This window comes from Budorcas taxicolor, chromosome 1 (genome assembly GCF_023091745.1).
Source record: "Budorcas taxicolor isolate Tak-1 chromosome 1, Takin1.1, whole genome shotgun sequence".
In the NCBI taxonomy this organism is placed as follows: Eukaryota; Metazoa; Chordata; class Mammalia; order Artiodactyla; family Bovidae; genus Budorcas; species Budorcas taxicolor.
Genome location: NC_068910.1, coordinates 45,689,882 through 45,817,228, shown reverse-complemented (window position 1 = coordinate 45,817,228; position 127,347 = coordinate 45,689,882). Strand labels below are relative to the sequence as shown.

Genomic DNA, 127,347 nt, shown 5'->3' with positions numbered 1-127,347 from the left:
AGATGTAAGAGCAGTTGAACTGTTCTTAGCACCCGCCAGCTTGTTCCCCTGTTTCAGTGGCCTGCAGTGATACAGTGAAACCTTGTGTGAGATTGGTAAACCTATGACAACAGACAGGAAATCAGGGTGTGCAGTACTGCATAGATTACACATATTCAGTGTCTTGGGTGGTTCCTGTAAAAATGATTTGACCTATAAAAACTGGTGAGATTTTGGGTTTTTTTATCTTTAGTTTGAGCTTTTTCCCCAAGTGTACTTAATCACCTTAGTGCCAGTTTTATCCAGTTATGCAGAAGAAATTCATATTGGATATTTGATGCAGAACTTTGTGCCATCCTACCCCTTGCCTGCTATACTTGGGAAGTGGGAAAGAACCCTCAGTTGAAGGGATCTGACCACCCCTGATGGATGGAGGGGTGACCTTGGATGTATTACAACCATCACCTATAAAAGGTTCATAAACAGGGTTAAGTGGCCAATTGTTTGCCAAGTTGATAGATGAGAGTACATTAGAAAGTAGGACCTGACTCAACCAAACACTTGATGGTGAATATGAAACAATCTGTGATTCATACGAGCATTCTCAAAAGTTGCCTGCAGAGGAGAATATTGCTTTAATAATATTCAGTGGGAAAAACTGCATTTAGAACACAAACCAAAACTGCCAAATCTAATTACGTTAATAAAAGTTACCTTTAGGCAGTGTATTAGTTTTCTATTGCTGTGTAACAAATTATCCCAAACTTAGCAGCTTTAAGCAATACTCATTTCTTAGCTTACAGTTCTGTAGCTCATGAGTCCAGCGTGATATGGCTGGATTCTCTGCTCAGGGTCTCACAAGGCTGAAATCAAGGGTCAGCAGGGCGGCATTCCTTTGTGGAGGCTCTGGGGAAGAATCTGCTTCCAGGTTAATTCAGGTTGTTGGCAGTATTCAGTTTCTTGCTGGCTGTCAGCTGGGGTCCTCTCTCTTGGCTCCTTAAGGCTGCTCGCATTCCTCCTTGTGCGCTTTCCTCCATCTCCAAACCAGCAATGGCCCATCGGGGTCTTCTCATGCTTCAGATCTCTCTGCCTTCCTCCTCTGTTTTAAGGTTCATGTGATTAGATCACGGTTCATGTGTGAGACAGTGTCCCTATTTAAGGTCAGCTGTGCCATAGAATGTAATCACAGAAGTGATATATTTACAGGTTTCTGGGATTGGGGCATGAAAAGAGGGAAGGGTGTTTTAGAATTCTACCTCCCACAGGCAATAACTTTGCAGGTTGTGCTATGGGTAGAATTTTATCCTGAAAAGGTGAGCCCTAGAAGCCTCGTTTGTTTTCTCCATGGAAAAGAACAGCCCTCAGCTGCACCATTCAACTTGTGTGTTTACTGAATGGACTACAGAAATAGCTTTTCTTCCTAAAGGGGATTGTTCTGTATTTTAAGTTATTTTTTAATAAAATTGAATTACATCGTGTATTGTGCTTCTTAATAGAAAATGCATTATTGGACTGTTTTTGTAATGTCCTCTTTATTGCAAATAAAACATGATATAGCTGGTATTGTTCAAAAATAGTAGAAAATACTTCTGTGTATATTGGCAATGTCTAATTTGTATATACTTCATTTAAATTCCCTAAAACTTAAAAGGGAGGCCTTGTAGAAATTAAACTATATACTTAGTCTAAGTTTGAGTCTGAGCATGTTTCATCCTTCTTTATTCACCAAGACTTCAAATAGTCTTTCTGAAATGGAAAAGGAAGCATTGAGTCTCTTTGCTGACCCAGCGAGGGAAGAGATTTCATCTCTCTCTGTGGCCCATTTTCCTCTTCTGGCCGAGTATCCATGGTGGGGCACTGCTGGGGTCCAGCCTCAGCAGAGTCCAGGGATACCCTCAGGAGGAACGGCGTTGGAGAAAGAATGACACAGGGAGACCAAGCTTAGGTGAAGCGAGGCCCATAACTTTATTTTCAAAAGGAGCTTTTACACCCTGACTTGTACATAGAGGGAAATGAAAGATGCAAGGTCATGCAGAGTCAGCCCAAACACTTCAGCAGTTTTGCCCTTATCGAAACCAGGATTTTTTTCTGTATGTCTTTCCATAAACAAGGGTCTTATGTACATTATCTTCTGGCCTGGAGGCCTATTAACATTTTATGACCCTTTTTTGATAAAGGTTGGTCAACCAGAAAACTTGTTTTCCCTTGAAGTGTTTTTTTTTTCTTTATATTTCTAATCTGTGTCAGCCTCAGAAAGTACTAAACAGAGTTACATTCTCACCAAGCAAAGTTGCAGTGGGTTATAACAAAGAAAGAACTTACTAGCTCAGAGGTCTGATGTGGTTAATTCCAAGGCTACTACTTGTTTTTCTTACATTCCAACTATGTTAACTAATGCACTCCCAGGTGCACAATGGATAAGGGATATGGAAACTTGGCACCAAGCATTGGCCCAATAATGAAGCCCTTTACCAGTACTATTCTAATAATTTTTCACCCCTTAAAGGGCTCTATGCCCATTAGGACTTTTAGAATCTTTAGGCTTCCTGTGCCATTCATGGTTGGGAAGTTGTGAACAATCATGTGCGTTAGTTGCAAGAGTATGGATAAACCTGCCAAGCAAGCTAGAATGCCAACAGAGGGGGTTTGAATTGAAATATTCCTTTCATGCCCAGGAGACTTATCAACTTAGAGCCCTACGTTGATTTTCTCCAGAGAAAGGTGGTCAGGGATAGCCCCCTGCTAATATCAGAAGAGTGGTTGAAAGGCATAATACAGTAAACAGTAGACAGATTTTGGTTTTGGGGTAGATGCTCGAGCAGGTCCAGGGAATCCCTCGAGTCCTGATCCGCCTTTGCCTGTCAGGTCTTCTCTGCATGACCTTTGTCATGGGTGGGATTTCCCGTGGTGGCTCCTGGCAGGGCACGAGGTGGTGCTAGAGACAACTTCAGGCAGAAATGTTTACCTAGGCAGAGAACCATTGATGGTGCTTGGTCATGCTTCCCCTACCAACTCCAGATTTCTTTCAGGTCCAGTTGTCATCCAGCTGAGGTGGCCTGCATACAGACATCCTTGCAGAGAAGGGACTGTGTCCCACCCCATCTGTGAGATGCTGCCCAGGGACAGCATGTTTACCTGCTAAGCCACGTACAGCCTCCGCCTTCCTTCCCTAACAGTGGTTCACCAAGCAAGCACATAGCACTTACTCCAGGAGAAAATATTCCTTGTGATATTTTTAGCATCCACATAAGAATTTGCAGGGCAAGTACAATTAACTTTTTCTTCCTCAGAACTCAAAGGGATTTGTACTTTGTTAGTGAATACAACATAACCTCACACAGTAAGGTTGGCAGAAATTCAGTTTCCAAAGTTGAGTTAACAGTAAACCACCAAGTCAGGTAGTTCCTGAAAACAGTCAAATCTGGATGTGTTGCCTTAAAATTTAAAGAAAATTGTAGAGTCAGTTTGCTGTAGGGAAATCCCCAAATGAGGTTCCTTTAGGGTCGTTTATTTTTTAGAAAGCACCATGATCTTTACTGATGTTCTGATAGCATCTTGATCGGCTGGGCAGTATTGGGAGGAAATGTGTCAAGGACTTTTGACTGTTCTGAATTAGCTAGCAAGAGGATTCAAGGGAAATAAATGTGCCTCACAACTGACCATGAATACTGGCCAGGCATCACTGGAAGAGAAAGGAGGTTCCACCAGTGCAGAATGAGTGACACAAACTGTGTAGCCAGGTGAGGGGGCCCAGAAGCCATGGCTCATGGGGGAAGAGACTGGGCTCAGATGGCTGGTCTTTAGGAGAGGGAATCCACTCTGCCGCTGCTCAGAGAGGTGAGCGCCTAAATCCCATGAGGAACTTGTGAAGAATGGACTGGGCAGAATGCCAAGAGGACTCCTGCACAGCAGTCCTTTGATGCTGTAAAGGTTGGGGGGAGGAGCTGGTTCCCTGGAAGATGGCAGCTCGTAGACAGACCCTGGGCAGCTTCAGCCAGTACCTGAGGAACGTGAGGCAAGGAGGGCCTACCTGGGCAACACGCAAAGGAGCAGGAGGCTCTACCGGACTGTTTTCTTGAATGATTTCAGTAGAAGGTAAGGGCAGAGTACTCCATTGCGCCTGCCTCCTTTACTCCCTATGAATCAGAAGGACTGCAGTGGGTCTATGCCAAGCTTGGGGTCAAGCACTTCTGCCTCTTGGAGACCCCAGGCCCCAACATTCACCTTCTATAGCTATCGAACTCAAGCTCTACAGACTGAGCTGAGTTTCACAGTCTGCAGGACCCAGACTAGCTGGGGGAGGGTTGTGTCTCTTCAGCCAGCCTGGAGATCTGAGGACATTGGGGTTTAAAAAAAAAGTGACCTGAGCACTCAGCACAGACGCTTGCATTCTGCATCTGGAGGCCTGACACTCGTCTGTAATGTGAGGCTAATAGTCCTTAGACTGCTGGTCTCTCAGCTCACACCCAGAAAGAGGGTGCACCCCTTTCTGGACCATCCTGGAGATGAATCAGCCTCCCAGAGAGCCCACAGGGGATAGGACTCTGGGCTGGCATGTCCCCAGTCTCCGGTCACCAGGGCCTCCTGCAACTAAAATCTCTGCCACCAGGCTAGATTCCCAGAGAAGGATCCCACTGGTCTCAATGTCTCTGGCCCAATCTGATTTTATTTTGGAGGAGTGAAGGATCTCTGTGAGCAACTATTCTGTGGCACAGCCCTTAAGGGTTTGGGGTCTGAGCCAGACTGCTTGGGTTCAAGTTTCACTCTGATACTTCTTGGTGGGTAACTGGGTAAATTGTTTGACCTTTATAGTTATTAATATAACTTCTCCATTTTAGGAGTGGTGAGGATTAAATGCTTAGAAGTAAGCACACGTTGAAGTGGTTCAGGGACACTAGTTCCTATGCTTGCCTCCAGGTGGAGAGTATGAGGAGGGCCAGGCTCAGTCACTAGGGAGAGGCCCATGGCCCCTTGAACCAGCAGGGTGGAGAGGATCCTGGAAGCTGCTAGGGAGGCCTTAAATGCCTAGGCCATGACGTTTATGCTGCTGGAGGGAACTGGGCAACCTGCTGGTTTGAATTAGGCCCTACCACCTACAGCTGTAGCCTATTAGTGCTGCGCTCTGAACAGGAGCGATCCACTCCCCTCCAACCCCTCACCCAGGGATCTCTGCTCCCTCAACCTACAGAGCCCTGGGTCCACACCTAGTGGGTAAGTTGAACTTCCCTGCCACCCCTCCAGCCCCGTGCTGCAACGTCCCTTTCTGTTTTCTGTCACTGCCCACTCTACTCCCCCATTGCAGTTAACGCAGCTCCACGCCCCGCCTAGGGAGGCTAAACCCTGTTGTGTGCATACACACGCCAAGTGCTGCCCCAGCACGTTTTGGGTCTGTTCCTCCTCCAACACGGGAGAGAAGTTCGGGGCTAGAAGCTTAGGGAAGTTGTGGGGGAAAAAAAAACGCCGAGCTGGCCTCTAGAAGCAGGGGTGTGGCTTTGCTGACCTTGCCAGCACCCAGTCCCAAGTGTCTGAGGATCATCCAGCCCTGCCCTGGTCTCCACAAACTCCTGACTTGCCCCCGTGGCATGTGATTCTGGCCTGGGATCCCCCTCCCCAATAACTCGTCCCACCTTGGACCCTCCAGAAAGCCTGCCTTGACCAACCCTGAGGGGAAGATCCTGTGGCATGGTCCTTTTCAAGGCCAAGGGAACAGTTCTGCCTATCTCCATCTGGCTACTCCTACAGGACAAGAATCTGGATTCTGCTACATCAAATCACCTCTGGTTCCCTGCAGATGTTTAACTGTATCCTCCCTTGGGGCATGTGCAGGGGAGTACCCTCCCTCTCCTTTTGCTCTAGTGTTACTCAACTTTCAGTCCTCAGCTCCGAGGCAGCCCCACATGAGCCCACCAGACAGCTCTTCGGACAGTGCCTTCCTGCCATGTCTCATGTGACCCAAGTGCCAGTAGCCTCTCCCAGAACTGGCTTGTCCTGGGGTTCCCCCAGTAGATGGGCTGTAGGCCAGAGAAGAAAGGGGAACAGCTGAGGTCTTCAGGAAGACTGAGCCCCCTATTCCTTCCTTTCTCACCCAACCTCCAGCCCCTTCTTTGGCTTGACTATTGCAACCAAGGCCAATTCCAAAAGGGCCAGCAGCCCTACCTTGGTCACGCTGGCCACAACCCCTGCCAAACCTTGGCTGGGAAATGGGCCCAAGAGTGTCCCTTGCAGCCGTCTGCCAGGCTCCTCCCAGTTTGTGGGGCAGGCTGCTCCAGCCTCATCTTTCCTTGGCTCCTCACGCTGGTATCTGACTGTGGAATCTGTCCTGCTCTGCCTTCACTGTCGTTAGCCAATCAATGGGTACACAGTTCCTCTCTTACTACCTCTCAGGCCCGTGCAAGGGAGCCACAGAGTCAGATGAGGAAGTGGGTTGGGATGGTGGAAGAAGCAGATGGGCTGGTCAGACATGCAGGCTGCTCTGGCCTGGCCTCAGTTTGAGGCCTTTGGGAGCTGAGTCAACTCACCCACCACAGCCACAGAGATGCAGAGCATCTTGTGTGGTCATCACTGGGGGCATGAGCCCCCATCTGTGCCCCTTCTTCTCTTGCCGTCTCTTTTGTCCACCAAGGTCTCATCTCACCCTCCATCCAGCTATGTGGTTTCTTCCTCTTTCTCTTGGCACTCTTTGGTCACCCCCGTTTTTGCCCATGAGATGTTTTCTCCCTGACCCTGGAATGGCCTTGTCTTAAGGGCCTAAATCCTGGCCTCACGGGAGGCCGTTGCAGTTTCACAGGACAGACATCAGACTACGGGATGGCGCCTGCCTGGGATCTTGGCTTCTACTCCATTTCCTTTTCTGGCACCCAGAACCAAGTTACTCTGAACTGGCCCCAGAGGCCCTGCCCCTTCATGAGCAAGGTGGCATACTCAGGGGACACTGCTACAGCCAGGCATGGGTGGGTGTGTAAGCACAAGTGCATGTGTGAGTGAAGAGGGTGGGGGATACAGTGTGGTACTGCCCAGATGTGGGCAATGTGAAAGTGACCAAACATGGGGCAGCCATCAGCTTGGAGTAGGGGAACAGAAGCATCTGAATGATGACATAGAGGCCCACAGAGGCCCCCTCTCCACAATGATGGCCCAACTACCACCTAGGCTCTGCGAGGCCCACCACCCTGTGGTCCCCACTCTGCTGTCTGCTTGGCCTGGCAGTGTTTCTTTGCAGCCTCTTGCCAGCACAACCGCCCCCAGCCCCCCACTGGCATCCCTGCCAGAGCAGCATTCCGCAGGCCTGGCTGCATCTCCCCAGCAGAAACAGCAGGAAGGCCTCTCAGCAGCCATCAAGCTATACGGCTGGGGGACACAGTGGAACCTGGGCCTCTGGCCCTCACTCTTCTAGTCTTGACTTCTCCCAGCTCTGGGTCTGTCACATGAAAGGATTTGATCAATGCCCCTGTGGTTCTCATTCTCCCATCTCCTGCCCTGGGCGTCCCTGTGCAGCCAGAGGCAGCCACCAGGTCAGTATGGATTGACAAGAAGCAAGTTCTGGAGACGAATAACATAAACCCTGAGCTGCCCTGGGATCGGGGTGGGGGGTCAGCTCAGTTGAGGTCCCAGACTCACTCTCAGGTCAGAGCAGCCCAGGTCAGAGGGTGGGGATGGTGACCCAGCGAGGATACACAGGGTTCAGTCCCTCAGTGTGAGGTCGCTCAGGGGAGCAGGTGTAAGCCTTTTCTGTAACTGGTTGGTGGGCGCGGGAGCGCCCAGCTTCCCCATTTCGGTGCCTCCTCCTCCTATGACCCCACCTCGGTGGCGCAGCTGGAGGGCTCCCAGGTTAGACTCCGGGATGAACTTCCCGGCGGAAAGGGGGCTCGGTGCGAGAGAGTGAGTCCAGGGACCATCTTCTAGGATGGGAGCGGCGGGGCCTGGCCGGAGTCCGCGGCGGCCCGAGGCGAGGCTGGCTGCACCCAGACGGCGCGTACCACGCGTGTCCGCGCCCCCGCCGGCGCGCAGGGCGGCCTGGCCCTTTAAGCGTCCAGACGGCGGCCCCAGCTGACGCGCGGGCTCCAATCGGCGCCCCGCGCCCCCCGCCCGCCGCGCCTGAGGCTCTGGGGCCGCAGCTGCTCGGCGGCTGCACTCGCCGCGGCCCTGCGCCTCCGCCCGCCCGGCCGCGCCCCCGGGGGCCATGGTCGCGGGGCCCTGCGCGGGGGCGGCCCCCAGCGCGGCGCTACATGGAGCGGCCCGGGCCTGGCCGCCGGGGGCAGCGCGATCCCGCGGGGCCCTGTGAGCCCCCAGCGCCACGGCACCATGGTACGCAAGGCCCTGCCTGTCCCCCCACTTATCCGCCCACCTGCCCGCTCTGCCCTCTCGAGCGAACAGCCGGTCGTCTCGGCGTGGAGGGGTGTGAGGGATCTTAGCCCTCGCCGGCTCTTCCCTACCCCTTCTCTGGGTCCCTGCGGGCTGGGAATGCGGAGCTCTGACGCGGCCCTGGGCTGGGAAGGGGTTAAATTCCTGGGGTTGGGGCCGGGGCGCGAGAGGCTGAGGTCCTGCTAGGCACGGGCGGAGGGGGGCGCTTCTCTGGGCCGGGGACGGCGCCGCCCTCGGACTGGGTGATGGGGGGAGGGAGGAGGTCGGATTCCCGCCTGGGCCTTGGGCCACGTGGGCGCTGGAGCCGCCCTGCCAGGGGATTCGGGGCTCCTGGGCCAAGCGGGATGGGGGGAGGATGACTGCAGCTCTGGTCCAAACTCCTGTGTGACCTTGGACCCGTCCCCCACCCTCTCTGGGCCTGTTTCTTGGGAAGGACGAGTGGCCTGAGTTGAGAGGAGGCTGGCACAGATACTCTCTCCCTAAAAGGAGGAGGCTGTAGGTCATGAGCCTGTGCCCCCTGTGCTCATTCTGGGTCCACCCACTGCTTTCTGGGGACGGAAGAATTGACGTGGGAGTAGGGGGTGCAGATGGACACCCAGGTTTCATCCTGGGGCCTCCAGGGAGATGCTGGAGCAGGGTAGGGAGCTAGCTGGTGGTTTTGTGATGGTGAGGCAGGGTACCTCTCAGGAGTAGAAGGCTCTGCCGGTGGTGAGCAGCCTCCGCAGGTGTCCCTGGCACCTGGCCTGCCCCCACCAGCCTGGCTTGTGGGGGAGGGTTTGAGGGCATGAAATGCCCTGGCAACACAAGTCCCTGACCACTCCTCTGGTCTTGTGTCTTAGCCCAGCTGGCCTGGACTTGGGTTGGGGTGTGTGACTGCAGCCGGCACAGCCAGATGGGGAGGGGCATCTACAGCTTCAGGAAACTGGCACATCTGGCTGGAGAGGCAGACACAGCTGGTGGGCCCTGTGTGGGAGGTAGCAGGCCACGGGGGGTTGGGGGGGGGTAGCCATACCCCACTGAGGGGCTGCCACATAAGGACTCAGGCAGCATCTGTGTGCCTGGTCAAGAAAGTCCAGTCAGGGCTCCTGGTTGTAAGATCCTTGGGCCCCTCAAGGGCCATGGATGGTGCAGCCTTGCCTGGGGGTATTGCCTCAGAAATGGAGTCTCTGGGGCAACACTACCCCCCAGGCTAACCTTTCCTCCCTTGCTGAGGCCAGAGGAGTCTTCACTGGATCCTGGGACCAGATGTGCACACAGAAAATGTTAGGCACTGCCCTTGACCCATGGCAGATAGGCACTGGAGGGCATTCTGTGAAGGAGCAGTGGACCTGGGATGGGTACCCCACAACAGGTCTGACATTGACAAGTCCTTATCCAAGCTACTTCCCCACCACTCTCTGGCCCTTGGAGGCCCTGAGGAACTTCTGTTACAACCAAATTGCATCCTGACCCCTCGCTGACTTGCAGGTGGCAGCCGCTCTAGGGAGGAGGGTATAGGTTGCCAGAGGTGCTGGTGGGGTCTGGGGAAGCACAGCTTTTTGAGTCATTAAAGGCCAAGAAATACTTCCATGTGGACTAGTATCCAGTCCAACACAGATTGGGTGGCCTCAGCAGGGCTGAGAGTCCAGGGACTCTGCTTCTGTTGACTGTGAGACCCTCCCACTCTGAGCCCATCTGTGTCATAAAGTTTGGTCCCAGAAGATGAATTAGAATGAGTCAGAGGATGGAGATGAAAGGGGGTTGGCACCTTATTCCTGTTAGATTGGCTAGACCTAGATGGGCTAGGAGCCTGAGACAGAGGAACAAACAAGTGGCTTCTTGGCTGGAGTAAAGGAGGTGTTGGGGAGGAACTCAAGAGAGATGGTGGTGGACTTCCCTGCTGGTCCAGTGGTTGGGAATCTGCTTGCCAATACAGGGAACATGGGTTCAGTCCCTGGTCCAGGAAGATCCTACGTGCTGCGGGGTAGCCAGGCCTGTGTGCCACAACTGCTAGAGCCTGCAAGCTGCAGCTGCTGAAAAAAAAAAGAGAGCATGAGGTGGGTGCTGCCCTGGGCTACTGGGTGTGAAGGGTGAGGCCCAGGGCAGGTCCTCTCATTCAAGTGACTGAAAGGACTGACATAAAGGGGAGGGGTAGGCTGTGGACGAATGGGACTGGGGTTTCATCCCAAGGCTTCCAGAGAGATGCATAGGGTAGGAGAGCTGATGGCTTTGCAGTGCAATAAGGTACCCTCAAATGTAGGAGGCTCTGACTTAGTGGACAGGGCCTGAGGCGGGCCAGAACCAGGCAGGTCTTTGATAGATGTTAACTGAATATCTGCTGTGCGCTGGATCCATGCAAGGAACTGGGCAGCCTGCCTGTCTGTGCTGCTCACCTTTTGGGGAAGCCGCTGTGGTGGGAGCAAGAATTAAGCCAGCCCTTGCTCCAGGCAATTCACAGATACTGAAAGTGGCCCAAGGATCTAATAATCTGACCAATCAGATTCAAAGGCCTCCTTCAGGCTCCACCAAGATGACATCATCTGGGAACCTCTGGGCCTGGACCACACCTGACCTGGGGTCTGGGGGCCCTAGAGGGAAAGGGTTTGGTACAGGCCTTGGGATGCAGGACTTTTGATGCTAAAACCAGGGCTGTCCCCAGCAAACCAGTGCTGGGGTCCAGCCCCCACAGGATCCAGGGGAACCCTCAGGAGAAACGGCATTGGCGAATGAATGAATGAATGAGAGAGGAATAGAGGAGAGAAAGAAAGAAAGACAAGGGGAGACCAAGCTTCTTCGGTGAGCGAGGCCCATAACTTTATTTTCAAAAGGGACTTTTATACCTTAACTTGTACATAGAGGGAAATGAAAGATGCAAGGTCATACAGAGTCAGCCCAAACACTCCAGCAGTTTTGCCCTTATTGAAGCCAGCATTTTTTCTGCATACCTTTCCCACAAATGATGTTGTGTACATTATCTTCTGGCCTTGGAGGCCTGTGGCCATTTTATGACCCTCTTTCGATAAAGGCTGCTCAACCAGAAAACTTATTTTCCCTCAAAGTGTTTTTTCTTTATATTTCTAATCTATATCAGCCTCAGAAAATGCTAAACAGAGTTACATTTCTCACGGAGCAAAGGTGCACTGAGTTACAAGAAAAAACCAATTAGCTCAAAAGTCTGATGTGGTTAATTTCAAGGCTACACTTGTTTTTCTTACATTCCAACTATGTTAACTAATGCACTCCCAGGTGCACAGTGGATAAGAGATATGGGAACTTAGCAACAAGCATTGGCCCAATAATGAAATCTTACACCAGCACTACTCTAATAGTTTTTAACTCTTTGAAAGGCTCTATGTTTTAGGCTTCCCGTGCCTCTCACAGCTGGGAGGCTGTGAATAATCACATGCGTAGCTGCAGGAGTCTGGATAAACCTGCCAAGCAAGCTGGAATGCTAACAGAGGGGGTTTGATTTGAAATATTCCTCTCATGTCCAGGAGATTTATTAGTTAGAGCCCTAAGTTGATTTTCTCCAGAGAAAGGTGGTCGGGAATAGCCCCCTGTTAATGTCAGGAGAGTTGGTGAAAGGCACAAAACAGTAAGACAGATTCTGGTTTTGGGGTAGATGCTCGAGCTGGTCCGGTGGGGGGGGTCCCTCGAGGCCTGAAGCGTTGCTTATCAGATCTCTTCCACATGACCTTGTCATAGGTGGGATCTCCGGTGCTGGCTCCTGGCAAACCAGGACTGGGTCGTCTCAGGCATCCTTTCAGTATTTCCAGGCCCTGTGGATTCTCTCCCTGACACTCACTTACAGATAAAACCAATCCTGCCCAACCCCAAACACCTGAGGAACAGAAGTCACCTAGCTCACTGCACTCTCTCTGGCCACTGTACCTCCAGGAGAGTGACTGTGACTTTTGTTCCTAAAGTGTCTGGGGCTGGGCAGGATTGGTTTTATCTGTGAGTGAGTGTCAGGGAGAGAATCCATGGGGACCAGAAATACTGAAATGATGCCTCTGGGGAGACAACCCAGTCCTCGTTTTTGCTGGGGACAGCCCTGGTTTTAGTATCAGAAGTCCTGCATCCCAGGAAACCCCTAGGTTCCTGGCCCACCTGCATGGTTGGTCCCCCTCGAACCTTTTCCTTCCCCTTTCCTCCTTTTCCGCTTCCCTTCCCGGGATGACTGCTCCCATTTCACAGTGGAACAGCTGGAGGCCCAGAAAAGTCAGCCAGTGACCCAGGAGCTGATACGCAGCCTCAGGAGTTTAAGCTCTGAGGGACAGCTGACTCGGCCTTGAATCCTGGTTCCCCATCGTCTTTGCTTGAGTTTCGGCACCTTCTCTGTCACAGGGAACCAAGAGTGATGGGGGGTGGGGGGCACCTCCTGGCTGGCCTCGACCTGACCTGTGCCCTCGGCCCCGCAGTTGCTGGTTGAGAAGACAACGGACTCACCGGCGGCCGAGTTCTCGCTGGTGGAGGACGTGGCGCTGCACTTCGCTTGCTTGATGGGCCGCCTGAACGAGCAGCGCCTCTTCCAGCCTGACCTGTGCGACGTGGACTTGGTGCTGGTGCCACAGCGCAGCGTCTTCCCGGCCCACAAGGGCGTGCTGGCCGCCTACAGCCAGTTCTTCCACTCGCTCTTCACCCAGAACAAGCAGCTGCAGCGCGTGGAGCTGTCCCTGGAGGCGCTGGCACCTGGCGGCCTGCAGCAGATCCTCAACTTCATCTACACGTCCAAGCTGCTGGTCAACGCAGCCAACGTCCACGAAGTGCTGAGTGCTGCCTCACTGCTGCAGATGGCCGACATCGCCGCGTCCTGCCAGGAGCTGCTAGATGCCCGCTCCCTCGGCCCCCCGGGCCCCGGCGCCGTGACCCTCGCCCAGCCGGCTGCTGGCTGCACCCCAGCTGCGCCAACCTACTACTGCGACATCAAGCAGGAGGCTGACGCCCCGGGCCTGCCCAAGATCTACGCCCGAGAGGGCCCCGACCCCTACTCTGTGCGCGTCGAGGACGGGGCTGGGGCCACGGGTGGCACGGTGCCTGCTGCCCTCGGGCCGGCTCAGCCCTTCTTCAAGGAGGAGAAAGAGGGTGGCGTTGAAGAGGCTGGCGGGCCCCCGGCCAGCTTGTGCAAGCTGGAGGGTGGGGAGGAGCTGGAGGAAGAGCTCGGGGGTTCCGGCACCTACAGTCGGCGGGAGCAGTCCCAGATCATCGTGGAGGTGAACCTCAACAACCAGACACTGCACGTGTCCACAGGGCCCGAGGGCAAGCCAGGCGCTGCCACCGGCCCGGCCACCATGGTGCTGGGCCGGGAGGACGGGCTGCAGAGACATTCGGAAGAGGAGGAGGATGAGGAGGAGGAGGAGGAAGAGGAGGAGGAGGAGGAAGAGGAGGGAGGAGGCAGTGGAGCAGAGGAGGAGGAGGAGGAGGGCGGCAGTCAGGGGGAGGATGAGGAGGATGAGGAGGAGGAAGGGCACAGCGAGCAACAGGAGGAAGAGGAGGAGGAAGAGGAGGGGCACAGCGAGCAGGATCAGGAGAGCTCAGAGGAGGAGGAAGATGAGGAGGACGGGGAGGCAGGGGGCAGGCAGGGGGGGTTGGGGCGCCGCAGCAGCCGGGCAGAGCCCCCTGCCCACAGTCGCATGGCCACGAGGTCCGCCCAGCGCCGTGGCCCCCCTGAGCCAGAGGAGGCCGGGCGGCGGGGCGGGAAGCGGCCAAAGCCACCTGCAGGAGTGGCTGCCGCTCCTGGCTCCCGAGGGCCACAGGCGGCCGATGGGCTGGGGGCCAAGGTGAAGCTGGAGGAAAAACAGCACCATCCGTGCCAGAAGTGCCCGCGCGTTTTCAACAACCGTTGGTACATGGAGAAGCACATGAACGTGACCCACAGCCGCATGCAGATCTGCGACCAGTGCGGCAAGCGCTTCCTGCTAGAGAGCGAGCTGCTGCTGCACCGGCAGACGGACTGCGAACGCAACATCCAGGTGGGCCTCCAAGGGGCCTGCAGGGGGCAGGCATCCAGGCTGAGCCAGGCCGGAACTGGGCCCTGGGTTCCTGCTGCCCGCGTTGTCTGCACAGTCTGCAGAGAGCAGGCTCAGCCCCCATCCCCCAACCCCACCCCGGGGACAGTGGGACCAGCCACGGCCCAAGGGTGAGCCCAGGGTGGTGAGAGCTCAGGGGATGACATCAGGGAGAGCTTCCTGGAGGAGGCAGATAGAGCTGGGCTTCCGCAAGAGCAGAGATGTGCAGAAAGGATTGGAACAAACAGTACCCTTGCCAGAGAGGCAGAGGGGAGCAGGGACTCAGAAGAGAGTTGTCTGAGCATGTGAGGCTGGGGGACAGCCAGCTCTGAGGAGGGATGAGTCAGTGTTTTTGTAAATCTTTGGACTGCTGCAAGGCCAGCAGGGCCCCCAGGTATATAGTTTGGTAGATTGAGCAGTGCAGCAAAGCACAGAGGGGAGGAGGGGTTTGCCCGGAAGGGGGCGCCATTTTCCACTTACTGCAAGGGCTGAGTGGAGCAAGGGGCAGCCAGACGGGAGGAAACCCCTGCATCCTGCATTTAGCTCTTTGGAGGTACCAGCTGGCCTGGGCATGGGGAAGAGGGACTGGATGAGCAGTTCGGGAAGTGCAGGGGGCCCAACAGGAAGGCTGCCGGGGCCAAACAGGGGAGCTGGGCTGACTGCCAAGCCTTGAGCCAGCCTGCATCTGGGCCAGCCTGGCCTTTCAGGGTGAAGACAGCACAAGGCCAGCCAAGTGATTTTTTGCCTTTTCTGGCTGAGAGTGAGGTTGAGGGGCAGTAGGTAGGCGATGCTAATTGCCTGAACTAATTGCTAATTGGAGAAAGTGTTACCTGAGGGTTACCTGGATTCCTGCCCCACCCTCAGGCACATGCTCCCACTTGCCTGCCTGCTGGGCTGCCCTGTGACTCGCTACATGCACACCCCTGAGCTTCTTTCCTGAAAGGGAAAGACGCTTGTACTTCTTCTGCCCTGGGTACCCTGACCCAATTTCTGCCTAAGCCCTGGCCTACTGCAGGGTTAAGGGCCCAGGAGATGAGGAGGAGGGGGAGTGTGGTCCCCAGGGTTCCCACTACCATCTCGTGTCCAAGAGGCCCTTGCACCTCCTGCAGTCCCCCATCCCTTTGGAACCTGTTCCCTTGGGGATCTCCATGGTGTCAAGGTATGGGTCCCAGTAGGGAAGGCAGCAGAGATAGTGTCTCAGCTTTGCCAGGACCTGTTATCCGAGGGGCTCCCCCTTGAACTGTAGCCTCCTTACCCACTGTGGCCCTTCAGCCAGTTATGTGTCTCCCCTCTGTAGAAAGATGTTTTGTTGAAATGAGCAGAGGAGGGACTTCATGGAAGAGGTGGCCCATGACCCTAGTGAGGTCAGGATGAGGAGGGAGGGCCCCAGGCTGCAGCCCTGGGCGGGTGGGCAGGTGGGTAAGAATATTTAGGGATTTACCACCCCTGACTCTCAGAATATCAAACGTAGCTGGTCCTTGGCCATCAAGACCTCTCTCTCGAGCACAGTTCAGGTGAGGAAACTGAGGCCTAGAGAGAGGCAGTGACTTGTCCTAGGTCACATGGTCCTGACCTAGGGCCTAAAGTCTTCTCATTCCACAGTGCGTGACATGTGGCAAAGCTTTTAAGAAGCTCTGGTCCCTCCACGAGCACAATAAAATTGTGCATGGCTATGCAGAAAAGAAGTTCTCCTGTGAAATTTGTGAGAAGAAGTTCTACACCATGGCTCACGTGCGCAAGCATATGGTTGGTAAGTCTAGGCCTGTGGTGGAATGAGCCCAAGGTCCAAGCTGGGCCAGCTGTTGGGTGTGCTAGGAAGTCTTTCACATCCAGGGACAATATAAAGGGATGAGAAGGCGCCAAGTAGCTGGGAGGTGGGGCGGGGACAGTGGATGGGGCAGTGGGACCGGGGAGAGGGGAGGGCTAGTCTGGGGCCAGGGCTGCCATGTACGGTTGGGCAGGTTGCACATGGCACAAGGGCTCATGACAGGAGGGCAGGTGGAGACCAGAATCCAGCTAGCACACTGCTAGCCAGGCTGCCATCCCAACACGGGGCTGGGTCCACCAGAGCACCTTCTGCTAAATTACACAGAGTGCTTGCTGTGTGGGCCGACACAGCCCCTGTCTCAGTCTGAGGACAGCTGTGCCCCTGACAGAGCTTCAGACTTCTCTGAATGCAACCCTCCTCCCAGGGGTCATACTTGGACACAAGTGTGTCTTGGGCCACTTCGCTACCTTGGGCATGGGTGTCCCTCCCCTCTAGGTGGGCCTGGCTGAGTCTGGTGTCTGGGTTGCCCTCCTTTCTTTGCCCACTTGGGGGATGGAGCTCTCCCCACTCCCTAGCCAGGGAGAGAGTGAGCCCTGGCCAGGCCTGATGCTCTTTCTCTACCAGACAGTTCTGGAGGCTTCCAATATGAACTGACTGGGAGCTGGGAACCTGGGGTGTAGGTATCAACCAGGAGCATGCTAGGTAACCCAGGATTGGTGGTCCTTCCTGGGCTTGGATTCCCCAGCTCTGAACTGTGAGGGGGGCCCTCCCTGTCTCCAATTGCTTCCTCCCACATCTTCCTTGGAGTTCGTTTTGGCGGGGAGTGCAGATAACTCCTTCTGGATGGCAGGGGACCCAAGGCTGAGGCCTTTACAGGTGCCATCCTCTGTAAAGCCCAGCCACCTTGGAGAGCCAGGACCACTCTTCCTGTTTTTATAGAAGAGGATGCTGAGACTCACTGAGGCTCACAGCAGCCATGCAGGGAACCAGCGGCTGGGCCAGGATTTGAGCCGAGGCTAAAGAACCATGAAGGCCTCTGTGCTTGTCTGAGCAGACAGACCTAGCAGGGGGTGTGGGGGGGAGGGACAGGGAGGGATGGGGAAGGACCTTGCCTGGGGGACAGAGGCCACGGGGCAGGTCCCAGGGTAGATGGTGCCCCAGAAGGTGGGTTCAAGGCTCAGTGTGGCGGGTGGTCCAGCAGGGGTCCCCTGGGAGAAGCCAGATGGGTCCCCCCCAAGATGTCATGGCCATGGTGCCTGCCCCGTAGCCCACACCAAGGACATGCCCTTCACCTGCGAGACCTGTGGGAAGTCCTTCAAACGCAGCATGTCTCTCAAGGTGCACTCCCTGCAGCACTCCGGGGAGAAGCCGTTCAGATGCGAGGTGAGTCCACTTCCTCCCCAGGGACCACCCTGAACAGGGCAGGGATCAGGGGCAACAGCAGCTTAAAAACCAGGGGGTGGGGGGACTGGAGTATAGGGAGCAGAAAGAGAGGGGGCCCTCCTGTTGTTTGTATCCTTCCCTGGTTGCCCACCTACAACCCCCCTACCACATACCCCTGCTTCCTCTCCCTATCTCAGTGCTGCACGTTCAGGGTGGGAAGTCTGCGTGGGTTGGAACCGCAGGACAGGCTTTCTGGAGAGGTGGAGAAAGACACATCTTAGGCAGAGATCAGAGATAGAGTTGCAGGTGGGGCTGAGGGAGGCCTTTGGACAAGAAGGAAGGATGGAGAGTCTTAAGCACAAGGGCTCCCTCCACTCTGGGGCCTTTTCCCACTTGCTGAGCCCCATTCCTGCCTGGGCCTCTCTACCTGTGCCCCGTGCGCTGCCCCACCCCAGAAGCACCTCAGCCGGCCTTGGCATCCACCCCTCCTTGCCCAGGAGTCCCTCCCGCTGTGAGTCCTTCCACGGACCTGTGAGCTGGAGACCAGCACTTCCCTCCCTGAAGGTTATTCCCCTGCTCTGCCCTGGGTCTTGCCCCCACCCCACCCTGCCCTCAGAACTGCAATGAGCGCTTCCAGTACAAGTACCAGCTGCGGTCACACATGAGCATCCACATCGGCCACAAGCAGTTCATGTGCCAGTGGTGTGGCAAAGACTTCAACATGAAGCAGTACTTTGATGAGCACATGAAGACCCACACAGGTACCCATGTCCAACGGTGATGGCCTCCGCGCCGTAGCGGGCATCCTTCTCTGCCCTTTTCTGACGCTAAGCCCTGGCCTCCCTGACTCCCAAGGTCGGGTGAGGGAGGCTGGCTCACAGGTTGGGGGTGGGGGGCATGGTGGCCCCCCAGCAACTCTCCTAGGCCCATCCCCACCCACCCTGCAGGAGAGAAGCCGTACATCTGCGAAATCTGCGGCAAGAGCTTCACCAGCCGGCCCAACATGAAGCGGCACCGGCGCACGCACACGGGCGAGAAGCCCTACCCCTGCGACGTGTGCGGCCAGCGCTTCCGTTTCTCCAACATGCTCAAGGCGCACAAGGAGAAGTGCTTCCGTGTCAGCCACCCCATGGCCAGCGACGGCGCCCCCGCGGCCCCGGGCCTGTCCCCCGCCCCGCCCCAGGCGCTGCCCCTGCTGCCCGGGCTGCCACAGACCCTGCCACCCCCGCCGCACCTGCCGCCCCCGCCGCCACTCTTCCCCACAGCCTCCAGCCCGGGCAGCGGGAGGCTGAGCACCAACAACTAACTGCCTGCCTGCTGCAAGGGGCCCAGGACCCTCCCCTCCTCCTTGGGGGCAGTGACACCTCCGGAGTTGGCTGGACACCGGCCTCGCCCCGAGGCCCCTGACCCTGGGGGGTGTGCAGGCTGGCAGCCCCCAGAGCTGGCTGAGGACACCTCGCTACCAAGTGCCCCCTTTCAGTGACTTCTTGAAGCCTTTACTTTTTTTGTTGTTTGTTTTTTGGGAAGTGAAGGATAAAGAAAAGAGAGGAAACCATTGGCAGTATCCCCCTCCAGGTGAGGGGGGCGCTGGAGGCGGCAGGTAGGGGGGACAGGGGCCCAGGGAGCAGGTGTGACTGGTCACTCTGCTGAGGCCTATGCCAGAGGGAGGAGGGTGGCCCAGCCCAGATCACCTTCAGCCACTTATCCGCGCCTCTCCTGGGCCCCCTAACTTGCGCCTCATATCCTGGAGGGTTTGGGGAGAAGTTGGGGTGCCATCCCCCTTTGGAGGAGGCATGGACCCAGTGTGAGGGCTGCAGATATCCAGGCAGGGGCTTGAGCCTGGATGCCCTGGGAGCGTGCCAGGAGGCTGTGGCGAGGCGCGAAGACTGCAGCTCTGCATAGGGAGGGTCAGGGGGGTGTGGGGCGGGCAGGGGCTGGACCCCAGACATTTGCTTTCCCCATTCACAACCCTGCGGCAGGCACAGGGATCCCCGACCTGCACTAAGCTGCACCGAGGGCCCTGGGTCCTGGAGAAGATGTCCCCAGAAGCTGCTGGGCCTCAGGGTGTTGTGGGCCAGGCCCTGGGTGGACAGACGGGCTGGCTCCCACAGCACCAGCTCCCAGGGCCTGCTGCCTAGGAGCCCCTGCAGATGGGTGGACCCCAGGGGCAGGCCCCTAAGGAGGAGGCTTGGGCCAATGTTCTGAGGTTTCAAGGTGCTATCAGTGGGGCGGAGGCCAGGGCAGCTGTTCACAGAGCACCCCATCCCTCACCAGCTGCCCCAGCTGCATCTCCCACACTAGAGATGTGTGTGTCTGTGTCCGTCTGCTCCCTGAAGGCAGAGCAAGCCTCCTCCACTCCCTAGGCCTGGTCACAACCCGCCCCTGGCTGGCATCCAGCACCCTTGTCCCTCCTGGGCCTCTGTGCTCATGGATGGCACAAGGAGCCTGCATGATCAGGCCCGGGGGGTCAGGGTCGCGGGCTCTGGGAGAGCCCCAGCCTGTGCCCAATGCTTGCCCTCACGAGGCCAGCACTAATAGGACATCCTTTTTTTGTTGTCATTTAACGTCTTGATTCCTGCCTTTAAAAGGGGGAGGAAGGTTCCATAAGCTACATATTTCCTAGTTAAGCTCTTTCCTATTGTGTTTATACAGTTTTGTTTGTTATACTCTTTGCACCTTAAACCCCCATGACTACCCCCACACCACTACCTTCCCAGCATGGCTGGAGTGGGAAGAGGCCGGAGCCCAGCGGGTGGTGGAGGGGGGACTGGCCCCATCAGCCCAAGGGCTGAGGGGGTCGGGACCCCTCAGACCTCCTTGTAAGGTCCATGGCGCTGGGGCAGGGGGCTGGGGACATTTTAATCATCAATAAACGAAGCACTTTATTCTGTACAGATGTGGGTAAGCCCAAGGAGCCCGAATGATTTGAGGATTTAGAATCCAAGCCACACAGCCCAGATTGTTCTCTGGGCTTAGAGGGTTTGAGTTTGGGGCTGTAGCAGGAACAGTGCAAGCCAGAGCCTACGTACGTACCCTCAGATGCCTCTGCTGTCCTCTGGGCACCCCCTCCAGAGAGGAAAGCTCGCTGTCTGGTTCCCAGCACTGCAGCTCCCCCACCCCAAGGCTGAAGGTTCTAGCCTCTTCCGGGGTCAGGGTTGCACCTCAGGCTCCTGCTCTACTGTAGCTCTTTTCTTCTCCTGCACCCCTTGATCTCTGGGCTTCCATGACGTCCTCAGGGTCCCCCCCCCACTTCCCCCTCTCCCTTGCTATTTCCAACCTCCAGTCCCAGTGCCTGGCAGCTCTTCAGAGCTGGCCCACATTTTCCTAAGAAAAGTCTGATTTCCCCAAATGGGCTGTAGGCTGGGACTCCCTTGAGCTTCTCACCCACTGTGGCTGACACCAGGATCTCCCGTTAGAGCTGGTGGCCCTGTCACCTGCTACCGTCACTGCAGCCTTAGAGAGCCTAGGGGGCCCTGGCCAGGCTGGCCCTCTGATCCATGAAGTCAGACTTTCACAAGCAAAGGCTGGAGATGGGTGTAGGGAGCTGCTGGCGAGACCTTGTCCCAGGACTTGGGGCTCCTACTCTTGTATGCTTCCCTTCTCAGGGCACGAGAGGGGTCCAGACAGTAGGCTGGGCACTGGTCAGATGGTCATGGTATTAATAGCTTAGATGGGCACGGCCAACCCCTCTCCTGGGAGGCCCCCGTCCTAGCGGGGACAGGAGCCCTGTGTCCCTGGTGCTAAATGCTCTCTTCCCCTTTGGCCAGTGTTGGTGGGAGCTCCTTTCTGGCCAGACCACAAGGGTCTGAAGCAATAATGGAACCTCAGCCGTGCCAGTATGGATAGGGGTTCTTGTTTTACCAGCTTTTACATTTCCTTTTTAATTTTTAAAACAAATTAACAAGCACCTGGATATTGGAGGGAGGGGCTTGGGCCATCACACCCACTTCCCAGGGCTGGTGATGGGGAAGGGGCTTGGGATGATTACCTCCCACTGCAGATCTGCCAAGGGGGGCCACTCTGTCCAGCTGGACTTCTCAGCCCACTTCGCCAAGCCTCGAGTCTGGAACCTGGCCTGCCCCTTGCCAGCTCCCCTTGTAGTCCCTGGGCTTGGGCCAGCTGGGGATGAGTGGCCAGAGAGATGACCATTCAAGCCCCATGACCACAGTTCTAGCAATCCAGGCTCGGGGTGGCGGGCAGTGGGGGCAAAGCCTGAGCCTCTGACCCTGACGTTTGCTGCCATGGCCCACATGGCACCCCTCGGCAGTCGAGGGGGTGGCACTCAGTGGCAAAACGGCTGTGCCCAGGTACGTGGACCCTTGATGTCTGCACTGTGTGGTCATCCCACAGCCCCAGAGTGTGTGGGGGACTGCAGGAGGGTGAGGAGAAGAGTGGAGGGGAATAAAGGCAGTACAACTGTCCCTTGGCCCAGCCTCTTCTTTACACATGCTGCCCTGACCGTGGGCTGAAAGGACGCGGACCGCAGAGAGACGGAGGACAGCACAGCCGCCAACGACCACATGGACACCTGTGCCCGGCGCATCCCCAGGTCCCGTCTCCCTCGCCTGAGGATGGCCTGGGCTCCTGGGGAACCTCCAGAGCCAGAGGCTGAGGTCTGAAGGAGCTTGGTGTCTGTGCCTAGGAGAACAACTCAGACGGAAGACCATGGCCTCCGAGGAGGGAGCAAGCAACTCTCCCCGTGGACCTCAGCATTATTTTGCTGGGGAGCCGGGCTCCATGCGGGATAGAATTCTAGGCTGTGGGGACATGTGGTGAATGAATGAATGCCCCTCACCATGTATGTAGCACTTGGTGTCAGATGCCCAGAGAGGGGTCTCAGATGAGATACCAGGGTATCTGAGGGGTCTCAGACACTGGGAGGGGCTGGGAGAGAGGCTGCTGGGTGGCTCACTAACTGGCCAGGGATGGGGTTCAGGTCCCCAGGATGAGGACATTGCCTTCCACACACCCCCACTTCTCTGAGGGGAACAGGGGCTTGCTCAAGTCACCCTGAAAGTGCCACTTGCTGCTAGGCCTGCAGGCCTGGCTGCTCCCTGCTCAGTGTCTTGCAGGGATTCGGCCTCCCTGTTTCCCCTGTGCTACGTGTCCATCCGTGCGTTGCCTCCATACCACCTCTTCCTGGCAGCCCCACCGTGCTGTGAGCAAGAGTCCGATGTCAGCATGGTTTTCTAGAGAACCTCTAAGCAAAATATCTATTTTTTTAATTAAAGTTTTATTTGGACATAGTTGAAGAAGCCAAATATTTCTAGAACTTTTTTTTTTTTTTTTACAAAAACCTGCAGTTCCCTGCATCTCCTCCTTTCCAACTCCCAATAAGTGAGCAGTTCCAATTCAGCTGATATTTTTGGTGTTTTCCTGCCCATGGAAAGCACACCTCCAACACTGCTTTCCTCCTATTTTCAGTTTTAGGCATTGGCTATTGATGTATTTCTTCAACACCCCCATCACACACACAAACAATATATACACAATTCCCCTCCCTCCCAACATGGTTATGTTACTATTTGAGGTTAGATTAATACTTAGTATCTACATTATTATGACTATGTAGACACTGATCTCAACCAAGCCATATAATACAATATGATTCCATTTCCTTTCTCATAACTTTTTACTTTCGGCTCTTTTAAACATAATTTACTTTGGTTTCTAGGTGTTTTATCACTGCTACATTCCCAAACCCCTTGTCATAAATGCAACTTTCCTTCCAGTATGTGCAAACAGCAAGTGTTCCATCCATTGCATCACTCTCATAACCAAGGAGCAGTACAGGAAGATAACCCTAGGAACACACAGTGCAACCAGCTTCCCACAAGGAGACTTGAGAAACTGCCTAACTGCCTCCCCCAGCCTGTCATTCCCTGTCCCTCTTTGCTGAGACTATGTCCTTTTGAGTTCACTGCAGAGATCTTTAACTTCTAAAAGGTTTATGTCTTAGTGGACTCCTTTTTCCTAACCCTAACATTTACCTTCTCCTCCGGACCACTTCCAGGAATGACATTCTGAAGAACTTGACTGTATCTCCCTGGGTGTAAAATTCAGGCCGGAAATGACTTCCCTCAGAATTTTAGATGCTGGCATTTCTGTTGAGGAGCCCAATGCTGTAAAGTTTAAAAGGATGAAATGAAGTGACAGTTCCCTCTGATCAGCATCAAGCCCTGGAGTCATGCTTTCTCCCTCCCACATGTGATCCCTGGGCATGTCCTTGGGTGAAACCAGAATGAGAGGGGCAGGGATGACATAGGACTGGCCATGACTTCATGACTTGATAGGTGTTGAAAGAGGGTGCTCAGTACATGAGAGATCAGTATATTACTCTCTCCCTGGAAATGTTTACATTCCCCATAATTATAATTTAAAAATAAACAGCGGTCCCCCATTTCACAGAGGGCAAAAATACCCATCTGTACACTGGTCATACATGATACCATCCCCTCTTACCTCTTGGCCCTTATCTCCTACTCACCTCCTCGTTCATTGCTCATTGGCTTCCTTGCTGTTCTTGGAACAGGACAGGTGTGGTCCTGCCTCAGGGCCTTAGCTCAAGCTGTTCCCCTGGTTGGAATCCTCCTCCTCCATGGTTTAAACCTGCTCAAGCATAGTCCACTCAGTGAGTCCATCCTGACTATTCCATTTAAAAGTGTGACCTCTGCCACCCATCACTTCCCATGCCCCCTTCCCAGCTACCTGATACCACAGCAGTTATCATCTGACACCCTGTATAACTATTTACTTGTTGCTGTTCCCCCTCCCTCAGCTGAAGTTAAGCTCCAAAAAGACAGGAATTCTTACTCGATGTGTTCACTGCTGAATCCTCAACATTTAGAATAGTGCACAGTAGGTTCTCGATGAATGGATGAGCCACATATAAACATTCTAGTAGAATGCCTGGTAGGAAGTGAGCACCATGGGAGTCATCATAATCTAAAAATATGCCATTGAATCATCTGATAAATATAAGTTAATTGTTCAGCCAGTACCTTCTGTCCTGGTCTTTGGAAAGTGAGACGACAATTAACGGACATTTTCTTTGGAATCAGCAAGGCAGGGAGGGATTCCCAAAGTCTTTGGAGGTGGGCAGATCTGCTTTGAATCCTGGATCAGCCACTTGCCAGCTGTGTGACTTGCCAGCTGTGTGACATGGCTGAGCCTCTCAGAACCTGGTCTCCTCACTGATGGTGCTGAATGGAAATGTTCTGCAGTATACGGCTGGGCTGGAGGCCCCTGGGTGAGCCTTTGCCCTTCCCGGAAGACAGGATTATTTCTAGGTGATCCTACCTAGGTGCTGTGTCCCTCTGAGACCTGCTAGAGGGGTCAGCAAGCAATGGTTGAAAGCACTGCTCAGGAGGGACACGCATTGACATCACTGGGATCACAAAACGGGGTGGTGACTCAGTCCTGGCCCAGACTAAGCCCCCCTGGCTAATCCCCCCGCCCCTCAAGCCTGAGGTTATAAACAAGTGACTCAGGAATGATGGGAGAATGCCCCATAACAGTTCACACCAGTGTCCTGGGGGCTAAATTTAACCCACAGCTGCAGCCTCTGGCACTTTGGGAACAAGTTAATCTTGGTGGCTGAGGCTGATGTGTGTGTGCATGTTGTGGAGCGGGGGGAGGCAGTCAGGAGTCCAGAGCAGGGTGGGCATTGGGACTGGCTGCCCCAGACCTCTACCCGGATTCCTCAGATGCTAGACAGGCGTAGGGGCCCCAAGGCTGGGCAGGCTCAGGTCAAGCTTAGGATGGACGAAGAACTGAGCATAGACAGCTTTTCTGGAATATTCAACTCTGAGTGTAACTTTTTGTTTGTTAGTTTTTTGATCCCTGGGGGTTTTAACACCTAAAATAGTTGAACCTACAAAACTGAATCTAGCACGTCTGACAGCTTACAATGTGAAACACTGTGCCTGTGTGTTCGCAGGGACACAGAACCACAGTGAGTGGTACTGTGTGATTCTGCCCCGACACCAAACCGCAGAATCACACAGCAGTGGGATTCTGCTTTCGAACCACAGCAGAACTGAACTGAAGCCCTTAAAAATCGAACTCACCCATCTCTTCACTGTGCAGGAAGGGAAACTGAGGTGCAACAGAGTGATCTGGACTTCTCAGGCCCCACAGGGCCTTGTTTATTCAAGCATCTTCTTGCTTTCTTGCACAGTCCAAGGAAGGTCTCCGAGCTGGGGGAGAAAAGTCTTCCCATTTTAAAGCTGAGGCAACAGGTTCCCCAGGCCCAAATTCACTGAGTGGGAAACCTAAGCACACCGTGTCCAGGACTGGGTGGAGGGAGATACACTGCAAGGAGAATCGGGGCAGCTGGGCAGAAAGGCCCACAAGGCCTGGAGGAAGGGAGACCCTTGCAGAGGGATTTGAAGGCTTCTCCCTGCTTGGACTGAGAGGCAGAGCTTGGGTCATCCCCTTCCCTGAGGCGCATCACCTAGATGAAGGAAAGCAGTGAAGGCCTCACTGTGCTCCTTTACAGAGGAGGCAGGGAGGCCCTCATCTTTCAGGGAGGACCCAGACACCCTACCCCAGTCCCATGAACCCCAGGGGCTGAGTCAAGGTTGCTCTGGGAGGGGGCCTCAGCCCAGCTGTCCCCTCTGCGTCATGTGCGGGAGGCCAGGCAGCTCGCCTTACCCGGCCGGGTCCAGCTCTATATATAGCCCGGCTTGGACAGCTGCGTAGACTGAGTGCGACCCAGCAGGAAGGCAGGGAGGGCGGAGAGGAGGCCACCCACCATGGCGCTGGGCTTGGAGCAGGCCGAGGAGCAGCGGCTGTACCAGCAGACGCTCCTGCAGGACGGGCTTAAGGACATGCTGGACCACGGCAAGTTCCTCGACTGTGTGGTGCGGGTGGGCGAGCGCGAGTTCCCGTGCCACCGCCTGGTACTGGCTGCCTGCAGCCCCTACTTCCGGGCGCGCTTCCTGGCCGAGCCTGAGAGCGCAGGCGAGCTGCGCCTAGAGGAGGTGTCCCCTGACGTGGTGGCCCAGGTGCTCCACTATCTGTACACGTCAGAGATCGCGCTGGACGAGGCGAGTGTGCAGGACCTGTTCGCTGCGGCGCACCGCTTCCAGATCCCTTCTATCTTCACCATCTGCGTGTCCTTCTTGCAGAAGCGCCTGTGCCTGGCCAACTGCCTGGCGGTCTTCCGCCTCGGCCTCCTGCTCGACTGCGCGCGCCTCGCCGTGTCCGCCCGCGACTTCATCTGCGCGCGCTTCTCGCTGGTGGCCCGCGACGCCGACTTCCTAGGGCTCTCGGCCGACGAGCTCATTGCCATCATCTCCAGCGATGGCCTCAACGTAGAGAAGGAGGAAGCCGTGTTCGAGGCGGTGATGCGATGGGCAAGCAGCGGTGACGCCGAGGCACAAGCCGAGCGCCAGCGCGCACTGCCCACGGTCTTCGAGAGCGTGCGCTTCCGCTTGCTGCCACGCGCCTTCCTAGAGAGCCGCGTGGAGCGCCACCCTCTCGTGCGTGCCCAGCCGGAGCTGCTGCGCAAGGTGCAGATAGTGAAAGATGCCCACGAGGGCCGCATCACTGTGCTGCGCAAGAAGAAGAAAGAGAAGGGGAAGGAGTCGGCTGGGGCCAAGGCCACTGACAAGGGCACAACCGAAGCCAAGGCGGAGGAGGAGGAAGAGGAGGCAGAGCGCGTCCTACCGGGAATCCTCAACGACACCCTGCGCTTTGGCATGTTCCTGCAGGACCTCATCTTCATGATCAGTGAGGAGGGCGCCGTGGCCTATGACCCGGCAGCCAACGAGTGCTACTGTGCCTCCCTCTCGACCCAGATCCCCAAGAACCATGTCAGCCTAGTGACCAAAGAGAACCAGATCTTCGTGGCTGGAGGCCTTTTCTACAATGAGGACAACAAAGAGGACCCCATGAGCGCTTACTTCTTGCAGGTGCCTGGCCAGCCTTGGGAGGGGAGGCCAGTACTGATTTCTGGGCACTGGGGGGCGCCTTGGGGCCCAGCAGAGGCCTGTGTCTACTTGTTGGGGAATGTCATTGGATCTAGGCTGAGATGTAGACCGGGGAGGATGAGTGACAGCCATTTGCCTGAAGGCGTTATAGGCAGCTGACAATAAGACGTATAACTTTGGTGTCTCAGTTTCAGGGAGATATCAGCTTTCAGATAGTCAGTATGTTGGAGGCCCTAGGTCTGTGCAGGGATTGAAGTCAGGGACAGTGAGAAGGAGCAAGGTCAGTGTAGGGGTCCTGGCTAAGACCTCTGCATGAAGCTGGGACTGGAATGTGGACTAGTGTGTCTCAAACAAAGGAACAATCCTCCCTTCCTTCCCATTGCACAGATAAGGAAACTGAGACCCAAGAAGGAGCAGGAGAGTGGGGTGTCTGGTCCAAGTTATAGTGTGACAGTGGGATCTCAGAGGGCAAATGTGGTTTCCTTGTGACTGGCCACGTAAGTTTAAGCCTTGCCAGTTGGGTGAATTTGGAGACGTGGAGGGGAGGGTGCTGTGCTTCTGGGTGGGAACCAGTGAGCATGGAACAGAGATGCGAAGGAGCCTAGTGAATAGCATGCTTACTGAAGCCTAACCAGGCTGGAGAGGGGTGGGGGGCAGAATGGTGCCAGTGTTAAGCTGAGGGGTCGGGAGAGCATCTCTAGCAGCCAAGGCACAGGGTGGGCACACTGTGTATACTCTCTAGGCCTCTGTTTGTAAATGGGGATGTTATACTTCCCTGCTTGATAAGATTGTCTGAAGGTTAATTGATGGTTATAAAGTGTTCATCAGCACAGTGCTCAGCCCTCAGAAAACTCCACCAAAAGATGAGCCACTAGTATAGTTATTAACAGACTGTTGGGAATTCCCTCTAGGTGGGGGAGGGCTGGGGTTCAATCTCTGGTTAGGGCTCCACTCTCACTGCCGGGGGTTGGAGGGATGCGGGTAGGTGGGAGGGTGTGTGTGTAGAGGCGGGTGGAGGGCTGGGGTTCAATCTCTGATTAGTGAACTAAGATCCCACAAGCCATACGAATGTGGCCAGAAAAAACGACTGTTGGAGTGCACAGGGCCATAGGCTTATTACACTGTAAGTTTGAAGGAGTGGGTGGCTGTATTTGGACCTTTCCTGTGCAGTGGGATGGGATGGAAAACAGGGGTCAGGCAGGCCTCAATTCAGGAATTGTACTGGGGAAGGGCCAGGGCGGCAACTGGGCCTCCCTCTCAGAGACTCCTTCTCAGCTCTGCAAGGGATGCCCCATCACGGTGCTATAAAGGTGATCTCCGGGCCCCTGTGGGGTTGGGACCCTCAGGCTGTTCTCAGCCCGATAGGAGGAGGGGCACTGTCTCCAGGCACCGCGTCCGGGCTGCGCTGGCCCTACCTGCAGGCCCAGACTCCTCATGACCCAGGACGGGGGGTGGCCAGAAGGTGCTGGGCTGGGGCTGGGGAGAGGAGTTGATGAGAGGGTGTGAGGAGGGTCGCTGACTGGCCGCCCGGCCCGCAGTTTGACCACCTGGACTCAGAGTGGCTGGGGATGCCGCCGCTGCCCTCGCCGCGCTGCCTCTTCGGCTTGGGAGAGGCTCTTAACTCCATCTACGTGGTCGGCGGCAGAGAGCTCAAGGACGATGAGCAAAGCCTGGACTCGGTCATGTGCTACGACAGACTGTGAGTGCGGGCCAAGGATCAGGGGGCTGGGCGGGGCGGGGTGAGCGAGAGCCTAGGGCTCGGGGCGGGGCGGGGCTGGGCGGAGCGGGGCGGGGCTGGGCGCGGTGAGCGAGAGTCCAGGGCTGGGGGCGGGGCGGGGCTGGCAGGTGAAGTGGGAGCGGGGAGCTGAGCGGTCTGAGGAGTTCCGGTTAACAAGCCGGGTGCATCCCAACACGTGTTGGGTGGTGGGCGGATGCAGAGACGGACAGAGAGCGCCTTACTCTCCTCCCCTCTAGGTCGTTCAAATGGGGCGAATCGGACCCGCTGCCCTATGCCGTGTACGGACACTCTGTGCTCTCTCATATGGACCTAGTCTACGTCATTGGCGGGAAAGGCAGCAACAGGTGAGGCCCGGGCCTGGAGGGGAGAGTGCAGCAGCCGGGTCGGCGGGCGGAACCGAAGCAGAGTCTCCCCGAGGCTGTCAGGGGTCTGTCCTGCCTACCTTGGAAGGCACCTGGAGGGGCTGGGCCAAGGGAGAGAGGTGGCTCTGCCCACCCCCGCCTTCTCCTTTCTCACTCACTGCCCCTCCACCCCGATCCCATAGGAAGTGCCTGAACAAGATGTCGGTCTACGACCCTAAGAAGTTCGAGTGGAGGGAGCTGGCGCCCATGAAGACTCCCCGCTCACTCTTCGGGGCCACCATCCATGACGGCCGCATTTTTGTAGCTGCTGGGGTCACAGACACAGGGCTGACCAGCTCAGCCGAGGTGTACAGCATTGCAGACAACAAGTATGGCTGCTTCCCGCCTCCCCACCCCCTTCCACAGGACAGCCAGGGACGAAGGTCCCACTGTAACCCTCTGGCCCCACGGCTTTGGGCCTATGTCAGCCCTCTCTGTGTCTGCTCTGGCAGGAATCATAGCACCTAATTTGGGTCTCCACCATTCCGCTTGGACATCAGCACAGATGTAGCCCCTTTACTCTGGTCAGCAATGAGGTGGGCTTCCCCTACAAGAAGGGGCAAGTGTTACGGCCAGCCTGGTTTGCAGGCGAGATCTCCCAGGAGATGCCAGGTTCCTCATTCAGAGACTCATACTGGTCACTGGCTTGATGGCTAGAGATAAGGGCAGTAACCAAGATAGAAGCTGCCCTGCCCAGGGAGGTCAGGAAGAAAACTGTGCTGGCAGACCAGTTGGACTCTGCAGCTAAAGGGGTGGTGGGAGGATGCCCGAAGGCAAAGGAAGCTAGTGCCAAGGCAGTTAGGAGAAAAAAAAAAGGCAAGCCCATTGGATAAAAGGGCTTTGGCAGGCTGGATAGAGTGTGGTGGGTGAAGGGAGGTGGGGATGGTGGATACTGGGGTTGGAGAGATGGCCAGTGGGCTGAGGCACTTTATCCCCAGAGTAATGAAATGCCTCTGATGGGTTTTAAGCTCCCATCTGTGTTTTACCAAGATGCTTCACGGCAGACCATGTAGAGAAGAGATTAGGGATTTCCCAGGAGGCGGGGGTACAGCTGTGTAGCAAGTACTGATGGTGGCCTGGAGCCGTGGGTACAGCCGTGATGGGGCAGAAAGGATGCACCAGAGAAAGGTCTAGGCCAGTGTTTCTCACATGCACACGAATCTCCTGGGGCTCATGCCAGAATGCAGATTCTGAATCTCAGGTCTGGGGAGGGATCTCACAGTGTATTTCTAACAACCCCCCGGGTGATGCTGCTGCTGCTGGTCCATAGGCCAAACTCAGCAGCAAGAGTTCAGGAGACAGAAGAAGCAGGATTTAGCAATTGATTGGATGGTGGGGGTGAGAGGGAGAGGTGGATGGTTTTGAGTGAGGCTGGGAGGTCATTTATTGAGGAGCTATTGAAGTTAGGTAGGAAAAATGAGGGTCCCCTTAGAACATGTGGACGTGAGGTGCTTGGGGGTGTCCAGGAGGAACCTTCTGGGGCAGAGAGAGGGCTGAGCTGGAGGGTGAGATCTAGGGGTCAACAGTACTCCATGGAGACAAGCTCCCTCAGGAGAGAGGTTGTGAGTGGGAGAAGCTGAAGCCCAAGCCCTGAGGGACAGCAGGGGTAGGTGCTTTATTCAGCAAGGAAGCCTTGTCATGTCAACAGAGGTGTGTACTGTGGGCCCTGGATTCTGGTGGTTGGGAGAGCAGTTTTGGAGGGATGGAGGTCCAACCTCAGGAGTTAGGGAGAGTGAAGGCAGCTTGAGGGGCTCTGGGCTGTGAAAGGGAGAAGAGGGAAGGGGCAGGAGTGCACAGGATGGTCTTAGTGGTGACCGAAGTGACCAGTAGGAGTTGGTTTAGAAGCAAAGGTGGGACCTTGGGGAGGTCCCTGGTGGCTTTCACCGAGGATTGGTTGGATGGAATGATAGGGGCACAATGAAGGGAAACATGAGGGGCAAGAGAATGGGGAAGAAGAGAAGACCAGAGGGTGTTCCTAAGCAGTCAGGGAAGAGGAGGTTGTGTTTGCAGAATGGGTGCCTGGGAGTCGGATTTTGAAGGTTGCAGCTGAAGCTATGGATGCTGGCAGGGGACAGTCACTGGGCTTGCCGAGGCCCATGGGGGCACCCCCCTCATCCCCCCTTTTTCCCATCAGGTGGGCACCCTTTGAGGCCTTCCCACAGGAGCGCAGCTCACTCAGCCTGGTCAGCCTGGCAGGTACCCTCTATGCCATCGGTGGCTTTGCCACTCTGGAGACTGAGTCCGGGGAGCTGGTTCCCACAGAGCTCAATGACATCTGGAGGTGAGCCTGGCCCCAGGGAGGTAAGAGGAATTGTGAGCAAGGCTGGGTGGGCACCGAGGCAGTGCCTGGCAGGCTCATGGGCGGGGCAGAGCTGACCCCCTTCCAGGGAACCCTGTGGGGACGAGACAGCAGGCATGCCTTGCTTAGCCCAGGGTCTCTCCATTTGGTTGGAAAGTCTGGGTACGCACACACGGCACTGCACCCCACTGTGGAGTATCAACAGTGTCACAGTCAGAAGCCAATGCCAAGGTTAGGACCCAGACCCACAGAAATTGGCCCCAGGGAGCAGAGTGGGCTTTTCCTCTCTCCTCCCTCCTGAGGGGGAGAGCTGGACTGGGATTGAGAAGTCGCTGGATCCTAGCTTCTCAGCGCCTTGCTTCTTTGGCTGATCCTACCTGGGGGTGGTCGGGAGAGGTTTCAGCCATCGGGGCAGCTTTTGAACCTTCAGTGATGCCAGTGCTGCAGGCGGCCTCTGGGGAGCAGCACTGCTGGGAGAACAGGACCCAGGACATGGAGGGTGCTGGGGGTTACTTCTTCAAGGGTTCAGTTGAGAAATTCTCAAGAGGAGGGGATTGAGGAGGTGTAGACCTTCCTGGAAGGAGGTGGACTTCAAGGAGTATGGGATTCTTGGAACTTCCCTGGTGGTCCAGTGGTTAAGACTCCATCCTCCCAATGCAGGGGCATGGGTTCCATCCCTGGTCAAGGAACTAAGACCCCATATGCTATGTGGTTACAAAAAAAAAAGACTGTGGAATTCTTGAGAGGGAGCCCTTCCTAGAATGTAGGTGTTCTTTAGTTAGGTGCCCACCCTTTTCCCAGAGCATGGAAAGGAAGGAGGTGGGCCTGGGGCTGGGAGGCAGCACCTCCCAGGGCTGGCCTGCTGCCCTCTTCCTGCGGGGCCCCACCCTGGACTTGGCTGACTGAGCTCTGCATCCTTGTCCCCACTCCTCCCACCCCAGATACAATGAGGAAGAGAAGAAGTGGGAAGGGGTCCTCCGGGAGATCGCCTACGCTGCTGGTGCCACCTTCCTACCTGTGCGACTCAACGTGTTACGCCTGACCAAGCTGTGACCAGCCCAGAGGGCCTGAATGTGCCCTGTCCCCCATGCTGCAGACCACAGAGGCCTGGCCTTGTGGGTGGGGACTCCAGGGAGGAATCCCTGGCAGAGGAGTTTGGCAGAGGCAGAGCCCACCTGGATCCCAACCCATCATGGTGCCCCAGAGACTGCTTCAGCTGGGAAAGGGAAATCGCTGCCCAGTGCTGGGGCTTCGGACAGGGATAAGAAACTTTCGGCCTCTCCAGTGTCTCATATCCCCCAATGTTCTTGGTCCACGAGGCAGAAGCTCACGGGGTGTCAGGCTGCGCCCTGGTTCAGCCCCAGTCTGGCTGTGTGCTGGTAAATGCCCCACAGGACTCAGCCTCCTTGCCTGTCAGGTGGGGAGCGACCCCATCGAGTGCCTTGCAGCCTGAGTAACTCTCCTTCTGCGAGAAGAATAAAGTGCCTTCTGAGCAAGCTGCTCAGTGTCTGGGATGAGATGCTCCAAGCAGCAGTGACCAGGTGGTTTGAAGACTTGGGGCTTCTTGTGTTCAGCTGCTGGGCTGCCAAGGTCGGTGGCCTCTGCCCTCCATGAATGTCTCCTATACACTCTGTGTGCGCAGAGAGTTTGAGCCCCCTCCCTGGACCTCTAGCTCCTCATCTGGCCTGGACAGGGAGCCGGGAGACCACGGGAGGAAGGGGAAGGGAATGGCTGAACCATGGTAGAAAAGTCTTTTATTCTATCAGTCAGGCCCCATCTGGCCTGGCCTGGACCAGGGCCCAGGAAGAGCTGAGCAGGACCCATCCCTCTTCCCCTCCGCCCCTACTCCAGCTTCTCTTTGTCCTGCTTCTGTTCCTCCTCCAGAGCCAGGGTTCGCTCTCGCTCCTTCACCAGTTGGACACCACAGTAGGTGACAAACAGGATGGCCAGCGTGGTCTGGGGGAACCCTGGGTGGGGAACAGGTCATGGGTCCTAGGAGCAGAGCCCCCCTCCACCCCCGTGCCTCTTCTCAGTTGGCTGTCCCCTCCCTGTTGGGTCCTTGAGGAACTGCGGTGGGGTGGGGACATTTCAGGAGGCCACGATTCTCGAAGTGGACGCAGGCACACTCTGGATCCACTGTCCTCACCTGAGAGCAGCAGGCGCTGGGCGACCAGCTCTGAGAACTCGGGGCTGTTCAGGCTTACAAGGTTGTACATGATGATGGCCCAGAAGTTCATGGCCCCAAAGACAGCGCGGACCCTGCGGGACATCTGCTCTGACAGAGAGGTCTGCTTGGTCCAGGAAAACATTGGCAGTGAGGCAAGAGGCCCAGGGGAAAAGAGGATACAGTGAGTCAGAGGCCTTGCCCACATGGCCACAGGATCCTAGGATATGCCCGTGTCTCTGAGACTCACAGGTCAGCTCTCCCTCTTTGTTAAACATGGGAAACTGCACCCTGGAGAGAGGACACGGCCTGATCAACACAGCGAGGGCCAGGTGCCCCCACCCTGCAGAAGGTAAGGGAGGGCCAGACACCCACAGGAGGAGTCATAGCCCTGATGACAAGGAGGGAGGCAGTGAGAAAGTTCTGAACTGAGAGTCAAGTGTGGCTGGAAGACTCCAGAGGTCAGCAGTGCCACCCATTCCAGGGCCCCAGCCAACCCCAGCCCCAGACCTTCCCTGCTCACTTCAATTTGCGCTAGGGGCTCCAACTCTGCCAGCTTCTGTACCCAGAGCTCAAAATTGAGGCCAAAGCAGTTAAGACATGACCAGAGGTAGACAACATCACAAGGCCCAAGCCACAGAGTGGTGATGGCAAATGTGGCTATGGTGGCCCCCAGCTCTGGGATCACCGCCGAGTGCTCCCCACCAATGTAGTCATACACGTACCTGCAGGAAAGGTGGAAAAAGGGGCCGGTGGGAGTGTGGGAAAAGGCAGGTGGGAGGTGGGCAAAGGATACACAAAGTGGGGCAGCTTCCTCAACACTATCATCCGGGGCATATTCAACATCCTGGGCCTCAGGTGGCTGCTCCACTTCTATCCAACTTCAAAATATGGAGGGCTCAGCCTGGAACTTCCCGTCCTCTCCAGCTACCCTCCTTCAAGTGATCTCATCCATACCCAGACTCTGAATGCCATCTCTATGCCGATGAGCCTCAAATGTATCTCCTGACTCGTAAATCCAACTGTTACCAGACACCTCATATGAATGACTGACTCCCTCATCCCTGCCCAAACCTGCTTCATTCCCATCTCAGCCACCATCCATTCGGTTGCTGCCAGAACTCTTGGTGCCATCTTGGATTCTCAATTCCCCTCTCCACTCACATCCAAGTGAGCAAATTGTACAGCCTCCACTCAGTCCTGAGCACTGCTCATGCCTCCAGTGACACCACTCGAGTCTGGGCAATCATCTCCTCTTACAGAGGTTATTGCAAGGACCTAAGCTGTCTCCCTGCTTCTGCCTCTGCCCTCTACCGTCCATCGTCCACACAGCAGCTTTTGTTGCTCAGTCGCCTCCGACTCTTTGTGATCCCATGAACTTCAGCATGCCAGGCTTCCCTGTCAAGGCATCTTTTAAGAGTGTAACCCAGATTACCTCACTTCCACAATTATACCCTCCCTCAACAGCTCTTCATTACAGTTACACTCAACCACCTTCCTATGGCTAGAAGATCCCACGTTGTCTGGTTTCTGCCTCCCTCCCTGACCTCATCACCCACCATTCTCCACCTCATTCACTGTGCTTTCCCTTACCAGTCTTTCTGACACTCAGAGACACACAGCTAGTTCCTGTCTTGAAGCCTTTGTACCTATTTTTCTCTCTGCCTGGAAATCTGTCCTCCAAATTTCCTATCATTCAAGTCTCAGTTCATCTCACAGAGGCCTGCCTGAACCCCAACTAAAGAAGATTCTATCCCATTACACTCTTTTATTTTCTTCATAACACTTTCCACTCTCATCTTTCTCTCTCTCTCTCTCTCTTTTTTTTTTTTGACCTGTTTATGGTCTGTTTCTTCCTACTAGACTGTAAGTTCCATGAGCTCAGGGTCTTTGCCATGTTCACTACTGTATCCCCAGAGCCTAGAACACTGAGTGCCTGGCACACAGTAGATAGATGCTCAATAAATATTTGTTAAATAAATTTGCTTGAAACCTGTTGCATAGCCAGTGTCTTACTTGATTTCCTCATTCCCAGTGACTTCTTCTCCACTCCACTCCAGTCACCCACTCCCACGGCCACACCCCAACTTTTTCCCCACTTCTTTTACTTCTCCCTGATTCCCATCCTTCACCCAGCCCCATCTGATCTGACTCCCTAGCTCCACTTCTTCAATCTCATTGACTCCCCTACAGTCCTCATCTCCTGATGCCCTTCTATTTTTACCACCCTTCTTAACAGGCTTATAATCAATAAGTCATCATCACAAATAACCTAAAAACCGTTCTCCCTCACTTCTTCCTTCTCACCCATCTGGGAAAGCCCAAATCACCCACTTCCTCCTAACCTGCACCCTAGAAACTAAACCCTAATGGGGAGAATCCCACATCTTGACATATTAGAATCCATAAATCCACCACCTCCCACACTATCTGGGCTGTCAATGTCAAAGTTTCTCTAGCCAGCTTCTTCTCCCAGGCTCCGCAGTGGCTACTCCACCTTCATCTCTCCTGCAGGTATGAGTGGGTGTGTGGTGATCTAAGCAAGGGAGGCACATAGATGCTGCCTCCCTCCATTCCCAAACAGACAGCTCTCAGCTGATGACCTTGCCTTTTATTTCACAGAGAAAATCAAAGGCTTCAGGAGGAATCCTTCACCTTGCCACACTCATCCACCATTCTTCTGCATCCACACTGGCTTTTCTTCCTCCCCCCTGTCCTGAAGCCAGACCTCTGCCTCGCACTGGTTCCATTGCCTCTTCCCTTCTTAGGGACCACCCTCTATCCTACACTGTCAACTTCTTTCCCTCTACTGAATAATTCCCCTCAGCACCCAAGGATGTCTCATCATTTCTTGTCTATAAAACACCTACTTCTCCCTTCAGCCATTCCTATGTGTCCCCCTTCAGTGCCACACTTCTTCCAGGGGTTGTCCACATCCGGACTTCCCTGCAGTTCCTCAGTGCCCGCCCCCCAGCTTTCCCTCTGCTCCCCTGCCCCTGTGTCTCTGCAGAAACACTGAAAACCTGCAGGCAACCAACACTCATGCCCACTCTCTGGCTTCAGCAGCATCCAACCTGCTCACCTCCACCATGCCAGGATGGGCTTCCCTTAGCTTCCAGGGTGCCCCATGATCCTGACTTTTCTCCTGCTCCTCTGACACTCCTTTTAGGCCCTTCTGCCAGCTCTGCCTTCCCCCTTCAACTAGAGTCCTCCTTAGCACACGACTTCCTGGGAGTCATCGCCCGCTCCTTCCTGATGGCCTCAATCCAGGGCCAGGTCCTGTCCAGGCTGCCTGCTGTGTGTCTCCACTCCACCATTCTCTCACCTCCAGGGCCCCTACCCACGTCCAAACCCCCATCTTTCACTTAAACCTCTACCATGACCTCCTCACTCCCGCCTTGCTTCCTCTGGCCCAGGGGGTGACCTTTGAAATCGTGGACCCATCTGGACACTGCCTTGCTCAGATACTTGGGGGATGGCTGTGACATCCCCCGACCCCACCCCAACTCACTTGCAAAGCCAGTCATTGATGCCACGGTCAAAGTGTCTGTGGGAGGAGAGGAGAGAAGACAGGTTTAAATCGGACAGGCGCCCAGCTCTGGAGCATGGGGCAAGAGGCTAAGGGAAGGTGGGGATATCGGCGGCGTGTCCCCGGACCTCACACTCACGTCTCTGCAAAGACATAGAGCGCTGTGATGCACTTGGGAGGCTGGGGCGGGTCCAGATGGTCGAGGCGTGCAACGGTGTTGACGACTCCGAAGAGGACAGCTGCCTTCACCCAGTCGTACACCAGGTTTGAGTAGGCTAGGCCAGCTGCAGACAGAGGGTCGTTACTGCCTGGGGGCCGTCACATTGGCATCCCCTCCTTCCCCCTACCCTGCCCCGGGCCTTCCCAAATCCAGCAGGGTGGTAACTGAGCCCAGCCCTTCCCTACGGAAAATTACTAGCTCCTGGGGCGGTCCTTGCGCCCGGACCGCCCCCATGGCGGTCCCGCCTCATGGAGGTCCCGCCCCCACGGAGGTCCCGCCCCCACGGAGGTCCCGCCCCCACGGAGGTCCCGCCCCACTCCGAGGACGGGGCTGGCCCCGGGGAGATGCTGTCGGGCTGTGGAAATCGTCCCTAGGCCCCAGGTGGAGTGGGGCGCCCTCTGTAGGATACCCCTCCGGGCCTCACAAGGCAAGCCTACCTCCAAGTCCCGCGCATTTCAAAGAGAAAAGCCCCGCTCCCCCACCCTTCCATAGACGCTGCCCCGGCTGCGACTCCGCCGCTGTGGGGGCGCAGAGGTCGGTTCTGAGGTGGCTGCCCAGCCCTCGTCCCGGTGCTGGGCCCGGCGCGCACCCACCGAGGGCGCTGTCCGGGAGACGGTTGACGAACTTGAGGTCACTGGGGATGGTGAGGATGTAGAAGAAGTGGAAGAAGACGTCCACGGCCAGGATGGCTACCACGCTGAGTCCTGCTTGGGCCCGGATGCGCCACAGCTCGCCCTCTGGCCGCACCGGCTCCACCTGGCTCACCTGAGGGGACGCCCAAGTGTCTGAGCGGGGAGGCCAGCCCTGCCTGCGGGAGGAGCCCTGTCGGAATGGTGAGTCACCAACTGTCTGGGGACCTGAAGGTGAGGGGAGACGCCGCTTCATCCCGGCTGCCCCGAGTGTGGAGACCAGGCCCCTCTGGCTCCTGCGAGGGGTTCACTGCCAGTCATGGTGCGGGGGAGGGGCTCAGTCCTGTCTTGGGAGCCCACAGGGTGTCTGTCCCCTCACCTGAGCGTGGAAGCGATCAAAGGTCATGATGGGTCCGAAGAAGAAGAAAGGCAGGTAGAAATTGTACTTGAGCAGGTCGGCTAGGGAGTAGCGGTGGTCAGGGTGGGCACAGCTCTCCAGCGCAAAACTGGTGCAACGCAGCACCGTGAAACCGCAGCCCCCGTGAAACAGCACCTCTTGAAGATCAAAAGTCCCTGTTACAAACCCGCTCTGGATGGGAGAGAACAGGCCACCGGCTCACCAGGGTGTCCCTTGTCTCTGGGAAGCCCATCCCGCTTCCAGCAGGGGCCCAGCCTGGTCCTGCCCTCTCCCTCTGCTGGCGCCAGTCAGCACTGGCCGCCCAGTGCCAGTTAAGTGCTGGGGTAGAGCTGGACATTTTTGCTGAGGTGGACGTGATTGCCTCATGGGCCAGGCATGCTCTGTAATCAAAGGGTTGAAGACAGGTGGGAAAGTGAAGGAATTGCTTGGGGAGACTCTGGAGGCCAAGGGTTTGGATGGAGTGAAATATTTGGGATCTTGTCCCTGTACCCTCCACCCCTGCCCTGCCCCAGCACACACCTGCCAGGAAATGAGGGGTTCCAGCTTGAAAGAGGCAAGGCTGGCCAGACCGACGCCAAGACAGAGCCAGGGCTGGCCAAGGAGTGAGACCACATAGAGGCCCACACAGTGGCCAAGCAGCAGCAGCAGGTACCAAGGGCCCATGGTGCCCGCCACGGCCAGGGCCCCATACACAGCATACATCCAGGAGCGGAGCTGTGGACAGGGAAAGTGTGAAAGTGAAAGTGTTAGTTGCTTCAGTTGTGTCTGACTCTTTGCCACCCCATGGACTATAGCCCGCCAGGCTCCTCTGTCCGTGGAATTCTCCCGCCAAGAATATTGGAGTGGGTTGCTATTGGAGAAGGCTTCAGTTACCTCTTCAAGTAAATGGAAGTGGGACTCCTTACTCGGGAAAGGGAGGGGGCGGCTGGGGTGGCTCAGGTCCAACTCACCTGAGGGGCAACCATTGTGCAGAGTTTAGCAAATAGCACGTGTCCGGAGAGGGCGAAGATGATGACATTGCGGAAGGAGGTGAACCACATGACCCACTCGAAATCAGCCACATCCTGGGGCAAGTCCCGGCAGGTTAAGGTGGGGTGAGGGCAGAGTGGGCTGGTCAGGGTCCCAGCACCTTCCCCACCCCCAGAGTCTTCTTATACATTAGAGGAGAGCAGTGGCGGAAGGTCCCTGCCTTCCCCTCTGGAGACAAGTACCAGGAAGATAGGTCGAGAGGAATGAGGGGCCCCATATGGGCTGCCTGCTCCTTGGAACTCCCCCTCTGCCCAGCCCCTTGCCTGACATTCTGCCATTATTGCAGTGTTCTGGGGAGGATGGTGCTGGAGGTCCTGCTGAAGCATGCCTCGAGTTGTTTCTTAAATGAGCAGGGTCTGGTCAGACTTGATGTGACCCCAGGAGGACAGAGGAGGGGCCACTGGAGGAATTGAGGCTGCTAAAATTCAAGCCAGGGACCCTCCCCACTGAGAGCCCTCTTGTTAGATGGGACCATTGGGAACAGGGGAGAGTCAAGAAAGGTTTGGGATGGAAAAGGTGTGCCAGGGATCAGGGACCCCAGTCAGGTACCCCGAGGTGTGGGGAACCTACCATCTTCCGACCAATGTACTCCCAGCCGGGTCGCACAGACTCCCGGAAGGCCTTCCTGTGGGCCCCATCTGAGAACAGAGTGTGGCCTCAGGGGGAGGGGCCCCTTCACACCCATACCTGCTTCTATAGCAAGGCTGACTCCACCCTGGGGAGAGGTGAGAGGGTCTGGGTCTTTCTCTGCCTTTGATTCTCTCTAGGTCTCGCTGTGTGTCTGGGGCCAGGTCTCTGAATTCCTGAGTGTCTGAGTCTCTCTGTTTCTGTCGCTCTGGCTCTGGCTCTGTCCAGGTCTCTGTTGATTCTTCTGCATTTGAATCTCCCTGTGATTGCATTTGGCTCAACACCTCCCCACCCCTTCCCTGCTCAGGGCCTAGGGACTGCCTTTGAGTCTGGGGCCTCAAGTTTCTGACCTTGCTGGGCAGAGAAACTTGCTGAGAACCCCAGGGGAAGAAGAGTCCCACCCCTCTGCCCCTGGGCCCAGCTGTTACCTTGTGAAGCCTCAAGAAGGCCCCGGCCAGCATAGGCTAGGGCCCCACTCAGAACCAGGGAGTACAGGCCCAGCTCTGCCGCGGGCAACGCTGTCTTGATGCCCATAGCCTGGATGGGGCTGAGGGAGAAAGATCGGGTGAGGGCCCTGAAGCCCCCCAGCCCTGCCTAGCGCAGTTCTTGGTCCCTCGCTGAGGTAGTAGGGACCCCACTCTGAAGAGAAACTGCCTTTCCTGCCCCTTGGGGACCTCATAGCATCCTTCCCCCCCACCTATCTTCCACTCCTCCCAGGCCCCCTACCATCTGGTGCCCCATCCTAGCTGCCACTCTAGCTCCCGCCCTTCCCACCAAAGCCTCGTGAAAGCATTCTCTTCACTCTCAGCCTGCCTTCTTCACCTTCATTCACTCCGCCATACCTTTCAGGTGGACCGGTCCCCACCCTCTGCTCAAACTGCTCCTCCAAGGTCTCAGATGACTTTGATGTGGAGAAATTCCCTCTGCATCACCTCAGTTGTATTTCTGGCCCCCAGGTCCCCACTCCCCTCAGTAAATCTCCCACAGTTTCTGACGAAACGCCACCCCCTCGGGGCACCCTTCTGTGATCCCCACCTGCTCCTGAGCTGCCTTTACTTCTCAGGACTTTCCCAGGTCCTGCCCTAGCACCAAGCCCCAGTCCCTCTCATTCAGCGCCTAGCTTCTCACCGACCCCCATTACCCCACCCAGCCCCTGAGCCCCAGCCTGCCACATCCCTGGTTCCTGCCTGCGTCTGTGGCCACACCGGCCCACTCTCTCAGTGCTCCGTATTCAGGCCCTGGAAGCTGGCTGGAGGAGTGCTATTTGAAGAGGTGCCCTGGAGTAGTGGGTGTGGGTAGGCTGGGCCAGGCAGACACCAGGGAGTGTGCTGGCCACTGCCCAAGGTGCTGACCTGTGTTGGGCTCAGGGTGAGCTTGGCCACTCCCTCCTGCCAGGCCCTAGCTCATCCCCAGGAGTCCTTCTGGGTCATCTCTGGGACCTCAGTTAGAACCTGTGCCCTCTGTATCCTGCTCAAACTAAACCAGGACTTTCTCAGAGGCTCCATGGGCACAAATTAAAGGGAAGAATGTATCTAGGCATCCTTTCTGTCTGGGCTGAGCAAGAGGTGGCTGGCAGAGCCCTGTCTTCTGCCCCAGATCCTCCCCCAAACCTCCCTCATCATTTCTGAAACCAGCTCCTCTGGGCCGCTAAAGTCAGCATTCTCCCTGTTGCAGTGATGGAGGAGTCGTGGACCTGTCAAGGTCACACAGTGGACCAGGGACGGGATTGAGTTTTCTCAGTGAGCCCCCTGGAGTCTCTAATTGAACAAGCCAGTCCGCTGCTCCTGCCACTACCGGGGGGCTGCCCGACCTGACTTCTCCACTGCCGGCCTGAGGGCTGAGGCACCTTCTCATGGGCCGGGTGGGTGTAGGGAGGCCCTGAGGATCAGGTTAATGGAGCAGAAGCTTGAAACCGGAGCACGGTGAAGAGCCTGTGAAATAGCTTTGTCAGCTGCCTCCCACTCGCCACTTTCCAATTTTAGCTCCCCATGGCCGGTGCCGGGTGTCCCCAGTGAGGCCTGTGTGAGCACGGCCAGTGCTGGCCCCCAGCCTGGGACCTCTCCTGATAGACCCCCGGACCTGGGCCCGCCTGTGGACAAAGGAGTGCCCCCTGCCTACCGACCTGCCCGCCTCAGGTACACCTGGAGTAAAGCTGGCTTTGGAGCCTGAGGTTTGGGATGAGGAACCTGGGGTGGGTTCCTTGGGTCTCAAGAACCCTGTAGTGGCTGCATCCCTAGCTGGCACTGACCTTGAGGCAGCTGTGAGGGACCCTGGCACACTGCCCACCGCGGGGCTCCGGGGTCCTGCGTCCGACTGTGCGACCGTCCGATCAGCTGGACTCTGGGGCCACGGTGGGGTGTGTCCAGCCCTGGGGTCCCCACCCCCTCGAGGCTGTGATCGGTGAGTGGTGACAGCGGGAGGAGGGGGGAAGGAGGAGGGCAGGGAGGAGGTGGCCTTCCTGGAGCGGAGCTGAGCGAAGTGGAGCAGAGCCGAGTGCTGCAGAGCTGCTGGCCACAGGGAGCTGCAGGGAGGATGGTGGGGGGGCAGAAGAGGTGGCCACTGGCATCGGCTCTCACCGGGGCACCTGGATCTCTCTTCAACCTGCCTTCCCTGGTCCACAGGGCCTGTGTCTCCCTCTCACTGCTCGCCAGGACTCCCCTCTTCCAGGAAGCCTTCCAGGTGGCCCCCGCTGACCTCGGCAGGCTTGTGAGCTCTGCCCTGCCTTGCCACACTCACACCATGCACACACTTTGATGGTCAGCTCCATGAATTTTGGTACACACCTTTACGTGTGAATTCTCAGGGCACCCCCACCTAGCCCCCTGCACTGGTCCATTTTAGCAGGCAGAGTCCTGCCTGGCTAGGCATCAGTGAAGGGGGGAGTGGAACTGGAACTGACAAGAGAGAATGTGAACCCCATACCCCGACCCTGTCCTACAGGGAGCTGCCCAGGTGGAGGGGTGCTAGCAGGGTCACTTGAGTGGGTCCTCAAGGGTAGGCACCCTCTCCATGCAGGATGGAGGCAGACAACAGTGCTCCCAACCAACTGAGACTCCTCTGGGGGAGACAGGACCCTCATTCTGGGAAGGGGTAGCCAAGGCCTCAAACCAGCCAACCTGATACAGAGGGGTATCCTGAGGGCCACTCCACCCCAGCTCCAGAGCCCAGTGGGTCAGACAGATGCATAGGTGGATGCCAGACCCCAGAGTTCCCTGCTGGGGAGTGTGCCAGGGCCCCTCACAGCCTCCTTAAGGCCAGTGCCACCCAGTGATCCAGCCACTCTGGGGTCCTCTGGGGCAAGGATCTCAGTCTGTGAGGGTCTGTCTGTGCATGTGCCAGGGGTCAGAATCTGGGGGCAGAAGGAGCTGTGTGATAGTAATCCATCAAGGGTAGGTCCTGGAGCCCATGCTGATCCCCAACCCCAGTCATAGGCTCAGCTGAGACTAGAGGAGGAAGGGGTGCTCTCCTCCCTCTACCCCCAGCAGGGGCACTTCCAGGGCCTGAGCAAGGCCTGGGCAGGAGAGTCCCTACCTTTCCATAATACCTTAAAGCGAAAAGCTCCCTCCCAGCACGCACTCCCCAGAGTGACACGGAGCCTGGCATGGCTGGTCCCTAGCTCGGAGAAGCATGAGCGGTGATTCCTGCCCTGTAGGGGCTCAGTGGGGGCTCCAGTCATGGATCACAAGTGCTAGAGGAGGCCAGCATCAGGCAAGGATGCCTAAGCCAGACTAGGGCAGGCTTCCTGGAGGAGGTGGGACACCTGAGCAGAGTCCTGAGGCAGAGGCAATGGTGGTTAGAGGAGCAATGAGTTAATCACGGTAGCCAGGCATGGTTGTAAGACCGTACAAGGATTAACTCTTTTTAATGTCACCACAATTCCTAGGGAAGGGGTGATTGCCATTTTTCCTAGTTGACAGAAAAGGAAACTGACGTACGAGGAGGTTAGAATCAGCTGTTGGGTCAACTGCATAAGCTTCTGAAACTGGTTGCCCTGCAGGGGCAGGAATCCAGCACACCCACACCCGTGCTGGCTGAGACCAGCCTGGGCCAGCCATCCAGCTGGTGCCCTTGTGAGGCTCAAAGAGAATGACTCTGGGAAGCAGATGGGGTGGTCTGGCTTCACCATTCAGAAGCCAGGTGCAGCCAGCCCGACTTGAGCCTGAGCTCCTCCTTGCTGGCGATCCACTTCTCTGAGCCTCAGATGCTCCTCTGTAAATGGACACCCTGCCGGACCTGACCTCACTGGGTTCTAGGGGGGATTCGATGACTCCCTCCATGGCCAGGCCCTGGCTTACTGGACTGCTCATAGAGAGAAGCTGTTAAGAGAGGTGGAGACCCCTCGCTCACTCCAGAGGCCAGGACAGGCAGCACTCACACACAGCAGGAGGTCCACCAGGCGAGCCCCACACAGTGGGGTCTGTCGGGAGCTTGGATGGGGTGGACGGGAGGTGGGTGGAGGGCTAGGGAGGCTTCTTGGACCTCAGGTTAGACAGCCTGAGGCCAGCTCCTCCCTGCATGAGGGGTGCCAAGGGGAGGGCGCCTGGCACCCACAAAACGAGGGGCAGGAAGTGACTGGCCTAAGATCAGCAAGGGCCACTGGGAAAGATGGGCAGGGGGCCAATTTTCTCAAGTGTCAGAGTCCTTTTTATTTGTTTCTGGTTGCTGCTCATAGTAAAAATTTGGGGAAAGTGTGTGTCTGGTATGTTGTTTATGGTGTGTGTGTATGTGTGTAAGGCTCAGGGGCTGTAGGAGATAGGGTGTATGTGCAGGCACCGCCTGTGAAGATGGAGCGGGTGGGCAAACGCTTCTTTGGGGTTTGGGGGCCTGGAGGAGTCCTCCGGAGGGCCAGGGACAGCGGGATGTGTTTGGGGCTTGAATCAGCCTGAGCCAGACTGCAACCTTATTCAGCTCAGCCCTGGTGCCCCAGGGGCCCCCACAGGAACAGTGGCCAAGCCACACCCATGACTCAGCCAGGTCTCACCTGTCAGTGTTGGAACCTGAGCACCCAGGCCCACAGCCCACAGTGTGGCCAGGGACAGTCCTCACGTGAGGCCTCTCCATCCTCGGCCTCTTTGTTTGTTGCACTCTCCGGGCACCTGTCTGCTATTCCCATCACCGTGTGGCTCTGGGCAGGGACCTCAGTGTTCCCATCTGCGGGAGAAAAGTCCAGCCCACCGGCTACCCACCTGCCTGAGGGCAGGGCAGGTCCTCCTCAGGGACAGGCGCTGCTGCTCAGGAGGGGCCAAGGGCACTCACCTGGACAGACCAGGTTGTCCCTCTCCCCACCCGGCCCACCTGGGTTAGATCCTTCAGGGCCCTGTCCTTGTCCCCTTTGACAACACTTTCTTCTCCTGGGCCTTCCCCTCCCACCCTCTCCCATCCATACCTCAGGGAGAGTAGAAGGATGGCCCCTGCCCCACTCAGACCTGGGCAATGAGCCTGGAAGCGTTGTCTCCCCCGAACCCCACCCCACCTCTTCCTGCTCCATCAGGGCCCTCCATTTCCCATGCCTCTTTGACCAGACCAGCAGCTCTCTAAAGGCAGCAGCAGCAAGTCAGGTTCACCTCTGGGTCCCTAACAGGCCTGGAGAGGCTGGCATGCTGTTGGCATGCGGTGACTACTTGATGGGCAGCTGGCTGGGTACCTGGTGGCCTGGGAATCTATCTACCCAGCTGGTCCGGGGCTTCTAGGATCTCAGGGGCCGAGTCTGCCTTGCCTGGTGCCCCCTTACCTGGGGCAGAGGAGCTGCTCGACAAGTATTTGTGGAACTAATAGAGGAGATACTGAGGGCTGACATTTATTGAGTGCTTACTGTGTGCCAGCCACTGCACCAGCACTTGGCACCTTTTAATTCAGTGAGTCCTGAAGAGGGATTCTGCTGGGGGAGTGGAGCAGACCTCTCAGCTGGCCCCTCTGTGTGTGTGCGTGCGTGCGTGTGTGGCAGATGTACCTTCCTGCTAGAGAAGACCAGTCACTTGTGTTACTTGTGCAGTGACTCACATAGGCGGCATACATACTGTGCAAACCCCCTCCTCAGGGAAAGCCATCCACAGCTTCCTGGACCCTGTCTGTTGGAGCTCTTCTTCAGGGATAGGGCTGAGGAGAGGGCCCAGGCTGGCTCCCCTCCTTGGAGCCCCAACCCTGCATGGGGTGACAGGTCTAGAGACCTCAGCAAGTGTAATGAAGGCAGTCAGGATGAAGGGCCTCTCAGGTTTCCTGGGAAGGAAGTTTTTCTCTGATGCCACTTGAAAGGAAATGGCCAGGCAGGACCTGTGAGTGTGGAGTCAGCACCATCTGTTGGCACATGTGTATACATATGATTCATGCTCCCGAGTCTGTGTCTGTGTGGGCCCGTGTGAGCAGAGATGTGGCTACCCTCCATGGAGCCACCCCTCCCCATGACAGTAACTGCAGTGGAGGGGGTGACCCTGTGGCAGTTACAGAGGGGCGTGGAGCTCTCCTGCAGCAGCCCCCCCAGCTCAGCCCTGTGCCGTAGGGAGGGAGGTACACTTTTCCTTTGCCTGGACCCACTGCCTCAAAATCCTCTTGCTAGCCTCGCCTCTGCCCTCTGCCATCAGTGCCCACCAGCTGCAGCCTTTTAGAAGCAAAAAGAGGTGCCTCTTGGAGCAGCTGGCGGGGGGCAGAGCTGCCCAGTAGTGGGTAGCATGCCCACCCTGGGTAATCTGCTCAACTCGAGGCCCCAGCTTTTGGAAGCATGCAGGCCAGGGTTAAATATTCGCTCTGTGTCTTTCCATGAGCCTCAGTTTCTCTATCTGTAAAATAGGGTGACAACCCCCTGGGTTATTGGAGATCTTGATGGGGGTCAGGTTTACACAGTAGATGCCCACTCACTGGGATCTGCAATGATCATGAAAATAATCATTATTATTATAAACCTGAGGGTCTGAATCTAAGGAAGAACCCTAAGGTGTGGGTCAACAAGATGGCTAGGAGCATAGTGCCCCCTGAGTCTGCAGAGGGAGGGATGCCCACAGATGGGGCCATGGCATAGGATTGGTGTGGGGCTATGAGGATGCTCTGGTGACGGGGATGGAGTGTGGCTGGGTGGCTGGGGGATGCTCCCAGCCCAGAGCCCTCTGCATCCGCCTGCGCACATGGAGCCCTGTGGGCCTGCAGGGCCCCCTGCAGGGGACAGGGGCAGTGAGCACCTGCCCAGGGGACTGCATCTGTTCGTCCACAGCTGGCGTCTCAACCCAGAGCTCTTGCTGATGCTGACAAGGTGTCAGTCTCCTTCCCTGCTGTGGCTAAGCATGCCCGGGGATATTGCCCTCCTGTCATGGGATATTGGCTCTGGTCGCCTTTGAAGCACCTCTTCTGGAAGCAGGGGCCCAGCTGGCTGTTTCAGGTTGGCTTCCAGGAGCAGATGGAGTCCTCAGATGGAGCCTTGTCCTCTCAAGGCCTAAGGCTGCCCTGCCTGGCCAGGCTGACACGGGGCTGCCATCCTAGTGCTTGTCTGCTTTCTGCTGCCGCAGGGCCTGCAGGAAAACCCCTTTCACCTGGTCCAGGGCCTCATGGTACATTCGGAAGTCCTCCTCCTTTCCCTGCAGGGCATCGCCTAGGGCAGCCTTCAGCATTTCATTCTCCTCCACCTGGATGGCCAGCCTGGACCACACAGAGAGAGGGCTCAGCATGGCTAAGCTGACACGTGTGAGCATGTGTGCATGTTTGCGAAGAGCCCTGGGGCTGCCAGCACAGCTGCTCTTCACACTCAGGGTACTCTCTGACCAGTCGCTTCCTCTCAGGGACCCTCGGGAAGTAATACCATATGGGATTCCTCTCTGGGCCCACTCACAGCTGCTGGGCCTAGTATCTGGTAGTTCCCCAAAATGTTGACTGCCTCAAGGCATGAATACTAATTTATAGAGGTTCCCCTTTCTTCCTTTCCCACCACTGCATTTGACCTTAAAAAGTTTAGGTGAATGAGAAAAGTGGGTTCAGTAACCCACACAGGATAAAGCTTTTCTTGGGACCGTGAGATCTTTAGTCATGGTTAGGTCTCTCTGCCTCCTGATGGCCAGCCACTGAATTGCCGGCTTAGAACCCAGGACCCTGCAGGACCAACCTTCTGGGCAAATAGAAGTCTGGGGGCGGGGGCGGGGGGTAGCGATGTGATCCCTCTGCCTGTCAGAGCACCTCCACCCATGCAACATCATGCTTTGCAGAAGAAGGGGCAGGGAGCACCTGGTGGCCAGCTCCTCCATCTGGGATTCCATGGGCACACTGGAGAGCTGGGCGGAAGATGGGTCCTTCCTCTCACTTTCGCTCGTGTGGTGCCTGGTGTTAGAGGCAGGCAGACCTGTGGGGCAGCAGTGGCCACTTTTTGTGATCAGGCCATGGCTCTGTGTTAGCACTTCCCCCCCAACTGTCCACTTCCTGCTTTTCCACTTTTTGAAACATTATACTTCCTTCAGGGTATAGGCTGCCTCCCTCCAGGCCCTGCTTTGTACTGAGGTGGCTCCTCTTGTTAATGTTTCTATATTTGCATTTTACCAGTTTCTGGAAGTCAGCTGGGCCTGAGGTCTGGCCTGCAGGTTGGGTCTGAGTCTAGCGGTCATCGGACCTGACGCTCTCTTACCATTGGGCCCCTCACCTCCAGCTCTATCCATACATATAGGGGATCCAGGGTGGCTGGGTCCAGGGGACAAAGAGTGCTCAGAAAAAGAAATCAGAGCCCACCTGGTGGGGAACTCCAGTACTATCACAGCATCAGAAAGCCTCTGTGCTGAATAAGACCTCAGGGGCGGCATGTGCAGGGTAAATCACCTGACATCAGGCTTTTACCTCCTGCTGTGTGGCCCCAGGTAAACCGTCAACCGCTCTGAGCTGGTTTCCTCACATGTTTCATGAGGAGAATAGTTCTTGCCTCCAGAGCTCTGTGAGGCCAGTGAATGCAAGTCTGGCCCTCAAGGCCTGTGTGATGGAACCACCTCCTCGGCACTTCATGACTTCCCTATCTCACTTCATATTCCCCTCCCCATGCTCCAGTCTCACTGCCTCCAAGCCTCCAGCCATGTACCCACCTCAGGGCCTTTGCACTTGTTCTTCCCACTGGTATCCATGCCACATCCCCACCCCCTTCTGCTGTCATTGCTCAGATGTCAGCTCATCAGTTAGGGTGACTGCTCCACAGAAATCAGCTGCTCTCCGTACCTCCTGTCCCCCTTCCTCTGCTCTGAGCCACAGCACCTGCCTCTATCTGACCCACCATCCTTTGCTCCTTTGTTTATGGTTCTCTTCCCCACTGGCATGGCACTGCCACAAGGGACCACATTTCACAATCAGGCTTCCTATTGTATAGATGAGGGGGTGTGCTGTGCCCCCAACAGGGGTGGTGCATTTCCCAGGTCACAAGCAGCATGCACAGAAGCCACATGGTCACTTTCTCTCCAGGCAGTTGCTCCTTCCTTGTCCAGGCAGTGCCAAAGTAATTTTTCTTACTGTGGCTTAGCCCTCCCTAGTTGGGAGCTCGGCTGCGTGGCAGGAGGTAAGTCCAAGGTCTGGAGACACTACATCCCTAAGGGACCTGTTCTGAGAACTCAGCAGAGCTAAGCCCTGTAGTCCTTCCCAGCCCGTACTTTCAGCAGCTCCTGGAAGGCCCCTGGAGTCTTGGCTCTGCTGGTGGGATAAGGGCTTTACTCCTCCTCCATGCCCTACTTCTGGCACTTCCTACAGTGTTCTGATCTCACCTGGCCTGGGAGAAAAGATCTAAGTGTCCTTGGCTGGGGCAGGGGTACTGGGGTGTTGAGAGGCAGGGAAGTGGGGACAACAGTCCACGCCAGAACCCGGAGGGGCTGGGATAGAGATATCAGAGAGAGGCAGACCCATCATCTCACACTGAAGATTCTCCCTCCCCAGAAATGGCTTCTGGCTCTGGCATCTCGCACCCCCACTGCCCTACAAGAGGCTGCCACTTGTGGTCCAGAGACTGTACCTTAAGAACCACTGTGTTAGAGCCATAGAACTGAAGTTTTAGTTTAGGACACCTAAACTGCCCTCTGCAGCGGGTGTGGTCATGTGACTAGGATCTGGCCAATGGGATGAAAGCAGAAGTGACTTGTGGAACCTTAGGGTCCTGCCCTTGGAAGCGAAGGGGCTCAGGACAGAGGGCAGAGCCAGTCAGCCCCTCCACCAGGGTGGAGCTCAGCCTGCCTCTGCTGCTGCGTGTGCTCTCCCCCTGGCCCCCCAGACAGAACCAGGAGCCCCAGAGCACCGCCAGCCCATGTGGCCCTGGGCCGGCCCCACCCCAGCCCTACCTGTTTTGCTCCTGGGGGCTGCTCTCTGAGAGGCTGACATCCTGCCTGGCTCCAGGCGCATCTTCTCCAGGTGCTGCTCCAGCACCACGGCGCGGTGCCGCTCTTCCTGCAGCCTCTTCTCTGACTCCAGAAGCTTGCTGTTCCTCTCCTCCACCCTGGTGACGAGAGAACAGGGGCCTCCATACTCCCTGGCACCCACCTGCTCAGACTCTCAGAGAGCTGGACACATCTTACACTGGTGGGCATGGGCTCCGTTCTTCCTTATTTTTATTGCAGTAACATAGATATGTGCATTTAAAAACCATATAGTTCTCTCTAAGCCTTAAAATGAAAAAAAAAAAAAACAATGCAGCCTCTTCCCACCCCTCCTCATTCCCAATTCCTGCTCTCCAGAAGCAACCACTTATACCACTTTTAGCTGTTCCTTTCACTACTGCCATATTTCTACAGATGCTTATGCTGCTATTTTTTAAGGCTTAAATATAATCTTATATCTTATGCAACATGAGATTTTAGTTTTATTTTAGTACTTTCTCCTCACCAAACAGAATCACCTCACCACCTCCCAATGTAGTTATATTACCATTACTGGGGGCTGAATGAATGTTAGGTAGCATATTTGTTTTCTATTGCTGCTGTAACAAATTACCACAGACTTAGCTTAAAACAATGCAGATTTATCACCCCGTGGCTCTGTAAGTCAGGAGTTTAGCAGGTCCTGTTGGTTTCTCTGCTCCTGGTTTTATAAGCCAAAATCAAGGTGTTGGCTGACCTGGGCTCTTACCTGGAGTTTCTAGGAGAGAATCTGCTTCTAGGCTTGTCCACGTTGTTGGAAGGCTTCAGTTCCAGTTGAAGGACTGAAATCCCTGCTTCCTGTTGGTTTGCTGGCTAGGTGACTTTCAGCTTTTGGAAACTACTGGGCCCTCTCCATCTGCAAAGCCAGCTGGGTACCCTTTTCATGCTGTCTCTGACTTTTTCTGTAGCACCTCTCTGACTGACCCCAGATGGAGAAATTTCTCTGCTTTTAAGGGTTCAAGTGATTAGATTGGATAATCCGGGATAATCTTCCTGTTTCAGGGTCCATGATGATTATTACATCTGCAAAGTCTCTTTTGCCATATAACATAAAGTATTCACAGGCACAAGAGTGGGGGTGAAGGACACAGGGAACAAAATCCTGTCTATCACAGGGGGTTACATTAGGACACTCAAGAGGCAGTATAATCATGATTACTATTTTTTTTTTGGCCATGTCACACAGCATGTGGGATCTTAGTTCCCCAGCCACAGATTGAACCGGGGCCCTCTGCAGTGGAAGCGCTCCAAGTCCCGACCACTAGACTACCAAAGAATTCTGGACATTTTCTTTCTTATTTGCTTCTTTTGCTTAGAGTTAGTGATTGCTTTCTGTTCGTTATTGTGATTACTTATTATTTTCTAGATACTTGTCATTAATTTATGGGCCTTCAAGTCCTTGTTATTTGGTTATTTCACTGAAGGATCTGATCATTTTCTCACTGAATTTGAGGCTGTGGTCCTTCTTATGGTGAGTTATGGCATTTCAGACTTCTGTGATACCAAAGGTTCAGCTAGAAGGCCAGGACTCTTTGAGGTTTCACCCAAGCAAAGGATCACATATACACATAGACCCATGCAAATCAGAGTGGGAGCCTGGAAGTGTAAGAACAGTGTTGGAGGAAGCATTCTTCCCACCTTCCTAGCATTCTTCTTCCCTTCCTTCAAGAAGGAGCAGAATGGTAACAATTTTGAACAGAATACAACTGCCAACACAGAACTGTATGCCAACACAGTATACAGCTACTAACACAACCTGTTAGTGTTGCCTTAGTTCTTTGAAACTAACAATGTTAGTTTCAATGTTCCTTGTTATTTTGAATGTTCCTTGAAACTGTATTTGCTAAAGCAAATGACTAAAACAACCTAAAGGTGCATTAACAGGGGAAAGACCAAAGGTAACATATTCACACTGTGGGATGTGGTGACCAAAGGTAACATATTCACACCGTGGGATGTGGTAGAATATGATGGAGCTGTGCTGCTCAACACAGTGGCTGCAGCCTCGTGTCCACATATAGCCATTCAAATAAAAAGTCATGAAAATAAAATGTAAAATTCAGTTCCCAGAAGGTCTGGGTATCAGCTGAGAGTCATACGCGTGTGACTCTGAGAGTGTCTCTTGACTGTCGTACCCTAGGTCTCCCACCCTCACCCCGGCCCTGCATGGAGAGGTCCTGGAAGATGGGGCACCACATGGAGAGAGAGGCGACGTACAGGAGAGAGGAGGCGCCCCTACCGAGCTAGCTGAACGGAGCATGTGAGTGATCCCGCTGGCATCATGTGAAGCAGAATTACCTAGGCTGCCCACAGAACGGTAAGAAAGAATAAATCATGTCTGAGGCCACTAGGTCTGGGATGGTTTGTTAGGCAGCAATAGATAACCAAGTCACCTTGCTTCATGCCTACACTGCCCTAGACTCAGGTGCAGCTCAAAGAAAATGGGAAAGAAAGCCGTAAGTGAGTATGTTTCTTCCATTGGATAGACTGGAGGCTTGTGCTAGCCATTACATTTCAATGACAGAGAAAGAATTAATGTTACTTTTTCTCATTTGCTTGAGCATGTATGAAATTCATACCCTCTCTGTGTACATACTACTTAAAAGAAAACAAAGCTGATTACCCCTCACTGCCTAGGCAGTTGCCATCCCAGCACCTCAGCTCCTTTGGTGACTTATTCCATCTTTTCCTTTGGCAATTTGCCCCTCCTCCGTTTAATTATTTTTTTTTTTTCTGGCTGCAGTGTGTGGCATGCAGGATCTTAGTTCCCTCACCAGGGATCAAACCCATGCCCCCTGCAGTGGAAACATGGAGCTTTAACCACTGGGCCACGAGGGAAGTCCCAGCCTTCCTCCATTATGTGAGCACCTGGAGGTCCTTCCAGTAAGGGTGTCTGGCCTTTGTCTAGGGTTGACCTGTGAGCCACCCAGGCCAGCTAGACCTTCTCTCCCAGGACCCACTGGCACAAGAACTGAAATCCCCTGGGCCAACATCATTCTCGTGGCCCAGGAGAGACTACTCCAGGGTTCCTGCTACCAATATCCCTGGACCTTCTCGGGCTCCTCTTCTGCCCTGCACCTTGGAGACGGCCAGCACTTTCCCACACTCTCCTTTCCCTTGACTTAGACAGAATTGGTTTCTATTGTCACCAAAGAGCCCTAACTGACATGTGACATGGCCTGTTCAGGGAGATATTCAGCAGTATCCTTTATATTTTTCAGTGTGGAAGTCACGTGGTTGGGCCGTGTGTTGGCCTGGGCAGCCACAGTTCTTGCCAAAAGTATCACTTGAGCGAGGAACGCTGGTTTATCTGAATAGAAATCTGTCAACAACCCCTTAGAGGAAACCAAACCCCCGGTCCGCTACCTCAGGCCACACGCTTCCCTCTCCCAACCAGGAAAGCCTCAGCTCCCCTCTCTCAGTGACCCTTTTCCTCTTTGTTATTTCAGGCCTGAGTCTCGCCTGGAACTTCTTCCCACCGGAGCCTGCAGAGACACGGAGAACAGTGCCGTGCTCATCCTACATCTTTCTTACTGGTGAGTTGACTTGACTGATTACCAACTTCAGAGAGTCCCTTCCTTGAGACTCCCACCTCATGGCCACATGTGTCCAGCAGTCCTACTGGGGGCACAGGACAGGGCAGAACACAAGTGTGATGATGGGGCCCCGAGACTGAGGGGCACTCAGGGGGCACATGAGATGAGGCTGGGAAGGCCCGGGACCAACACTGTGGGAACCAAGCTCACCAATGAGGTGGACCCAGGCACGGACACGGCCTGGCCTCTGTCCAAGAGGGATGCCCCTGGGTCAGGCTGCCCACCACCAGCCCGCCTGGGCCAACGAAGGTGTGTCCCTGGCTCCAGGCATTACCGTTTCTGCAAGACGGTAACAAACTCCGTGAGCCGGTCGCGCTCCACCTCGGCAGCCTGCCAGAGGGCCTTGAACTCCGTCACCTGTGTCTGCCAGCCTTTTTGTTCAGGGGAGTCCAAGAACCTGGGGACCAGGGTAGGGGCAGAGATCAGTTAAGGGTTACCTGAAGAGATGCTTATCCCTGTGAGGGTGGGAGGGACTAGAAGGACATTCATGGGTCCTCAAAGGGAACCAGAGAGAAGGAAGACAGTCCAGTCCCTTCTGGCCTCTTCCGCTGGCTTCTTCTCAGGCCTCCATTCCTGGTTCTGCTGAAGTCTCTCGACCTCACTTAGCTGGCTCCAAAGCTAGACCCCACCAAGACTAGAGTTTCATCAGCACCTCTGTCCACCCAGTCCCTGTAGGGGCCTGGAATCAGTCTGGTTGCCTTGGAAGCTGACTCTTGGGGACCTGGTGGTACCCTGGGAATCCATGTGGTATGGGACCTGGCCGCCCTTCTCAGTGCCAGCTGGACCCAGCTCCTGTCTCCCTGTCAGCCTGTCCTGGCCCTCCTGTATCTCCTGGCACGACCCTCAGCTTAGTCCTCTTTCCTGGGCCCTGGACTCCTGCTTTGTAAATTAGTCAGTTTTCTCCAGCCCTCATCCAGCCCATCTCTGGTTCCCTCTTACCGCTGGACCTTACCTGCTGGCTGGGGTTGGGACCAAAAGGGAGCTCTGCACCCCCCCACCCCCAGAGCACTTGTACAGTGCCAAGCTGCTCTCTCCTTTGCCCTCACACTTCCTAGGGAGACCCTGGTGAGGCTGACTTGCTCTTCCAGAACCACAGGACATGAGGAGGGCTGGGCTGAGGCCGGGAGCCCAGAAGCTGACTGGCTCCCCTCTCTGGGCCCCAGTCCTCCCGATGAAGAGGGGTTGGTTGAGGTGGGCTCTGAGGACTGCAGGCTCCTCACCGTTCTGGTTCCTAAGTATACTCTAAGGCTTTGCCGCTCAGTGTGGTCTCTGAATCAGCGAGCTTGCTGGAAATGCAGGATCTCATTTCCTGCAGGATCCTACCTGTGGAGTCAGAACCTGCTCTAACCTGGCAGATCCTCAGCTGATTCGTGTGCAGTGAGTTAGGAAAACCTACTCTAGTCACCTCTGTGATCTCACATGCTGGGGGAAGGCGTTACCCCCTCTCTCCACCTGCCTCCCAGGCACTGCATCTGAGCCAGCACGCTAGCCCTGACAGACACGCTCTCTGGGGTCACTCCTACTCGCTGAACATCTGTCCTGTCCCTGATGGGAGGGAACTGTGAGCTCCGTGAGGGCAGGGCTCACATGTGGTTGGCTTCAGTAAATATGTGTCTTGTGGAAGACACAAGCTTAAGAACCAGCAGTCTGGCCAGCCCGGGGCACATTGGCTGCGGCAGCCCTTGGGGTGCAGAGGTCATGGCCACATAACCCTGAAAGGGACCTCGGGGTCATCTTGTCTACCCTCTGCTCTCACTACTGTGATGACTGCCTCAGAGCCTCTGTCCTCCCTGTGCTGTGAGGAGGGTGTGACTTGGGCCCTGGAGGCTCTGAGTCAGACCCCTCTCCCCCGTGCCCTTGTGGCCCTAGGCTGCTGGAGGGGGCATCTGCAGGGCTGGCTTCAGCCCACGGTGCCTGTGCTGCCAGATGTCAGGCCAGAAGCACCACCCCCAGACACTTCCTGGGGGACAGCCCCCAGGATTTGCCGAGAGCCACACAGCAAGGTGAACGTGAGACAGAGGCCCTTGAGAGGCCTCAACCAGAACCTGAGCTGACCTGCCCAAGGAGTGGGGGCAGGAGCTGACAGCGTGAGCACGGCTCCAGTGGACGGGACACAGGACACAGTGAGGCAGGACAACGCAGCCCTTTGTCCGTGAGCTGGCAGGAAGGACAAAGGGCCCATTGGAGTGCCACGGCTTGATTCTATCAACAAAGAGCGGGCCAGAGAGCTGAGGGGATATCAGTGGCTTAAAGTGGGAACTGTGTGACGTGAAATTCTCCCCCCTAGAGACAGACTCTCAATGGGCAAGAGGAGGCAAGGGAAGCTTCTGGGCCCTAGGCCCTGGAAGGTTCCTGGTGCAAACTCTGGTAGCAGAAGGAACACTAGGCCAGGACTCCTATTGTGAAGCCACTTGCCCTTTCAACCTTAGATAAGGCCCTGGACCTCCCTGACCCTCCATGTCCCTATGGAACCTGGGAAGAGTCCCCAGACTTGGCCTGGCCTCAGTTTCCCATCCTTGTAATGGGATGGTAACACTGGCTGAGTGATCAAGGATGGGAAGTCCTGTGAAGGCATGGTGCTGAGAGGGCTGGGTTCCTACCTGGGTGAGGCCCCATGAGGGCTGGGCAGGGAAGGCCATGTGAGAGAAGACTCCACCAGTGTGTGGCCCAGGCTGGTCACGGAGCTGTGCAAAGACAGAATGGGCTCATCACCACGGGCAGGCAGGCTGGGCCCGGCTGTGAGGGGAGCAGGGGCCAGCAGGGACCTGGGAGTGGAGGAGGGGGCAGTGCTGGCCCTTACAGCCTCCCTGTGGATTTGCCGCCCTCCTTTCCAGAACTCTAGCTCGCTTAAAACCAAGACAGAACCAGTGGACAGCAGAGCCTCGAAGGGTCCAACACGGGTCTGTTTGAGAATCCTAGAAGCAGGTGAGAATTGAGACCAGCTGGGAACCAATTTTACAGACAGCTGCAGCCAAATGCTCTTGAAGTAATGATATCTGGAATTCACTGGCCCCTTCATACAGACGCAAGGCTGACGGAAGGGGAGGCCCACGTATCAGAAAGACAATACCACAGACATCATAAAATTGCATCCGTGGCTTCCTGCCCTTTCTTCTGAATAATGAAGATGCACTTTCCAACCCACCCCCCACCCCATTTTTTCTTACCGAGAAGATCCAAGCCTGCCAGCATGATCGCCCGCTGAGGCTGGGGGCTTGGTCAGGCCAGGGTCCTCGGGGAGCTTGGTGGAGGCCCGGCTGACCTCGGGCCCACTGGAGCCCTCGTCTGCTCCTTTATTCCGAAGATACTGCAGGGAATAGACGTAGGTTCCATCATCAGGGCCTTGGCTCAGAGGCCTGGAGAAGGCAGGAGGGGGCCTTGGCTTGATTTCGGGGCTTTCAGGGGATATGAAAGAGGCTTCTTTTCAGGAGTGCAAAGCGAGGCCTGTTGGGTGAAGCCACTGCTTGCATGATAATAACAGCTCATAATGCCTCTCTTCAGAAAGGGAGCTTCGTAGCCAGAGGAGGGTGACCGGGCCAGGAAGCTGTTCCGCATTCAGGTCCCAAGGGGAAGTGAGGGGGCAGGTCCACCTCTCTGGGTAGCCCCACCCACATGGGGGTGAACACCAGGTGTGACTTCAGGCCTTTTTCAGCTGGAGATACGAAGACCTTCCCAACACCTGAAGCCAAGAGCAAGGCTGGCAGCCTGGCCCGGAGGCTGGGCTACTCAGGCCCCCACCTTCCCCCATCCCTCCTTCTTCCAGATGGTTGGTGGCACCAATGGAAGGAGGAACGTTCAAGAACCCCCAACGGGAGGTCTGGCCACCATCAACAGCGGGACAGTTGGTGTGAGCCCCGAACAGCTTGGCACATCCCCTAAGCCCCGGCCACTCTGAGGAAACTCGCCGTGTGTGCCCATTTGTCTGGTGGGTAGTGCTTGTCCCCTAACTGCTCGGTGTGACCTCTGAGGTGAAGGTCAGTCCTCTTTTCTGTGCCTGGAGCCAGGACAGCAGTGAGGTGGAGATACTGTGACCTCCAGGCCTCTGCTAAGGCAAAACTTCCTCAGGAGCTCACGTGTTAGACAGGCATTTACTGAGCAACTACTGTGTGCCTTGGCCAGGCACTGAGGCACCACGGTTGGTGCCCCCTCAAGGAGAATTTGGGAGAGAAAACCGGAAAATGATCACACTGTGTGACAAAAGTTTGGCTTGGGGATGCACAGGAGTTAGGAGAGTACCCAGGAGGGGCTTGTAATACAGACTGGGAGCCCCGGAGCTTCCTGGAGGAACTCTGGACTAGGAAGATGTCAAAGCTGAGGGGGAAGGTGGGGAAGGCATGTGCTTTGGGTATGTGCACAGGCCCAGAGTGGGGAGAAAGCAGGGCCATGAGGGAGCTCAGTGGCATCCACGTGGTCAGAGTGGTGGACGGCGGGCAGTGAAGAGAAGATGCAGGAGGGGTGGCAGCAGGAGCCAGTCATCTGGTGCCCTGCAGACTGGACAAAGGAGTGTGCTTCCCTTCTGCCACCCCACTGCCTGGAATGTGGATAAAAGTGCTGGCACTGTGGCCACCACCTTGGGTCATGAGGATGAAGGCCACAGCTGGGGAGGGAGAGGGTAAGCTTGCAGGAGCCTGGACCCTTGAGGGCCAGGTGAGCCACAGACAGGTTTTACAAGCAGCAGGGAGACAATCAGATCTGTACTTCAGAGAGGAAAGGTGTGTGCAGCATGGGCCGGGGAGCCAGATGGAAGCAGGGAGCCGAAGCGGGGCCAGGTAGGAGATGGTGCAGCCCGAGGGAGCACAGGTGGAGGGAAGAGGAAGTGGCTGAGGCTTCTCTGAGTGATGGGTGGACCTGCCCCGACTTGGGAGCCAGCAGGCTGAGCCAGCACCCCGCTCACCTGCACACTGAGCTGCCCGATCTCCAGCTCCAGCTGCCGCACCTTGGCCTCACGCTCGGCCACCATGGCCCGCAATTGGGCCACCAGGCTGCTGCTCTGCTGAGCCTCGCTGTTGAGCTGCTGGTCTAGGCGGTGCTGAGACACTCGCGTCTTCTCCTCCTGCAGACTCAGGCTGCTCAGAATCTCCTGGAGCTGCTTCAGCTGGTCCTGTGGGGCCGGGTGGGAGGGTGGGCAAGGGGAGCCACAACTCTCGATAGAGAAGGACAAGAGAAGACCAGCAACCCACCCCTTCCTTTCTCCTCGGGAACCTAACAGTGGGACGCTGGTGTTCCCTTGAGAAGGAAGAATACTTTGCCTGCCCTCAGCGGGCATTCAAACAAGTTTTCCTGTCCTCAGCTTCCTTCTCCTTGAGATCAGGTTAAGAAGGACATCCAAGGGGCTTCCGGGAGCCCCATCCAAGGAGATTTTGTGATCAGATATGTCTGGTTTGAATTCAGTTGTGTGGCCTTGGATGACTTACCTAGCTGTGAAATTGGATTATGTGTTCTTAAGGGTTATCTTCCCTGGAAGAGGAAGTGGCAACCCATTCCAATACTCTTGCCTGGGAAATCCCATGGACAAAGCAGCCTGGCAGGTGACTCACCATCATAAACCACACCCCAAGACCCCAGAAGGGTGTGCTGTTGCTACCACACAGACAGGGATATCCACTGGCCCCCCTCAGTCATCCTTTCCATTCCTCCACGAAAAATAACCCAGGGTGTAACCACATCTGGCCGGCTCCCCCATCCTCTTCTTCTTCCTTTGGGGTCCACAGGCTCAGTGGCTCATGGCTGGCATCAGCCTCTCACAGCAGGTCCGCTGCTGGCCCTCCGGCAGCCTCTATGCTGCTCCCATGCCCAGCGCCAGGCTTTGGGGCTGGGCCCAGCAGAGCAACGAGCTCCCGGGTTATGTGGGTGGCATGTTGGGGCACATGAGGACTCTGGGGGCTGGGACTGGGTCACAGGTCTCTGGTTGGGGTGGGGGCCCCAGAGGTGACTGTACCATGAGGGCGTCGATCAGCTCATCGTCATGCCGGCCCTTCTCCACAAGGGTCCCCATCTGACTCCTGAGGGTCTTCACTTCGCTCGACAGCACCTTGTTCCGGGACCTCATGCCCTCAAACTTCTTTTTCAGCTCTTCGAGCTCTCTCTGGAGGGCATCCCGCTCTGCCGCAAGTTTCTGTAATCAGAGGGGGCAGTCACAGGCTGCAGGGCTGAGTGGGACCCTGGGTCACGGCTGAGCCTTCACTGCCACTCACTGATGAGGCCAGAGCAGAGAGGGTTTGGGACCCCATGGACTGCAACCCACTAGGCTCCTCTGTCCATGACATTCTCCAGGCAAGAATGCTAGAGTGGGTTGCCATCTCCTCCTTCAGAGGATCTTCCTGACCCAGGGATCGAACCCACATCTCTGGCATCTCCTGTATTGGCAGGCGTGTTCTTTCCCACTGAGTCACTTGGAAAGCCCCAGTGTGTCTTCTGAGGACCCTCAATCCCTGCCTGGGTGGCAAAAAGAGAAAAGCTATGCTTCAGTGGACAACACTAAGCCTAACGTTCAAACTGAAGTGTCTCACCCCATCAAGAGCTAGTTTCAGGCCCAGCATCTCCACAACAGCCATAGTGGGGCCACTCTGATATTCATGAAGTGGGCTTGGGGTGAGGAACCAGTCAGGCCACTCAGGGTGGACCAGCAGGGCGTGAGGAACATGCCAAGAGGTGACCCCGAACCTCAGAGCCTCTGAGTCTTCACAGATGTGGTCATGGTCTCCCAGCTCCACGTGCCCCTGACCTCCTGCCGGGCACACGTACCTCCCATCCTTCCTGTTTTTCCCTCTCCAGGTTGCGGATCCGCAGAAGATTTTTCTCCTGGGCCGACAGCTTCCTTGGGTCAGGATAGACAGACAGCTCACTGGCTGTTTCTTCGCACTGGCTCCGGGTCTGTCCCAGCTGTTTCTCAAGCTCTCGAACCTGAAGGTGGTTCCACAACAGGTCTGCAGTCAGACTCGACCCCTCAGAGGGGCCGCCCTGTGACGCGATGGATGCATGACCCCCCCAGACAGACGACACGGCAGTTCCAGATGGGTGTGGAGGCCCCTAGGAGAGGGACTGTGGGGGGGGGGGAGGGTTGGAAGGGGTGTGTGGCAGCATCCTGAGCAGAGCAAGGGAAGACACCAGAGAGGCTTTTCTTGGCAAACAGAAACTTCAAAGTAAATGAGAAAAATCACCCTATCTCTGAGGCCGAGAAGCAGATGTGGAGCCCTGGGAACCTGGGAGGGAAAGGACAGCAGGTCTCAGGACCAGAAATAGCTAACAGACAGGCCACCTGAGCCTGGGGACACTCCTCAGGAGGCCACGGGTTCCTGCAGGAGATGCTGCGAGGGAGGGCAGGGTGTGGAAGCTGGGAGACCAGCTCAGAGCCTCGCTGGCTGTGACTCTGCACAGATTACTTCTCTGAATCTCAGGTCCCTCATCTGTTAAGGGTAGGGGGTCTATGAGTACACCCTGTATAATGTTATGAGAATTCAGTATCCCAACTTGTCTGAGCCTGGGAATCCACAAGACGTTTCTTGGGGTGACAAATCTTGGGGCCCACTCCAGGGGAAGAACCCTGGGATTTGCATTTTAAACAGGTGCTATAGATGATTTTTAGTTTAGGCAGCTTTGAGAAACCCCAAAATGGCCTGGGGGAAGCCCTCAGCACAGGGCAGGTGGAAGTCATCCTACAGAACAATGGCTTTATCACTTGGAGCTTAATGTGGATAACCCCTAGGGCCCTTCTAACCCTGATTTCTGTGTCAACACAACATAAATGGTGTGACCCTGAAAGTGTTAGTCACTCAGTCGTGTCCGACCCTTTGCCACCGTGTCAACTGTAGCCCACTAGGCTCCTGTGTCCATGGCCAGGAGAAAAATTCACTGGGATCCCTGGTAAAGGGCTGCAGGATCAGCGCCCTCGTGTGGCACTGTGTGGTAATTCCATTTAAGCGCTAAAGAACACTTGCTTTTTTTTTTTTTTAAGAACACTTGCTTTTAACCATATATTTACACAGCTTTACAGCACTAACAATAATAACTAAAGTGCTGAGTGCTTATTATGGCCAGGCACTGTGCTGGGTGCTTCCCAAACATTATTTTGTCTAACCCATAACAATCCTACAAAGAAGGTATTATTATCTTCATTTTAAAGGTGCGGAGACTGAGACACAGAGATGAAGAGTTTTGTTCAAAGACACCAACATGTAGACTAATGACTGGGGCCAGACTCAAACTCAGGTCTCTGGAAGCTCAAGGCCACCCACTGGTTGTTAATTACAGTTTTTTGGAGACCTCTTCATTTGGCTTCAAGGATCCCACAGGAGACCCTGAGGGTAAAAGCCACTGGAGAAGCTGGGGTGAAGCTGAACCTGCACGTGGCAAATAGTGGAAGTGGCCCACCTAACTGCGCGTCTGTTAGTTGCTTGGCCCAGCTATCCTCAGACAGCGTTTCCTCCATGCCAGGCACTGCGGTAAGCAATTTACACATGTGCACGCAATCAGTCCCCCCACAACCTGAAGGGTAGATGCTGTCATTATCCACAGTACAAAGAGGAGGAAACTGAGACACACAGATGAAGCAGCTTGTCTGAGGCCACACAGTTGGTGGGTGGAGAGCTGATATTTGCTGTTTTAAAATATATATATATTTATGTATTTGGCCGCACCAGGTCTCAGTTGGGGCACATGTTAGTTGTGGGATGTGGGATCCAGTTCCCCGATCAAGGATCGAACCCAGGGCCCCTGCATTGGGAGCATGGAGTCTTAGCCACTGGACCACCAGGGAAGTCCCAGAGAGCTAAGATTTGAATCCAAGCAGTCTGGCTGCGGAGCCCCTACTCCCAGCCTCTTTGTTGCTGCTCAGTCACTCAGTCGTGTCCGATTCTTTGCAACCCCATGGACTGCAGTATGCCAGGCTTCTCTGTCTTTCACCATCTCCCAGAAATGCTCCAAAATATTTAGAACATAAAAAGGGAGACAAGCTAATTTTTTTTTTGGTGGAGGGTGGGGTGGGTAATTGAAACTTTCAAAAGCCTGCAAGCATTTGGACAAAACTGGAAAAAGCCTACAATAGTCATGCAAATTTACATGAACTAGGGGGAAAAAAATCTGCCTGGAGTGAAATAAATCAAAGGCTCTGGCATTTGTTGAGCGCCAGTGCCTGGCATGTAGTGTTCCATAAATGCTTGTTCATTAAACAACGAATGAAAATCAGGCTGCTTGGGGAGAATGTTAAACAGCAGCCCTGTGAGTGCGCTCCGCAGCACCTAAAGGCCTTTTTTGGGTTCTGTGTCTCTTAATGTGGGTCACCATGGGTCTTTCTAGGGCATCTCAAGCCTTACGTTCAGGGCCGGGAGGAGTCTGATGACTCACTCACCTTGCTCTGCAGGACGAGGATCTGTTGAGCCCGACCCCTCCAGGTCCCAGGCGAGGACAGGAGCTGCTGGATGTTCACATCTTCCCCAACCTCACTAGTCAAAACCTGAAAAAGGTGGGGCCTTCAGTATGACCCAAAGCACAGTATGTGCAGAAACAGTGCTGCGTGCCTGGCATTCCCAGAAGACCCGGCCTCCACCTGCACAACCACCCCCGTCTCCCCCCTCCCCACCTCAAAGGCCAGTTGACCACGCTATAGAGCAGCTCTCCCTGGGAAAGCAGTAAACCCACCTTCCCCAGCACTTCCCAGTGATGCTCAGAGCAGACAAGGAACTGGTGACAGTGCCCAGGCGGGGCCGCCTGCTCCTGACATATTCTGGGATGAGTGAATCACAAAGTTGACCAAGACCTGCTTCCTAAATCTGTTCACCTGTCACCCTGAACTGAGATTGTTTTGGAGGTTACAGGGACGGCCTCACCACAGGGCCTTGCCCTATGTGCAGAGCCACAGACAAGGGGCCATGTCTGAGTGCAGCAAGGCAGGGGCCTACCAAATGTCACTTGGGGATATTTGCTTCCAGAAGGGCCCAGATTTGTGGTTGTTACAGGGAGATGTTCAGGCTCGACCTCAAGGCTTTGAGGTAGAAAGAGTACACCCCAGCTTGTGCCCTGGGCCCCTCTGTAGCCTGTCACGGAAACTGATCTAGCGTACCAAGTCTCTGGTGCTTGTTTCCACAATAGAGCTCTGTTTTGGAAATCTTGGCTGGTCTGAGTGGTTCCAGCAGGGAAGACAAATGCCAGAGAATTCACTATGTAAATAAAAATAAATAATGAACCAGCTGGGCCTGCCTCCCAAGTCTGAGCATTTTCCTTTGAAAGGGGCCTTTAATCCACAAACAACCTTTCCGTTTTCTAATATTAGAGACAGCAGAGGACAGGAGGTGGATCTTGGTAGGCTTCCAAGTCCAAGGTGGCTTATTAAGGAGACACTCAGGGTCTGTTGGGGGACACATAGCACAGGGAAGGTTTAAGGGACTTTCTAGGGTGGACAGCACTGTCTTCCGTCCAGGGTTGGGTGGCACCACAAGGGCCTCTGTGCAGGGACCTGCAGGCAGCTAGCAATCCCCCTTACCAGATGGGTCTGTTTCAAGAGCTGGTGGAAGGAAGTTACTGGATCTGGAGCCTGACCCAGAACAAGCAACATGATGCTCACGGGACCAAGCTCCTGAACGGAAGGCATTGTCCAGCCGTGCCCTTCCCAGCCCTAGTCCCAGCCATACAAGAGGACCTGAACTTTGACCCGGAAGTACCTTCTGGGCCATTCGGAGCTCCTGCTTCACAGCCTGGATCTGGTTGCGGAGGTCACTCATCTTCAAGTTTGTGGCCGCCAGCCTGTCCTGCAAGACTTTCACCTCTGGGTTCTCCGGCTGGTTGGGAAAGACAGGAGGGAGAGAGGTCACTTGAAGCCTAAATAGTAATAATACTCACAGCCCCCGTTTCTCCAGGTGTGTGCAGGTACCATGCTAAGGCTCAACAAGAGGAACCCATCTCATCATCATACCCGCTGTGAGGTAGGTCCTGTCGTCAGACCATTGTGGATGCAGAGCAGAGGCTGGTGGAAGGTGACCCCTTGGCTTGAGGGACCTGGTATAGGGGAGCAGGGATGTGGATCCTGGCAGCCCAACTCTGGGGCCTGAGCCCTGTGCTCAAGTGTGGCCCACACACGTGTGGACACCTGTGGTTGACCACAGACTGGGAGCATCTGGAGGAGGCTGTTCCCCACCTCCCCAGACACTCACAGGTTTGAATGGGCTGACCCTGGAGTCCCTTTAATGCCAAAGTTCTGTGAGCCTCAGGAACTTCTATTGAAGTCAGAAATGGGGAGCACATTAGCCCCCATTTTGAGAAAAATTTCATCCAAATAGTTTACATGAAATATTATTATTTAAAACTGAGAGACTGGGATCACAGCAAATCCGCTCTTACTCAGGATGAAGAGGGAACGGGTTTATTTATAGAAGCCTGCCCTAGCTTGGCAGGGGGGGCCACAACCATTCTAACTCAGAGCCTCCCTCTCCTAGAATCGTCAGACTGGGCCTTGGGCTCCCTTTCCTGGCAGTAAGCTCACTAAATAGAAATAAGGACCCAGGGTTTCCCTGGAGGCTCACTGGTAAAGAATTTGCCTGCCAATGCAGGAGACACGGGTTCGATCCTTTATCTGGGAAGATCCCACATGTGGCGGAGCAACTGCGCCCATGTGCCACAGGTACTGAGCCTGTGCTTTAGAGCCCAAGAGGTGCAGCTCCTGAAGCCCGTGCGCCCTAGTGCTCTGCAACAAGAAAAGCCACCCAGTGAGAAGCCTGCACATCGCAACTAGAGAAAAGCCCTGCAGCAGTGAAGACAGCACAGCCAAAAATAAATAAATAAATGAATAACATCATTTTTTGAAAAAAGAAATAAGGACCAGTTTAATCCCCCAGTGCTCCATTTCTGTGGTATAAAGAATTGCAGGAACTATGAAAACTCTGCCTGTTAGAGTTCTTAGCAGTGTCTTTTTTTTAAATAATAATATTTCATGTAAACTATTTGGATGAAATTTTTCTCAAAATGGGGAGCTAATGTGCTCCCCATTTCTGACTTCAATAGAAGTTCCTGAGGCTCACAGAACTTTGGCATTAAAGGGACTCCAGGGTCAGCCCATTCAAACCTTTTCCATAGGTGGTGAAAATAAGTTCCTGAAAAGGGAAATACATGCCCTTTCAGGCACACAGCTGGCTGAGGTGACAGCAGTAGGGTTAGAAGCCTGGTCCTTCCCTTGCACCAACTGATTCTCCAAATTTAAGCTGCTGCTGATGCCCTGGCATGGTGGCAACAGGTACGCTGGTTGGTGGGCTGAGAGTCCCACTGGCAGTGACGCCGAGACCATCTGCTCCTGTCCCAAGACATCAAGTGGGGTAAACTTCTGGGAAACAGGGTGGATACCGCAGCAGCTTTCTGAATTTTTCTTAGTAGGCACAGATTAAAACCTCCGGGGAATGCTAGTGAAAGATAGACCCCAGGAGACTGGGGGTGGGGAGCTCCATGGACCCCAGAGGTTCTGGGCAGCCCCTGTGAAAACCACTGATCAAAGCAACTAGACCTGCACACACAGCCAGGAAAGCCTGGACTCACTGGGTCTCCTCATCTAGGAAATGCTTGCGTCCTCACAGCGCCACCATGAGGCTGAATAGAGTAACCAGTGTGAGCAGAATTTGCAACCTGAGAATTTAGGCAAAACACAAGGGCGTCTTTTTTTTAATCTAATTTTTTGTCTGTCCTTCCCCCCGTCTGGCTGTCTGCCATCCCTTCCCACTGTTGTTGGGGGCCTGTCTGCCCCCTGCTAAGGTGCTGCTTTGAATCTTCCCTGGGTTAGGAAGCAGCAGCCCCTGCCTGACAACCCCCTCCCGCCCTATCCCCCAGGCTCTGGTGGGTGGTGGTGCAGGAGCTGAGAGAGCACTTGAGAGCATGAGGGCACAGAAAGGGCACTCAGATTGCATCTCGATCTGGAGCCCGGGCAACCTCTCCAAGGCTCATTTTCTCATCTGTGAAATGGGGGCATCTTATACCAGCCCCTGGGGTACCTGTGAGTGTTGATGGGATAATGCATGTAAAGGGTGCTCCCTGGGGCAGATTCTGACAGAGGGTGATGCCCAGGGGGCATAACTTGGCTTGGGTCGGCAGCTGGCAAAGGTGGCTGAAGGTTAGATGGTGTTCTGGTGAGGGCATCAACCCATCTGTTCTGCCAGGCTCCACACCTCACCCCCAACCCGGGAAGCTGTGCCAACCCACCTCCTTGGCATTTCAGAGCTGTTTCTGCCCAGAGTGAGATACCACAGGCTTTCTGGGGGTCGTGGCTTTTTCCCCTGAAGGAATACCTGAAACGGTGTCCAGGGGGAGCAGACAGTGCCAAGGCCGCATAAAATAACAGCTTCACGAGGCCCCATGCAGGGAGAGGGAGTTCAGCTCTACTCTGGAATGCACTCGGAGCTCTGGGCCCGGACGGGGGTGAGCCCGCAGGCTATGGAGCATGGCCCAGGCCTGGGTTGGCCTGAACAGTCTAATGAGAGGGACATGGCTATTGTTCTTGCTCTCAATAGAAGAGGCCTGGGAAGACTCGTTGCCGGGAGCCAGCACGGGCCATCCCACCCATGACAAGGTCATGTGGAAGAGAACTGTTAAGCAAGGCTTCAGGACTCGAGGGGCTCCCTAGACCAGCTCGAGCATCTACCCCAAAATCAGAATCTGTCTTACTGTTTTGTGCCTTTCACCAACTCTCCTGACATTAACGGGGGCCTATCCCCAACCACCTTTCTCTGGAGAAAATCAACTTAGGGCTCTAGCTAATAAATCTCCTGGACATGAGAGGAATATTTCAAATCAAACCCCCTCTGTTAGCATTCCAGCTTGCTTGGCAGGTTTATCCAGACTCTTGCAGCTATGCATATGATTGTTCACAGCCTCCCAACTGTGAGAGGCACGGGAAGCCTAAAACATAGAGCCTTTCAAAGAGTTAAAAGTTATTAGAGTAGTGCTGGTGTAGGATTTCATTATTGGGCCAATGCTTGTTGCTAAGTTCCCATATCTCTTATCCACTGTGCACCTGGGAGTGCATTAGTTAACATAGTTGGAATGTAAGAAAAACAAGTGTAGCCTTGAAATTAACCACATCAGACTTTTGAGCTAATTGGTTTTTTCTTGTAACTCAGTGCACCTTTGCTCCGTGAGAAATGTAACTCTGTTTAGCATTTTCTGAGGCTGATATAGATTAGAAATATAAAGAAAAAACACTTTGAAGGAAAATAAGTTTTCTGGTTGAGCAGCCTTTATCGAAAGAGGGTCATAAAATGTTCACAGGCCTCCAAGGCCAGAAGATAATGTACACAACATCATTTATGGGAAAAATTTGCAGAAAAAAATCCTGGTTTCAATAAGGACAAAACTGCTAGAATGTTTGGGCTGACTCTGTATGACCTTGCATCTTTCATTTCCCTCTATGTACAAGTTAAGGTATAAAAGTCCCTTTTGAAAATAAAATAATGGGCCTCACTCGAAGAAGCTTGATCACCCCGTGTCTCTTTCTTTTTTTTCTTCTTTCTTTCTCTCTCTTACTCTCTTTTTCAGGCTGATCCCTTGGAGTATAGAGGTCCGCCGTGTCTACTTATTTGCCTGGGTTTCTAAGACCTGAACAGGAAGGCGCCCTGCGCCTTCACTCCCTCAGGAGACCGGGAGGGCACCTGTGGCCTTACGTAGACGGTGCAAGTCTCTTGTCTCGAGACTTTATTGATTTTCTGTGTAAACCAAGAAACATCAGCCTCTTTCTCTCCTCTATTCCTCTCTCATTCATTCATTCGCCAACGCCGTTTCTCCTTCGGGTTCCCCTGGATCCTGCGGGGGCTGGACCCCGGCAGCTCATGTCCTGAGGAGTGGAGACTGCAGCCCACCACCCACGCTTCCATCAGAAACCTCCCAGGCTCCCTGCTGCCAGAGAATGAAGTTGGAACTCCTCCCCCAGCTACTGTCAAGGCTTCCTTCCGCAGGTGACCCCACCCCAGCTTTGTTTGGATTATGTTCCCCTCTTCCTCCTCATGGGCCCTGGGCTGCAGCCAAATGTCGTCTAACTGATGCCCAGCTAACAAACAGAATAGAAACAGTGACGCTTTCCTGCTCTGAGCTCGCACTGCTTCTGCTAGAAGGGCCACCCCTACCTTCCTACTCCAGCAAGGCCACCTCAGGAAGCCCTTGCCCATACCACCTCCTGGCTGCCTCAGATGAAGTGCATTCCCTCTGTGAACTCCGAGTCAGGGGGCTCTCCCTGAGGGCCCTGACCCCACCTCCATCCTTCAATATGCCTATTCATTGCCTCTATTGAACCCCCTTGTGGACAGTGGCTGGTCTTTGATTCTCTGTGTTACAGAAAATTCCATCAGGCTCAACAAGTGACCAAATGAGCAGTTTCCCACCCAGCACAGTGCCAGTCAGAGATGTGGATGTATATGGGGCAGCTTAGCAGCATCCCCTAGAGCTGGGAAAAGTGCTGAATGACACCCAGTCTGGCCCCCGCTGAGGGCGGAGCCCCTTCACTGCCTCCCTAGCAATGAGACAGGTCTACACAAGACTAGCCTTCAAGAGATACGTCACCCTGTACATGGAGGGGCCCATCACTGTACACTGAGGAGAGGGCTGAATTCTCCTTGAGACAGCCATGAAGTGGCTTGACCCTGAGTCATAGACAACAGGGGAGATCAGGTGGAAAAGGGGGCACTGAACTGGGAGTACTAAGGCTTGGATTCCAGTTCACCAACTCATTTGGCTTAAGAAAACGATGGGGGGATTTCCTTGGCTGTCCAGTGATTAGAACTTGGTGCTCTCACTGCTGGGGCTCCGGGTTCAATCTCTGGTCAGGGAACTAAGATCCCATAAACCATGTGGTGCAGCCAAAAAAAACAAAAACAAAAAACAGTGGGGAGGCCTCCTGGGATGTTCTTGAGTGTGTACTCAGTTGCTCAGTCATGTCTGACTCTTTGTGACCCCATGGAATGTAGCCCATCAGGCTCCTCCGCCCATGGGGATTCTCTAGGCAAGAATAATGGAGTGGGTTGCCATGCCCCTTCTCCAAGGGATCTTCCCAACCCAGGAACTGAACCCACATCTCCTCTGTCTCCTACACTGACAGGCAGGTTCTTTACCACTGAACCACCTGGGAAGCCTGTTCTTGAGACTCTGAGCAATTTATTGTCTGGCTTGGGTTTAGTGCCCCTATCCAGTAGCCCACTGGGTCAGACTGCCTTCCTTTCATGGAGTTGTAATTCCCATGTCCTAGGTTTCATGGAGGCTCATTGGCTAAATAAAAATGGAATCTTGGAAACAGCCCCCATTCCCAGTAATCACTTTTACTCTGTAGATTTGGAGTTCCACCAAGGGAAGACTTCCCACAATATGGACTGCCTCCCTCCAAAACCAGGGTTCCATTGAGGATGAGTGAGCTCCCTGTCCCTGGGGTAAGGCAGAGGCTGGATGTCTCCCCATTGAGGAGGCTGTAACAGAGATCCTTCATGGCTGGGCTGAGAGCAGGAGGCCAGCTGCACCAGGCCTTCCCTCCTGATCCTGAAATTCTAGGATTCCAGGGTCCTCAGGCCCCTACTGACCTCCCTGTCTGGGAACTAAATCAATTAGACCCTCACTGGCCTTCCCTGGGGCATTCCTGGCCTCAGATGGTAGACTTGGTCACTGCGCCCTGATGGCTACTCTAAGGATGCTGCTTGCAGTGGTGGCACCGGCTCAGCAATGGGGTGGAGGTGGACCCTGGAGAGAGACACCTGCGCCCCCATGGAAGAGGGGGGCCCAGGCCCATGGCTGCCTCACACACTCTCCAGCACAGAAGGGAATTCATACCAAGACTCTGTCTCCCATCTGGGTCCTTGGTGGCTTGGCTCCCGTGTCAGTGGGTCCCTTGGCTGGCAGCCTGGCCTGGGCTATCTGCAGCTGAAAAAGCAAACCTGGCACTTAATATTTAATTCTGCTCAGGGGTTGCGGCACCTTGCGGGAAGTGCTCTGGTGCTGCCGTCGGATGTGCGGTCACCGATCTCAGTAGCCTATCTCTTCAGCTCACTTTAAGGCCCATTAATGGAAGAACTGTCCTTTACAAGCTGCTCTGCGATGGGAAAGGCTTTAATTGATTGTTTGCCCCATTCCCCAGTCACAGAGCGGAACAGCCCTAGGATTCATGAACAGCTTAACAAATAATGATTCTGCAGCCATGGTCTGCATCTAACAACAGCCTGGGAGACATAAAAGGAATTACGGACTTCACCTTGCACTTGAGGAAGCAAGGTCAGAGACGCTAAGAAACCTGCCCGACAGGCTTGTGGCCTGGTGGCCAAGACCGCTGTTATATACTGACCCTTTAAGGGCTTTCCAGGTGTCCTTCACACCAAGACCACCCCTGTCTGACATGGTTGGGCACGACCCACTTTCCCACCTTTTTGACCTCACCTTGCTCCATGCTTGGCCACATTGGCCCTCTTTCAGGCCTTTATCCATATTTAGGTCCTTTGCACCTGCTGGGTCCTCTTTCTGGAGGCCCCTGCCTCAACCCTCTGAGTCTGGCCCCTTCTCATCCTCTAGGGACCCAATGCACATGCTACCTCCTTGAAGGGGCCCTTGATGCTGGTCTGACTCCAGGAGGAAAAGAATCAGGCCTATTTTGCTCCTCACAGTCTCCCCAGGGCCTGGCACAGAGCCTGAGATGGTTCTCAAAAAAATTTTTGTTATAGAATAAAGAAGCTCTAATGCAATGCCAAGTATAATGACTGAGGAGGGTTTTGGAGAACAACAGAACTGGATTTGAAGTCTGGCACCACCACATGCTGTGTGACTTGAGAAAGCTTCTTAACCGCTGCCAGCCTCAGCTCCTCCAGCCACATAAGGAGAAGCTATGCACGTAGGTTCATTCCAGCTCCTGAAGGACCATGAGCCACTGGGGCTGTGCCCTCGCTCAGCTGGAGGCGTTTATGATGAGCTGTGAGAGGGCAAGGGCAGCAGAGAGGGAAGGTGGACGAACATGGGACGAACTGATGGAATGTTCCTGGTTCTAGCTTCAAGTTAGCCAGAATCCCTGATCATGTATCTAACAACATCTTTCTGGTGCTAACTACCTGATAGGCTCTGTTTTAAGCATTTTACAACATTAAGACATTTAATCCTCAGAAAACCTTGAGGTGAGCACCATCATCACTGCCGTATGACAGGTGGAGGAAACAGGCACAGGGGGACTGTAACTGGCTCAAAGTCACAACGCAAGTCGGTGGCGGAGCTGACATTCACACCTGGGTGGTCAGGCTCCAGGCTTGCATCGTCTCCAGTGTGCTGGATTACCTCTCCAGGCCTGCTTCCTCCTTGCTTCCCAACAGTCCCCTCTCAGGATGTGACAGACTGAGCGACTCAGGGCAAACACTGACTCAAAGTCCTCGCGAAGGACCCAAAGCATGTGAGTGCATTCCCTCTCTGGAGCAGTGGCGTGGGGTGTGAGGATCCCCCAGGGCAGGGGCACCTGAGATTCCTCACCTCCTGCTCCAGCTCCTGGATGCGCTTGCTGAGCTGCCGCACTCTGGTCTTCGTGCCCTCGGACTCTGCCATCAGCACCCGGTTCTTTTTGGATAGCTCGACGATTTTGGTGGCAATCACATCCCCAGCCACACCAGCCGTCCCTAAAATGAAGGGAAACGGCGAGATCCATTAAAAACACAGGCCTGCATGTTTGAACAAGCTTGCTGCTGCTGACCTGGGCCAGGCAGTGACTGGGGAAACAAGGAGTAGCTGACCTCGGCCACCTCATGTCTGTTGAAGAGGATGAGGACATGTGAGGAGAAAGAACCTGGGGAAGGAAACGAAACCTAGAAGTACAGATGGTCCAGTGGTGAGTTTTGTGGTTATGTTTCCCTCCCAGGACTCAAAAGCATTACAAATCCTGGAACTAGACATCAGAAAGAGGTCAAAGTGATCTGCCCTCTCTCGTCCAAAGGGCAGGCAGTGGGCTCAGAGCGAATGGGGGACATCCTCTTCTTTTGCTTATTCTTTCCCAACTCTGTCTCCAGACAAGCCCCACTATTTTTTAAAATAATTTTAATTAATTTATTTTTGACTGTGCTGGGTCTTCATTACTGCAGCAAGCAGGGGCTACTCTCTAGCTGCGATTCCTTCTCAACGCGATGGCTTCTCTTGCTGCAGAGCGTGGGCTCGAGGATGCATGGGCTTCAGTCGGCGCAACACCTGTGCTCAGTAGTTGTGGCTCCTGGGCTCTAGAGCACAGGCTCAATAGTTGTGGTGCATGGGCTTAATTGCTCTGAGGCATGTGGGATCTTCCCGGATCAGGGATTGAACTAGCATCTCCTGCACTGGCAGGTGGAATCTTTATCACTGGGCCACCAGGGAAGCCCAAGCCCTACTCTTGAAGCTGCCAACCCCATGATAATAGGGGCAGCAGTAAATGGGCAAGCGCAGAAATGCTAAAATATCTTGGTAAATAGAATATTGTATATCATTAAGTTCTTTAAAATATGTATTAATATAATTCAGTTCAGTTCAGTCGCTCAGTCGTGTCTGACTGTTTGCAACCCCATGGACGGCAGCACGCCAGGCCTTCCTGTCCATCACCAACTCCTGGAGTTTACTCATACACAGGTCCATTGAGTCAGTGATGCCATCCAACCATCTCATCCTCTGTCATCCCCTTCTCCTCCCACCTTCAATCTTTCCCAGCATTAGGGTCTTTTCAAATGAGTCAGTTCTCCACATCAGGTGGCCAAAGTATTGGAATTTCAGCTTCAACATCAGTCCTTCCAATGAATATTCAGGACTGATTTCCTTCAGGATGGACTGCTGGATCTTCTTGCAGTCCAAGTGACTCTCAAGAGTCTTCAACACCACAGTGCAAAAGCATCAATTCTTTGGTGCTCAGCTTTCTTTATAGTCCAAATCTCATATCCATACATGATGACTGGAAAAACCATAGCTTTGACTAGATGGATCTTTGTTGGCAAAGTAATGTCTCTGCTTTTTTAATATGCTGTCTAGGTTGGTCATAGCTTTTCTTCCAAGGAGCAAGTGTCTTTTAATTTCATGGCTGCAGTCACCATCTGCAGTGAAAAAGTCTTTCACTATTTCCACTGTTTCCCCATCTATTTGCCATGAAGTGATGGGACTAGATGCCATGATCTTAGTTTTCTGAATGTTGAGTTTTAAGCCAACTTTTTTCACTCTCCTCTTTCACTTTCATCAAGAGGCTCTTTAGTTCTTCTTCACTTTCTGCCATAAGGGTGGTGTCATCCATATATCTGAGGTTATTGATATGTCCTCTGGCAGTCTTGATTCCAGCTTGTGCTTCATCCAGCCCAGCGTTTTTCATGATGTACTCTGCATAGAAGTTAAATAAGCAGGGTGACAATATACAGCCTTGACATACTCTTTTCCCTATTTGGAACCAGTCTGTTGTTCCATGTCCAGTTCTAACTGTTACTTCCTGACCTTCCTACAGATTTCTCAAGAGGCAGGTCAGGTGGTCTGGTATTCCCATCTCTTTAAGAATTTTCCACAGTTTGTTGTGATCCACACAGTCAAAGGCTTTGGCATAGTCAATAAAGCAGAAGTAGATGTTTTTCTGGAACTCTCTTGCTTTTTTGATGATCCAACGGATGTTGGCAATTTGATCTCTGGTTCCTCTGCTTTTTCTAAATCCAACATCTGGAAGTTCACGGTTCACGTATAATGGTTGAAAGCAAATATGATAGCATTCCCTGATGAGATTTTCAACATATACAGATACAATACTTAAGAGTTATACTGTAAGGGGGAGGGTAAAGGGATCCATATGGTGGTAAAGTTTCTTCATCCCACTTGAGTGGTAAAATAATATTTCTAAGTAGGCCATGAAAGTTATGTGTGTTGTAAGCACTAATGCAATCATCAAAGAATTGTACAAAGAAATGGAAAAACTAAAGCAAACACGAAAAATCCAGCCAAAGGAAAACCAGTTTATCAGCTGTCAGCAGCCTGGTTTAAAAACATGAACTAAGCCTGTCAAACTTTCCTCTTCAAAACATGAAGGCATCTCCTTTCCCCCTGGAGCCTCTCAGCCTTGAAAGATAGCCTTGCAAAAGCTGCCCCTTTGCATCTGAAACCCAAGCCAGGTTAGGTGTTACCTTCTCTTTGGTATAGCTTTATTTTAGACAGAAAAGACCAAAGAATGGAGGGAGGCATAAGAGTTTTTAAGATACCAAATTCTCCTTGCTTTTTAATTCAGCACTAGTCCTCTATGTACACCTACTCTTAAGGGCATTTACTAGCAAAGGCAGAGGGGGACGCTCTGGCAGATGCCAGGTGAGGCGTATTGCCCTCTGTGATTGGTGACACCAACTTTGTACTTTCTTAGTCAGCCACCTGGGAATTGCTCAATGCATGGAGCAGAGGACAGCCAGGGCCAAGGTCTCCACCAGATGTGTAAGAATAAGGTCTAGCTTAGAACCACAGAGTCAGTGGTCAATGTCCAGTCCATACCCACAGGGCTAACATACCCAAGGTCCCTAACAGGCCCATGGGGTCAAGGTCTCAAGCAGTAGAGCCAAGGTCCCAGCCAGACCTGAAGAGACAAGGTCCATTCTAGATGCTGCTGGATTCCAGGAAATCCCCCGGGAACAGCCAAATTCCCTGTCTGGTCTACCCTTCTGGCCCAGTAACAGCAAGAGGTATAGAGTAAATGCCTACTTTTACTGGGGCTTGTTTCACGTCCATGTTGGAGCCCGAGTATCGAGATAGGATGGATGCCATCAGCCCACCGAACGTGCAGCAGACGCCATGGGGAACTGTCATGAGTCCCAGCGGGCTCACCCACACTGCCTGAAATGCCTGTCCTCTGCTTCTGCTGCTCCCGGTTCCTGGCATGCTGGCCCACCCTGCCTGCTCCATTCCTCTCCCCATCCCTCATTTCTGGGACTTATCTGGACAAGCTTGATTACAGCTGACCTTTGCACTCTCTCTTCACACCTGCCCTCTGGAACTTGCTGTTTGTCTGCCCTGTAGGCTTCATGGCGGCTGGGCCAGCCGACCTGGACTTCAGGGTAGGAACTGTCATAACAGCGGTGCAGTTACCTGTAAAAGCAAATCTGTCTTCTTCTATTTTCTTTTTGAGATGTTTGATTTCAAACTCCCTCTCCTTCAGCAACTTATATAATCGCCCATTCTCATCCACTGTTTCCCTGAGTTGATCCCGAAGCTGTTCGATCTCATCTTCAAGCACCCTGCAAGGGAAAGGCAGAATCACAGGGGGCTCAGGCCTCTGTGGCCCAGTTTTGTTGTCCCTGGCTGGGTACTGGGTGGTGACTAGAACTGGTCTGTATAAAACAGGAATGAGGAATTGAGGGGAATCTCAATGAGCAGATTTTTAGCATACTGTTCTCAAAACAATGATCAAGGACACATGCACATAAATGAAAGGAGCAACAAGCTCCGAATGCTATAGTTTACTCGGGGTTCAACAGAGCTATGTAAATACTCCTTTTCAGCATCTATGGAACATGCATAAAAATATAGGCTTCAAAGGCAATCTTAGCAAACTCCAAATAATGAGCATCATGCAGATCATTTTCTTTAATATTAGTTATCTAAAATTAGAAATCAATACTAAAAAAGGGCAAAAATTCAGAAAAGAACTCCAAAGTTGTCATATGCTTGGAACCAAACATACACATACACACACACTGCTAAATTATTTATGGGTTAAGAAGAAATCATAATGTGTATTATGAAGCATTTAGAATGGATTGACTATAGAAGCAACATATCTGAAAACTTGTGAACAGCAGCTAAAGTGATACTTGCAAGGAAATTTATAGTCAATTTTTTAAAGATTTTTTAATGCAGACCATTTTTTAAAGTCTTTATTGAATTTGTTACAATATTGCTTCTGTGTTTTTATAATTTAAAATTATTTATTTTAAAATTTTTGGCTGCACTGGGTCTTGGTTGCTGTGTGCAGGCTTTCTTCTAGTGGTGGTGCATGGGTTTAGTTGCCCCACAGTATGTGGGATCTTCCTGGACCAGGAATTGAATCGACGTCCCCTGCACTGAAAGCTGATTCTTAACCCACTGGACCACAAGGGAAGCCCTGCTTCTCTCTTTTGTTTTAGTTTTTTGGCTCCAAGGCGTAAGTGATCTTAGCTTTCCAACAGGAATCTGCAGCTCCGGCACTGGAAGGCAAAGTCTCAACCAATGGACCACCAGGGAAGGCCCTCTAGTTTTACTTGCATATTGGATCATAGAAAAAGTATTAGAGTTCCAGAAAAACATCTACTTCTGCTTCATTGATTATGCTAAAGCCTTTGACTGTGTGGATTACAACAAACTGTGGAAAAATTCTTAAAGAGGTTGGAATACCAGACCACCTTACCTGCCTCCTGAGAAACCTATATGCAGGTCAAGAAGCAATAGTTAGAACCGGATATGGAACAATGGACTGGTTCAAAATTGGGAAAGGAGTAGGTCAAGGCTTATTTAACTTCTATTCTTATTTAACTTCTCTGCTTATATTCACCCTGCTTATTTAACTTCTATGCAGAGTACATCATGTGAAATGCTGGACTGGATGAAACCCAACCTGGAATCAAGATTGCTGGGAGAAATATCTATAACCTCAGATACACAAATGACACCACCCTTATGGCAGAAAGCAAAGAAGAACTAAAGAACCTTTTGATGATGGTGAGAGAGTGAAACAGCTGGCTTAAAATTCAACATTGAAAAAACAAAGATCATGGCATCTGGTCCCATCACTTCAAGGCAAATAGATGGGGAAACTATGGAAACAGTGAGAGGCTTTATTTTTGGGGGCTCCAAAATCACTGTGGACAGTGACTGCAGCCATGAAATTAAAAGATGCTTGCTCCCTAAAAGAAAAGCTATGACAAACATTGACAGCATATTAAAATCAGAGACATTACTTTCCCAACAAAGATCCATCTAGTCAAAGCAATGGTTTTTCTAGTAGTCATGTATGGATGTGAGAGTTGGACTGTAAAGAAAGCTGAGTGCCAAAGAATTGATGCTTTTGAACTGTGGTGTTGGAGAAGACTCTTGAAATCAAGTCCGTTGGACTGCAAGGAGATCAAACCAGTCAATCCTAAAGAAAACCAACCCTGAATATTCATTGGAAGGACTGAGGCTAAAGCTGAAGCTCCAATACTTTTGCCACCTGATGTGAAGAACTGACTCATTAGAAAAGACCCTGATGCTGGGAAAGATTGAAGGCAAGAGGAGAAGAGGACCACAAAGGACAAGATGGTTGGATGGCATCACCGACTAAATTAACATGAGTTTGAGCAAGATGGAGCATCTGGGAGATGGTGAAGGACAGGGAAACCTGGCGTATTGCAGTCCATTGGGTCACGAAGAGTTGGATACGACTGAGTGACTGAACAACAATTAGAAGACCAAAAAGGATGGTCTAAGCCTTAAGTTGAGGCCAGGGCTCTGGGTCTCAGGTTAAAGAAAGAAAGAAAAAAAAAGAAAGTCGCTCAGTCACGTCTGACTCTTTGCGACCCCATGGACTGTTGCCCACCAGGTTCCTCCAATAGGAAATCAGAATAGGCGACTGGTATTGCCTGTTTTACGTTGTCTTGCAACGCTTTTTCCAGAACTTTAAAACAGGAGAAATGTGATTGATGGGTCTGTGATTGTTTCTATCGTTAGGCACGAAACCAGCTCCACAGAGGCAGTTGCTCAGGAAGTAAATAAGTTATAGAAATTAAGCATGTGTGTCTGCTCAGCTGCTTCAGTTGTCCGACTCTTTGCAACCTATGGACTGTAGTCCGCCAGGCCCCTCTGTCCATGGGATTCTCCAGGAAAGAAATCTGGAGTGGGTTGCCATGCCCACCTCCCGGGATCTTCCCGACCCAGGGATTGAACCTGCATCTCTTACGTCTCCTACATTGGCAAGCTGGTTCTTTACCATTAGCGCCAACTGGGAAGCTCAAAGGTAACAGTAATTATTGTTGTTTTGTTTAGTTGCTAAGTCATGTCCAACTTTCTTGTGACCCCATGGACTGTAGCCCACCAGGCTCCTCTGTCCACAGGATTTCCCAGGTAAGATACTGGATTGGGTTGCCATTTCCTTCTCCAGAGGGTCTTCCCGCCCCAGGAATCAAACTTGGATCTCTTGCATTGCAGGCAGATTCTTTACCACTGAGCCACATGGGAAGCTCAACTAATTATTAGATAATGGATATTATTAATAATATTGTTGGATACCAACAGCTCAAGTATCCACAAATTCCACTTTCCGACTTGAGGAAAGATCATTTGGAAATCGATCTGGGGTTAACTTAGATCTAATATTTAGGAGCCCTATGAATTTTTTAAATTCTTGACATCTTAATTTTTTCTAATTAGCATTTTTCAGTAGAACATTGTGAAAACTGAGAAACCATGTAAAGTAGAATTTGTAGATGGAGAATAGATTCTGGGTGAAACCAGAAGCAAAGAGATAGCTCATCAACTGCTGTGATTTTTTTTTTTTTAGCAAAATGGCTAGCAAACTTTTGTATCAGTCGAGACTTCTGCTTCTAATAGGCTATATAAATCACTGCATCTGTATGAAACCGTCAAATTTAGAGCAAAATGAGAAGATTCTGGACTCTTCAACCTTTTCAACAATTATATAAAAGCAAGGAATCCATCAAGTGCTTCTTTATGAAAGGTAGGTTTATATGTCCTTATGTGTCAGGAAAGGGAATTTGGGGCAGAACAGTCTCAGATGAGGTTTGGAACAGTCTCAGATGAGGTTTGGAACAGTGATCATCTGTGAGTCATCAGAGCCATACAACTGGCTCCTCAAAAACCAATTTTTTCTTTCATGAAAGACAAAATCCAAGTGAATAAACCACACCTTGATGAATTTCAAAATTTTCCTTTTGACTTCACATGGTTTTTGAATAAATTTCGTGCCAAATTATGTCTATAGGCCCACAGACCCTCTGTCAGATGCAAGAGTCTTCAATTACAATCTCTATGTCAAAACCTCTTGAGTCTCAGTTGATAAGCACACATCTGGCCAACCAGACTGTCGAACTGTCTGCAGTCATTCTCCCCACCTTCCCTACCTCCCTGCAATGCCCCTGGGAGAGTCCAAGCTTGCATTTACCTCTGCTCAAAGCTGGTTTTCGAGTTCTGCTCCCCAGCTTGGAGGACGCTGAGGCCATCAGAGATCTCCAGGGGCTCTTTTTGGTCATCGCCTCTGCTTTGGAGGCTCAGTTCTTTTTCCTTCCGTTTCTCCATCTGCTTCTGTAACCTTTTGCGCTGCATCTCTTGCATGGCTCTAAACTGGAGCCTCAAGGTGTCCTGTGAGCCTTCATCCTCTGCCATCTTGCCCTCGGAGTAGGAAAAGAAGCCTGAGCTGAAGCAAACTCTACGAAGTGCTTCTTTCTCAAGAGTGCTTGACTCATAATAAGCCCTGTCTACAACCCCCAAGGCTGGAGTTTCCTGCTTAGCTTTGCAGGTGTCCATGTGGAAGCTTGGAAGACCCACCCTCACTTCAGATCCCCTGAAAGCCACAGCTGAACTGTACTGAGCGTCACCGCCCCACCCCACCCCCGACACACCCTTCCATACCTGACTGTGCCATCGGGATACTCTTCCCCATTACTCAGACTCAACAGTTGACTCCTTCCTATCCCTATAAGCAGTGGCTGTCGACTCTAGCTGAACATTAGAATCTCCTGCTGCTGCTGCTGCTGCTGCTAAGTCGCTTCAGTCGTGTCCAACTCTGTGTGACCCCATAGACGGCAGCCCACTAGGCTCCCCTGTCCCTGGGATTCTCCAGGCAAGAACACTGGAGTGGGTTGCCATTTCCTTCTCCGATGCATGAAAGGGAAAAATGAAAGTGAAGTCGCTCAGTCGTGTCTGACTCTCAACGACCCCACAGACTGGAGCTCCTAAAATATAACAGTGCTGTGGCACATCCCTGGACCAATTAAATATCAACTCCTAGGAATGGGGCTCAGATATCATTACTGCTTTTTTTAAAAAAAATATATTTATTTATTTGGCTGTGCCAGGTCTTAGTTGCAGCATACAGGATCTTTACTTGTGGCATATAGGATCTAGTTCCCTGATTAGGGATTGAACCCGAGCCCCCTGCATTGGGAGCGTGGAATCCTAACCACTGGCCCACCAGGGAAGTCCCTAATTACTGCTTTTAATTGAGGTATAATTTTTAATTGAATTATAATTTACATGAGTAAAGTGTATAAGTTGTGAGTGTACAGCTCAATAAATCTTTACATAGGTATACACCCCTGGCTCCGGCCAGGCCTCCTGGCGGCTACTTGCTGTCCTGACTCCAGCCAGAACCATTCTGTAGTTTTCCCTGCACTTACAGTGTTTGCTCCGCTGCTCCCCATCTCTAGCTGCAGAAGCTCCTTCACCTCTTCAGACGCTTTCCTGCGCTGTCCTGACAACCGTCACCAGGGAAACCAGCCACGACGCCGCATGACGTCCTCATGCGTCTACGGCGGCCAAGAGGGCCCCGGGAGTTCGGAAAAGGACGGAGGTGCAGACTACCCGGGTTTAGTAGGTAAGTCAGCCAGCACGGTGGGGTAATGGAAGGGGGCGTCTTGCGTCTTGAGACTTTAAAGTTGAGCTGGTGGTCCGTTTCTAGAACGTAGTTTAAAAGTTTTGTGGGCCAAACGTTCTACGCAGAGATGCGCATCTCTCAGTCTTGCTGGAAGAAATTAAAGTGAACGATCCCACCATGAAATTTAACTTAGCCTTTAAGAATGTCTTTGGAAAATATAGAACAGTGTCGGGAAAAGGATATTTTGTGCCAGTGAGTGTAAAAGGCAGGGCACGGAATAGTAACTGCTGAATAAATGTAGTTATGTTTTTAAAAGTAGTAACAGAGGGACTTTCCTGGCAGTCCAGTGGTTAGGGCTCTGCGCTTCCACTTCAAGGGGCGCGAGTTCGATCCCGGGTCTGGGAATAAGAGCCCGCATGGCGCGGCCAAAACAAAACAAAAACTAGGAACGGAACATAACTGGGGAGGAATGCAAAGAAATATTAAAGTTACAAATGGTTGTATTCGAGTGCTGGAATTGCGGTGGTATGTTTTTATTTTTGCACTTTAGAGGATTTAAAATATAGAGCACATGGTTTATTTCCACAGTGGAAAACATTTGTGTGTTTGTTTGTTTTCTTCTTTCAGATACTTCCCAATTTAAGTCACTACTAGATTCAGGTCTTCAGAAAGTCTTCACATATTTCATGGTTGGTTTTTTTCCTCATAAGGCATTCACCCCACAGACATGCATGAAGGCGGCGCCCCTGACCACATATTGCAGAACTCTAGTGCAGGACCACCGCCAGAATATCGATGTTGATCATTGTACTTGTATTCATTTGTGTGTGTGTGTGTTTACTTCTGTACCGTTTTATGATGCTTAGGCTTGCACATCCACTACCATCTTCAAATATTGAACACTTCCATCACCTCAAGGATTCCTCTTTTGGGGCTTTTATTACCACATCCACTTTCCTCTCTCCTCACTCCCAAAGGGAGTGACCACTAATCTGTTCTCTAGTTCTAAAATTTTGTCATTTCAGAAATGTTACATAAATGGAATAATATAGTATGTAACCTTTGGGGACTGACTTCTTTTATTCAGAATAGATTTCTGGAGATTCATCCAGGTTGTTGTATGTATCCGTTTGTTCCTTTTCATTGCCGAGTAGTTTTCTATGATATGCATGTACAACATCTTGTTTAAACCATTTGCCCCTCAGAAGACATCTGGGCTCTTTCTAGTAGGGGGCAGTTACAAATAAAGGGGCTTCCCTGGTGGCTCAGACTGTAAAGAATTTGCCTGCAATGCAGGAGACTTAGGTTCAATCCCTGGGTCAGAAAGATCCCTTCGAGAAGGGAATGGCTACCTACTCCAGTATTCTTGCCTGGAGAATTCCATGGAGAAAAGATCCTGGTGGGCTACAGTCCATCGGGTCGCAGAGTTGGACAGGTCTGAGCAACTAACAGACACATGAGGAGAATTGCAAATAAAGCTGATACAAACATTCATATGTAGATTTTTGTGGGAACTTAACACTCATTTTTCCAGGATAGATGCCCAAGAGTCCAGTTGTATGATAATAACATGTTTAGTTTTATATGAAACCGTCAATCTTTTCTGTAGAGTGCATCTGCCATTTCACCTTTCTACCAGCAGTGTATGAGTGATCCACTTTATCCACGTCTTTGCCGGTACGTGATTTGTCACTATTTTTCATTTTAGACATACTAATAGGTGTGTAGTGACATCTTATTGTGGTCTGCTGTGCATAATGAATAATGATATTGAACATTTTTTTCAGGTACTCATTTGCCATCTGTGTATCTTCGGTGCAGTGTCTGTTCATGTCTTTTGCCCAATTTCTAGCTGTTGATTTGTGAGAATTCTTTATATGTTCTAGATACTAATCATTTGTTGGACTGTAGTTTGCAAATATTTTCTCCCATTCTGTAGCTAACTTTTCCTCTTTACATGAGTTTTCACGGAACAAAAATTTTGACTCATTCCAATTTACCATTTTCTTTCTTTCAGTGTGGAGTGTAAGAACTCCTTGTGTTAGCGAAAGCACACTGACTGAAACCGCCCACCCTGGCCAGGCCCTTTAGTAACCATTCACATGAGTTGTTTTATGACACGAGATCCTGGTAAGAAATAAGGAACTAATAAGCCACCACCAACTGGAAGAGTTCGGGAAAGGTCGAAAGGAGACATCGCGTGTCTGTCCACTTCCCAGAATCCCTCTCGCTAGCATCCACCTTGGCTGAGTGATGTGTGCGCCACCAGGAAAGTCTCTGAATTAGAATGATTGGCCAAAGACCACCTGGAAACTAATCCCATCACCATAAAACCTGAGACTGCAGGCCACGCGGCAGAGCAGTTCTCCTGGGTTCCCTTACCCTCCTGCTCTCCACCCAGGCGCCCTTTCCCAATAAAATCTCTTGTTTTGTCAGCACATGTTTCTCCTCAGACAATTCATTTCCAAGTGTTAGACAAGAGCCCAGTTTTAGGCCCTGGAAGGGGTCCCCCTTCTTGCAACACTTACATATCTGTGTCCCAAAGATTTCCCCTTATGATTTTCTAAAAGCATTAGTCTTATGTTCATGATTTATTTTGACATAATTTTTATGTAAGATGTGAGGTTTAGGTTGAGATTCTTTTTTTTTTTAACCTATGGATGTCCAGTTGCTTCAGCACTATTTGTTGAAAAGTATCCTTCCTCAGCTGAATTGCTTTTGAGCCTTTGTCAAAAATCAGTTGTGTAAATTCAACAACAAAAAGCCACCCACTTTAAAAATAGGCAAAGGACTTGAAGAGACATTCCTTTCAAGAAGATATACAGATGGCTAATAAGCACATTTAAAGATGTTCAGCATTACTATCCATTAAGGAAATGCAAATCAAAGCCACAGTGGTGTACCACTCCATACACATTAGAATAGCTATTACTTTTTTTTTTTTAATGGAAAATAATGTATTGAATTTCAAGAGGTGGGAAAATTGAAGCCCTTATGCATTGCTGGTGGGAGAGCAAAATGGTGCAGCCATTGTAGAAAATTTGGAAGTTCCTCAAAAATTTAAACATAGATTATGATCCATTATAACTCACTTCTGAGTATATGCCCCAAATATGAAAGCAGATGGATACTTGTACACCAGTGTCCACAGCAGCATTATTCACAATGCCCAAACAATGTAAACAATCCAAATATCAATCTCCAGATGAATGGATAAGCAAAGTGTAGTAACATCCACTAAATGGAGTATTATTCACCCATAGAAATGAATGAAGTACTGACACATTCTCCAACATGGATGAACCTTGAAAAACATGCGAAGTGAAATAAGCCAGACATAAAAGGACAACTACTGTATGATTCCACTTATATTAGGTACCTAGAGTAGAGACAGGTAGTAGAATAGAGATTGTAGGGGGCAGGGGAAGAGAGAAATGGGGAGTTTTATTATTAAAGAGTATCAAGTTTCTGTTTGGAATGATGAAAAGGTTATGGAGACCAGTGATGGTAATGGTTGCATAGTATTTTTTTTTAAATTTTATAACCTTTTATTTTAAATATAACATTAGTATGTGTAACACACATAAACAAAAGGTCTTGGGACCAAAAAGTTTGAGAACTTCTCTTTCCAGCAGGCATTCAGTACCCTATGAACATTACTGCTGATAGGCCCGGTTGCTTCATTCCTTAGCATACTCAATGTATATTTCACTTTAAATATGATTCAACAGATCATCTGCAAAAAGCTTCTTAAACTTATTTTCAGGCAAGAGGATTTAATCTGACAGTGAAATACTCAAGTCGAATCAGTTTTAGTTAAAAATCTAAGATGTGAAGCAGGTTTTCCTTAGTGACATCTAATGTAATAAACAATCCTTTAATATATAAACAGGCCAACTGATGTATGAAATAGAAAACCACACTTCACATGACACATTTTTAAAATGTTAATTAGTAATGTGACAACATCAGCATTAGATTCTATGTGAGTGGTGCCAAACAAATGGCTCACTCCAAATGTCAGCTAAAAACAAACCCCTAGTTTTTGAAAGAAAATAGGGAATAAACAGGTTCCTAGAGAAAAAAAGAATTCTTTTAAATCTACACATTTTTAAAATGTTGAAATATGAGTTGGCACATTGATACTGACATTATACTAAGCTACACAGTTTTATTCTTAAATGAAAGTACATCCCAGATACTATTAATATTCGATTGTTGGAGTACGCAAATTGGGAACACTTCTGAGGTTTAGCTGTGGTAAAAGCAGACCCTTTCAGCCTTATGATTGTATCTCAGATATAAGAAAATTACACTGATGCTTTTAACCTGCCATGTACAATTTTTTAATGTATTGCCATTTAAAAAATCTGAGACAGCTAACATTTAAACACATCATTGCTGTTTGGGAATGATATTTGAATGAAAGATGCTGTGCACATATTTCCTACTTTATACCATATTAAGATTTTAAATGATAAGTTATTGAATATATCTTATGTTGAATAAATGATATTTGAAAATAAGTATATTTTTCTTTCTGAGTAGCCTTCTGGAAAAAGTTCACTGAATATAGTATCCAGTAATAGTTTACTTTCCTAACTTGTACTTATTTTAAAATCTCATCAGCAGGGAATTGAAACAGTGCAAAACGCAGAAAATCTGACTTTCCCTTGTTTTGATTTGCATGTCCACTTATGACCATCATTTTTGGGGAAACTTTCCACTTAGTATATCAAAAATCAATGCTATGAAAGTTCTTTAAAAGGTTCAGCGGTTTTTTTGAGTCTCTGAATGATTACAGCATTCTGTAAATCAGCTTCTTCCAGTGTGAGTGTTTCATCTAGCAATTTGAGGAAAGGAAGAGCAGTTGCCAGGGAAAAGGGAGGACTCCTCTGAGATCCCTGGTATTTTTCGATGAAGTCTTTGATGTGGCTTATCCTATGAGAAATGTAAAATTTTTGGACAATCCTTTTCCCGTTGGCTAACCAGATCTGTATATTAGTGATGGGTTCCAGATTGTTTAGTGGGACAGCAGACAACTTATTTTTATTCTCAACTTCAATATTCTTAGCTTTAGAAACAATTTTTGGTGTAGCACTTCCCAGTCTGTGACCTTGTCCTGAGAAGGGCTGGAACACAGGCTTTGTTGACATACATACTTCATTTTTCTTATCTTCAACTTTAACATCCACCTCCTCTTTATCAAAAACTCCCTGTAATTCTAAAGGTAATTCCCCTTTTTTGATGGAGTTCAGAAACTGTTGACTTGCACCATCAGAATAACTTCTGAAATCATCATTGACAGTGAATCCATTTTTCCATAATTTTATACTTAAATCTACCTGTTTCTTTTGTTCAGTGGGAGACAAACATTTGGCACCAACCTTCTGAGCTTCCTCAAAACGGCTGTCAACAAAATATTCACAATTTGTTTGTTGACTATCACTAAGAGGTTGGTGGTCAGATCCTGTTTCACAAACCCATTCTTCCTTTATACTTTCAAGATTATCCACTTCTTTCATTCTTTTTTGTTTTACTCCCGGCGCGGCCGCTGGAGGGGGCCGCGCCGCGCTGTCGCCTCGCGGCCTCGGTCTGTCTGCTCAGGGGCCGCAGGCGCCGCCGCCGCCGGGCTGGAGCCCCTCAGATGAGGAGCACCGCCGCCCCCAGGCCCAGTCGAGCTCGGCGGCCGGCAGCATAGTATTTTAAATATACTTAGTATCACTGACAGAGAAGGCAATGGCACCCCACTCCAGTACTCTTGCCTGGAAACTCCCATGGACAGAGGAGCCTGGAAGGCTGCAGTTCATGGGGTCGCACAGAGTCGGACACGACTGAGCGACTTCACTTTCATTTTTCACTTTCATCCATTGGAGAAGAAAATGGCAACCCACTCCAGTGTTCTTGCCTGGAGAATCCCAGGGATGGCAGAGCCTGGTGGGCTGCCATCTTTGGGGTCGCACAGAATTGGACACGACTGAAGTGACGCAGCAGCAGCAGCAGCATCACTGAACTGTACACTTAAAAATGCTTAAAATAGTTAATTGTTATGTATATTTGGGGCTTCCCTTGTGGCTCAGCTGGTAAAGAATCTGCCTTCAATGCAGGAGACCTGGGTTCAATCCCTGGGTTGGGAAGATCCCCTGGAGAAGAGAACAGCTACCTACTCCAGTATTCCGCCCTGGAGAATTCCATGGACTGTATAGTCTGTGGGGTTACAAAGAGTCAGACACGACTGAGCGACTTTCACTTTCACTTTTCTTTCATGTATATTTTACAGTATAGTTATTTTTTAATCAGTTGAGCATGTTTGTGTGGATCTAGCTGATCCTTTTTCTAATCCCTAAATTAGGTCCTTCCCACAGTTCAGCATAGCTCCAACTTTAAGCTGGAACCTTTATCTTTTCTAAGGTGATAAGATAGATTTCCCTTCACTGAAATAATATTCTCTCTCCCACAAATAAATATATATGACATAACCAGTTAGTGATCCTACCCTTACTATGAGAAGCAAAGTTGAACACAGTCTTTCAGAAGTAAGAATACCTAGGTTTTAATTCTTGGACATTAGTCAAGTCACAAACCTCAACTTTCTTCTTAAAATAGCAAGTTTGTTTTAATGATAATCAAATAGGTCTCGAAAGTGATCTGTAAACGGAAATGCTCTTCAGCTGTCATGCATTGTTATAGCCTTAGCTCTTAAGCCTCAAAATCAAAGTAAGCTTTGCTGCAGCTTAAAACCAAAGTTCCATTTGTCTCTTGCCATTTCAGAGTTCTCTTCTTAATGGACCTCGGCTTTGCAGGCCCAAAATCTAATTTGGTCGTTAAACCAGGAGTGTCATTTGGGACCAGACTTATGTCATCCATGATATTAAGTGATTAACCTGTAAACAAACAAGAACACTACGACACTAGTTCACACTAGGGGATTGTGACCTATATCCAGAGCTCCTCCTTTCCCAGGATCAGACACTCATGACCACTCATGATCAGTCATCAGAAAGATATTGTGGGCAATTGAGAGCAAACAGAAGCAAACTGCATTGAAATATTTTTAACTTAGGTTAAGAAAGAGCAGTAAGTCATGTCCGACTCTTGCGATCCCGTGAACTGTAGCCTGCCAGGCTCCTCTGTCCACGGGATTCTGCAGACAAGAATACTGGAGAGGGTTGCCATTTCCTTCTCCAGGGGAACTTCCTGACCCAGGAATTGAACCCAGGTCTCCCACATTGCAGGCAGATGCTTTACTGACTGAGCTACATGGGGAGCTTTATTAAATATTCTATTTCACAATCAGAAGCACGCTACAGATAAAAATTGTCCATTGTCTCCAGGTTCAAGTTCCTTTCTCACTGGAAGGTGCTGGATACACATTGCCAATTTTCTTCATCTCATCATGGATTTGGGCTTCTTTTGTTGGCCACCAGCCTCTCAGACTCCCCCTACCCGACCCGGCTGCCCTTCTGTACACTCCTTGTTTTAATTTAACACCATTCTGGCTATAGTCAAGTCCTATTTCATCTGTGGAGCAATTTTGTCTTAAGATGTGTTTGTATATATGGTGATCTCATTCATCATATGTTGACTTCATTAGAAAACTCAATGTTCTGCCAAGATTCATCAGTCCTTAGTTCCAGGGGACCACTCTGATGGCTCTCCTCCAAGCATAATGTATTGGTAATATACTTTATATTTTCTCCCCAAATTTCTCAGTTTCACTCTTGGCTCACATCATGGTCTTTCAAAACATCTGGATGAAAGTCACCTTTTCTCAGAGGTAATTGGTTTCTTCCATGTTGATAAGGTCCCCAATACCTTGTCTGCTGCTGCTACTAAGTTGCTTCAGTCGTGTCCGACTCTGTGCGACCCCAGAGATGGCAGCCCACCAGGCTCCCCCGTCCCTGGGATTCTCCAGGCAAGAACACTGGAGTGGGTTGCCATTTCCTTCTCCAATGCAGGAAAGTGAAAGTGAAAGTGAAATCGCTCAGTCGTGTCCAACTCCTAGCAACCCCATGGACTATACAGCCTTACCAGACTCCTCCATCCATGGGATTCTCCAGGCAAGAGTACTGGAGTTGGTTTCCATTGCCTTCTCCATACCTTGTCTACTTACTAGTTTTAATTTACTGCCTCCACAGTAAGACCATGTATATGTGAGAATCTCAACTTTTTTAAAAACTGAAGTATAGTTGATTTAAAAAATTCTGTTAATTACTGCTGTGCAGCAAAGTGATTTACTTACACATATTACATTTTTGTATTCTTTTCTGTTTTATCATAGGATATTGAATATAGTTCTCTGTGTTATACAGTAGGTTTTTATCCATTCTCTATATAAAAGTTTACCTCTGCTAACCCCAGCCTTCCACTCCATCCCTTCCCCGGCCCCTTTTCCCTTGGCAACCATCAGTCAGCCCAGTCTGTGACTCTGTTTCATAGGTATGTTCATTTGTGTCATATTTTAGGTTCCACATTTAAGTCATATCATATGGTATTTGTCTTTCTGACTTCACTTAATGTGATCATCGCTAGTTGTATCACTGCTTCTCATAAAGACCAAATAGTGGCCGAGAGGTTTTATACATGAAAAAAACCTGAGAATAAAGCAGATCTATTGGAAAAAAGTATTGGATTTGGGACCTGATGGGAACTGTGTATGTGTGTGTGCAGTGAGAGGGGAAAATGAAGGGAAGGGAAGAGCAGGTATTTTGGGGATCAGCACTGCTCTATGTATATTATGCCTTCTGTTCCGTCATGCAGTCTTTCCACAGGACCGAGGTCTCAAGTTCTGGATTTGGGTCCCAGCTCTGTCATTTTCCAGTTGTATGGACTTGAGTAAATTACAGCTTTCCACATTGAAAAAGTCAGGATAATACCTACGTCAGTTTTTGTGAGGGACTAGTAGAGAGTATGGGCTTCCCTGGTAGTTCAGTGGTAAGGAATCTGCCTGCCAATGCTGGAGACTTGGGAAATGGCAACCCACTGCAGTGTTCTTGCCTGGGAAATCCCATGGACAGGGGAGCCTGGCCGGCTGCAATCCATGGGGTCGCAAAAGAGTCAGACGTGACTTTGTGACTGAACAACAGCAAAGTGGAGAATGTAAGTACAGTCTGTTTATTTATTTTTGGCTGCGCTGGGTCTTCGTTGCTGTATGCTGGTTTTCTTTAGTTGCAAAAGTGTTACCACAGTGGACCATGCATTGTATCTTAAATTCAAATATAGCAAGATTTATAAAAAGGTAAAAGTTCACTGTGGCCTGGAAGAGTTCAGTGTAGTTTACCAAAAGTAGGATGGGGTTGGGTCTTTAAGGCATGCACTGAATTGACTGGGAGTGGGGAAGGGGTACATTCAGGAAAGGACTAGAGCCCGAGCCTGTGTCAGGGAGAGTGGTGGGCACAGGGCTTTGGTGTCAGTGGCTTTGCTGGAGCCAGGGGGCAGGAGAGGAGGTGACGGGCCTCAGTTTAGTGGTGGCAAACAAGAACAAATCTGAGCAATGAAGGACTCGGCTTATGAAAAAGGGCTTGGTGACTGGCTTAATAGTGATAAATGAATGGGAGGAAGGAAAGGCACTTGTAAGAGTTTGAGCCCAGGGTGTGATGGTGGGAGATGGAGATGACTAACAAGAACGAGTGATCTCGGAAGGAGCACCAGTGGGGACGACAGGACATATAGCTGTAGACAAGCTGAGTAAGAGGGCTCCAGCTGAAAGGTATGATGGCATTTCTACCTTGTAACCTTTCAGTCTCTCTGAGACACTTCAGAGTGACACTGAGGACGGGAAAAAGATCTAACACGAATGTTGTAAGCAACTCAGGATACTACAGAGGGGACCAGCCAGATGCTAGCCTCCACTCTGGAACTATCTATCACTACTGAATTTAGGAGAAAATTTCCTAACTTTTGTTTTGCTAAAAAACAAATGATTTTGCCTCATTTCAGTGGCTGGACGGAAAGTAGGCCCTCTTTTTTTTTTATCTAAGAATAAAGCCAGGATGCAGAGTATTACTGGCTCTTCCATGAACTTATAGCAGGTAAATCATTCACTAAGAAAGTGGCAATCCAGGCATGGCTGGTGCATGTTTGGTCTCCTTCCAGTTTCCCGTTTGAATTGAAGAGCTTTCAAACAGGATTAAGTATGTAAATAATAGTTGGCAGTTCCACTGTTTGACACGAGAACTTTAAAATACCTTATGTTCCTTCAGCTTTGTTCCGGCCTGTTTCCATGGGGTGTAGATTTACCTGGGGATAGAGCCTAAATTTCAAGTTCTTGAAACTCTGAGCAGTGTTTCCTCATCTGTGAGGCAAAAGAAATGGTCTCAATGACCTGTCCTCTACTCCAGAGTTCCGACTCCAGTATACAGAAGCAGAATGTACTTTGGGGAATTTATGCGTGCAAATTCCAACTCTCACCACCAGATGGCACTGTTGCCTGTTAACTAGAAATAGGTTGGTGACTTTCTGGAGACAATTCTGAACGTCAAAATTTGACCTCCTTATTCTAATTAATTCAACAGACATTTATTGAACATCTGTATGAGCCAGGCACTAATGCCAGCTGCTTTGGATGAAAAAAGATCATCACGCCTTCATAGTAGTAGAAGAGAAAGGCATGGAAGCAGTCATATAGCAGTGCTCCAAAACAGGCAACAGTAAGCCAAGGAATCTCCCAGAGAAAAATCATCTTAGGTTAGAGCATGGCTTCCTTGGGGTAACTTCTCTGTCTTCTGCATCCTATACCTAGCATTCATCAGCTTTCTGAAGTCCGTGATCTAAAGTCAGCCTTTGCTGCTAGACTGAGTTGTGAGAGGAGGGCCCGTGTACCTCGTGTGCTGCCACATTCCCAAGCTTAACACTTAACAGTGGTAACAGCAACCATTCAGAGATTACCAGTGTATCAGGCGCTGTGCTAAGCCCTGCCACATTCACTACTGCATTTAATCTTCCCAGCAACCTAGGCCACTGACATTGTCCCCACTTTACAGATGAGGAAACCATAGTGGCAAAACCATGAACCCACGTCTGGCTCAATAAACAGTAGGATCACATCCCCTTGAGCCACTTTTAATAACTTACATAATCTGAATATCAGCCTATTCATCCACCCTAATTTATCATTCTTTTCTTCAGGGAAGGTTCATCTGTCCTAATTTATCACTCTGTTTCTTTACTCATTTTCTCCTGATTACTCAATACTCACTAGTCTCAACATTTTGCTCCTGTTCTTCTGTTCTCTGGCATGTCTAGATCAATTTCTCTCAAATTAGTATTCATTTAACAAAATCAATAATGTGTTCATCCATTAGAAAGTTTCTGAAACTTATCAAATTTCTTTTTCTGTAGAAGGCTTATCCTTAATGAAATTATTGTTACGACTGCCTACGAGCAACTCTTGTGTCTACTGGAGGCTGAGAGGAGTTCCTAGTAATAGCATTTATTTTTTTCCTTAATTTTCAAATCCGCTTACAAAACAAACAAGCACACAGTAAACAGCTTTTAAGTGATCTTTGCTATTTGCAATGATCTATAAATATTAAATACTCCCAACAAAAAAATGGTTCTATATAGTGAAATAAAATATTCCCCCAAACCAAAAAATAAAGCCCATGAACTATATGAAAGTGACAAATTCTCCACATCTCAGTTCTCTCAATTTTGTTGTTATTGTTTAGTTGCTGAGTCGTGTCTGACTCTGACACCTCCCACCTCCCATGGACTGTAGCATGCCAGGCTCCTCTGTCCCTGGGATTTCCCAGGCAAGAATACCGGAATGGGTTGCCATTTCCTTCTCCATAGCTTTTATTTTTAAAGCACATTTCCCATAGACCCATATCATGATCTATAAGCTAGATAGGACTGTAGTAATTACCTAGTCCAATCTCTTGTTTCTAACTAGGAGAAAACTGAGCAAATCCTGGTTTGGGCCAGGTTATTTAGTCAGTGTGGAGTGTGAAGTCAAGACCATGTTGTACCCTATTGTCCAATAGTACTAATTTATGATAACTGCTGCCTCTCCAGCATTAATTTCAAAGACCAACATTTCAAGTCTCTAACATCTGTTGGCGTCTACCGAATGACTGCCCAGGTTTCAGTCCCAAACCTACAGCTTTCTCTACCCATGTGACCTTGGGTTAATTACTTAAAACTGTTTGTATCTCAGTGTCTTTCTCCACAAAACAAGGATCACAGTTCTTAGGGTTGTTAGGAAACTTAAATGACTTTATACATGAAAAGTATGTGGCACACAGTACATACTCAATAAATTTTTAGCCCTTATTCCCTCTTTTCTTGGAACTACTTGTGCTATTTCAAAGAACGATGGTTTTTCCCAAATTGAAATAAATACAAGACATTTGATGTGTTCATTTATTTTAATAACACTACATTTACCATGTTATCACCATGGAATGTAAATTCAGGTTAAACAAGAATTTCACAAGTACAACAAAGCATTCTGTGCTATACCAAAGTTTGTATAATGTCTGACCAAACCAGCTGCTCATCAATGACTTCCATTATAGGCATTTCATTTAGTTGATGATTCTTTTGGAGAAAATAAACATACTGCCCACATTTAAAGTGTTTTTCATTTACCTTTGCATTAGCACTTAAAATACATGTTTCAAAATAATTTAAAATTATTCTAATATAACAGCAGCAAAATATAATTCTGCAATTACAAAAGAGCTAAAAGGGATCTACAAGTTAAGTTACTCTCATGTTTATAACTATGATTCTAAAATAAATACTACTTCAAAGTGGCTCTGTTACCAGCTTTTTAGGTTTGGTTTAAAAACACACACAGACTTGCAGGGAGGTTTATAATGTTGTATTCCATGCACTGTTCTGAAAGGGTTCCTCAAGAGCCAACCAGCCCTTGACACAGTACTCAGTCCACAAGGCCGTCAGAAGGTTAAATTAACTGGGGTAAACAGGATTCCTACATTACATCAAAAGCATATGATATTCTGTAGCAACTGGGAGCATTTTCAGGATTGGCATGTAGTCTTCTTTAGAACTAATTTCAACAGAAGAGGTTAAGAAGGCGGACAGGTACCACTATCAAGTGTATTTAAAAGTGACATGTTTCTTTTGTGCTGCTCTGACTTCCTGAGTGACCTACCTAGTGAACTAGTCACCAGTAACTTGGTCACCAGGCAAATCAAGCCTGCAAGAAAGGAAGCCAGTATTCAAATTACCATGTTCTTGTCTGACCCAAACAATTTATTTTCAGCATAAACATATAACCTCAATATGAGATGTCTAACTAAAGCAAGCACCACCAACAAGACCAAGACAGCATCTCCTCTTCTAAGGTTTAGGTTTTCCCCAGAATTCTTGATACAGGGAATAGCCCATACCTAAAGAAAAAGAATGCTAGTTAAGCATTTAAAAATCTTCTTCAGTATTAGAAAATTAAAAGCTGTTCATAAAACATCTAAAAGTAGCACTCTTACTAGCATATAATACTTAAAAGGAGAAAAAGACCCTAGGCTGCTTACATTCTTGCTTTCTTAAACAATTCAAATTTCTAAAATTCTTTTTACACAGTTTCCGAAGTATTTTCGTATGATTAGCTCAGATGGCTAAAATATCAATATTTATCTGGCAACTTTAATCTCTGGCAACTTTAAAAGGACTCAATCTTGCTGTATAAAGCAGATAAAGTCAATGAATTATAAAGCCTACAAAAGCATGTAGTATCTTTTCCACCTTCAAAAACTCAATAAAACAGCCATCATGTCTCTTCCAGATGATGGATCTTACTACAAACCCTATTTGCATATATAGACTCTTCAATGACATTATAATGGGCACTACTATCTTTTCTCTCTTTAAAACCTTAGTAAGATTATTCATCATAGATAGTAAAACTATACCACTACTTGAACTATTTTTATTCATTCAGTTTTTAGGTGAAAATGAGTAAGTTATATTTGCAAACTGCTTCAAAGTCAGTTAAAAGTATCTACCTTGTTTTATTTACAAAGAAATCCATTCATGGGGAACCAAAAATTTGAAAATGTCCTGTAGGAACCTACCAAGGGTCATGGCTCCCACAACAAAGCCTTGGGCTGCCACACGCATGTGGATCAGGTGAACAGACATTTTAGTATTTCCCCTGCTCTTCAATCTATATAATCCATATGCGACAATCGCTGCAAAACCTGCCATTCCTGTAAAAGAAATAGTCACAAGTTATGTCAGATACATTGGGGCAGGGAATCAAGATGAGTTTATTATCAGGTGATGTTCTATTTTTTATAAGGATGCTTTAGGAGACCATTACCCAGCTAAGCATACAAACTGAGGTTTTAATCCCCACCCCCACCCCCATTCAGAATTAAAAATTCAAAATTGGTAGCAAACAGTAGCAGATCTAGAAAATCAAGATCATCTTTAAAGTATGGGCTTGTGAAGCCAGTAAATAAATTCCTTTAAGAGTGCTAGGGGAACTGTTCTCTGTCCTACTTCTATCCCTGAAGGAAATCAGTTAAGGGAATGCAGTAGAGACTGTAATAAACCAAAACTGTGAGTTTATAACAACTCTTGAGTCTTGTGAGTCCTTGCAGCAAATCACTGAAACTGATGGTCGTCTTGGGGTCGCAACACATTCACTGAAATAAGTCAATAAAACAAGATGTCTGAATTTGGAGAAGAATTTTTTCGAGAGTTATACCAATCTAAGCACATTTCAACATATGAAAAAATATTAAAAAATAAATGCTTCATCAGGAAATGCTTGATGAATGAAACAAGTTGCCCACACTTCTACTGTGTTAAAGCTTATTAGATCATCAAAGTCAAACTTACCAATGGGGACAAATGGTGCCTCTCTAGCTTTTCGGATAAGTTTAGATCCCTGATCTTCATCATATGAAGAAAGAGAAATATCTGTGTCGCTTGACATAGTGACTGAAGAATCTTCCTGAAACAGAATTTCCATGAGGTTCTGCAGTTAAAAGCATACTTTTTTATAAGATTATTCCTTTAAGTAATACAAAAAAAGGGCAAGATACTAGCCTGATTATATGAATAGCAGGGTGAAAAAAAGATTAATTTCCATAACAAAGGGACCAAGGCTCCATTCTCCCTTTTCGGTCTTTTTTTTTTTTTTTTAACACAGGAAGCTAATAGGCATTTCATCACAGTGAAGTAATAACTCAATTTCACCTTAGTCACAGTCACTGTACTTAGATTCCTTCCGACTGATCTGAACAGATGATAAACTTCACCCACAGATTTAAAAAAGGGAGTCAGACATAGTATATAAGTGCACAAGTATCTCTGACTGATGTTAATTACAATAAACTGTTGTAATTGACATCAGTCAGATGTCATTTACAGATGACATCAAAAAGTTAACGGCCCATCCCATTATCTGCATAGTCTTAGCTTATGAATTTTTCATGTGCATCACACTCCCTCCAGTAATAAATGGCTCTCATTCAACACTTTGCTATTCAAGGGGTTTAATAGTAATCAAGGTTCTCAAAGAAAATCCAACTCTAGACGTGAGGAGTAGTGTTCAGTTTGAAAAGTGAAATTGTCCCTCCAAGCCACCATCCTCACTGGCAAGAGTACAGTTCTGTCACCTGACAGAGAAGACCTTAATCCAGATGAGCTGTAGTATCACACAGACAGAATCAATTAGAACTAGGGCTTCCCTGGCGGCTCAGCCGGTAAAGAATCTGCCTGCAGTGCGGGAGACCTGGGTTAGATCCCTGGCCTGGGAAGATCTCCTGGAGAAGGGAAAGGCTACACGCTCCAATAGTCCATGGGGCTGTAAAGAGTTGGACACGACTGAGCGACTCTCACTTTGACTTTCTCTTCTTTCTTATGCTCCATTACCTAACTTAATGAACCCTTACTTTGTTTGAGCTTTTATTATACACAAGATTCAAAAAGCCCGAGGTTCAGGATGCTCATTATATATTTGAAGAGATTAAAATGTAAACACTGAAATAATGTTTCATAAATTAGATTCTTTTAAAAACATGCCAGAGTGTGTACACTTTGCCAAGAGCATAACAGAGACAGTGAGAATTTAGAGTGTGATATCTTTTAGATAAAGTTTGGGAAGTTTCAGAGAAATATTTGAGGTTGGCTTTCAACATACCACATAAATGAGGACTTCCCTGGTGGTCCAGCAGTTAAGACTCTGCACTTCCACTGCAGGGGGCCTGGATCCTGGCCTGGGAACTAAGATCCCACATGCTGCATGGTGCAGCCAAAAAAATCCAAACAAAGAAACCCCAAGATACTACATAAATCGACTAGATGGTAAGATTAAACTATTTTAGGCCAGTATGTTTATTAGTTCCCTTCATAACCAATCTAAACCTCCCAAAGGCAAACATTTCAAAATCTTTCCTATTTTATCACAATTCCTCCTTCTACCTTCCTCACCAATCCCACATTCTAATTAAACTTATTGTTTGTTGAAAAATATTACTTCAAAATTTATTCAACTATTAAAATTATTCTCAGGCAATTAGTGAAATTAGTGAAAAATAACAATTACACACATTTGTAGAGTTTCATCAGTAAGAAAAGTATCAAGCTGTATCTACATAAGTGCTAATTTCTCTTTTAATTCTTACATTGCTCAATGAAAGAACACATGATAACCTGAGTAGGTTTTGGATCCTTGCGACCACATGAAAAAAATCCACTATATACGACAATCCACTTAGATAACTAATTGTCCAACAGATCAGTGTAGCGAAAGTTTGCTTCTCCTTCCTTGCAGCAGTTTGTATGGATAGGCCATTTGATTGGGCTTTCAGAAAATAGTCCCTGGGGTAAGAATCAAGGTATGAAGGAACCATGTAGTCATTATTTGTCTGAAGTGACTAAGGATAATTTGCCTCTGATACAGAACACCTTGTGTGCAGCATAAAAGAACGGGGAATATTAAAAGTCCAACACATCACAAAGTTAATTTGTTATCCTATGGTTCAAATTCTATTTCTAACATGACATATATCTATAAAACTCCCTGAGTATAAGATTTTAATAATTCTCTTCCTAATCACCTAGAAGTTTCTCCAAGTATTCATGATTTACAGCCACCTAAATAAAAAATGGTTAACTTTTAAAGTATCAGGGTCAATAAGTCACTTGAGAATAAAAACCCAAGTATCAATCCATGCCAGTAGCCTTATTTTACAGATGGGAAAAGAAAGCTTATGAAGGGTGAAATAAACTGCTCAACAACAGGAATCTCTGGCAGGTCAGGATTAGAACCCAGCTCTCCTAATAAACAGTTGTGGGTTCTTTTGATTGACAATATATTGCCAGATCATTTGTCTTATTATGCTGGTGTACATTTAATCTGAAAAAATAGAAAATCCACTTCTTAACAGATGCCTGCATCTCCTCCTTTGAACTGTGAAAAATGTCTGTCATGCCTAAAGTTAAATGGAATCTTCTTCCCCAGTGACTTAATTCATCTAACAATTTCAGCTGTAATTTGAATATTTTTTCCCCTAGCATCACTTCTGGATTTCCTTTATCTTTTTCTTAACCACCCACAGCAACTGACCCAGATCTGCCAGAAAGTTGAACATGTACCAAAGGAGGCACCTAAAACCACATACTCAACGCCAATTTGGAAAACACGAATTATTCTGTAAACTAAGATACTACTGAAGACCTTTCCCAGTGCATGGGCACCTAGCAGAGGCGTAAGGGAACAGGAGCCGCCCCGCATCACGTGATGTAAAAAGACTTAAGGGTCTTCACAGCTCCTCATTTTTGTCACAGGAGCTTCTAACAATGGATTCCAATTTTCATTTTGAACCCGTCAACTGTCAACCCGTTTTAAACGGCGGTCAAGTCCCCTCCCCAGGAGATTCTGATTCAGATGGTCTGGGGCAGGTCCCAAGAAATCTATATTTTAAGACCCGTTCAAGAGATTCTGGTGCACAGGGAATCAAGAGAACCACTGGTGTACAAAACTCAAATACGTTTGTCATGCTGGGGCCTGGTACCACTTATACATCACAACTTTTCATCCCAGGCACTTCTGGAAGCATAGATTCCATCCATAGGGGTTACCCAGAAGAGGAGAATAATTGATTCCCGCCCCGGTAAAATAGGCGAATAAACCTGCCGAATCATTTCGACTGCTCCCAATTCTAATCCTGTGCTATGTTTTGTAATCTCTAACTTGGCAGGTTTACTTTTGAGGGAGAAACGTAAATTCTGTCAGAGGCGCTTGATACCGGCCCTGGTCCTTCTTACCTTCCTGAGGCGGAAGAGAGTCGCCAAAGGTGGCAGAGAATACCGGCCCGGGGAGAACAGGAAGCCGATGGCGGGAAGGTCGTGTAGTTTTACGCCCTCCCCTCAACCCTTCAACCTTCCTCCCCTTTCCCTTCCTGTGACCTTGTCAGGACTCCATGGCCGGACCGCACGCCCTCCCAATCCCTCCTCACCCACCCACTCTCAAAGAAGTCCCGGACACGCTCGGGCCAACGGGCTCCGCGAAGTCGGCCCCAGCCCGGTGCCTCCCCAGATGCATCCCCGAGCCTTCCAGCTCAGCCGCGATTCGCTCTACAAGCCTTTTCTGCATCCCCTCATAGCTTCCGTACGCTCTCACCAGCCCTCCCAGGCACCACGAAATGAGGCCTGAGCCCCGCCAACCAGACTTCGCCCCTTTCAGCCCAGGCATCAGTCCCCTCTCCCAGTCCCGCGGCCGCCAACCCTCCCAAGGTGCTCTCGACGCGGCCTCACTTCTCCCCACCCCACCGCCCGGAGTCACTCGACAACCAAAGTCCGCCTGCATCACTTACAACTTCAAGACGTTTCAGGTTCCTACCGGCCTCTGACCCCACTCCAGCACCCGCAGTCCAGCCGGCTTCTCCCGGTCCCGCCTACGTCCGGCCTCAGCCAATCAGAAGCCAGCAACGGGCATGCGTGAGTCGAGGCGGGAGGATGGGTGCGTGCGTGAGTGTACGCGATGGGTGGGGCGGCCCAGAGAGAGCCTCGGATTGGCTGGGGCGACGTGCGCGGGCGGTGACTTCTCGTCCCTGGCTCTTATGTACGGGTTGCATCAGAGGTGAGAAGTCGGCCTCTTAGGTACGGCGGAGGACGTTCGAGGGTTCTTCTCGGCCCTTGGCCGGGAGGAACTTGACATTAGCTTCGCTGTTTTCCTCTTGGGAGGTGGCGGCAGCGAGCATCAGCGAACGCAGCGAGGCGGGGCTGAGGCTGAGAGAGTTAAACCGCGGCCGATCATTGAGACTGGGCTGCGGGTGAGGAGGGGCCGCCGGCGGCTTTAGGGCGCTGGATCCACTCTCATGCCCTGGCAGTTATCGGCCGCGAACAGGCGCTATGGGCCTCTGAGCTTGACGCTTACACTGTAGTCGGAGGCAGCCGTTCATTACAAGCACGGGTGACTCCATACTGACCGGCGTGGTTTGCCTGAGGAAAGAAGTCACAGGCACCTTATAACGGTGAACTTCCTGGGACAGAACCCCTAATTTGTTAGTAGATCACTCGGTAACTACCTGGCGAATTGGCGCAAAGCATCAAGCACTGCCATGAGGACTGTTTTCTAACTAAACTAGAATCTCTGGCTATAACCGTGAAACGAGGCAGACTGCCAAGGGCTCTACCCCACAGGTAGAAGCTCAGTGTCATAGGCTCAGGATCTTGAAAATATTTTGTCTCATAATTCAGACACAAGTAGGAAACATTCCCTTGTGGCTCATCTGGTAAAGAGTCTGCCCACAATGCCGGAGACCTGGGTTCTGTTCTTGAGTCGGGAAGATCCTCTGGAGAAGGGAAAGGCTACCCACTCCAGTATTCTGGCCTGGGGGTCGCCAAGAGTCAACTGAGCGGCTTTCACTTCCACTTCAGGAAACATTCATTCTGAGTAGGATAAAAACTTACCTTGGTTGTGTGGAGTGCTTTCAGCTCCTTGCTGGCACGTGTTGTGTCAGGTTTGTGGCGTTATCTCCCTGAATGTTCATAATACAGACTGTCTTTGAGCTCTGGAGGGCCTTGGTAATGCTAAAAGAAGCGACAGTGGATACAAAGGTCTTGAAAGTTAAGTCTGAAGATCAGAAGTTGATTTAGGGTAATTAAAACAGTAAAAGAGGGACTTCTCTCGTGTTCCAGTGGCTTAGAGTCTGTGCTCCCAAAGCAGGGGACCTGGGTTCAATACCTGGTCAGGGAACTAAATCCCATATGCAGCATCTAAGGCCCAGTGCAGCCAAATAAATATTTAAGAAAATAAGAGAACGTGATATTTGAATATGAAAGCCATATTCATAGGTAATGCAGAAGTCATCAAGTCCCTTGATTCTGGAAATACAAAGGCTAACTGTAACAATGACCATGGCCTATTCTTTGAATCAAAATAGTGTTAAGTTTGTTTACTAATTTCTAGAGAATGGGATTTGGAGTCAGGCAGACCAGTGCTAGTCCCAGCTTGGCCATATACTAACCATGACTTTGAGCATTTTCTTCCTTTGTAAAAAGAGGATAACAATAGTAGTGATTAATGAGGAAACAAATATAAAGTGTAAGTTATTACTTTAAAAATTCCTGTGATATGCATTGTGTGGAAAGAGGCAGACTCTGCCCTATTTGTGTAAGAAATGATCTCTTTCTGATTAGTATGTAGAAACCAGAATCTTGGTAAATGGTAATGATAACTATCAGACAATATAGATTTTAAAAAGATTATTCTGCTATTCTTTATTCAGTACCATAAGAAAACAATAGTGACAACTGATTTAACTATTAAAATTTTCGTAATACAGACATTATTATTTTTAACGTATAACATGTATTATTTCCTTCTTACTCTGTGTCATTTCAAAGAATAATACAGAAAACTAAAATAATTCAGGTTCTCATGTATTAAATTAATATTCATGTAGTTTATAGAAAGGCAGCACAGGAAGTGTCTGCCAGTTTGGGCTAATTTCCCCTCTTTAGAGAGTCTCTCTAACTTTTCATGCTCCAAGGAGCTGTCCACATATGATCATATCCACTATAAAAGAAATGCGCTTCTAAACTTAGACATCTATTTAGGTTACGGCTCAGCTTAAAGCTACATAATCCAGTTTTAGACATCCTTAAAAAATATTGTGTGATCTTTGTGGCATTTTGTCTAAAATCTTAAGACTTTTGAGAAAAATTGAGTATGAGTATTTTAAAAATAGAAATGAGAGTCAGGGTCACCAAATACTGGACATGTATATTGTGCCTGGTGTTGTGCTGGACTCAGAAATTAGACTCAGTTCCTTCCCTGAAGTAACTTATAATCTGATTAGGTCAAAGGAATAGGTGTAGAAAGCAGTCTGTGAGAATTGCTTTGAGTGGAAATCCTGGTAGATAACATAGTGAGTGAGCTATTTCAAAGTAGGCTTCTTGGAACTGGGGCTTGAATGTGTGAACTTTGAAGGATGACTAGCGTGTAAATAAATTGGAAGAATATTCAAGAAAAGGAAACTGGGCGGAGGAATAGAAGTAGACTGTGGCATTGTAGCTGCGGTATGAAGGACAACGAGTGGGGAAAAGGCAAACGCTTGTGACTAAAGCACCGTCAGAGAGTAATGGAAAGGAAGCTCAGTGGCTGCTGCTGCTGCTGCTAAGTCGCTTCAGTCGTGTCCGACTCTGTGCGACCCCGCAGACGGCAGCCCATCGGGCTCCGCCGTCCCTGGGATTCTCCAGGCCAGAACACTGGAGTGGGTTGCCATTTCCTTCTCCAATGCATGAAAGTGAAAAGTGAAAGTAAAGTCGCTCAGTCGTGTCCGACTCTTAGCGACCTCATGAACTGCAGCCTACCAGGCTCCTCCACCCATGGGAGTTTCCAGGCAAGAGGACTGGAGTGGGGTGCCATTGCCTTCTCCGGGAAGCTCAGTGGGGAGGACCTTTAATGCTAGGAAAAGAACTTGGACAGTATTGTATTTGTTGGCCCTTGAAAGTTTTAGAGCTGGATATTTACAAAAGCTGAGTGTGTTTGAGGTATTGAAAATTGAATGCATTAGAAAGGTCCTATCAGCATTTCTCTGCCAGAAAGCTAAAGGCTGTTCAGTTTGTGGCTTTTAATATTCTTTGTATTGAGGGCATATTCTAGGTCTTAAGGATATGGAAGGCAGCTGCATGCAGTAGTGTCATTCCTCTACTACCTGACAAGGCCTGCTGCTTTAAAGCAGTAATAGTCCATACAGACCAGTGCTCAGGGAACATTGACCAGGGTCCAGGCCATCATAAAATTCCAGACTCTGTAAGATGGCTGTAACTGAACTTAATTCTCTCTCTCCTGTCCTCCCCACTGCTCTGGATACTCCTTTCTCATATGCCTGTACTTTCTTTCAAATTCCCTGACTTGATTGGAAAACCTGCTTCCCACTCCACTAACCAAACATGAAACCTGGGTAAATCTCTGATGCTACTTCTGCTTTTGTGTACATGCAGCCAGTGACATGTGGACAGATAACTGAATGACAAGGGGCCAGTGCTCTAAAGAACTGTGGCAGAGATGAGACATGTCTTCACTCTCAGTAATGTGCTAATTTGCCCGATTTCTGTGTACAGTGATGTCGAGAAGATTATTTACACAGGAAAGCACTTAAACAACTCAAATAAGGTAATATATTTGCATCTTTCTAGGTTTGATGCAAGACTTTCAATGACAATATTTTCTAACAAAAAGCCGTGTGGTTGTCACTAAAAAATGGATCTTGGATTCACTGCAGCTCCTCAGAATTTCTTTTCGTTCTTCCTATTTAATTGTTTGGGGTGTGTGGTGGGTAGGGAGAGGGGCATGTGGGGTGGTGGGTATGTAACTTCTCTAGATGACCTGAAGGCCACCTGCCTCTTTCCCTTGTGTTGGAAGTGGTTGAATTTGGAATTAGCAGCAGAACCATTTTGTCTTAAAATTTGATGTAGTTTTATATCCCATATAATTTATTAAATATGTCTTTCAGTAGAGAGTGAGTAGACAGAATTTGGTGTCTTTAGCATTCAGTTTTAGGTAGTTTATATCTTGATTTTAAAAATTAGAAAATTTATAATCTTATATAAACTATGTAAGTGAAAAGGTTGACTAATTTTTATTATCTGTATTTATACAGGTAATTTGACTAGATTACACAAAGAAAGACTTGACCACTGGAAGCAAAAAGCTTTCTGTTTACCACAGGTAAACAGCTCTTTCCACTAGAAAGGATAAATGTGATTTTCTACCCGGGCTCCCCAGCTGGCTCCTGGTACTTGGTATGATGGAGAGTCCTGTGGTTGTGCATGAACGTTGGGTTGCAAGCACCCTGGCAGCAGAACCTCCATTATGTTTCGACCCACAGCACTTGATGGTACCCTGCACATGGAAAATTTTGATTGAATGACTCAAGGCTATTTCTCTGCAGAGGTGAGTACCAGAGTTCAGTAACTCTGGCTGCATTTCTGCTGCTGGACTGCGGTAGCCGGACAGGGGCTGTGGGCTCCTGTGGCTTCTTATTCTCTTGATCACCACCCCATAGACAGTCTCCCTTTCAGAACCCTCCTCTCCTCTCCCTAGCTGCCTTGGGTACCCATTGGCTCTCTGCTTTCCCCGACTCTGTCTCTCCCAGCGGTGACTGAGGGCTAATTTTACAATCTGATATTTCTCTGAGAATGAGGTGCCTCTTCTGGAACACACTGCCACACTCAGTGGCACTGCAAATAGGTTTTTATTGACTGATCTCCACTCTCTGAACCATTTTGCCATCACACTGATTGTGAGGCACCATCTGTTTGCCTTGATGACTTAATGAATTGAGGGCTCATGAATGTAGCTGACATCTAAATTAGATCCGTATCTCAGTACAGACAGGATAGTGGTTTCCTTTGCCAGAGATGATGGACAATTATTTTATAATTCTGAGAGAAAAATGGATTATGCAGACAGACACTTCACCCAAACTGGTGCCCTCATTACTCTCCTTGTGCTAATGCTTTTGTTCAGGGGCAGGGACATGCCTGCCCTATTTCAGGAAAAACCAGAAAAGAAAAATCATCTGCCTGACTCAAGTTTACTCATGGATCAGCAGATAAGTGCTAGCTGTCAAACTCCTCCTGCTGTTTTGTTTTATGAGAGTCAGAAGGGTTTTCTGAGAGTGATGAGTATTAAAATAATTAGATAAAATGAGCTGATAACCTTGGTCTGTTGCCTAGTATGGTATGGCTGATTAGAGGGAAATTGCAAGCTGCGAGATGGCTAAGTACTGTGTCCTGTGCAGATTGTGATTGCTTGTGAAATTAGGTAAGCTGTTGCTTAAGGGGAGTTCATCAACAGTTTTAAAAGACCTATGACCACTTCTGGCTAATTTGCTCTTTCATATAGCTGGGATCTGGAATCCTTGTGATCTCCGAGCTATTGCTTGCCTCGGGCTGGTAAGGGGACGAGGTGGGAGCTGGCGAGACGAAGGGCAATAGGGAATGATAGTTAATGGGTATCACCCAGATTGGGCATGATAAAAATGGAATTGATCTGGAATTAAAGATGATGATTATACAACTTAGTGAATATATTAAAAACCACTGAATTGTACACCTTAAAATGGAGAATTTTATGGTATGTAATTTACCATACCATCTATTTGTCTTGGTGACTTAATGAATTGAGGGCTCATACATGTGAGAGAGTGTCCCTGGCCTCCCTCTTACCTGTAAGTGTCTTACATTAGAAGTAAGCAGCACCAGGGACTTCCCTGGTGGTCCAGTGGTTAAGACTTTGCCTTCCAGTGCAGGGGCTGTGGGTTTGATCCCTGGTCAGGGATGCTAGGATCCCACATGCCTTGTGGCCAAAAAGCCAAAACATAAAACAGACGCAATATTGTGACAAATTCAATAAAGACTCTTAAAATGGTCCATATTAAAAAAAGAGAAGCAAGCAGCACCACATGCAGCTACCCAGACAGCCTGCTGTACAACACCAGCACACGCTCAGCACCTCCCATTCTCTGGGCAGGATGCTTCATATCTGATGTTTTCAAGTGTCTGATCACTAAAACAGCTCGATCAAGTACATATTGTCTTCATTTTACACATGAGAAAGCTGAGGTTCAACATGGATAAGTAAGTTGCTTATGTTTCCATAGAAGCAGAGGCAGGATTTGAATCTAGTCTCGTTTAGCTCATACTCTTTCTGGAAGGTTCCATTGCCTGTCTGTACTGTCTTTTCCTTTTTGTGCCTGGTCTCTTTATTACCTTCCATTTCCACTGTTAGAATCCTTATCAGTCACAACTTTTGTTTTGAAATATATGTGTAGTGATATCTATGTGTAATTATATCTTTGTATCTAGATATATATCTACATATACATCTATGAAATATATGTGTATGTATAGTTATGTCTATATGTATGTATATATTCATAAACACATGTACTTTCATATCTGTATATCCTTATTTATAGATATTTATATTTATAGTATCTATAAATATTTATAGATAGACACAGATACAAATAAGATGAGGAAAACTATACCTCTCAAATATTAATGATGGTTTTATCTGAATAGTAGGATAATAATTTGCAATTTTCATTTTTCTCTCTGTGTTTTTCTGTATTTATCAAACTAAGTTTATTTTATTATTGTGATCAGAAAGCAATTTTTAAAGTCTTTCATATCCTTTCACCTTCATATGCCACTACTTTTGTGAATAAAATCTTTCCTGATCTTTAAACTGATGCTACCCTGTTTTGTTTTTCTTTCTTTTATCACACTGTGTGGCTTGCAGGATCTTAGTTCCCCAACCAGGGACTGATCCCAGGCCATGGCAGTGAAAGCACTGAGTCCTAATCATTGAACTGCCCGGGAATTCCCTGATGCTACTCCTTTTTCTTCTGAAACACACTGCCTTTCCCCAGCACATTGTATTTTCTTGAGTCATTTCTGACATTTTGCTTTGTATTCTGTGTAACTTGAGTTTCTTGGGGCCCCACTCAGAGAGGAAAAGTAAGGGAGGCACATATAATAATAAAAAAGGTAAAAGAAGAGTTTGCTCCAATCTATCCCCGTGAAGAAAGCTGGGCTCTTCCTGATACATCTACCGTATCCCAGTCTCAAATCTCTCCTCATCCCTGTGAACGTAGTTGTGTTGTGTCTCCTGTACTTGGCTGTTCCCATGACATGAGTCAATTGTCATGCTCACTCTGGTGTTTATGCATGATTCTGTCCCATCTCCTATCACTTAGTGAGAAGCTGCTGCTGCTGCTGCTGCTGCATCTCTTCAGTTGTGTCTGACTCTGTGCGACCCCAGAGACGGCAGGCCCCAGGCTCCCCCGTCCCTGGGATTCTCCAGGCAAGAACACTGGAGTGGGTTGCCATTTCCTTCTCCAATGCATGAAAGTGAAAAGTGAAAGTGAAGGTGCTCAGTTGTGTCCGACTCTTAGAGACCCCATGGACTGCAGCCTACCAGGCTCCTCTGCCCGTGGGATTTTCCGGGCAAGAGTACTGGAGTGGGGTGCCATTTCTTTCTCTGAGTGATAAGCTGGGCACCATTATACCATCAGGCCCTGCATGGTCCAGGTTGTGCCTCTGTTCTTCGTTGAAGTTGGGGAAGGACATCTGTTCCCACCCAGGTTGTACTTTGTCTTTTCTTTTTTAAATTTATTTATTTGGTTGTATTGCGTCTTAGTTGTGGCACGTGGTCTTAGTGATTGCAATGAGCGGATTCTCTAGTTGTAGTGCATGGGCTTAAGTTGCCCCAAGGCATATGGGATCTTAGTTCTCTAACCAGGGATTGAACCCCAGGATCCCTGCCCTGGAAGTGAGGAGTCCTAGCCACTGGATTACCAGGGAAGTCTCCTCCTTTTTCTTTTTAACTTTAATATATTTTATTTTGGTTTTTTTTGGCTGTAACGAGAGGCGTGTGGGGTCTTAGTTCCCTGATGAGGAGTTGAACCCACACCTCTTGCAGTGGGATCACAGAGTCTTAACTATTGGACTGCCAGTGAAGTCCCTCTTTTTTCTTTTTTAACGTAGGAATTTACAGCTATACATTTCCTTCTAAGCACTGCTTTCGCTATATCCTGTAAATTTTGTGTGTTTTGTTTTAGCTGTCTTTCATCTCAAAGTATTTTATAGTTTCCTTTGTTACTTCTTCTTTGACTCATTGGTTACTTAGGGGTGTGTTGTTTAATTTCTGCATAATTGTGAATTCCCTAAATTCCCTTATGTTGTTGATTTAATTTAATTCCACTGTGGCTAAAGAGCATACTTTGTATGATCTGAGTTCTTTTAAATTTATTTGAGATGTGTTTTATGGACTAACATGTGGTCTACCCTGGAGAATGTTCCACGTGCACTTGAGAAGAAAGTGTATACTGCTATCACTGACTGGGGTGTTGCATCCAAGTTTTTAGGTTTTCACTTTTTACCTGGTAAAACACTGTTCATCCTTTGAGTCCCAGTTCATCCCCAGGTCCAGAGGATTTCATCTGTCAAATATTTCTTCATCCATCTCACAAGCAAGAATGTTCAATTTCCTCATTTGAACTTCTCTCCCATAACTGTGATTTCTGGATATGCCAATACCCATAACTATGAGATAGCCTTCATTACAAGTCAGTCTTTCTACACACTGATGTTATGGGGTTTCTTTTGTGCAGGGACCAAGTCTTTACCATATCTCCATATCCCTGAATATGGAGTATTCAGGAGTAACTTTAAAGTGTGCCATTAAAATGATGATGAGAATTTGGGGGTCATTGAATACCGTTTAAACAGTGAACCCTAGGCTGTGTACTGTCAAGAGTGGAATGGGAAAAGAAAGGCAGTGCACTCTGCCTCTGGGGACCTATAACTTAGTTGAAAAGACAGTATATCTGCTTTAATACACTTTAATACATGAAACCTTTAATACACGATCTGATGAAGTGCCAAGACAAGGGCTGTAGGAGTCGGACTTCTCCACTTTTTCTTTCTCTCTCTATGCATAGGAAAGAGACTCATTGAGTTGTGAGGTTGAAATAATACTCAGGACTCCTGATTTCCAGCTGTGAACCAATGTGGAATCCTCTGGCCACTGATCACCCAGCCTCCACTTGGATACTTTCACCCACTGGGAGAAAGCCCAACATTCCCCAGTCAGGACTTATGATGGTTGTTTGCTAATTTGGAGTGGTAAGGGGAAGCTGAATTGCTTTTTCGCTACCATTCACCGTTTATAATCTTTCTCATAAAATAATCTATACACCTGAAAGAATATGTGTAAAGTCAACAAGGAAGGAAAAGAGTTCTAGTCATAAGCTTTAATCTCAGTAGGCTAGGTCACAATATGTTAGGTAAGGAAAGTCAGATCAGATTGACTGGACAAGGGTCACTTCTGGGGGAAACAAAATGAATTAGTTTCTGAGGCCTGTTATTCTCCCAGAGCCCACCTATATGTGAATGTGCCGGGAAGATCTGAGGGTATGAGATTTGGGAGAGGTAAATTCATCCCACATGCCAGGTAGATATTTTATTCCATCTAATTTAGGATTAAAGACCAATGATTTCGGGGGCTCATTAGGGTATTTCTGGAGGTTTCTTGTCAGGAATACAGTGTAGTAAGGAAGGTTTTCAAGTCAGAACGTAAACTTTTTTCTCTAGAAACCTCTGAAAACAGAATCGTATTAGAAAATAAAATTATGTTATGAAGTACTTACTGTTTTGGTGGTGCGCACTAAATAAAACAGGAGGATAATGTAAGGGCTGGCCCATCACTGTATATAATAGCTGACTAAATGAGTAATATCTTTGTTACAGTCTCTGCAGACACATTTATTGACAGGCAGTCAGAACACTATGGGGCAGAACAGTCTTGAGGGCAGGGACATCAAGCCATCTGATAGTGTGGAATTAGCAACAGAGCAGGTCTGGAATAACACTTGAGCAGGGTGGAAGAATGGGCAAGCTTTGGATGGAGAGAACAAGAGATGAGGGTTGGTGACAGGGCTACAGAGGTTGAATGTATAAGACATGCTATTTGATCAATGCAAAGTACCTAGAAGGCTATAAACCTGGGCTTTGGTAGAGGCAAGGCACAGGAAAATTACCTTCTGTGTGTCCACATAGGTGTGGCAGAATTCATGCAGCTTTGGAACAAGATTAGCTCACAAAGTGCAAATAAGCCATCCATGTGACTCTTAGTAGCTTTTACTGAGTTGATGACTAAGGCTATGTCTTATGTCCATGACTTGACAGAATTTGTCTTCCCAAGAGGTCAGAGGAGAAAATGGGAGTGGTGGGCCAGGAATAATGGGCAGTTCTGGGTGGGCCAGAGTGAGTCACCTTCCTCAGTGCTAATACCAGGAGATCAGACCAAGGGCTTTTGTGTCTGCTGTTTATTCTCGTCACCTTTTCCCCAAATCCTGGCTCTGTCACCTCTTTTATCCTTTGACTTTTCTGATAGGGCCCTGGAGTTGGAACAGGTCTAACTTTACAGATAGAGACCCTGCGGCCCAGAGGGACCTTATTCCTACAACATGTCAGTTTCAGAGTTGGGGCTAGAAAGGCCTCATGACTACCAAGCCCTTGCACTCTGTCCTCCCCCAGTGTGGCTTTCCTCTTTAAGTCACCTCGCTGTGTGCCAACCAAGGGGCAAAAGGGACACAGGACAAGACATGGCAGAAACTTGAAGTGGTGGTCTCTTGAATATAAGGTGCCCTAGGGAACATGAGGAGAGGCAGGAGGAGTCGGGCCACAGGCCCAGCTTCCATGACCCCATTCTCTCCCATATTTTCTTCTGCAATGTAGTCCCTACAAGTGAAAACATCTTACCTTGAAATTTTGTCTGTGACTCTGCCACCCCTGATAGTCTGGCCTCGTCAACAGGATAAGGAGCAACATGGAAGAAGAACAGAGGTGTAATGTAGGAGGAAGCAGCAAAGCTCATGAGGTCCCTTCATGCCTTACTTTTATCTTCTCCTCCCTTGCCTTCTGCTCCTGGCAGTGCTGTACCTAAGTTCTGTCCTTGGCTGGCTTACATTTCAGAAAGGCTTCGTTGCTTCTGGCAAGCATCTTTAAGTTAAACCTGCTCGTCTATCTGTTTGACCACTGCTGTAACCCTCTCCTCTCAGACCCCTGAAAATCAGATGTACACTCTTTTTCCATAGGTTAGATAAATGTTCTATTGATGCTTCTGTTTGGATCAGGAAGGGAACTCCCAACATCCTTTCAGTAAATTATTGTAAAACATTTTGGTCCCTGTTTTGTATAATTTGGGATTGGTGATACCAGAGATGGCCCAGAAGTTCCAAGCCTGATCCTGGGACCATAATTTCGCAAAATGTTTAAGGCAAACAAACTCTCATTATCGCCAGTCTGAATCAGAGATCTGTGAGAAAACAAGGAAATGGCCACCAGCAGAGGTTGCAAAATCTCACTAAGGCTGTTGGTGAAACTCTTTGTCTTTTATGTACCTATAAAAAGCCCATGAAAACAAAAGAGCAAGCCCTCCTTAGAGAAGGTGTGTCAGTTGTCACTTAACATCTTATTCCAATCCACCCTTCACTGCTTTGCTTGTGATATCACATTTCCTCCTTGTCAGCAGGCTCACTGTTGAGCTTTGTCAGTAGGGGGTGCTGGAGGACAAATTTCATCTGCATGAGTGGTTTCTTCATCTTCTGCTTACTAGAGTCCCAGTCATGGGGAGTCCTGCTTGCCAGGACCCAAATAATGAAAATATTGTCAGGATATTATCAGTATTAAATTGTTGATTTAAGAATTATTTAAGATTTAAGACTGAGATATTTACGTTTGTTTATTGTCTTTGAGATCTGGTGTGTGATTTATATATATAGCACTTCTCAGTTTGGACATTCAAGTGCTCAGTAGCCACATATGGCCGGTGGCTTCTGTATTGGACAGTGCAGCTCTGGAACATGGTTCGCCTACACATACTTAATGGGAATGACACTTTGGGAGACAGTTTAAAAAAAGGAAACTGCATAAAAAATATTAGACTTAATCCTGTAGCTTTATTGATCATATTAATGGTGTATTTTTAAATAATTTTCTTCTTCTGCTGCTGCTAAGTCGCTTCAGTCATGTCTGACTCCGTGCGACCCCATAGACGGCAGCCCACCAGGCTCCCCCGTCCCTGTGATTCTCCAGGCAAGAACACGGGAGTGGGTTGCCATTTCCTTCTCCAATGCATGAAAGTGAAAAGTGAAAGTGAAGTCACTGAGTCGTGTCCAACTCTGAGCGACTCCATGGACTGCAGCCTACCAGGCTTCTCTGTCCATGGGATTTTCCAGGCAAGAGTACTGGAGTGGGGTGCCATTGTATAAGTAAACATAGTAGTGATTATGTGTATTATTTTAGGAATCAACATTTTCAGCACAAAAGTAAAGGAAGTACAATCACATAGTCAAGAATTTAAGTAGAAACACTGTTGAACATTACCGTTGAGTTTACTACTCAATCGTGTTGATATTAATCCATTTATTAGTGTCATAATACAGAAACTGTTAAAAATAGCAGTTAGGAGACATTTTCTGATTCAAAGGGAATGTAGCATCATGAATCTGTAAGTTCTGCCATTGAGTCTGAAGAAAACCATGCGAAATACCCAAAATCCAAATGGATCTAACTTTAAAGATCCTCAAATGTTGCATAGTTCTATGAATATGAAAGAATGCCATTTCCATCAGGGCTTCAGTGATCTCTAGAGATATTTATGTAAAGGTATTTACATATCTAAACATGTATATTTGGGCTTCCCAGATGGTGCCAGTGGTAAAGAAACTGCAACGCAGGAGATCTAAGAGACATGGGTTCAATCCCTGGGACAGGAAGATACCCTGGAGAAGGGCATGTCAATCCGTTCCAGTATTTGCGCCTGGAGAATCCCATGGACAGAGGAACGTGGCGAACTACGGTCCATAGGGTTGCAAAGAGTCAGACACAACTGAAGCGACTTAGTTCACAAACATACATGTTTATGTATCTTAGAATTTCAAAACTTAGTCAAGTAATCAATGTGGCTAAGAGCTGTGGAGTTTTAGGGAGAAAAAAGTACATAAAATAAAACTTGAACACAGGGAAATGGACTAGATGATCACGCCTACACTTATGTATTTAGGTATATATTTACATATTAACGTTTTTTTTTCCCTAGAGTATTTTAAAGCAAATCCAAGATATTATGTTATATACTATTTCATCCAATTATTACCCCTTTGACATTATGGAGTGATTAACATAACTATATATAGAATTTAGTGTTGCCCATGCGTTCTCAACTAAGCTTCTCCTCCTCCCAGCCCAAGAGTCTGCTAGCAGACACTGGTATGATAACTGCCTGCCCTAGGTGCATAAGCATTTTTTTTAACCTGGAAAGCTTTAGAATAAAGCACAGGAAGAGTTAAGGAAAAGACCCATTAGCATTAACATTTTTGTGTGAAGTAAGTAAGTGGCTTTGTGTATTTGATAGTTTGTAAATTTATCACAGGAAGGGTGATCTTGATTAGTAGAATGACAGCTTTGTAACTGGTTTGAAATGTTTAAGCAATGTACAATTTTTAAGGTGAAATCTTACAAAATTATTCTTGGTATTGGAACACTTGGAGGCCTTTAGACTCCTAATATTTAAAGTTTAGTGTATTAGATTTATAAGTATGAATTTCTTCCCAAGAAGGCTTTGCTTATGAGTTAAAGAAGTTGAAGTACATAAAGGGAAATGCTGGAGACAAAACTGGCCATTGTATGAATATGTTTATATGCTCCCTGTTCTGGTCTATAGCCCTTGTCACTTTCCAATGTAAGAACCAGCAAAGAGCCTAGAAAATGGGGCCCTGATACAGAAAAGGCTGCCCACACACTAGCAGCTAGCTCTCCTGTGCTACCTATTTATAGCCTCCACCAGGATGGGCAACAGGAAGTCCCAGGCCCCTCCTTCTCCTTCCTATCTGAGCTGTGATCCTAGGGCATAGTCAGATGAAGGAGCATGATAGAACTTTCCAGTTTATTGGTTTATTTCTTAAGTGCACTGCCCTTCTTCTGTCACTGGTAATGGGGGGGAAGCACCCCCAAAGATGATATGTGTCAGTTGTCATCCACTGGATCTGAGTTGTTAGGCTTATTCTCTGAGGAGCCTGAGGAGACCCCTCCTGGAAGGAAGATCCTACCATAGTCAGAAGGACTCCAAAGATGCATTCCTCTCTGGGAAAAGATAGATTCATACCTAACTCAGACTGATGTTCTCAATTTTATGGGACAGTTTTTCAAACATGTTTTTATGAGTTACAAACCACATATCCCTTCCAAATTCCAAAGTTCTGGTGATCTAGTGGCAAAACTATGGAACTAAGCAAAACTAAACAAAACTTAGCAACAAGGAGGCTTTACATGGCCTGAAGCCCTTTTGAGGATCGAGAGGAACGGTAATGCTGCAGTTCATCGATCGACCAGATCTCAAGACTCAAGCCGTCTCAACATGTAGCTAGCTTTCCAGTAGTGTCACTCCAACCGTGAGAGCTGTCTTACTTGTCTTTTGCATTCTTATTGTCAAGTTCTCAACTATGTCCCGGGCTCCTCTGCAGCCCAGGTCACCATAGAATCCATATGACACCTATGTTCCAGCAGGATACAGGTCTATGAAAAGGAACTTCCATAAAGAACCTAGATGGAAAGAGCCCTGGGATTTCTGTTGGCCATCCCCACAAGACTCTGTGGGGCCCTCGACCATGCTCAGGAATGCTAGGGTGACTGGCCACAGCTGCATCAAAACTGATAGTGAACAAGGTAAATCTGGATGTAATTCAGAGAGACCACAGAGCCCCTGGGAAGGCTTAGTCTGGGAAGAGAAGGAGGTTACTTTGTGGCACGCAAGATATGCTGAGTGAAGACCGCAAGAGTGTGGGACTGTGTGGAGTTGCCAGGTAAATACCCTCAAGTCTAGAGTATGAAAGACTGCGGGGCTGGGAGTAGGATTCTGAAGTCCTCACCTTGCTTACCACTGTAGTTTACTGCTGCGCATCAGGAGCCTCTTGCCTGCCTCTTTCCACCATGCCTTCTCCGTCAAATGTCTTTGCAGTGGTGACCTATGGCTACCCAGTAGTTAGCGCAGACTTTAGCATTGTCTCTAAAGCAGCTAACTGCTGCTTACTCTGCCTTCAGTACACAAGGTGATAGATGCTGTAAAAACGTCCCTTGCCTAAAGCTTGCCTAAGTAAAACTTGACTCCTCCCTGACACAGCATTTTTGCTGGTTAGCTGCTTTGGAATATAGAGAACCAACAGACATTTGGCTTTATGTCCTTTTTCTAATCCTTGGAACTGGGTTTTTGTTTTTAACTTGAAAAGTCCATCGTAAAACCAGTGGGAATTCTAGAACAAGGCCTACTGCAGCTAATGCCATTGGGGCTTCCCAAACCAACGAGTTGTCATTTGCCTTTGTAAAAGGAAGACTAAAATGGCTCATGACCTTGAACTGTGGCTCAAGGTAGAGAGAAGAAGATAACCCATAAAATGAAAGAAGTGAAGTTTCTTCATTCCATAAGATAAATAATTCTTAGATTGGTTCAGGTAGATCCTGGACGTTGGTGGGTGATTGTTAAAAGTTATTCATTACAAATTAATAATTATCCTGATCACACGATGAACTCTCTGTGTATTTGTTATGCTACTTAGGCTTTGTTTGTCATGTTACATTAAACAAATCTCCCTCCCAACTCTTAAACTTTTTGAAGGGCTAAACAAATGGTCCTCTTAGGAGCAGAGAGGCAAAACAAAGGCTGAAATTATTTATAGACTGAAACGGCATATTTGTAGACTACTGCATAAATATACTATATAAAGGTGATACATCTGTTAAAGAGAGGATCCAGAGAGGAAAGCAGCCCTCATCATCCCTAGAACTTCTTGCCAGTTTTTTCTGAAAGATAAACTCTGAATTAGCAGAAAATCTTAACTTTTGATGCTATACACAGAAACTATGGCCCTCCTAATGTATCTTCAGTGTTTTACTGGAAGTAAACTCTGCCCTCTTTCAATGTGTCCATTATCAGACCCTTTTTCAAATACCTTTTGAAGTTTGCTAATATAGGCTCATCAATCACAGGCCTACATGTAAATCCTAAAAATATAAAATTTCTAGAAATCTTTGTGACTTAAGGGTAGGCAAAGATTTCTTAGGTAAGACACAAAAAGCACAATCTGTAAAAGAAAAGTTGTTTGTACTTCACTAAAATATAAGAACTGCTGCTATTCAAAAGATACTGTTATGGTAACAAGAACACAAGTCACAAACTAGGAGAAAATATTTGCTAACCATCTGCCTGATAAAGGACTTGTATCCAAGATAAACAGAGAGCCCGCTGTACTCAACAGTAAGAAAACAGCTCAGTTTTAAAAATGGACAAAAGATTTGAAAAGACACTTCACCAAAGAACATATATGGATGGCAAGATATATAGTCATCCATATATGTTCAACGTCATTATTTCTTAAGGAAATACAACTCAGTAGCACAATTAACACTACTTCACACTTAATAGAATAACTAAAAGTAAAGACTGACCAATCCAAGTTCTCAGGAGATTGTGGAGCAGTTTGAACTCACATACTTTGCTGGTGGAGGTGCAAAATGTGCAGCCACCTTGCAAAACAGTGTGCCTGGTTTCTCTCACTGCACAACATAGGCTTACCAGACAACCTAGCTGTCCCATTCCTAGTTTTTACCCGAAAGAAATGAAAACATGTGTTTACACCAAAACCTGCATATGAATGTTTGCAGCAGCTTTATTTGTAATCCCCCCCCTCCCTAAATGGGAACAAACCAAATGTCCCTCAGCTGCAGAGTGGATAAACAAACTGGTACAGCCATAAATACTGTTGAAGGGAATGTAATTTGGTATAATCACTTTGAAAAACTGTTTGGCAGTATTTACCCAAGACAAGCATATTCCCCAGCAATTGCAGTCCTAGAGACACCCACCCATTAGAAATGTGTGATATGTTTGCCAAAAGGCTTGTACAAAAATGTTACAGCAGTACTACTTAACAATAACCATAAAAGAAAGAGTCTGATTCCATTTTTGATGTTTGACCATGATAGCCTGCAAGCCCCATCATTCCTCTTTCCCTTTTCACTCGACTCCTGGACATGCCAATAAGAAAAGCTAGATACTTGCTTCCTTGGCATGAGTGGGAAGGTAAGACTCCTCAAACTCCTGCCAGTGGGAGAGGGCGTCTTCACCTTTGATCCCCCTCTCTCCATCCACTGTAAAAACTAGAGCCACTTGCCTCTTCTGCTTAAGCCAAACATGCTGGTTTGAGTGTGGGCCCTGCTGTCCCCAGAAAGCTTTACTATGTGATCAATCTTTCAAATCCTCTTGTGAGTGTATTGCATCATTAGTCCCCAGCTCTAAACCAGTTTTGGTTGGGTAGAAGCATGGATGCCACCCTCCAGGGAGCAACCACAAAGCAGACCCTAAACTGGACTCTATTCAGATGCCAAGTCCACAGATACATGGACAAATTTATTGAATATCCACTCAGTAGAACCTATAGGGCAGTGAGAATGGATGAAATACACCTGCATACAATCTCACAAACATAATATTGAACAAAAGAAACCAAACAAGAAAGAATATATTTAGTATGTGTTTGTTGCTCAGTTGTGTGCCAACTCTTTGCGACCCCATGGACAGGAGCCCACCAGGCTCCTCTGCCCGTGGGATTTCCCAGGCAAGAATACTAGAGTGGGTTGCCATTTCAAAATATATGCCTTGGGGTTGTAAAGAATCAGACACAACTGAGCAACTGAACAACATTTAAATAAACTTTAAAAACAGGGCAAAGCTAATCCATGGTATTAAAAGTCAGAATAGTCACCACCATTCTAAGAGTAGAAGGTTACTGGAAAGGAGCACAGAGGGGGCACGTTTCTGTAAGGCAGGCTCTGTTGGGAAGGGGGGTGGGGGTGGGAAGGGAAAGCGAATGGAGGGAAGCAAGGGCTGGATAGTGAGATGGTCCTAACGGAAGTGTTCCGGCAGTGCTCCTGGTCTTGCTGACAGATTGAGAGTGTGAACCAACCCTGCCCAGTGGACATATGTGGAAATGCATGTCAGGGTGAAAGGTCCCACTGATAGATGAAGCTGTGTGAACCAGCTCCACCCTGTGGAGAAGTGTGGAATTGCGTGTCAGTGCTTAAAAGGGAGGCGACTGGCCCCTCCTGTGAGCCTCATAATGTCAGCCCATTCAGAATGGGGATAGAGCATCTAAGAAGGGTATGGTCTTATGTCCAGCCACAGAGAGCTGGTCTCAACCACACTGAGGGGGACAAATGGCTTCTGTGACAGGAGAGGTGGGCAACTGAGGGCTCCACTATGCTCAGGCTTTGTGTGCCTCCTCAGGCAGTCTCGGCTGGTTTTGGAATCAGTTTTCTTCAGATGCTAGATGCTAATCCATAAGGTAGGTAGTAATCCCCATTCTACTGATGAAGGAACTGAGGCCCAGGTAACTTGTTTTGTAAATGGCAGAACTAAGGTTTGAACTCAAACCCAGCTCTTAACTTTTTTGGACCATAGTTTCCACTGGCAGCCTGATGAAACCTATGGGCCTATCTCAAAATAATGTTTTAAACAGTATAAAATAAAACAGATTACTGACCCTATTGAAATTGTCAAGAAATGCCAGTCCTATTAAAATACAGATGCTAAGCTATATTTTTCCAATTGTGGCATGCCATGTGCTGTACATATGTTTCTTTACTGATGACTTAAATACAAGATACAGCTGTGGGTCTGAAAACCAAAGGTTTTAGGAAGTGATGGGTGTATTTTGTGATGTCTGCTGCAAAGGTGATGTGAAATGAAACTATTAGTGACTTTACTAGTGACTGAGTCACAGGTAAGATTCCATTAGAAGGAAATACTGGATTTCCATCAGAGGCCAGTGACAATAAGGATATAATCTTTTTCACTTAAGTTCAGAGACCTGTGTCCTAGGCATGGGTCCAGTGGGGATCTGTGGACCGCAGGTTAAGACTCCTTCATTCTGTTGTTTCTGACTTGTCTTCCCTTCCCTCTGTTGCCAGGGCTTCACTGGAAACCAGCCTGTGAGCTGGTAAATTGCAAAGAGTGCTGAGTGTTTGTTAAATAACAAGAAAAGATCATAGGGTCCAGGAAACACTGAAGGCCTCTGATGCCTCAGACAGGCTATTGGACACAGAAGTACATAGAAGAATAAGATGTTGCCATCCTTTCAAGAAGCTCCCAGCCTGGTAGAGGTAGTGTCTTCAAGCAGTTTTATGATTGACCTCCAAGTGAGTTAAACAGGCAAGAAGTGAGTGCTTTGGTAACAGAGGCAGAACAATATTATGGGACGTGTAGTCCAGGATGGTATCCTGTAAGAGGCAACACTAGGGCTGACAATGGGGATGGGCACCTTCAGAGGGGGGCAGTTAGGCACGTAGGCTCTGCTTTCAGATGACCTGGGTTCCAAATGTCCTAACTATGGGCAAGTCTGCCTCATCTCTCCATACCTGCTTCCTCATCTATAAAAGGGAGTGACCTGACCAAGTCACAGGGCCAGTGTGAAGACTGAATGAGTTTAAATGTCATTAGCCATGATGATGGTGCTGATTATCACTGGGGAGGTGAACTGTCTGGAAGGACAAAGCCCTTATAGGGGTTAAGGACAGCTCATATTGAGCTATTGAGGCTGGATTATTTTCTTGTGAAAGGAGCAGGACTGGGAGAGCCAGTAGTTCTGGAGTTTAATGTGGATCACAGAAAGCATGTTTTATTTTCATCATTTGTGTTTTAGTTTTATTTTGCATCAGGGAGTAACTTCAAACCTTTGATTTCCATAAGACAAGGCTAGTGTGAGTATTTAAGTTTTAAAAAGTGATGAGTTGATTTAGAATATTCATATAATAATATATAGTACAGGTGGTATGAGATGTGGCAAAGAATGTGAAAGCAGTGGCAATGCCTGGTTTGAATCACTGGATTAGGAGACAGGAACCACCTTCACCTTACAGAATTTTATATTTTACTTTTAAAATTTTATTTTATTGAAGTATAGTTGATTTATAATGTTGTATTAACTTCTGCTGTATAGCATAGTGAGTAGTTACATATATATTCGTTTTCATATATATTAATACATTCTTCTGGAGAAGGCAATGGCACCCCACTCCAGTATTCTTGCCTGGAAAATCCCATGGACAGAGGAGCCTGGTAGGCTGCAGCCCATGGGGTCACTAAGAGTCAGACATGACTGAGCGACTTCACTTTCACTTTTCACTTTCATGCATTGGAGAAGGAAATGGCAACCCACTTCAGTGTTCTTGCCTGGAGAATCCCAGGGACGGGGGAGCCACCAGGATGCCGGTGGGCTGCCGTCTTTGGGGTAGCACAGAGTCGGACACGACTGAAGCGACTTAGCAGCAGCAGCAGCAATACATTCTTTTTCATATTCTTTTCCATTATGGTTTATCACAGGATGTTCAATATAGTTCCCTGTGCTATATATACACTAGGACCTCGTTGTTTATCTATAATAGTTGGCACCTGCTAATCCCAAATGACCAATCCATCCCCTCTTCCGCTTTGGCAACCACAAGTTCTCTGTATCCACTTTGCAGAATTTTAATTTCCTGGCCCAGCCCAGTATTCTCTGCAGCCTTGGATGGGACATGGAGGCTAACAGTAAATACACAGTATTTAGGAAAAGCCTAGAATTCCTTTCCACATACTTTCATTTCTGGATACATTCAAGGGCAGTATTTCAAACTGTGGGTCACCACCCAGAAGTGAGTTATGAAATCACTTAATGTGTTATGTTCAGCATTTTAGAAATGTGAAACAGAATAAAATTGAAAATATCAAAGTGCGTTACAGATTGTCAGGGCATTTATTTTTTTTTTATGAAATTTGCATAGTTGCTTGCTGCATAAAATGCATTTCCTGTTGGGTTACAGGCAAAAGTATCTGCTCAGAGAGAAACAGGCCTGGCTTCTAGTCCAAGTTCTGCTCCTGCTCCACTGTCTAGCGGGGGGATCCCCACACCCTCTGAGCCATGGAGGCAGATTAATTTTGCTGGGGGGCTAATGTGCTGTGTTTTGTTTGGGATTCAGACTTAGCCAAGGTGTTGTCCATCCCATTTATAAGCCCAGGAGCCCTCCATCTCCACCTCCTAGGGATTGAGTTCTCTAGGAGGGAGGCCTGGGATCAGGCCAAATAGGGTCCCAGAACTTTTCACGGTCACCGTCCTGAGATCATACAGATATTCCTTTTTGCAGTTTTTCACACCACACCCAGGGCTTCAGCTTCCAAAGATTTCACCACATTTCCAATCACAGCATTTCCTTATCTCACGGTTTCCTCATTTTGTGGCCACACTTCCCACTGTGATATGTAGTATCTGGGTGGAGCGTATTCCCAACCTGAAACAGCCTCTGTGTTCTTTACCTCACCTCTTCTGTGGAATCAGAGGAGGCACACTGGGCCTCTCCAGCTCCCAGGGGATCATTCCCCTGAATTTGGTTCAGCAGTTTCCTCCAATTGACCCACTGCAGAGGGCTTGGTAGCAGCTCAAGGGGACAGTTCTTGGATGGAGTATGTAATAGATAAATGTCTTAGCAGACCCAGAGACAGGGATTTGAGTGTAGATTTTAGTTTCAGTTTTATAAAGTTGCATTCGTTTTTTAAAAAATAAAGCAAAGAAGGTCAGCCATTGGCAATGTCTTGTGGTTCAAGTGGTAGTTTATTTGGGAGGTGGAAACACAGGCAGGAAAGTGGGAAAGTGAGACAGGGGAGGGAAGATCATGTAATCCCATGGGGGAAATTCAGATAACAGTACAGACCATTCACCTGAGGGTTACTGGTGGCTCTTTTTTTTTTTTAAGTATATTTGTCTGTGCCAGGGTTAGCTGTGGCAAAGGGGATCTTTATCCCCTTTGCAGTATGTGGGCTCTTGTTCCCTGACAAGGGATCTAACCCAGTTCAGTTCAGTCGCTCAGTCGTGCCCAACTTTGTGACCCCATGGACTGCAGCACACCAGGCTTCCCTGTCCATCACCAACTCCCGGAGCTTACTCAAGTCGATTGAGTTGGTGATGCTATCCAACCACCTCATCCTCTGTTGTCCCCTTCTCCTTCTGCCTTCAGTCTTTCCCAGGATCAGTGTCTTTTCAAATGAGTCAGTTTTTCGCATCAGGTGGCCAAGGTATTGGAGTTTCAGCTTTAGCCTCAGTCTTCCCAATGAATATTTAGGACTGATTTCCTTTAGGATGAACTGGTTGGATCTCCTTGCAGTCCAAGGGGCTCTCAAGGAACTGCTCTCCTGCCTTGGGAGTGCAGAGTCTTAGCTACTGGACCAGCAAGGAAGTCCCTAGTTGAGGGCTCTTGAGGTAGTAGGAAGTGTTGTATCCCTGGAACTTCTGGCCCAGACATTGGTTACGGACCCTTGATGGGGTGGAATGTTTTAGTTCTCTGGAACTTCTGGCCAGGCGACTGCTGAGGACTCTTGAGGGGGCGGGAACATTATTTCCTTGGGACTTCTGGTGCACGGCACTGTTGGGGAGGCAGAGGTAAAGCAGGCTTTGTTAGCCAGAGCAAGCCCTCAGACACAGCATAGTGGGTATTGCCACTTGGGAGTCAGCCAGTGTGTACCAAGTGGGTATAAGGAAGGGTTGGGTCTTGGAGCACCAGCAGTGGCACCTGCTGCAGAAGCTGTGCCCTTGGATTCTGAAAGTGCCGCTAGTTCTTGAATACAAACTCGATATACAAAAAAAGTATCATCATATTTTCTAGAACAACTTATTTTCTGTTTTGTGACTGCATTCCACAGATAATGGAAAATAAATATCAGTCAGTGTGAGGGTCACCCTTTGCCCATAATTGCATCAGGTTTAGGAGACTCAGTCAGTGCCAAGGCAAGCACTGTGCCGCATGGTTCTTGGTGTACTCTGCCCATACAGGTCTCCACTTAGACATTTTGCTGCCTCCCAGTTGGTCGCCAGCCCTATATATCCACACTCAGGATGGTCCACCAGCACCTTCAGGCCTGGCAGTTCACTGAGTACCTCATTTTGTTGCATCTGTGCCAAGCGAGGGAGTGGGATGGGGCTGCCTGTAGCTGTACTCAGCTTAGACTCACAATGTGCCATGTCCCTCTTTCCCTTGATCCCACAAACCCCAGGTCTCTGATGGGGAAGCAGAGCCCAGGGTCATCTAGTGTCTAGAGTGACGTGCTTCCCTCAGGCCCCTCATCTTCTCCCCAGCCTGGGGAATAATTTTTTAGTTTGATGAAGGGCAGAAAGAGAACCTTAATATCTTCAAACTCCTGTACTCAAAGGACAAGGAACAGACTTTTTCTAAAATCTTGCTATTTGAGTAAAGGGAAAGTCAGTATGGGGAAGCATGAATTGACATTTCAAAAATGCCCCACGCAGCCGTGACCAATGCAGTGTGGCCACCACGTCCTCCATAGATGCTCCTGCTGCTACTCTTTACCCTCTCTGTCCATTATAGCTTGTGAAACAGAGGAAGGAAAGCTGTCATTTTAAGCAAAGCTGGAGTCCTTAACTTGGGGGCCCATGATATGACTCAGGGAGGGAACCCTGAATTTTGTTAGGAAGAAAATTTACACTTTTATTTTCATTGTGTGCATGCTAAGCTGCTTCAGTCGTGTCTGACTGTGGGACCCCAAGGACTGTAGCCTGCCAGGCTCCTCTGTTCATGGGATTCTCCAGGCGAGAATACTGGAGTAGGTTGCCAGGCCCTTCTGTAAGGGATCTTCCTGACTCAGGCTTTGAACCTGCGTCTCTTACATCTCCTGCATTGGCAGGTGGGTTCTTTACCACTAGCACCACCTGGGAAACCCCTTTATTTTCATTAACCTCTGACAAAATTAACATGTTTGATTATGACTGTAAGCAGCCCCAAAGTAGTATTATTAGCAGGATCTTATCACAAGTATCTTAAAAATATAATTTATATTTATCACTGTCATGGTAGTTGTAAGATTTGTTGCTGTATCTTTTTAAATGTGTTAATAATGAAAGGCATATGTTACTATATCATAAATGTATTTTTAAAAATACTTTAAAAACTGTATTTCAGAATAATTTTTTACCTTTTTAAAAATTATCTTACCATAATTTTAGACATGCATTTGCAAAAAATAATACAGAAAGATCCTGTATCCCTTTCATCTAGTTTCTCCCAGTATAACCTCTTGCAATAAGGAGTTCATGATCTGAGCCACAGTCAGCTCCCAGTCTTGTTTTTGCTGACTGTATAGAGCTTCTCCATCTTTGGCTGCAAAGAATATAATCAGCCTGATTTCAATATTTACCATCTGGTGATGTCCAAGTGTAGAGTCTTCTCTTGTGTTGTTGGAAGAGGGTGTTTGCTATGACCAGTGCATTCTCTTGGTGAAACTCTGTTAGCCTTTGCTCTGCTTCATTTTGTACTCCAAAGCCAAACTTGCCTGTTACTCCAGGTATCTCTTGACTTCCTTGCATTCCAGTCCTCTATGATGAAAAGGATGTCTTTTTTGGGTAGTTCCAGAAGGTCTTATAGGTCTTCAGAGAACCGTTCAATTTCAGCTTCTTCAGCATTACTGGTTGCAGCGTAGACTTGGATTACTGTGCTAGTGAGTGGCTAGACCATTCACCAGACCATTCAGGTATGACCTAAGTCAAATCCCTTATGATTACACAGTGAAAGTGACAAATAGATTCAAGGGATTAGATCTGATAGACAGTGCCCGAAAAACTGTGGATGGAGGTTCATGACATTGTACAGGAGGCAGTGATCAAGATCATCCCCAAAAAAGAAATGCAAGAAGGCAAAATGGTTGTCTGAGGAGACCTTACAAATAGTTGGGAAAAGAAGAGAAGCTAAAGGCAAAGGAGGAAAAGAAAGATATACACGTTTGAATGCAGAATTCAAAAGAATAGCAAGGAGAGATAAGAAAGCCTTCCTCAGTGATCAATGTAAAGAAATAGAGGAAAGCAATAGAATGGGAAAGACTAGAGATCTCTTCAAGAAAATCAGAGATACCAAGGGAACATCTCATGCAAAGATGGACTCAATAAAGGACAGAAATGGTATGGACCTAACAGAAGCAGAAGATACTAAGAAGAGGTGGCAAGAAGACACAGAAGAACTATACAAAAAAGATCTTCATGACCCAGATAACCACAATGATGTGATCACTCACCCAAAGCCAGACATCCTGGAATGTGAAGTCAAGTGGGCTTTAGGAAGCATCACTATGAACAAAGCTAGTGGAGCTGATGGAATTCCAGTTGAGCTATTTCAAATCCTGAAAGATGATGCTGTGAAACTTCTGCATTCAATATGCCAGCAAATTTGGAAAACTCAGCAGTGGCCACAGGACTGGAAAAGGTCAGTTTTCATTCCAGTCCCTAAGAAAGGCAATGCCAAAGAATGCTTAAACTACCGTACAATTGCACTCATCTCACACACTAGCAAAGTAATGCTCAAAATCCTCCAAGCCAGGCTTCAGCAGTCTGTGAACTGTGAACATCCAGATGTTCAAGCGGGATTTAGAAAAGGCAGAGGAGCCAGAGATCAAATTGCCCACATCCGTTGTATCATCGAAAAAGCAAGAGAGTTCCAGAAAAATATCTATTTCTGCTTTATTGACTATGCCAAAGCCTTTGACTGTGTAGATCACAATAAACTGGAACATTCTGAAAGAGATAGGAATACCAGACCACCTGACCTGCCTCTTGAGAAATCTGTATGCAGGTCAGGAAGGAACAGTTAGAACCAGGCATGGAACAACAGACTGGTTCCAAATGGGGAAAGGAGTACGTCAAGGCTGTATATGGTCACCCTGCTTATTTAACTTATATGCAGGGTACATCAGGAGAAACGCTGGGCTGGATGAAGCACAAACTGGAATCATGTTTGCTGGGAGAAATATCAATAACCTCAGATATGCAGATGATACCACCCCTATGGCAGAAAGCGAAGAATCGTGAAAGAGCCTCTTGATGAAAGTGAAAGAGGAGAGTGAAAAGCTGGCTTAACGCTCAGCATTCAAAAAATGAAGATCATGGCATCTGGTCCCATCACTTCATGGGAAATAGATGGGGAAACAGTGCAAACAGTGAGAGGGCTCCAGAATCCCTGCGGATGGTGATGCAGCCATGAGATTAAGACGCTTGCTCCTTGGAAGGAAAGCTATGACCAACCTAGATGGCATATTAAAAAGCAGAGACATTACTTTGCCGACAAAGGTCCATCTAGTCAAAGCCATGGTTTTTCCAGTGGTCATGTATGGATGTGAGAGTTGGGCTGTAAAGAAAGTTGAGCACTGAAGAATTGATGCTTTTGAACTGTGGTGTTGGAGAAGACTCTTGAGAGTCCCTTGGACTGCAAGGAGATCCAACCAGTCCATCCTAAAGGAGATCAGTCTTGAATATTCACTGGAAGGACTGATGCTGAAGCTGAAACTCCA

General features: G+C 49.6%; 6 protein-coding genes and 2 long non-coding RNA genes across 17 annotated transcripts; 3 read left to right on the top strand and 5 right to left on the bottom strand.

The window, feature by feature from the left end:
- Positions 1-8,160: 8,160 nt before the first annotated feature.
- Positions 8,161-22,631, top strand: ZBTB47 (zinc finger and BTB domain containing 47). 2 transcript variants are annotated; one of them, XM_052640557.1, is made up of 6 exons: positions 8,161-8,283; positions 12,741-14,291; positions 15,930-16,077; positions 17,363-17,478; positions 18,095-18,239; positions 18,426-22,631. In XM_052640557.1, the coding sequence occupies exons 1-6, from the start codon at positions 8,281-8,283 to the stop codon at positions 18,782-18,784; spliced, it is 2,322 nt and encodes a 773-aa protein (XP_052496517.1). In that variant the 5' UTR covers positions 8,161-8,280; the 3' UTR covers positions 18,785-22,631. The 2 variants fall into 2 exon arrangements, with proteins under 2 accessions (XP_052496517.1, XP_052496523.1); XM_052640563.1 differs by lacking the exon at positions 8,161-8,283 and adding an exon at positions 10,256-10,376.
- LOC128048263 (uncharacterized) lies at positions 10,083-24,389 on the bottom strand. Of its 8 annotated transcripts, none has more exons than XR_008199382.1 (5): positions 23,966-24,174; positions 23,469-23,600; positions 17,388-17,730; positions 12,769-13,634; positions 10,083-10,352 (listed from the first exon to the last, which is right to left on the bottom strand). It is a non-coding gene; the product is annotated as an uncharacterized LOC128048263 (long non-coding RNA). The 8 variants fall into 8 exon arrangements; XR_008199377.1 differs by lacking the exon at positions 10,083-10,352 and adding an exon at positions 24,292-24,389 and having other exon boundaries at positions 11,117-13,634; positions 23,966-24,087; XR_008199378.1 differs by lacking the exon at positions 10,083-10,352 and adding an exon at positions 24,187-24,319 and having other exon boundaries at positions 11,117-13,634; positions 23,966-24,087.
- A 1,788-nt stretch (positions 24,390-26,177) lies between these two features.
- KLHL40 (kelch like family member 40) lies at positions 26,178-33,347 on the top strand. Its single transcript, XM_052640580.1, has 6 exons — positions 26,178-27,395; positions 28,952-29,112; positions 29,388-29,495; positions 29,696-29,881; positions 31,687-31,833; positions 32,793-33,347. The coding sequence occupies exons 1-6, from the start codon at positions 26,235-26,237 to the stop codon at positions 32,902-32,904; spliced, it is 1,875 nt and encodes a 624-aa protein (XP_052496540.1). The 5' UTR covers positions 26,178-26,234; the 3' UTR covers positions 32,905-33,347.
- Positions 33,348-33,594: 247 nt separating this feature from the next.
- HHATL (hedgehog acyltransferase like) lies at positions 33,595-43,033 on the bottom strand. Its single transcript, XM_052640586.1, is given in 13 exon segments — positions 33,595-33,818; positions 33,998-34,139; positions 34,539-34,740; positions 37,527-37,562; positions 37,684-37,828; positions 38,358-38,529; positions 38,773-38,982; positions 39,331-39,525; positions 39,762-39,875; positions 40,411-40,478; positions 40,896-41,014; positions 42,716-42,894; positions 42,896-43,033. Coding segments are annotated over 13 exon segments (1,845 nt in total). The 3' UTR covers positions 33,595-33,693.
- Positions 42,475-65,317, top strand: LOC128048294 (uncharacterized). 2 transcript variants are annotated; one of them, XR_008199385.1, is made up of 7 exons: positions 42,475-42,602; positions 52,957-53,076; positions 54,266-54,352; positions 58,176-58,337; positions 61,187-61,336; positions 62,535-62,853; positions 65,263-65,317. It is a non-coding gene; the product is annotated as an uncharacterized LOC128048294 (long non-coding RNA). The 2 variants fall into 2 exon arrangements; XR_008199384.1 differs by lacking the exon at positions 65,263-65,317 and adding an exon at positions 63,771-64,122.
- CCDC13 (coiled-coil domain containing 13) lies at positions 47,931-81,741 on the bottom strand. Its single transcript, XM_052640583.1, has 16 exons — positions 81,718-81,741; positions 80,484-80,710; positions 76,439-76,587; positions 72,860-73,002; positions 71,189-71,278; positions 65,068-65,184; positions 63,759-63,863; positions 61,157-61,315; positions 60,351-60,527; positions 59,307-59,513; positions 57,580-57,719; positions 57,013-57,096; positions 54,687-54,809; positions 50,742-50,896; positions 48,670-48,784; positions 47,931-48,090 (listed from the first exon to the last, which is right to left on the bottom strand). The coding sequence occupies exons 1-16, from the start codon at positions 81,739-81,741 to the stop codon at positions 47,931-47,933; spliced, it is 2,175 nt and encodes a 724-aa protein (XP_052496543.1).
- A 4,892-nt stretch (positions 81,742-86,633) lies between these two features.
- On the bottom strand, positions 86,634-87,439 carry LOC128048231 (UBX domain-containing protein 2A-like). The gene has a single exon (XM_052640622.1). The coding sequence runs from the start codon at positions 87,437-87,439 to the stop codon at positions 86,663-86,665; it is 777 nt and encodes a 258-aa protein (XP_052496582.1). The 3' UTR covers positions 86,634-86,662.
- A 6,833-nt stretch (positions 87,440-94,272) lies between these two features.
- On the bottom strand, positions 94,273-100,774 carry HIGD1A (HIG1 hypoxia inducible domain family member 1A). Its single transcript, XM_052640636.1, has 4 exons — positions 100,709-100,774; positions 96,726-96,840; positions 95,954-96,088; positions 94,273-95,272 (listed from the first exon to the last, which is right to left on the bottom strand). The coding sequence occupies exons 2-4, from the start codon at positions 96,820-96,822 to the stop codon at positions 95,223-95,225; spliced, it is 282 nt and encodes a 93-aa protein (XP_052496596.1). The 5' UTR covers positions 96,823-96,840; positions 100,709-100,774; the 3' UTR covers positions 94,273-95,222.
- Between the last annotated feature and the right edge of the window lie 26,573 nt (positions 100,775-127,347).

Coding starts and splice junctions, on each gene's coding strand:
- ZBTB47 (XM_052640557.1), top strand. Junction 16,078..17,362: donor CGTGCGCAAGCATATGGTTG/GTAAGTCTAGGC, acceptor CCTGCCCCGTAG/CCCACACCAAGGACATGCCC. Junction 18,240..18,425: donor GCACATGAAGACCCACACAG/GTACCCATGTCC, acceptor CCCACCCTGCAG/GAGAGAAGCCGTACATCTGC.
- KLHL40 (XM_052640580.1), top strand. CDS start 26,235: ATGGCGCTGGGCTTGGAGCAGGCCGAGGAGCAGCGGCTGTACCAGCAG. Junction 29,113..29,387: donor GTCATGTGCTACGACAGACT/GTGAGTGCGGGC, acceptor CCTCCCCTCTAG/GTCGTTCAAATGGGGCGAAT. Junction 31,834..32,792: donor GAGCTCAATGACATCTGGAG/GTGAGCCTGGCC, acceptor CTCCCACCCCAG/ATACAATGAGGAAGAGAAGA.
- CCDC13 (XM_052640583.1), bottom strand. CDS start 81,741: ATGGGGAGCAGCGGAGCAAACACT. Junction 73,003..76,438: donor AGACAGATTTGCTTTTACAG/GTAACTGCACCG, acceptor CCTTCATTTTAG/GGACGGCTGGTGTGGCTGGG. Junction 48,091..48,669: donor ATGGAGGAGCTGGCCACCAG/GTGCTCCCTGCC, acceptor TGTGTGGTCCAG/GCTGGCCATCCAGGTGGAGG.
- LOC128048231 (XM_052640622.1), bottom strand. CDS start 87,439: ATGAAAGAAGTGGATAATCTTGAAAGTATAAAGGAAGAATGGGTTTGT.
- HIGD1A (XM_052640636.1), bottom strand. CDS start 96,822: ATGTCAAGCGACACAGATATTTCTCTTTCTTCATATGATGAAGATCAG. Junction 96,089..96,725: donor GGCACCATTTGTCCCCATTG/GTAAGTTTGACT, acceptor TTTCTTTTACAG/GAATGGCAGGTTTTGCAGCG. Junction 95,273..95,953: donor TGTGGGAGCCATGACCCTTG/GTAGGTTCCTAC, acceptor CTTTTTCTTTAG/GTATGGGCTATTCCCTGTAT.